This window comes from Cervus canadensis, chromosome 9 (assembly GCF_019320065.1).
Source record: "Cervus canadensis isolate Bull #8, Minnesota chromosome 9, ASM1932006v1, whole genome shotgun sequence".
Classification (NCBI taxonomy): Eukaryota; Metazoa; Chordata; class Mammalia; order Artiodactyla; family Cervidae; genus Cervus; species Cervus canadensis.
In genome coordinates, this window is record NC_057394.1 from 61,660,881 (window position 1) to 61,805,059 (window position 144,179).

The 144,179-nt window shown below is 42.4% G+C and overlaps 1 protein-coding gene across 1 annotated transcript; it reads left to right on the forward strand.

The window, feature by feature from the left end:
- Positions 1-21,164: 21,164 nt before the first annotated feature.
- Positions 21,165-93,380, forward strand: DNAJC15 (DnaJ heat shock protein family (Hsp40) member C15). Its single transcript, XM_043477810.1, has 6 exons — positions 21,165-21,405; positions 50,819-50,870; positions 56,038-56,111; positions 64,474-64,550; positions 68,857-68,927; positions 93,153-93,380. Exons 1-6 carry the CDS (start codon positions 21,301-21,303, stop codon positions 93,221-93,223), a joined length of 450 nt encoding a protein of 149 aa, XP_043333745.1. The 5' UTR covers positions 21,165-21,300; the 3' UTR covers positions 93,224-93,380.
- The last annotated feature ends 50,799 nt before the right edge of the window (positions 93,381-144,179 follow it).

Sequence of the window (144,179 nt, forward strand, 5' to 3'; positions counted from 1 at the left end):
CCAGGGGATCTTCCCAACCCAGGGGTCATCCCAGGTCTCCTGCACTGCAGGCACATTCTTTACCGTCTGAGCCACCAGACAAGCCCACCTTATGTGTGTGCACTCGTATGAGAAGATGAGCTGGTCTTTTGCATGGGTTGTCCTGAGGTGTGTGCCTCTGTGGCATCGCTGGTGGGGAGGGGCAGGGCAAGGGGCAAGATTCTGGACCTCCATCCCTGCTCCCACAGGAGTCTTCTAGCCCTCATCTCTTCTATACAGTGGGCTGCTGCCTGATTTCTGTTTGAAGCAAGAGTTCTATGGCTTTAAAAGTTTGTAGCACCACTGTACTAGACAGTTGTTTATATATTTTAAGACAGCAGTGCCCAACCTTTTTGACACCTGGGACCTGTTTCATAGAAGACGATTTTTCCACAGATCTGGGCACTGGGGAGTAGTTTGGGGATGTTTCAAACATATTACGGTGAAGTGAAAGTCGCTCAGTCATGTCCAACTCTTTGAGACCCCATGGGCTATACAGTCCATGGAATTCTCCAGGCTGGAATCCTGGAGTGGGTAGCCTTTCCCTTCTCCAGGGGATCTTCCCAACCCAGGGATTGAACCAGGGTCTCCTGCATCACAGGCAGATTCTTTATCAACTGAGCCACAAGGGAAGCCCGACTTGGATGGCATCACTGACTCAATGGACGTGAGTTTGAGCAAGGTCCAGGAGTTGGTGATGGACAGGGAAGCCTGGCGTGTTGCAGTCCATGGGGTCGCGAGGAGCTGGACACGACTGAGCAGCTGAACTGAACTGAAGCACATTACATTTACTGTGCATTTTATTATTATTACATCAACTCTACCTCAGATCATCAGGCATTAGATCCTAGAGGATGGGGACCCCTGTTTTAGAGACCAGGGGAATAGCTGAAGCCTAGTGAGATAGATAAATTGCCTGAAATGTGGCCAATTAGAGATTTGTTTAGGAAACGGTTTTCTTTTAAAATAGAACTGCCTCCGGGAAATAATCATTATTCATTCCTTTAGGTAAAGAAGTTTAATCTGAGCAAAAGATATTTTGATGGGGGAAGAGGGAAGCTGAGGGAAAAAGAGGAGGATTCCAAAAAGCTGTGCAAAGGAAAATGCTGTTTAAATGAGACCTTGTTGAGAAGTGGCAATTCAGGGCTCAATGAGCAGGTTTAGCCAGCACCATGAGCAAAGATTGCAGCGAAAAGAACCTTCACCAATTTGGTCAAATCCAGGTGTGTCTTTATTTTCTGAGGAAATAAATGGAAACATATAAAAACATATCTGATTTTTAAATCAGTTGCCTTAGATATTCCTTCATTAGTGTGAATAAATAAATATAAATAGATATACATTGTTGTTGTTTAGTCGCTACAGTGAAAGTGTTAGTCACTTGGTCGTGACTCTGACCTCATGGTCTGTCCATGGAATTCTTCAGGCAAGAGTACTGGAGTGGATGGGTTTCCGTTTCCTTCTTCAGGAGATCTTCCCAACTCAGGGATGGAACCTGGGTCTCCTACATTGCAGGCGGATTCTTTACCGATGAACCACCAGAGAAGCCCAAATACAGATACATAGATTTGGCTTTTTCTTGTCATTAAGTGTCCCATGAAGGGCTTCCCTAGTGGCTCAGCTGATAAAGAATCTGCCTGCAATGCGGGAGACCTGGGTTTGATCCCTGGGTTGGGAAGATCCCCTGGAGAAGGGACAGGATACCCACTCCAGTATTCTGGCCTGGAGAATTCCATGACTGTATTGTCCATGGGGTCACAAAGAGTTAGACATGACTGAGAACTTTCACTTTCAAGTGTCCCATGAAAATAGTTGAAAATTCTAAAAAGTCTCACTTCCTTAAATTTGATTCTACAGCGAAAAGTTAGATTAGACAACAGTTAAAGATTTTTTTTTTCTCTTGTAACAAAGGAACTACTTGAAACACCTAATATTTGGCATAGCCTCATTTTATGTATGTATGTGTGTGTGTGTGTGTGTGTGTGTGTGAGTGTGTGTGAGAAAGAATGAGCATATTTATATCATGACAATTTCATATTCTTTAGAAATTCTTCAGATTTGTAGCATAACATCATGGAATGCTGCAGTAATAAGTCACCTTAAATTCTTGGAAGAAATCTTTATTTAATGTTAAGCATATACCATCTACTCTGTCAACCCCGGATGCTATGGTGGGGAACAGACAGAACCTTGTTATTCCAGCTCCAAGTTTAAGATTATCTAACTACCACCTTATTTTAGGAAACAGAAAGTTAGAGAGGTAAAGTGATGTCAGCATTATGTAACAAATCCATGGCAGAACCAGAACTTGATTTAGGTCTTCTGAGTCCAAGTCTAGGTTTTAACATTTTGAAAGATGATTGTGACAAAATACATTTTTGACAAAGTTTGAAATTTGAAACATTTCTCAATTATTGTAATTTTTCCAGAGAGCAGCTGTATATTATTTTTCCAAAACAGTTGTGTCAAAGCTTCTAAACCTATCAGAATCAACGTTAATAGAAGCCTTAACACTTCAATATGCCTCCCTATAATTACATGATCAAATGATCTATATCATGACAGTACTTTTTGCAACAAGTCATATTTGCAGCAAAACATGCTCACTTTAGCTCAAATTCCTGTTCTTTAACAGTGTTAAAATAATTAACTTTATAGTGTAGCACAAAGACTTCTACTTAAGAATGGAAAGATGTACATTTTCTCCCTCTGTTTTTCTGTTGACAATGTGTCCTGTCACTTGGGAAAATAGGAAATGTAGAAACGTGCTTTTGATGATATTTCCTGTCTTCTGGAAGGTGGCTGAATTTGTTTGTACATTTGAATCTGAGGAGGACATAATTGCTCCCGTCTCTGGCTTCTAACACCGTGTGGCAGCTGTCACAGGACCTCTACTGGAGCTTCTGTGGTGGTCTGGTGGTTGGGAATCTGCCTGCCATTGCAAGGAATATAGGTTCAATCCCTGGTCTGGGAAGAGCCCACATGCCACGGGAAAGCCAAGCCTGTGCGCCTCAACTATTGAGCCCGGGTGATCTAGAGCCCGTGCCCTGCAACAAGAGACGCCACTGCAATGAGGAGCCCTCACACCACAGCTAGAGAGTAGCCTAGCAGCTAGAGAAGGACTGAGAGCGGCAACAAAGACTCAGCACAACCAAAAATAAATAAATCTTAAAAAAAAAAAAAAAAGACCTCTACTGGCTGCAGGGAGAAAGGAATCTCCCTTAACTTCGGAAAAACTTCTGAAGACTCGGTCAGCGGCTTGGGAGATTCCCCTGAACTGGTTCTTTAGCTGTGATAGATGAATCAGACAGAAACTCTACAGAGCACAGTCAGTTTTTCACTCACTGACTGTGCTTTTTCCACAAGTGCCCCCTCTTTGGGAACTCCTCATTGTTGTGATGTGTTAACTCTCAGCCAACTCTTTTGTGAGCATTCACAGTCCTTTGTAAATATGGCCAAGTCAGTAAGAGAAAGTGTGTTGCTAGATACGTGGGGGCAAGGGGAAGTTAGGCAGAAAGACTCGACCTTGAGATGTGGCAGTGCCATTTAAGAGTTTTTGACCTCAGGCAACCACTGAAACTCTCTGAACTCTGGCTGCTTCATTTGTAAGATGGAAATATGAATCATAATAATACCACCTGTCCGATCTACCTTTAGGGATTTGCGAGGACCAAATGAAATAACAAGTGAAAGTGGTTCATAAATTGCCCCTTGATGCCATATAAATGGAAGTTATTTTTTTGAGCTGTCAATGCAAGAGCTTTATATATGTTTTCTAATAATACTTAAATTTGTCCTCATAGAGTTCTTAACTTCAGTTCCCACAGTTCTTGACTTTCAATTGCTAAAACATTACAGAGCTATATCCTCAGTGTGTTTTATCTTGAAATCCCTTTCAGAATAGAAATAAAGCAGTATATACTTTTATTTACTAACACATAAATGCCTGGCACAGACATGGAGTCCCCAGTGAAGCTGAAACTCTGTTGGCATAACTGGAAGACACTGGGCACTTCATAGACATTTTGTGACACTCTTCTATCCCTATTGCCTTCTGGAAGCTTGCAAGAGTTTCATTTCTATGGATAACACCTAGGGTTCTCCTGTTTGACTTGACTTGAAGGAGTCGTATTAGAAATTCCCATGACCTTTCAGTAATTACACGAGTGTGACTTGCGGTTGGGTTCCCCATAGGCATACCACACAAGTTGAAGTTGAAGACTCCTCTGAGTGGTCCTCAGCAGTCCAACTAGGTGGCTCCTTTCCTTGAGGTACCAGTAAGACAATTCCTGAAAATGGTTCAGATAATCAAGTTACATGTAGCCCCAGGAAAGGGAGTGCTGCCTATATTGTCTACCAAGGTTTGCTGTTCAAACTTTAGACTGTGGATCTGTGTTTAGATCTTGGCTCCACCATTTACAACTGAGAGGTTTTGGATGAATTATTGAATATCCAGAGGCTTCGTTTCTTCAACGGTTAAATGGGAATAAGAGTCACGCTGCTGCTAAGTTGCTTCAGTCATGTCCAACTCTGTGCAACCCTGTAGACAGCAGTCCACCAGGTTCCTCTGTCCCTGGGATTCTCCAGGCAAGAACACTGGAGTGGGTTGCCATTTCCTTCTCCAATGCATGCATGCACGCTAATTCGCTTCATTCGTGACTGACTCTGTGCGACCCCATGGACAGCAGCCCACCAGGCTCCTCTGCACAGGGGATTCTCTAAGCAAGAATCCTGGAGTGGGTTGCCATTTCCTTCTCCAGAATAAGAGTCATAGACCAACTAAATAATGTTGTTGTATGAATTAGGTGGCTTCCCTGGTGGCTCAGTGGTAAAGAATCTGCCTGCCAATACAGGAGACACAGGTTAGATCCCTGGATCGGGAAGATCCCCTGGAGAAGGACATGGAAACCCGCTTCAGTTTTCTTGCCAGGGAAATCCCATGGACAAAGGAGCCTGGTGCGCTACAGTCCATGGGGTCACAAAAGAGTCAGACATGACTTAGTGACTAAACAATCACAGTGCTTACTACCATATATCCAACCTAGTATACTCAATAAATAAATGCAGTGATCATTTTTTTTAAACCCCAAAACTGAAACAAACTGGGCAATATACTTGAATAAACACTTTATACAAAAGAAGATATCCAAATAGCTAACAAAGAAATGAAAAGGAGCTCCACTTCATTTGTCTTGGGGAAAATGCAAATTGAAATTACAATGATATACCTCCATGCACACAAGAGAAGGGCTAAAATTAAAGAGAAGACTATTGTGAGCAAGGATGTGAAACAACTAGAAGTCTCTTGCTCAGCTAATGGGCTTGTAAACTAGCATTACAACTTGTTTGGAAAACTGTTTGGCAGAATCTTCTAAGGCTGAATAGTTTCATATCCAGCCATCCCACTGTACCTGTGATCTCTTAAGTCATGTGCAAGACTGTTTATATGAGGATGTTTCAGGGGAGTAGAAAACTAGAAACTGCTCCCAAGTCTATCAACGATAGATTAATAAATTGTAGTTAATTCCTCCAGGGTACTGCCATATAATAGTGGGTCTGTATTGATCATTGTCTAAATACTACTTGGCTTCCTGGTGGCTCAGCGGTAGAGAATCCGCCTGCAATGCAGGAGATGTGGGTTCTATCCCTGAGTCGGGAAGATCCTCTGGAGAAGGAAATGGCAACCCTCTCCAGTATTCTTGCCTGGAAAATACTAACGGACAGAGGAGGCTAGCGGGTTGCAGTTTATGGGGTTGCAAAGAGTCTTACAGGACTTTAGTGATTAAACAGCAAAATACTAGTTAGCCATTGTATTACTTCCTCAGGCCATTTGCAGTCATCATTGTATTTCTATCAAGCCCCTCCCCCTCCCACCATGTAACTTCAGTTCAGTTCAGTTCAGTTCAGTTCAGTCGCTCAGTCGCGTCTGACTCTTTGCGACCCCATGAATCGCAGCACGCCAGGCCTCCCTGTCCATCACAAACTCCCAGAGTTTACTCAAACTCATGCCCATCGAGTGGGTGATGCCATCCAGCCATCTCATCCTCTGTCATCCCCTTCTACTCCTGCCCCAATCCCTCCCAGCATCAGGGTCTTTTCCAGTGAGTCAACTCTTCGCCATGTAACTTAGACTGAATAAACTTTAGGTCCAGCTGCAATAGTAGAGGCTCAAATTAACTGTGGTTTAAACAGCTTAGAAATTTGCTCTTAGGTACCAGTTGTGGCACCCGCAGGCTGTGGCCAGTATGGTAATTCTATGACGCCAAAGGTCTAGGCGCCTACTGTGTTGCTCTGCCTTCTCTAGGGTGTTTCCCTTATGTGCATCTAATGCATAAATCATCCAGCCAGTGAAGAGGGAGAGAAGGAAATCAGAGGGCAAGTCCATTCCTTTTAAGTGTACAACCCAGAGATTGCACTCATCACTTTTGCTCACACATTTAGTTAATTTAGTTAATAGGTCAAGTTTAGTTAATAGTCAAGCTCACTTGTAAGAGTGGCTGAGAAATGTAGTCTTAATTCAGTCATTCAGAACTTATTTATTGAGTATGTAGTGTATACCAGGCATTGGGGTTAGAGCAGTGAATCAGTCCGTTGAAAAGCCCCGCCGTTCTAGAAAAGCCTTTCATTCTAGATGCGTGTGGCCATTCGTGCTCAGTTGCTTCGGTTGTGTCTGACTCTGTGAGACCCCATGGGCTGTAGCCCACCAGGCTCTTCTGTCCATGGGATTCTTCAGGCAAGAAGACTGCAGCGGGTTGCCATGCCCTCCTCCAGGGGATCTTCCTGACCCAGGGATGGAAACCAAGTCTCCAGTGTCTCCTGCATTGCAGGCAGATTCTTTACCACTGAGCCACAGGGGAAGCCTCATTCTAGATGGACAACTAACAAAAATAAGATATGTACTGTGTTAGATATTATTAAGAAATATGGTAGTCAGATTTCAAGGTGGCCTGCAGTAATTCTTGCTTCCTACTCCAAATTTGGGATAAAATGTAATGTAGCAGTAGGCAATTAATATAGATTTTAATACTTGGAAGTGTGGTGCAGTTTAACAAAAACTGAGAATATGGGCTTGGCTTTGGAACAGAGAGCAATAGCTGAAAAGACTTTTAGGAAAAAGTGAAGTTTAGGACCATTAAAAAGACTTATTGGTGCAGGCACCTCCAGCGCCTCAACAGACGAAGACATGGAGACAGAGGCTGTCAATGAGATCCTGGAAGACATCCCAGAACATGAAGAAGACTACCTTGACTCAACTCTGCAAGACGAAGATATTATTGCAGAGTACTTATCCTATGTAGAGAACATAAAGTCAGCAGCAAAGAAAAACTAAGCGATAAACAGAAATAACTTTTAAGTTTCTGCTTATAAATATTCTATCCTTTTGAAGGTGTTAAAAAAAAAAGACTTATTGGAAGTCTACCCTCTAAGAAGGCTGCCAATGAAAGATGAGGGAAAATGTTATCAGGAACTGAAGAATAGGGATATTTGGTGTGCAGTGGTAGATAGTTTAGCAACATTGTTAGCTATGGTAATGTGGGCAGCAGAAAATAAACTCAATAAGTTGAGTTATCTAGCTAAGGAAATTTCCAGGCAGAATGTTGAAGATCCTACCTAATTTATTCTTGCTGCTTATAATAAAATATGAGAAAGTGAAAGTGTTAGTCTCTCAATCATGTCTGAACCTTTGCAACCCCGTGGACTATAGCCCACCAGGCTCCTCTGTCCATGGGCTTCTCTGTGCAACAATACTGGAGTGGGTTGCCATTACCTTCTCCAGGGGATCTTCCCACCTCAGGGATAGAACCTGCGTCTCCTGCATTGCAGGCAGATTCTTTACCATCTGAGCCAAAAATAGGGGAAGAGAGAGAGAGAACCTCAATGAAGGATTATTAAACAAAAAGGAGCCAGGACTTACTGGTTTTGGAAGCACCCTCTCAAATAGTAAACTAGGCTAAATTTAAGAAATGAGTTGTTGAAGGGATCAGATCAGAGCACCATCCTGAAAACCTAATGGAAAGAGGAAGTTGAGACAGCAGCTGTTCATTCTTTTAAGACATAAGGTTATAAATACCTCAGGAAATCATTCAGTCCAAGAATAAAAACTTTCAGAAACTCAAGAGTGTTGACCTTTAAAGTTTGTCCTTCAAGACAAAAAGCCAAGGTGGTGTTTTTTGTCCAATGGAATAAATCCAAATAAGATTCATTAAAAAAAAAAAAAAAAAACCTTCAGACATTTTAAGAGAATTATATTTGTAGAAACACCACCAGTTTGGACTGAAAGAGACGTACATTAAAAAAACGAAAAAAAGTCTTAGATTGACAGGAATTGGGCTGAGAAAACCTCACAGCTATACACCTGGGCTACCTTTCCTGGGGGAAAGGTAACTTAAAGGACCGAACTTAAAGCCCCACATGTAATCAAATGCCATAAAGAGTTATTCCTGGACTTCCCTGGTGGCCCTGTGGCTAAGAATCTGCCTGTTCACACAGAGGGCACGAGTTCGATCCCAGGTCTAGGAAGATTCCACCTGCCACGGAGCAACGAAGCCCATGCGCCTCAGTTACTGAACCCATGTTCCACGACAGAAAAAGCCACTGCAGTGAGAAGCCCGTGCACCTCAAGGAGGAGTAGCCCCTGCTCGCCACAACTAGAGGAAGCCCACGTGTAGCAGCAAGGATCCAGCGCCGACAGAAATAAAAATAATTGAATAAGAAGGTGTGAGTCCTTATCAAGGGAGTATCAGTCTGTGCCTCACTGGAGTTCAGAGTTGCCATAGCCCAGGGGGACCAGAGTATCTATATTGGATATGCTGGGGAAAGATAACTTGTCCCTTTACTTCTTACACATGTAAGGAGCCTCAGCTGTATCAGACCTGATTTAGATGACAAATTCTAGATTGGAGCTGGTGCTCTAATGGGATGAGATTTACAAGGGGGTATTGAAGGTGGGTGTATTGTGCATGTTGGAGAGATATGAGTCTTTGGGGACCCATGAGCATACTGTGGCAGCTAACCTCCAAGAGGGCTTCCAATGATTATTTAGGATAGACTGAAGGAAATCAAGGATGGAAGCAAGAAGGTGAGTTGAGAAGCTATTGCAGTAATCCAGATGAGAAATGGTGGCTTGGGCCAGCACAGTAGCCATAATGAGGTAATGAGAAATGGCAAGATTCTGGGATATGTCTTAAAAGTATATTGAACATGATTTTGAAAGTAGGATTAATAAGAAAAGACTGGATGTGAGTTGTTCAGAAAGGATTCAAGATGATATATAAAGATTATTGGCAGGAAGGATGGAGTCTCACATCCTTTGGGGAAGGCTGTGAGAGAGACATGAGCTCACTTTCAGACTTGGTAAGTTTTAAAAGCCTACTTGATATCCAAGTGGAGAAAGTTACTGAAGTCCAAGTGTGAATTCAAGAGCTTGCTTGTGAAAGTTGCTCAGTCGTGTCTGACTCTTGGTGACCTCATGGACTATACAGTCCATGGAATTCTCCAGGCCAGAATACTGGAGTGGGTAGCCTTTCCCTTCTCCAGGGGATCTTCCCAACCCAGGGATTGAACCCAGGTCTCCCACATTGCAGGTGGATTCTTTACCAGCTGAGAGTTCAAGAGAGATATTCCCAAACTAAAGATAAAAATTTGGAACTCACCAGTAGGAAGATCCCCCGAGGAAGGCATGGAAATCCACTCCAGGATTCTTGCCTAGAGAATCCCATGGATAGAGGAGCCTGGCAGGCTGCAGTCCATGGGGTCGCAAAGAGTCAGACATGACTCAAGTGAGTTAGCGTGCACACAGCAGCAGATAGTATTTAAAGTCAAGTGATTGGATGAGATTACCCAGGGAGTGAGTTTACATAGAATAGGGAGTTTGGGTGTCTCCTCCCCTTGTTTTAAAATATAAAAGCAATTTTATAAAGTTCTAAAATTTTATGAAACTTTTAAATATAGAAGAGGAGGAGAAAAGATATCTAAGGAACTAGAATTCTCTCCCTGCTCGCTCCAGGCCCAGACTGGTTGGTCAGTACAAATGCACTGGGAATCCAGGAATGAACATTCATGAACCAGACTAATGTTCCAGAGGTGTGGGGTCAACACTGAAATGTAAGAACAAACAGGCATATCTGAACCTCCAAATCTCAAGTCCAACCAGGAAATAGGGTAACAGACAAACTAGAAAAGCTGTTGCCTAGCAGTTGGTAAACCAGTTCTTTAGCTTCTAGCTCAGTGGTTCTCAATGTTGGCTATGCTTTGGAATCACTGAGGTTTGGGGTCCACCGCAGAAGTACCCTGCTGATTTAACTGGTCAGGGGCACAGCCTGGACACTGGGAGTTCAATGTATAGGTTGGGAAACAGCTTGTAGATGAAGAACCCTCCAGCTAACATCATCATTCTCAGCACCTTTAGGAGCAGCTCTCAATTTGCTTTTTACCCAAAAAGGTTAGAGAGAAGTTGCTATACTGTAATAGAATGATGGCTTGAAAGGCTGAAAAATAGACAACATATAGGGAGACGTCCTGAACATTTATTTTAAATTGCTTCTAGGAAATCATTTCTCAGAACATTAGGCGAAGACCACAGGGCTGTGTGCAAGCAGAATGACAATTTGGGCTTTTTTGCAGCTTGTGATAGAGTAGGCGTTGTAGTGTATAGTAGAAGAATCATCAGCTGGTCCGTGAGGGAAGGATGATGAAGTATGTACACAGAATGCACTAAAACAGAGGCTCTGGGGGTGAATTTAATACCTGGCACTTTTCAGGGGAATGTGGGAAGGGTAAAGATATAAAAAAGTATTGATATAAGAAACATCTAACTGTTGAGACAGTGCTTTTGGAACGCCTTCCAAACACGTATCTGTTGTGTCTGTCTATGCGGGTATCATTTCTTTGGATCCTGTGTAGGTGACCCCAAAAGTTCACATTGTTCTTTCAGGTGGAGTATAGGGACATCACATCAATGGGATGGGTTTTGTGGCACCGTGTTGTAAAAAATAAAAATATTTTGAAGACCAAACCCACATTACCCTAAATCCCTTTTGCTTTCAATGAATTATCTTGGGGACTTCCCTGGTGGTCCAATGGTTAAGAATCAGCCTTCCAATGCAGGGAATGCAAGTTCGATCCCTGGTTGAAGAATTAAGATCCCACTTGGCTCTGGGCAACTGGAGAAACCCCTGCATCACAACTAGAGAAACCGCACCCCCCCCCGCCCCGCATCACCTCAACTAGAGAAAGACGGAGCACTGCAACAAAGGCCCAGTACAGCCAAAATAAGTAATTAAAAATAATAATAAATAAATTATCATGGCTATAATCTAGGAAGGACATGTAAAATGCAAGAAAAGTAGTACAGTTTGTACAATGTCAGTATTCAATATAGGTTTGAGGGCTCAATTTAGGTTAAAACAATCCAACAAACTTCTCAAAACCTCACATACTTATTCAGAATGTGGCCATAAGAATGAAGTCAAGACCCAAGCAAAACACGGTATTTTTCTATTTCCATGCTGTGTTTGTCAGCAATGCTTTTTCTAAGGCAAAAGACCTTGGGTTATCATGCTGTTATTCCCTTTCAGGGTGTATTTAATCCAAGAAATATGTGCTTCTGGCTTATGAAATTCTACAATTGAGTTTTAAATCCCTGAGAAAATAAATGAAGCAATCAATGTATCCTGTTATAAATAGTAATAGGCAGATTAGTTCTCAGTTACCATCCACAGTCTGTGCTTCAGACCAGATGTTTAATTCTGACCAGAATGCTAAGCTGTGTTCTAAGGAGATGACTGATACTGGTTATTTGGGGAATTTTAAACAAGAAAGTTCCCATATTGTCTCTTCTTCTTAAAGGGAACATGACCTTGAAATGAATTATGAGATTCCTGTGAACCTGTTTCATTTTCTGTAAAACCTCTCCTACTCATTTACTTTTACTTGATTTCAGAGCCAGACGTCATTATTCCACACAGGAAATCATAAGGTTTTTTGTTTTTTTTTTTAATAATTGTTATGTACCTAGTGAACAATGACATACTGGATAATCTGGATCTACATAATGAGATGGTAGCATTTTTATAGATAATATAAATTTGCTGTACAGGAGGGTTGAGAATTCTGAAAAGAAATTTTCCATTTATTATCTCATTATTTATCCCGACCACTTCTACTATGTGAAGAATGTTAGTTTCTTAGTTTTCAAGATGAAGTAAGCAACTCAGAATGAACACACACACACATACACAAATACACTGGGCTGCTAGGGCTTCCCTGGTGGCTCAGATGGCAAAGAATCTGCCTGAAGTATGGGAGACCCAGGTTCAGTCTTGGGGAAGATCCTCTGGAGAAGGGAGTGGCAGCCCACTTCTGTATGTCAAACATTGTTAGGCACTGCGTTCATTCCTGTACTACATTAGTTCCCAAATCAGGCTTCAAATCTAATTCCTCTAACTCCCTACTGCTCTCTACACTCTCTAGATAACACTGGATATTTTAAAGAAGATACTATCCAGGAAATAAAGGGAATAAGGATTAAAGATACTGTCTTAATCTAGTCAAGCTGCAATAACAAATTACCACAGACTGGGTGGCTTATGAACATCAGAAATTCATTGCTCACAGTTCTGGAAGTCAGAAAGCCCAAGATTGGGACACCAGCCGAGCTGGGTGAGGACCCTCTTCTGGTTCATAGACTTTTTGTTGTAGCCTCACATGGCAGACTAGGCTAAGGTATTCTGAAGAATCTGTTGTATAAAGGCACTAACCCCATTCATGAGGGCTGCACCCTCATGACCTAATCACCTCCAAAAGACCCCACCTACTGATACCACCACCTTTGGGGTTTACCAAGGTTGCAATCAAAGTGTCAGCCAGGACAGAAATCTAATCTAAGGTTCAGGGTCCTCTTCCAAATCCACTGGTTGTTAGCAGAATTCAGTTATTTGTGATAAAAGGACAGAGGCCTTCATCTCTTAGAGGCCACTTACTATTTCCTGCCATGTGAGGAAGATGGTAGTTTGCTACTGCAAGGTCAACAAGAGAGCTTCCAATCTCTCTCATTTCAACGTTTTCTCAATTTGAATTTTCAAGGGCTCACTGAATTTGATCAGGCCTGACCAAGTTAATATCCGTTTTGATTAACCAAAAGTCAACTTATTAGGGACCTAAATTATATTTGCAAAATTCTTTCACCTTCACCATCTAACATAGGTTAATCATAGGAGTGAAATCTTCCATCATGTTCACAAGTCCCACCTACACTAAGGGGTGAGGAATATATAACATGGTGTATACCTGGGGGCGGCAATTAAAAAAAAAATTTAAACATATAAATTTGGGGAGGGTCACAGATATTCAGAAAATGAAGAGGTTGGTGGGTGGGGCTAAAAATTTCAAATTTCTAATCCCTTTGACCGTCCTCACCCTAAGGTTACCCAGGGTGTATGGGGTGTGTGTGCTGTCGCTCAGTCGTGTCCGACTCTGCGACCCCATGGACTGTAACCCACCAGGTTCCTCTGTCCATGGGATTCTTCAGGCAGGAATACTAGAATGGGTTGCCATTTCCTTCTCCAGGGGATCTTCCTGACCCAGGGATCAAACCTACTTCTTTTATGTCTCCTGCATTTGCAGGCGGGTTCTCTACCACTAGGGCTACCTGGGAAGGCTACTGGGGGCCACACCCTAAATCACCTCATTAGCTTAAACTTAGAGGGGCTCAGAAGCAACTCCCTAGGGATAACAAAAGGTGCTTCTCACTGGAAATCTCAAGTGTTTTAGGCGCATTGTGCCAGAGACCATGGACAGAGACCAGATACATTTCTTACCAGACCACAATTAGGAAGCTGTCTCCACACACTTCTCCTCCTTTGGGGACAGAGAGAGACAAGGGAAGGGCAGGATTTGGAAAAATGTAGAACACAATAAATTTTCATTATAATAGTGAGGTAATAACATAAAACTTGTTCTGTTGTCTTGTAGAAAAAGGCCTCCTCTCTCAACTATAAATTTGGCTGAGAGACAAGGAAAAAAATAATTATATATTCACCTCAGTCTTTCAACAAAGGCACAAAGAGCCTTCCATTTCAAATTTGTTTTGTTTTGTACCACATGTGGGTTAATTAGATAAAACCATGTCATGTGCCAGATTCAATCAGCCTGAAAATAATCAGAAAACTGGGTTTGGCATTGTTTATGCTGTTTTGGCTCAGCTAAACAAAAGCACAAAATGTAAATTGGATCCAGAAAATAACATATGGGTGCTGGTGCCAGGTTTTCTTTCATGGGATTATCTCTAGCTGGCACCTGAGCTGCAGATGCTGCTCGGGGGGACCATTAGACAAAACCACACGATGCTGATACCCATTTTCCATGATTAGACAGTGAACACCCCCATGAAGGGCACTTAGTTTATTGCCTTTGACATAGGCCAACCCCAGCTTTCCAGCTGTTGGCAGTCAACTTGAAAATACATGTTGGAGTTAAAAAATGAGAGCATGCTTTTGTTTGACTTATCACTAGTGATTTCCTTTAGATTCTTTTTTGTTGTTGTTGTTTTGTTGTTGTTTTCTAAAATCTGTAAGATAAGAAATACAGTCCTGAAATCACTCTTCAGCTGTGTTACAGATACTTCAGTGAATATCATTAAGGAGAAAGCAGTTCATTTCATCCTACTGAAGTTCTAAAGAATGAACATTTTAGCAAATATGCAAGTGATCACAAGAGTAACAAATAGTCATTTTAAAAACCTAATCATCTATTTGATGATAAAATCCAAATTAGCTAGTTTTCTCTTCTCTTCCTGCTACATAAACTGTCTGTTATCAATACAGAGAGACATAGGATTACACACTGCTCTCCTTATACCTTTTGTAAAAAGGATGTTCTGTAGAATATTCTAGAATGTGGTGTGGGTGGTGATGACAATCTCTTTAGTATGGGTGAAATTCTACCAACAACCACATTCAACTTGCCACATTCAACGGGCACATTTCTTTCCTTATCTGTGGGTACGTGGTATTTCTCATTATTTCAGCCCTTTTGAAATTTTCTTGGATTTCATAACCCCACTCTCCCTGACTTCCAGCTCTTCTCCCACTGGGGAGTTCAGGTTTTTTTTAGCATTAGCTGCCCATGCTCCTCGTCTCATGCCTTACAATAAACACCAGCCCTTTCCCTCACCACAACCCAGTGTTAGAAGATTGGTGAGGGGATCCAAGTTTGGTTTGGTAACAAAGGAACACAGAAAAAATGGGCTTCCCTTGTGGTGCTAGTGGTAGAGAATCTGCTTGGCAATGCAGGAGATGCAAGAGACACAGATTCAATCCTTGGGTCAGGAAGATCCCCTTGAGTAGGAAATGGAAACCCACTCCAGTATTCTTGCCTGGAAAATCCCATGGACAGAGGAGGCTGGCCAGCTACAGTCCATGGGGTCCCAAAGAGGCAGAAACTATTGAGCGCCTGAGCACAAACACAGAAACAAGGGAAAAGTAGAAAAGCAACACTGCTTTTGTTAGGATAAGCCTGACACTGCTTTTAGGATAAGCCAGAGTCCTAGTTCTTCCTCAAGGGATACATACAACAGTATCTTTGAGTTCTTCTACAGGAACCAAGTCCCCTACCCAATGATTCCTAGAATACCACCCTTTTACGTCACTACTAACCAGTCAGAAGAAAGTATCACACTGCAGCCCACCGGCCATTTTGCCTATCAAACCTCTTCCCCCGAGACTATCGGGGAGTTCAGATTTTTCGAATACAAGCCATCTGTAGTCCTTTCTTGGCCCTTGTCATAAACCTTTCTCTGCTCCAAACTCTGACATTTTGGTTTGTTTGGCTTCAGTGCACTGGGCACACAAAGTTGACACTTGACAGCAAGTGGTATGAAAAAAATGTTGGGAAAGGGATGTTTGTGATTCAGTTCAGTTCAGTTCAGTCACTCAGTCGTGTCCAACTCTTTGCGACCCCATGAACCGAGCACGCCAGGCCTCCCTGTCCATCACCAACTCCTGGAGTTCACCCAAACCCATGTCTGCTGTGTCGGTAATGCCATCCAACCATCTCATCCTCTGTTGTCCCCTTCTCCTCCTGCCCCCAATCCCTCCCAGCATCAGGGTCTTTTCCAATGAGTCAGCTCTTCGCATCAAGTGGCCAAAGAACTGGAGTTTCAGCTTCAACATCAGTCCTTTCAATGAACACCCAGGACTGATCTCCTTTAGGATGGACTGGTTGGATCTACTTGCAGTCCAAGGGACTTTCAAGAGTCTTCTCCAACACCACAGTTCAAAAGCATCAATTCTTCAGTGCTCAGCTTTCTTTATAGTCCAACTCTCACATCCATACATGACCACTGGAAAAACCATAGCCTTGACTAGAAGGACTTTTGTTGGCAAAGTAATGTCTCTGCTTTTTAATATGCTGTCTAGGTTGGTCATAACTTTCCTTCCAAGGAGTAAGCGTCTTTTAATTTCATGGCTGCAATCACCATCTGCAGTGATTTTGGAGCCCAGAAAAATAAAGTCAGCCACTGTTTCCACTGTTTCCCCATCTATTTGCCATGAAGTGATGGGACCGGATGCCATGATCTTAGTTTTCTGAATGCTGAGCTTTAAGCCAACTTTTTCACTCTCCTCTTTCACTTTCATCAAGAGGCTCTCTAGTTCTTTGCTTTCTGCCATAAATGTGGTGTCATCTGCATATCTGAGGTTATTGATATTTCTCCCAGCAATCTTGATTCCAGCTTGTGCTTCCTCCAGCCCAGCGTTTCTCGTAATGTGCTCTGCATATAAGTTAAATAAGCAGGGTGACAATATACAGCCTTGACATACTCCTTTTCCTATTTGGAACCAGTCTGTTGTTCCATGTCCAGTTCTAACTGTGGCTTCCTGACCTGCATACAGGTTTCTCAAGAGGCAGGTCAGGTGGTCTGGTATTCCCATCTCTTTCAGAATTTTCCACAGTTTATTGTGATCCACACAGTCTGTGAAGCTAACACAACACAAAAATCAGCTGCTGTGTGTGGACTTTGTTTGGATCCAGACATCAAGAAATCAGCTATTTAAACATTTTTTTTGTAACACTGTGAAAAATTTAGATATGAACTAGATGACAAAAAAGTTACTAATTTTTATTGGAAGTCATAATGGTGTGATGTGTTAGAAAATATCTATATTTAGCAGGAACATATACTAAAATATTCAGAGTGAAATGAAATAGTATCTTAATTTGCTTTAAAATACTTCATCCAAAAAAGGAAAATAGAGAAGAGTATTGTGGCAGAATCTTGACAATTGTTTAATCTGGACTTAGGGGATGTGAGGTCTCATTATACTGTTCTTTCTACTCTTTAAATGCTTACATTTTAAAGTACAAAATTAAAGAGAAAGTAAAATAGGATTTTTACTTCAAAACTATAAATTTCAGAGATGGAATAAACTTCAAATGAAGTTTGATTAAGGACTCAGTTTCTTCTTAACCTCCTTGTAACTTTCAATGGTGTCTGCTGCATCCTCAGGCTAGCCTTCTAATGATCAGGGCACCATATGTCCTGGTAGGCCAGGACACTCCCAGTTACATCTATTGTCCTAACACAACTATTTATAGCACTGTCTTTCATTCAAATGTGACCTAGTTTGGGATGATAAATTACATGGTCACCCTAGCTCATGGTTGTCAACCAACTGTCAACCACAATTAGGGCTTCATGCTTCTCTGTTTATGTTCACCTGAATAGGAAGAAACTGCTTTCCCTGAAGCAACCAGTAAACCTCTCCAATAATCCCTGTGTCCCAGAAGGGCTATGTACCCATCCATGAGCAAACATCGTGGCCAGGGTGGTGGGTGCACTCTTGAGAGTAAGGAACAGAGTCAGTCCTTGGGTCCTTGTTTGGTCGGGCAATGAGGAATTGAAGGTGGGGAGGAGACCACTAAAGGTCACTGCACATCTTGCCATGTGTCTGCCAGCACCCAAATTTAGGTCTCATCTCTTCCTCTCACTCAGGCTACTGAAATAACTCTCTTGCTGATCTCCCTCTTTTAGTTTTAGTCCATTGACACCACATCACTACCAGAATCTGATCATATCACTGCCACATTTGACATTTTTTGATGTCTTGCTTTCATGTGTAAAATAAAATCTAAATGCCTTTGCTTAATAAACAAAGCTGCTCTGTATCTGGTCTTTGTCTGGTTATCTATCTACCTTTATCCAACTTTGTTGTCTTTTTCATACTTTAAGTTTAGCCAAATTGAATGACTTTCAGGACTGTTCATATACTGTGCTTTCATTGTCTCATCCCCGCAAGCCTGCCTCCTTCTTATCTATCCAGCAAACTTGTAGTCACCCTTCCATGGCCAACTTGAGCACTAACTTCTCCAACTCCTGCCTGGGTCTTTCTAGAACTTACTAGGTATATAGCATTGTTCTAAGAGTTTTACAAAAGTCAGTTTATTTAATCCTCACACAGGAGGGGCTATTATGTTACTACTACCACAGACATACACTAGATCCACTATGTCTATTCACGTACTCTATGTTTATCTTCAGGGTCAAAGTCTTTTTTTTTTCCTTCTTCTTCTTCTTCTTTTTTTTTTTAGAGTCAAAATCTTTTATTTGAATGAGAGTCTTCTGATTCAATTCTGCCTTTAATTTCTTCTGCATTGGTAATCTATTTGTAACAAAGAAGAGTCAATTTTGACTCTTCCATGTTAAATCTGTTTCTTTAACTCCCCCCTTTTTTTTTTTTGCCTGTTTTGTTATTATAATCATACGTAATGTCCTGACTCAGAGAAGCCTGCCCCTCTGCCTGTGCTGTGCTCAGTCTTACTTGACTGTTTGTGACCCCATGGACTCTAGCCCACCAGGGTCCTCTGTCTATGGGATTCTCCAGGCAAGAACATTGGAGTGGGTTGCCATTTCCTTCTTCAGTCCCTCTGTCTGACTGGTAAGCTCAAGTGCCTTTGTTCAGAATCCTTGAGGCTCAAGGTCTAGTGGAAGTCAGCTGGTTTGCTATCCTGGACCTATTTGGTTATAATCAGTTTATGTCCCATTTTCAGGCTGTATCATTCTTTTAAACATTGTGCTTTGCCCCCTTCCCTTCCCATAACAGTTGGGGCTGGGAAACAAGAAGAAAATATACAAAGAAGCATACAGATGAAAGAGGTAAAATAGTAGTTAAGACTTATAGAATTTTACTCGGTATCCAGCACTATTCTAAAAGCTTTACAAAAGTCAACTCATTTAATCCTCCTACAGGAGGTGCTATTATTATCCCTCACTTTAGTAGTTCAGCTGGTAAAGAATCAGTCTGCAATGCAGGAGACCCTGGTTCAATTCCTGGGTCAGGAATATCTGCTGGAGAAGGGATAGGCTACCCACTCCAGTATTCTGGCCTGGAGAATTCAGGACTATACAGTCCATGGGGTCATAAAGAGTCTGACACACTGAGTGACTTTCAATTTCACTTACTGATGAGAAACTGAGGCACACGAGGTCAATTTTTTTTGCCAAAATCTTTTTAAACAACAAATGTTGAAAACCTTTTTTTACTGAGATATATCTAAGATAAATCACTTATATCTGCTTTTCTTTAAGAAAGCATCAACTACAAATTCACTCTTGCCAAGACATTCAGCATCTGTCTCTCAAATGAACCCTCTTGAGATTGAACCCTGTGCTGCAGCTGTTGACCTTCAACACGCCCTAACGGGAATTAAGGGTGGAGAAAGAGGCACTTTGTGCTCCAGGAAAACTGGTGGGACAGGTCTTTAGATAGATATTTTCATGATCTCAATCTTGCATCTCTTCATATCTAGTAAAGCACTAAATCGTTTCATGGTGACATCGGTTCCTCCTGACTAGCAGAAAACCTTTTGAAAGTTAGGTGCTTGATTGCATTGAGCTCCCCCTTCACCAAAATCATATACTGACCTTCCCCCACTACCTCTTCAGAGCAGTCTCTCAGAGCTATCTGAGGTCCTGTCTCCCAGACTGCAGTCCTCATTTTGCCCCAGGTGAAACTTAACTTGAAACTTTCACACTGTGTATCTTTTATAGTAGCCCAAAGTCTACTGAATGTAGTGTTGTAACAGGAGTGAAAGGGTCAGGGCACAACTTTTGAAAGAATGACATAGCCCAAGGATGCAACAGAAAGCGATTAGAATCAAATGGGACCAAGATGGCAGACAAGACTAGACCTTGATCCTCAATTAGCAAGTGAAACGACACACCCAGAGGTACCATGACTGTTCCAAGGCACTGTTATAAGACCAAGGAGTGGGCGGTGACCCAAATCCTAGAACTCTCCACCCCTTCCCAAAAATAGTTGGAATAATCCTCCCACTCATCAACATATGAAATTAACCAGCCTATAAAAACTAACCACACATTTCACAGTCGCACTGGCCCTCTGCCATGGCCCACACTCTCAGTTCAGTTCAGTTACTCAGTCGTATCCGACCCCATGGACTGCAGCAAGCCAGGCTTCCCTGTCCATCACCAACTCCCAGAGTTTACCCAAACTCATGTCCATTGAGTCAATGATGCCATCCAACCATCTCATCCTCTGTCGTCCCCTTCTCCTCCTGCCTTCAATCTTTTCCAGCATCAGGGTCTTTTCAAATGAGTCAGCTCTTTTTATCAGGTGACCAAAGTATTGGAGTTTCAGCTTCAGCATCAGCCCTTCCTATGAACACTCAGGACTGATTTCCTTTAGGATGGACAATAACAAAGTGGGTCTCTCTATATCCAAGTCCGCGCAAAACCATTTGTGGGTGGAAAATAAAACAAGTTTCTTTGTAATTTCACCTTAAATATAGCCAGTCCTACGGGAGGAAGGGGTGGAATAAGCAGATGGTCACTTCGATTGCCCTCGTGGATGGGAGAATTGTGGTTTTAAACAGAAGTATGATCAGTAGTTGGGGTGTGTGTGTGTAGGGGGGCGGGTATGGTGTGGGTCTTAGGGACTTTCGGGGAACTTCAGTCACTGCACTATCTCCGAATCTCTCCTCTTGTGGCTCAACACCAGATCTAATATCAGATTGTAAGGATGCGGGGAGGAAGCTCCTCGGACTTTGCCTCCGGAGTCCCGATGCGGGCTTTAGGTCTGCAAATGGGAAACAAACGACTTGATGGCACAAGCTGGGTGCGAACGAGATGCCCTGGCGCCGCGGCTTCCAGCGACGAGGCGGGCGTGGCGTAGGTGAAACCCGCGAGCGCGTCCCGGCCTCACTAGTTTGTCCCTGCGGCCGCCCCGTAGGTAGCGCGGCGCTCCGAGGGCCCTGAACCGCGCCGCCATGGCTCCCCGGGTAGGCTTTGCGCCCGCCGGCGAGGGCCTGCGCTACGCCGGGTCCTTGCAGCACCCCGCCCAGCCGTCGGACGCCGACCTAGACCGCGGGCTGGTGAGTCTTTCCCGGCGCTGCCGCCGTTCTCCCGCTCCGAGCTGTCCGGGCCCGCCCGCTGGCGCCCCCCGGAGCCCCGCAGGCCCTGCCCGCGCCCCTCTGCGCCCCTTTACCCCCGAACCGCGGTCGTCCCGGGTGTTCATTCACCGTCTCTGGCCCACCCTCGTTCGTTCAGCATTCGTGCTGCTCTGTGCCCCGCGTCCACGAGTAGGCGTGTTGGGAGACTCTCTGGTCCCTCAAGGAGCTTCCCCTTTGGGGGAGACGGACCAGCACCAGGCAAGCAGTTGCTGTCTGATAACGAGCTGTGGGATGGATGCTCCCCTCACCTAGGAGGAGACCCCAGGCCAGTCTGTCGGGGCTAAAGGGTGAGCGGCCAGGGGAGGCTTCTTGGAGAGAGCGGTGTAACCGTCGGTGTGAAGCTAAGATCCGAAGATGGAGTAGCAGCAAACTCAGTGAGGAGGGAAGTGTGTCAGATGCCAGCAGTAGTACCTACAGAGTCGTAGCTCAGGGGACACAGGGCTCATGGCAAGGGGTCTCTTCAGGCTGCATTGTAGAGCTGGGAGAAGAAACTGGCCAGGATAAACGTACTGCGAGCCACACGTGTGTCTGTTCCTTTTTATTTTGGGTGGTCCGGGTCTTAGTTGTGGCACGTTGAGGCACGCGGGATTTTTAGTTGCAGCATGTGAACTCTTTAGTTGTGGAACGTGGGGTCTAGTCCCCTGACCAGGGATTGGGACCTGTGTCCCCTGCATTGGGAGCTCAGATTCTCAGCCACCGGACAACCTGGGAAGTTCACCACATACCTGTTCTTAGATTTTCCGTAGCCATATTAAAAGTGAGAAATTAAGTAGGTGGATTTAATTTTAACAATGTGTTTTTATTTAATCCTGTATGTCCACACTAATGTCTTGACGTGAAATCAAATAAACATTATTAATGAGATGTTTTACTTTTTGGGGAGGGGGGGTACTAAGTCTTTGAAATCCAGTGAAATTTACACTAACAGAATCTTTCAGTTTAGACACATTTCATGTACTCAGTTGCCACATGTATTTAGTGGCTACCTTATTGATCTGTGCTCTTCTGGTATGGTGGGGACCAGGACATGGAAGCTTCTGGTAAGCCACACATAAACAGGTAGACAATGCTGAGGACATTGGTACCATTTTGATGAGCTTTAGGGGAGAGACAGGTTTGGGCTACTATAAAGTTCTCTCAGGCTGTGTGTGAGAAGAATGGATTAATTGGAGAAAAATCTGGAAACTTGGCTCTTTTATCTCTTATTCATATCACATTCCATCCTAATCCCGCCCACAGTAATATGTCTTGCCCTTAGATAGGTAGCACTTATCCTTACTGTTGGTTGATTAATCACAGTCTTGTAACATCTTTTATGTTGCCCTGTCATTTTCCAGAGTTTCTTTGTTTCTTAAGAGCAGAGACTGGGTATTTTCTTCTCTGGTGGTGGTTTAGTTGATGAGTCATGTCCGACTCTTGCGATCCCATGGACTGTAGCCTGCCAGGCTCCTCTGTCCATGGGATTCTCCAGGCGAGAATAGTGGAGTGAGTTGCCATTTCCTTCTCCAGAGGATCTTCCCGACCCAGGAATTGAACCCTGGTCTCCTGCATTGCAGGTAGATTCTTTACTAACTGAGGGATTCTTTACCAACTGAGGGAAGCCCTTTTCTTCTAGTAAACACTCAATTTGTGCAGCTTCCCAGGTGGCACTAGTGGTAAAGAACCTGTTTGCCAATGCAGGGGATGCTAGAGACCAGTTAGATCCTTAGGTTGGGAAGACCCCCTGCAGGAGGGCATGGCAACCCACTCCAGTATTGTTGCCCGGAGAATCCCATGGACAGAGGAGCCTGGCAGGCTACAGTCCATAGGGTCGCAAAGAGTGAAGCAGCTTAGCACGTAGGAAGGAACACGCAACTAATTCTTATCTGGTTAACTGATACATTTCTGGAAGAGAGTCAGATGGGCTGGAAAGGTTTTAGAAAGCAATATGCTTTCATTCAACAGACATTTCTTGAGCACTGCTGGGTACCAACCAGGTATCATCCTTGGAATGAGTAAATGAACAAAACAGATAAAGGTTTGAAGTAGCAAACTCCTGAGTTCTTGCTGTGTCTGATTCATTCCACACCCAACCCTGTGAGCAAAGTCCTTTTCAGTTGTCACTTAAAGGAGGAGACAGAGACTCTGAAAGTGGTAACTCATCCGGAATACTTCACCTAATAAGTGGCAGGCCTAGGGTTCTGAGTCCTCATGCTCTCTGTTATTTATTTGGTTGTGCTGGGTTTTAGTTGTGATGAACAAACTCTTAGTTGTGGCATGAGGGACCTAGTTCCCTGACCGGGCATTGAACCAGGGCCCCCTACATTGGGAGCGTAAACTCTTAGTCACTGGACCATCAGGGAAGTCCCCTAACACTCTTTCTCCTGTGACTTGCTGACTCCTTAGAAATAAGGCTTGCTTTCTTTCTTTTTTTTTCATTATTCAACTTTAAAAAGAAAATTGTAGTTGATTTACAGTGTTGTGCTGGTTTCAGGTATATAGCAAAGTGATTCAGATATATATATATACACACACACACACACACATACAGATATATATATGTATTTAGATTCTTTCCCCTTATAGGTTATTACAAAATATTGATTATAGTTCCCAGAAATAAGCCTTTCAGAATGGAGTGTTCTGTCTGTGATGTAAAGCAGATAAGATATTAGGTTGGGTAGAGCTCATCTCTTTATGGAAAGTTGTAAAAATCTCAGTCCCGGACTGATTTGCAAGGCAATTGGAACCCTGTGGTATTTTGAAGATAGAAATAATATTGGTGATTTTTTTTTTTTTTTACATCTCCAGATACTTTTCTTTGGAAAAGGCAGTGTAGAGAATCTAGGCTGTCAGTGAGGAGACATCTTTAGTAGTCCAGGCACGTGAAGGCTAATGTGTAGGCCAGTGATTCTAAACCTTTCCAGCCCAGTGTCCCCTTTTTATAACAAATATGAAAGTCTCCTGTAATATCCTAAAGATTTATAGTCAATAAAAAATACCCATAAACATAATTTTTAAAAAGCAGTCTACTGCTGTAGTTGAAGCATAAAGGTGCAATAAGTATTTTATTAGAAAATGACATGTCTGCTATTTAAATATGTAAGTGCTCAAGTATGATTACATTAGAAGACACAGTGAAATACTGATCAGTTGCTGGCATATTGCACCAGTCCAAAGAAATCATTGTGATTGTGATGGCAAAAATCTGATTTCAGACACGTTACATTGGCAGTTCAAATACCATAAGTGCTATTGTCACTGACAAACTATAATTTCTCCCAAGTTGTGAACAATTTTTGGTTAAAAAGTGGAATCTTTCCTCAATTTAAATGATAGCTGCACTTCTGGAAAATTCAGTCTTCACTAACACAAACGTTATATGTAGTAAAGTCCTAGACTAAGATGGTCATACGCAGGCTTTTCACCTACTGGGTGTCCAGTGGAGTCTTTTTTAACTTTAAGGGATCCAGACAGTTTGTTGTCCAGTGATGTCTCATACATTTTAGGGCTGCTAGGATCAATAGTCCCCATCCATCAAATACCCTCCCTCCTCTCCCACTTTGGTGACAACCAAACATGTCCTCACAAATTTTCAGAAGGCCCCTAAGGGTCTTTTCTCTTCTGTAGGGAATCATTGGTGCAGGCAGTGACCAGAGATGAGATAGTAGATAAGAAAGTTGATAGTAGTAACCTTGGGGGAACTCAGAGGTGCTGAGAGTGATGGGCAGTTGACAATAGGTGGTGTGACAAAGAACAGATAACCTCTGTATAGGATGTATTCACTAATCTATTTTCTACTAATCTATTTTCTACTAAAATAGTAGAAAATAAAATGTTTGTCTAGGAATTGAAGACATTTTTCATATTTTTTAAAAGGATGCAACTTATTTTTTAAAGTTTTTGAAATGTGTATGTGTAGTCATATATAGTATATAGTTCTGTTTCAGATAAGCTTGCCTATAGGGATTAGGAATTCATGTTCACTAGCCTGTTTGAGAGATTGAAAAGATTAAAATATAGGCAGAAATACCTGTGTAGTACTTTGAATAAAATATTATCTTACAATTAAATATTTCATAATCAGAGGTCACAGTCAACTTTGTTTCAGCAAAGCTGCTTCTCATGGGCAAGTAGAAAAGAAACTAGAGTTTAGAGAAGAATATTAACAATTTTTGAAGCAGTTTGAACCATGCTCAGTTTGTATGACGTGGCAGGCTTTTAATTTTTAGTACTTTCCCAAAGAGCATACTTCTTAGTGTTATTGGGTTGGTGTAGCTAGCCTCCCACGTGGCTCAATGGTAAAGAATCTGCCTTCTAGTGCCAGAGCCACTAGGAGACGTGGGTTCGATCCCTCAGTCCCCTGGGTCCCCTGGATCAGGAAGATCCCCTGGAGGAGGAAATGACAGCCCACTCCAGTATTCTTGCCTGGAAAATCCCCTGGACAGAGGAGCCTGGTGGGCTACAGTCCATGGGGTTGCAAAGAATTGGACATGACATAGCGACTAAACAACAGCAGACTTTCCATGGTCACTGTTTAAATTGTATAAATATACCATTTTGATCTACAGGAGTCTTCATGAACTAACCCCTAAATAAACTGATTTACCCAGCCCCATTTTCCATTTTCTGTTCTGTACCCTGAGCTGTGACTTTACTTACTGTAGTTTTCTCCTCATCTGAAATTCTTTGCCTGACAAACTCCTTTTAATTTTTTAAGACTCAGGTTATTGATGTGGCACCTTGCCTGACTCGAGTCTCCTAGTAGAATAAAGTTGTTTCATCCTAAATACTTCCTTAGAAATTCATACAGTTTTTTATTAAATTATTCTTATATCAAAATTATTTATATATGTATAAGCACCTACATTGTGAAGTCTCAAGAGTAAGAACTTACATGCTTCTGTGATTGGCATTGCAGTTGACACATAGTAGTCACTTAATTGTTTATTTAAAGAACAGCTATTAACTTTTATTACTACTGAGTGGCTTTATAAATAAACAGGGATGTTTGGTTCCACATACTTTTTTAAAATTTTAGTTTATTTTTTGGCTGCACTAGATCTTGGTTGCTGCATGCAGGCTTTCTCTATTGTGGCGAGCGGGTTTCTCTGATTGCAGTGAGCTGGCTTCCCATTGCTGTGGCTTCTGTTGTCGCAGAGTGTGGGCTCTGGCGCATGGGCTCAGTTGCCCCATGGCACCGGTAATTGTACCAGGCCCAGGATCATGTCCCCTGCACTGGCAGGTGGCTTCCTAACCTCTGGGCCACCCAGGAAGTCCTTGGGTTCAGCATATTGATGCGTGTGTTCTTTTTTGTTGGATTTCTCCTTTATGTTAGTTTCTAAGGGAGAACAAGAGTCTGTATGTCTTGCTCACTACTCTTTTCCCCAGAATTTAGCACAAGTCCTGGCATAGATGCTAAATAAGTGTGTATTTATAAATAAGTGCTAAGTGAACTTTGAGAGAGTGACTGGTCTCCCATCTTTGCTTTCTCCATCACAACTACTTTTTTAAAAGCCGAATATTTTTTTTACTTTTTATTTCCCTCTGGTACAACTATTATCTATCTTGAACTTAAATGTTGCAGTCTCAGGATAGAAGTTTTAGCATTTTATAACACTTTCAGGCAGTTTATGTTTATCTAGAAGGTTATTTACTGCTTATGCTGTTTTGGAAGAATAAAATGCCTTAGGGACTTTGTAAACAATTTTTATGCTCCACCATCCCCCCTTGCCCACCAGAAGTAGCGGCTTTGCTGGAGTGTGCGGTTTTCCCTGTTCTCAGAAATCCTTTGATTCATGATAGTGGAACATTTAAAGTAATTTTTCTCGGGGTGTGTGTGTGTGTTTTTGGTGGATATCTGAAACTAGGTGATGATAACAGATACCTGACTTGTCTCACCTGTTGATTTGCTGGCATTATTTAAATAGTGCTTCTTCTCTTTGAAATGTGTCTTTTAAACTAAAATTAGATATTCTTTACAGGCAAAGACAGTTTTAAAGACCTTTATTCTCTCAGTTCTCATGTTACCAGGCACAGTTTCTGCTCTATAAATTTCTGCCTAATGATTAACAGGAATGAAACAACTAGATGAAAGAAAAGCAGAAGATTAGAGGACATAATTTTAGAGTATGATGAACTGACGGCTTTAAGGAATAAAAAAGACTATCATAAAAGAGATTCTCTATTATTTTTTTTTTTTTTCTCTATTATTTTTTTTAATGGTAAAGAGAGCATGTATTAAATGTTAAGTATAGTCAGAGTACACATATACTCTGACTTCTCTTGATGTTGCTTTTCAACCTTTTGGAATTGTATTGCTTGATGCTTCTGATAACATAGTCAGTCTCCAACTCTGTTTTTAAAGTCTGTCGATTTGCTTCCGTTTAATCATTCTTTTGTAACACCAAGTACGTGGTCGCTGTATGCTGGGTGTGTGGGGGAAGATGAGTGAGCCAGCATTGCCACCCTCAAGGATGGAGGGCAGCAAACCTCTTTTGTAAAAGGCTGACTAGTAGTTTCGGTTTGAGAACCTTATGGCCTCTGTCAGAGAATTTTAAGTAGAAGTTTTAGTAAGTGCCATGTTGTTAAGGACTTCCCTGGTGGCACAAACAGTAAAGAATCCACCTGCAGTGCTGGAGATCCGGATTCAGTCCCTGGGTGGGGAAGATCCCCTGGAGAAGGAAATGGCAACCCACTCGAGTATTCTTGCCCGGAGAATCCCATGGACAGAGGAGCCTGGTGGACTACAGTCCGTGGAATTGCAAGGAGTCGGACACAGCTGAGCGACTAACACTATGTTGTTGTTCAGTTGCTGAGTTGTGTCCGACTCTTTGCAGCCTCATGGACTGCAGCCCGCCGGGCTTCCCTGTCCTTCACTATCTCCCAGAGTTTGCTCAAACTCATGTCCATTGAGTCGATGATGCCATCCAATCATCTCACCCCTTCTCCTCTTGCCCTCAATTTCCCCCACTGTCAGGGTCTTTTCCGGTGAGCAGGCTCTTCGCATCAGGTGGCCAAGGTATTGGAGTTGATACCAAATTTGTTGATACCCAATTTTATATTCCCACTTGGCATAACTCTTTCATTCGTTTCTTCCATTTTAGAAAACTTGTGATATTCTACTGTTTGGAAACAGCTTAGAGTTGTTGACTACTTTACTCTCATTTTTAAGTGTCAGTGTAACTCTTTCTGGCACTGTTTATTGTCTATATGCTATCAATATGATAAAGTTTTTTTAACTGAGATTTTGTGAGGATTTGTCTCAGGTGCTTGTAGTATAAAATCAGTTTTGGCCAAAAAAAACAGTGTGACCATGTGGGATCTTCTAAAGTCTTTTCTTTATTAATAATCTTTATTAATATTATTAATAAACTTTTTTCTGAGTTTGTTTCTCCTTAAACAGTGCTTCCCAGTCTTTTCAACCTTTAATAAGGTGCAAATTTTCATACCTGTCTCCTGCCCCCATATATTAATAATATTTTTTTATTTTTGATCATTGAATATATACAATTGAGATAAAAATGCTAAGAATGTATTGAGTTCATGATATGCAAACAAATAGGGAGGAAATGAACTGACTCTTCAGTGAATTCTATTAATCAAACACTGTTATATTTTCCCACCTCTCATAATAACCAGTGAAGTTAGATAGTACTTTTTGTCATTTTACTCATAAGAATACTAAGGATCAAAGTGGTCAGTTAACTCTCTCAAGATCATAGAGCTACCAAGTGGCCAGACTAGGATATGAAACCAACCTTGACTTTAAAAGTCCTTGACTTTTTTACATTAGCATATTTTTTACTGTTTTTACTTTTTGTTGTACATATTTTTTACTATTTCATCATTTAGATAGCAGAAATTGATGAAATTCAATTCCAAAAAATGATATACATCCTTGGTTTAGCGGGTAATTTTTAGAGCCTTCAGAAGCTTCAAGATGTGTTTAAAAGTTCTTAAACTTCAAAACAGTTAATTTTATTTCACCTCAACTCACAACGCAAGATATAATAATAAATAATACTGTATAATGAAACTTAAGCTAAAAGCATTGCTACTTTAAGAAATTATGGCCTTAAACTAAAAGACCCTATTGTAAAGGAGTAAAAGTAGCTTTCAGAAAATGTTGATTTCACAAGCAAAAAGAATAAGCAAATTGCAAGGTGTTGCAGGTAAACCAAAAGAAGGAGTTTAAGGAATACTGGCCAGGGAATTCAAAGTGGGCATAATAAAAGGCTAAGAGTACACGACGGGAGGGGGCTAGCAGGAGATGCAGCGATCACTTTTACAGTCAGGGTAGGTATGAAATTAAGGGATTAATTTCTCAAGGATTAAAAGGGAGATACCAAAGATCAGGTGTATTTGTTTTTATTAAATAATTTGTTTTTAAAGTTTATTTTAAAGGAGACAGGTCACAGGGTTTTCTGACTAAAAAAGTTAGTTAGTATTAATAAACCCCTTGGCAACCACTCCAGTATTCTTGCCTAGAGAATCCCATGGATGGAGGAGCGTGGTGAGCTCTGGGCCATGGGGTCGCAAAGAGCTGGACACGACTGAAGCGACTTAGCACACACTGACTGGTGGGCTTTTCCCAAGATTTTTCTGTTGTAATAATCTTTATTTTTTTCCCCTATTTTAAAAGAAACAATTGTATAATATCATATAGGAGTTGAAATAGCTACCATTTATTGAAAGTTTACCTCATGTAAAAATATGAGGTGATGTACTATGTATGTCCTAATTCATAAAAACTCAGAACAACCTGAGGAGGTAGGTTATTATTAACCTCATTTTACAGATGAAGAAACGTTGTTATCTCTGGAGAAGGAAACGGCAGCCCACTCCAGTATTCTTACCAGGATAATCCCATGGACAGAGGAGCCTGGAGGGCTATAGTCCACGGAGTCTCAGAGAGTCCGACGTGACTGAGGATTGTGCACTCAACATGAAACGCTAGTGTAGAGGTTAAGTAATTGGGCCAGGGTTACATTGCTGACATGTAGTTCAGTTCAGTTCAGTCACTCAGTTGTGTCCAACTCTTTGTGACCCCATGAACCATAGCACACCAGGCCTCCCTGTCCATCACCAACTCCCGGAGTCCACCCAAACCCATGTCCATTGAGTCAGTGATGCCATCCAACCATCTCATCCTCTGTCATCCCCTTCTCCTCCTGCCCCCAATCTTTCCCAGCATCAAGGTCTTTTCAAATGAGTCAGCTCTTCGCATCAGGTGGCCAAAGTACTGGGGTTTCAGCTTCAGCATCAGTCATTCCAATGAACACCCAGGACTTATCTCCTTCAGGATGGACTGGTTGGATCTACTTGCAGTCCAAGGGACTCCCAAGAGTCTTCTCCAACACCACAGTTCAAAAGCATCAATTCTTCAACCCTCAGCTTTCTTTATAGTCCAACTCTCACATCCATACATGACCACTGGAAAAACCATAACCTTGACTAGATGGACCTTTGTTGGCAAAGTAATGTCTCTGCTTTTTAATATGCTGTCTAGGTTGGTCATAACTTTCCTTCCAAGGAGTAAGCTTCTTTTAATTTCACGGCTGCAGTCACCATCTGCAGTGATTTTGGAGCCCAGACAAATAAAGTCAGCCACTGTTTCCCCATCTATTTGCCATGAAGTGATGGGACCGGATGCCATGATCTTAGTTTTCTGAATGTTGAGGTTTACGCCAGCTTTTTCACTCTTCTCTTTCACTTTCATCAAGATGCTGTTTAGTTCTTCTTCACTTTCTGCCGTAAGGGTGGTGTCGTCTGCATATCTGAGGTTGTTGATAATTCTCCTGGCAATCTTGATTCCAGCTTGTGCTTCCTCCAGCCCAGCGTTTCTCATGATGTACTCTGCATATAAGTTAAATAAGCAGGGTGACGATATACAGCCTTGATGTACTCCTTTTTTCCTATTTGGAACCAGTCTGTTGTTCCACGTCTAGTTCTAACTGTTGCTTCCTGACCTGCATACAGATTTCTCAGGAGGCTGACATGTAGAGAGCAGTTCAAACCATATTTCTCTGAGTTGCAAAGTCTGTGATCCAAAGTCTTTGTTTCAGTGATAAAAGATAGGTAATAAGAATATATAACTACTGTTAAATGTTTTGGTTAATAGGATTCCATTTTATTTTTTCCTGGTATATATGCTGACCCTTCTGTCTTGTAACTTATTCTCTGCCATGGTCTGTAAACATTCCTCAATATATTATTTAATTGTGGGTGCAGATTTTGGACATGCCTTGGTTTATTTAACTATTCCTCTATTGTTGGGTATTCAAATTGTTTCCAGTTTTATGTATTATAAATAATGCAGTGATGCATATTCTTATGTAAAAGTTTTTATTCACCTTTTTGTTTTCTTAGCCTAATGACATGAATATGTTTAAGGCTATTGAGTCTTATGATGAAATTAACAGACTGTCGCAATTTGGATTTGCAGCATCAGTTTGAGAATGTTCATTGAACCACTCCCTTGACAACCCGTAAGGCTTTGAGTTATTAGCTAAATGGATGCCTCTCTTTATTAATGGCCTTTACACTGAAGTGTGACAGATTGCCACATGGCCCTTCCCGGAAGTTGAAGGAGGTACTGGTAATCCTACTTTCATACTTAACAAACTGGTTGGTTTTACTTTAAATGTAGGACTTTTGGACATACAACTTCTTGTTGAAGGATGAGGGAAGGTAACATTTTGTGGAGTGGGGGAGAGGAAATTATAAGGAATGGGGATATCAAGAACCAGTGCTAGGGTCTAGTTTGAGATTAGATAATTAAGTGACACTATTTTCTCTGGGTAGCTTATAAAACTACCCAGTAAGAGGTTGTGCAAGACTTCATAAGGCTTTTGTGAACGGGCACTAAGGTTAGATAGGGATGTTTCATTGAGTATGAGCTCACACTGTAAACATAATTGAATGATTTTTACAATCTATTAAAAGAGTGTGGAAGTAGTTTTAAATTGTTGCTTGAAGACCCAGGCTCTGTCTGGGATTAGGGCACCTGTTCCAGCCCCAAGGCAGACACTGATGATCGTTGCTACAGCTCAGACATGGCATGTGACTATCCAGGACCTCAGTTTCTTCCTGCATAAAAGGAAGGAAGCGGAGTGGGTTTTGACTAGGTATTTTCTGTTACTTCTTTGAACTCTAGAAATGCCAGCAAAACATTGGACATGTTAAGGAAACTGAAAATAAAACAAACTTTTCCAAAAAAAAAACAAACTTTTCTGTATAAAAGTATCGTGTCTGTTCCCAGGGAACCACATGCACTTCTGTTTGCGCCTCTCACAGGCCAGGTAGACACAGAGCGTTTCCAGAAAGAGACAATGAATCGATGGATTGGCAGATGTGTGTGATTGTGTGAGAGGAAGAGAGACAGGGGAGGCTCATTTGAAGGTGGGCTAAAATAGGTTAGAACTTCGTTTAGAATTTAGGAATAGTGTAGAACTCAACTCAGGAAGTTACTGGACAAAAGTAATCTAATGAAAGTACAGTAATAAAATGATACAGGATATCAATTGGCTAAAAAAAGTCCCCTTTCTCCAAATTTTAGAAAGTAGAATTAGGGAAACTCCTTAAACTTGAAAGAGTTAAATTTAGGGCCATTGAATAAAATAGCAGTAATGAACAAGTTAAACTAATTCCTGTATATGTGTGTGTGTATGTGTGTGAAAGTCACTCAGTCATGTCCAACTCTGTGTGACCCCACGGACTATAGTCCATGGAATTCTCCAGACCAGAATACTGGAGTAAGTAGCCTTTCCCTTCTCCAGTGGATCTTCCTGACCCAGGAATCGAACTGGGGTCTCCTGCATTGCAGGTGGATTCTTTGCAAGCTGAGCCACAAGGGAAGCCCAAGAATGCTGGAGTGGGTTGCCTACCCCTTCTCCAGCAGATCTTCCCGACCCAGGAATTGAACTGGGGTCTCCTGCATTGCAGGTAGATTCTTTACCAACTGAGCTATCAGGGAAGCCCTAAAACTAAATGAACCTTGAAGTGCCCAGAAGACCAAGCTCTTGAGAGTGGGTATATCTGAAGCTTCAGGCCAAAGAACTCCTCTCAGAAGTTTCCCTGATAGACTTGACACATCTAGTGTCAGGAGTCACAGAGCATGGATACAAAGCCTGCCTGAGTTCTTACTTCCTAGCGTGTCTTCCAAACACTGCAGTCATCTTTCGGTATCATTCTCATTTAATTTTTCTAATTTTTGAAAATCTTGTCCCTTTTTGGCCTGTCTGCTTAGGGTTATTATCTTGAGATGATTCCTGTTGTTAGATAGATGGATGTTGACCTTATATTTTACAAGTTGTCAGCTCTGATGTTTGAAATATTTCACAGGTTACTGGTATAATCTGTATTTAACATATTCTGTAGATACTTAACATATTCTGTAGATGACCCCTGCCCCCCAACACACATGTATATTCAGTTGCAAAGACCTAAGGTCATGGTGGGGCTTCTCAAGTGGCTCAGTGGTAAGGAATCCACTTGCCAAGCAAGAAACGTGGATTCGATTCCTGGGTCAAGAAGATTCCCCTGGAGAAGGAAATGGCATCCCACTCGAGTACTCTTGCTTGGGAAACCCCATGGACAGGGGAGCCTGATACGGTCAATGGGGTCGCATTAAGTCGGACATGACTTAATGACTAAACAGCAGCGGTAGCAGCAGCAAGGTCACAGTGAGTTGGGGCAGAATCTGAATCAAGATTCAGGTTTCCCAGCTTCTAACCTTTGTTCTCGCCTGTATCCTTCCCTTTCCTACGCTCGCCTGTATCCTGTCCCTCAGTTTTATCTTGACTCTTCTCAGAAGCCCTCTATGATACAGAAGCAGAGTACTTAGCAACTGGCCATCTGCCTAGGGGCCATCTACACCACATTCATCCATCCAGTCAGTTGACACTAACTTTTATTTAACCCATCATATATTCATTCTAGGAATACAAAGATGAGTAACGCTTGCTTCCTGCTCTCTGGAGGCTCACAGTTCAGTAAAGGAGACAAGTTATGAAGTTGTAGTCTGGGATCACAGTAAACAAATAAACTGGGATGTAGAGAGGTGGGAGTTTGAATAGAGGAGGGGCTTCAGCAGCCACTGGCATTGATTTCTTTCATATTTGGAAGTTTACTTGATCCTGCTGCCTATCTAGAGTAGTTCCTTTTTTTTTTTTGCTATTTAGTAACTGATATATATATCAGACATCCTGCTGTGTTAGTGGCTATGGTCACTAATACTATCTTTATGTGAGTAGTGGTGAAAAAATCTATTAAGTTCCAAAAGAGATTAGATACATTTATGAAGAGGTAAACAGTTTTTGATAACTCACATGTTTTGTTTTGAGCTTGTGAATCAGTTTGTAACCTTTGTGAGATGATCTTATTGATCTATATCTCTACCGCTAGTACAGTGCCTGCTTTGTAGTCGGCACCCAGATTAAATGTCTAAATAAATGTTGAATTAGTGAATAATGAATGAGTCAGGGGTTATGCCTAAAAGCATTATTTTCTGGTCCTGAAACACAGCAGAGATACGTATCATTCAGGGTTCTCCAAAGAAACAGGGCTAAGTAGTTTGTATTATTTCCAGGAATCACCTTACCTAGTTGTGGGGGCTGGCAAGTTTAAAATCTGTAGGGCAGGCCCACAGGGTGGAAACCTTCAGACGGCAGCTCATTCTTGAGGTAGAATTTCTACTTCCCCAGGGAAATCTCAGTTTTTCATCTTAAGGCCTTTCAACTGATTGGATGAGGCCCACTTACATGATCAAAGAAACCCCTTTCCTTAATAAAGTCAGCTGAATATAGATGTCAGCCCCATGTACAAAATCCAACATGCCATCACCTAGCTTGGGATTTAATGGCCTGACCTAGCCAAACTGACACATAAAATGAAGCATCACAGTATCCTTGGGTTTAAGAACTTGAAGCCAAATGTGCAGCCTGGTTTAGCAAACCTGGGATGAGCCCAGGGGCTCCTGATGCTCTGCAAGGCCACCAGGACTAGGTTGATACTAGTCACATTTAATGTGAGCAGAGAATACCTGCGTGTCTTATTAGGGACAAGGTCCGTATCCGTAGGTCACTGAATTAATGCACAACAGTACTTTCTCATCAGTTATAGCAGGGATTTAAGTTTGGAGAGCTTTTTGTCAGTTACATTAGAGAGTGGAGAAGTACTTTGCTTGGCTTGAGCCTAGAGTTTTGTGCTGTAGAAATTAATGCTTTCCTGTGGTTTAAAATAAATTAAGTGACTTTAACTTTGAGCAAGTAAGATGTCATTAGCATTGTTTTTTCTCTTTTTTACTTAGGTTAAGTTTTTCATTTCAATTAGTTAAAGAATTGGTGTTTTGAGTAAAGTGCAGGTGTATTTGTTTTTGGCAATGTAATGGTAAAGGCCAGGTAGATTAATGTAAATTGGTCCAATTTAGATATGAAAATCTGTGAAATTCATGTCAACTTGAAAATTTTAGGGAAGAATAATTGTAAAAAAAAAATTAAAATTCTCTTCCTAAATGTCTTTGTATCATGTCTGCACCTCTTTCTGGAATATAAATTCCTCTCCTCTCCTTTTGATCTGCATGTGCAATACCTCTCTTTCTCCAATTCTGCTGATTTGCCAGCAGTCTTTCTTATTTCTTCCCCTTTTTCTCCTTTCCACTTGCTGTTGTTTAAATTCAAAGAGCTTTCTTTGGAGAAATGGAACCAAGTAATGAGGCCATATAAAACACCGAGGTCAGCAGAAAGTGATTTGCTTGTGATTAACCCTTGAGAATTGAACCACTGCCAGACAACAAGGATGTAGTTTGAGACAACCTGCTCATTCTTCTTTTCCATTAGTAGATGAGACCCTTTCTTCCCCAGGTGTTAGGAATTCATGTACAGCTTTGCTCAGGTTTTATTTATCAAACTTGCTTTTTAGAAAAGCAAGACCAAAAGGGAGCTTGTGACAGCCCTTCCCTCTGCCTCAGTTCCTCCTACAGACTTTGCAGCAAAAGGCAACTCCATTCTTCCAGATGTTTAAGGCAATAACCTTGACATCTTTCCCCCAGCTTTATTAAGGTATAATTGGCAAGAAAAAACTGTGTATATGTATGGTTTACAACATGATGATTTCATAGACATAGACATTGTGAAGTGATTACCATAATTCAGGCTAATTAGCACATCTGTCATGTCCATCACATTGTTACTTTCTGTGTATATATGTGTGTGAGAACACTTAGGTTTACTCTCTCAGCAAGTTTCAAGTGTAAAACTTATTCGTCTAACAGGAGCTTTGACCCACATCACCCCATTTCACCCACTAATCACTGTTCTACTCTCTGCTTCTATGAATTTGACTTTTTTTAGATTCCACATATATATGTGAGGTCAGTCAGTAATTTGTCCTTCTGTGTCTGACTTTATTTCATTTTGTGTTATGGCTTCCCTCTCGGCTCAGACAGTAAAGAATCCACCTGCGATGCAGGAGACCCGGGTTTGATCCCTGAGTCAGGAAGATCCCCTGGAGAAGGGAATGGCTACCCACTCCAATATTCTTGCCTAGAGAATTCCATGGACAGAGAAGCCTGGTGAATTACAATCCATGGGATCACAAAGAGTTGAACACATCCTCCAGATTCATCCATGTTGTCACAAATGCTAGAATTTCCTTCTCTTGATGGGTGAATAATACTCCATTGTACATATATATCACATTTTCTTCATTCATCATCTTCTCTTTCCTTTATACCTCACATCCAGTCTCTCAACAAATCTTATTGGCTTTATCTTCAGAATATATCCAGAATCTGACTACTTCCCCCACCCCCAACTCCATCACTAATCACTTCAGTCCAAGATACCATTATCTCCTTCCTGAATTATTTTTAATGACTCCTAGCTCATTAGTGCCTCTGTCTTTGACATGTCTTTTCTCAACACGACAACTAATGACCATTTTAGAATTGTAAATATGAAGTCTCAGGCCTCTTAAAGCAGACATGGCTTATAGCACTCAGAAAAACTAAAGTCCTTATGTTGACGCTAAGGCCTGACATGATCTGCTCTCCATGTTGCTTCTCTGCCCTCATTTTCTGTTCCTTTTTCTCTCCTTTCTTCTCTGTGCGTGCTGGCCTCTTGAGTGTTCTTGAGCACAGCAGTTTATACACGCTTGCCTTAGGACCTTCAGATTTGTTGCCTCTGCCCACAATGGTTTCTCCTTAAATACTGACATGACTACACTTTCTTCCTGTTTTTCGCCACCCAAAAGTCACCTTTGTGAAGCTTCCTCTGTTCACTAATTTGTCGCTTTCATTGTATAAACACATGTAAATTTTCTGGTTGCTTAATTTTCTCCATTGCATGTACCACTTTCTGTGTATATTTTTCTGTTTTCTATTGTTTGTCTGTCTCTTTGAAATATTCAGAGATGGGAGGAAGCCTCCAAATGGCTATTTGAAAAAATGCCTGACTTTTTTTATTGGGAGTTTTGGTATTTCTCTTTGTTTAACAATTCAGTTACTCCTTATTTCTCTACATGGATATGTAAATTGTATTCGTTTAAATTTTTGTAATGAAATTTACCTGGCACAGACCCTTAATTTCATCTTCTTTGTCTTCTGTGAGACTTTTGGATATATTTACCTGGTCCAGGATATTTTGAAACATGATTATGTGTTAATTTCTTAATTAAATTTAACTATCATTTTGCATTATATTTTCCCATTTCAATCATAATTCCATTCACTAGCGGACACCAATACACAGAACAAATAATACAAGTTCCAAAAGGCATCTGGGTAGTGAGGATGTTGTGTAAGATCATTTTCATTCCTTTATATTAAAATTTTTGAGAAACTGTGTGTGTTGTGTGTGTATGCTCAGTTGTGTCCACCTCTGTGTGACCCCATGGACTGTAGCCTGCCAGGCTCCTCTGCCCTTGAAATTTCCCAGGCAAGAATAGTGGAGTGGGTTGCCATTTCCTACTCTAGGCTGTTCTCTCTGACCCAGGGATCAAACCCCTATCTCTTGTGTCTCCTGCATTGGCAAGTGGATTCTTCACCACTCGCCCTACCTGGGAAGCCCCTACTATGTACTAAGTACTTTGTTAGACTGGAAATCTAAAGAGATAAGCAGTCCCTACATCCAGAAGCTCACATTTTAGAAGGGGTTTAAAATAGGTAAATCACGGGAAAGGTTGGGGAAGGGATAGGTCGGGAGTTTGAGATAGGTATGTACAAACTGCTGTATTTAAAATAAAATGCTTTTCCATTAAATAAATAAAACGTATGTCTAATTCCAAAAATAGAGAAAGAAATAGGCAAACTATTATTATTAATGAAGAACGTGCTACGTACTGTAATAGAACTGCTAAGTATTTGGTTTACCAAAAGGTTCGTTTGGGTTTTTCTAGCAAACGGACCTTTTGGCCAACCCAGTACCATGGGGTCACTGAAATGTTTTACTTGAGTGAGGAGATGGGTGATGAAATCTTCACCTGGAGGTGACCTTAAAGCTGTTTGTTGAAAAATGAGCATGGATTTTCCAGGAGGACTGATCATAGAAGAACAGGAAGGATTAGGAGTAAAATGTGAGCGTGAAGAAAGGACTAACAGACATCTGCCATGTTTACACACTGCATTGGTTGTTCTTCATAATCTTTTCGAGCTTCCTGTGATGAATATATTAATATTCCCATTTTAGAGATGAGGAAATGGGCCTAGAGACTTCAGCTTAGGGTCCCAGATTTGGTAAAGATTGAGTTGAAATTAGAGCCCATACCTGATTAACTCTGAAGCCCATGGACTCTACATTCAAGGGTGAAGGGATGGAAGACTGAGGAAGGAAGTTCATGCTTGCTTCACAGATGAAACCTGAAAAAAAGTAACAGTAGTGGCAAAGAGCAATGGGGAATACGGTGAATCAAGGATGAGGGAGAGGGCGAAAGGCCAGTCAGCATCAGAAACCGTAGTTTTATAATGGTGCTCTTTAACATAGACTTAAGACTTTTCTCCAGCCAGATTTAGCAGTCTAGGCAAAGGATTCTTTGTGGTAACTCTCCAGCCATTTTGAAATCAATCAGCAATTTCATTGGGAATGTCCTGTTTGTTAATTTCTGCAGTGCTGTTATACATACACTTGGACATTTTAAAATCTAAAATATTCATGTGTTGTTTGCTTTTTGAGAAATATCTGAAGTTGTCATGAATTTTTAAAACTTTTAATTAAATACCGTTGGCCAATAACACATACGTTTGTTATGTGTATACATATCATCTTTGTTTTCCGTGGTGACCATGATGAGATTGTTAAAAACTGAGTTTCCAAATTTGGCATGAATAGAATTTTTCTGTTTTCCTTATATAGATCACTTTCCCAAAACAATGGCCTAGACCAGTTGTAAAAGAATTAGTTGGTAGAATTTTTAACTGACTGTAACTGATCTAAATTTATATATATATATATATATATATATACACCTTTTTTATAAAAAGATCAAGTTCTAAATACGTGCTAGCCTAATTTTATGTAGAAAAAAAAATGGATCTAAGAATTCATTTAGATCTTTTACCTGGAAAATGTTAGCTACTGTTCCAGCCGTCTGAATCTTCAAAGAAAATGTTTCAAAACTAAAACTTGCTGAAGGCAGTCTTGTGGATATTTAAAACAGCAATGAAAACACCTTGTGTGGAATCCACATTTACCATCTACTGTCTCCTACATATGTATGACACCTACGGCAGTTTTAGCTTAGGCCAGAGTACAGGTGTATACATATGTGTTCTTTTAAATCACACCACCTGATTTCTTTTCTTTTCAGCACATGTTCTAATTTTCCAAAGTCAAAGAAATAGGAACATTTCTCTAGTTCCTATAAAAACACAGGTGTAGCATGATGTCAGTCTGGTTGCATGAAAGCAGTTTTGGACATTTAACCTGGCTGTTGCCTAGTTGGTGGGAAATGACAGTACTGGTGTTACTAACACCATGCCTCATTCTCCATTTTGCTTTTAAATGGTCTTATCAACGTTGTTTTTGTTCTGTTACCAACAATTTAGTTTTAAAGCATCATTGTTTAAAAAACATTCAAAATAGAAATTGAAGCACTTCATTGTGCTTGACACTAAATCAAATATGGTGTTGTGTATATAAAAGAAATAAAATAGATCCTGTTAGCCTGATGGTACTATACTAAAGTTTAAATAAATGTGAAATAGCATAGTGATAAAGCAAATGTGAAATTTTTTCAACAGTAGTAGAGTAGAGAAGATGTTGATGGAATTCTCTATTATTTACAGTTATGCCAAATGAACCATAGGCTATTTCTTTTTTTAAGCCTCAGTATGCTTAGATGTAATTTTACTTTAAAAAATTTAAGGTCAGATACAGGTATGGTTGAGAGTTCTCTATGAACTACTTGCTTAGATGTCAGATAGACTCTCTTGTGCTTCCTACTTTCTGTATTTGCAGTCAGTTGGTTACTTTTTTCTGTTTGGGTCATTCATATATGTGAAGGGTTGGGAGAACTTATTGTTGTTTTGTTATTGTTGTTTAGTTGCTAAGTTGTGTCCGACTGTTTGCTTCCATGGACTGTAGCCTGCCAGGCTCCTCTGTCCATGGGATTTCCCAGGCAAGAATACTGGAGTGGCTTGCCATTTCCATCTCCAAAGGATTTTCTGGACCCAGGGGTCAAACTCCCATCTCCTGCTTGGCAGGCAGATTCTTTACTACTGAGCCACCTGGGAAGAGCTATCTAAATTCATGTCTGAAAAAAAAATTCCAGTGACTTTTTAGTGAATGAAAAACTGTTAGGCAGTAAATAAATATTCTTTTCTAGGAAACAAATGATATTCTTATTCTGGACCATTTGAGGTTCAGTTCAGTTCAGTCACTCAGTCGTGTCCAACTGTTTGCGACCCCATGAACCACAGCATGCCAGGCCTCTCTGTCCATCACTAACTCTCGGAGTCTACCCAAGCTCATGTCCATTGGTGATGCCATCCAACCATCTCATCCTCTGTTATCCCCTTCTCCTCCTGCCTTCAATCTTTTCCACCATCAGGGACTTTTCAAATGGGTCAGTTCTTCGTATCAGGTGGCCACAGTATTAAAGTTTCAGCTTCAGCATCAGTCCTTCCAGTGAATATTCAGGACTGATTTCCTTTAGGATGGACTGGTTGGATCGCCTTGCAGTCCAAGGGACTCCCAAGAGTCTTCTCCAACACCACAGTTCAAAGACATCAATTCTTCGGTGCTCAGCTTTCTTTATAGTCCAACTCTCACATCCATACTTGTCTACTGGAAAAACATAGCCTTGACTAGACGGAGCTTTGTTGGCAAAGTAATGTCTCTGCTTTTTAATATGCTGTCTAGGTTGGTCATAACTTTCCTTCCAAGGAGTAAGCATATTTTAATTTCATGGCTGCAGTCACTATCTGCAGTGATTTTGGAGTCCAGAAAAATAAAGTCAGCCACTGTTTCCACTGTTTTCCCATCTATTTGCCATAAAGTGATGGGACCGGATGTCATGATCTTTGTTTTCTGAATGCTGAGTTTTAAGCCAACTTTTTCACTCTCCTCTTTCACTTTCATCAAGAGGCTTTTTAGTTCCTCTTCACTTTCTGCCATAAGGGTGGTATCATCGGCATATCTGAGGTTATTGATATTTCTCCCAGCAATCTTGATTCCAGCTTGTGCTTCTTCCAGCCCAGCATTTCTCATAATGTATACTCTGCATATGAGTTAAATAAGCAGGGTGACAATATACAGCCTTGAGGTTAAAGCTTTCTTATTTGCTTATCTCTAACAGTCTTAGTATTTCCATAGGAAACTTTATGAGGAAGACCTTTATTCTTATTTTAGATTACAAAATCTGATAGTATAGGTTACATGATATTTTTTAAAATTTCAAGTTGAGTTCAACTTCCAGATAATTTTTGTTATCAATTGTTTGTGCTCAAAAGGTATAAACTATTTTACTATCAAATTAATTGAAAATACAGTTAAAAGAGATAAATCAGATACACTCCCCTTCCAATAAGGAATTTTAATTCCAATAAGAAATGAGTTTTTGATTAGCTATGCTAATACTTTGTCCATTTTCAATGTGGATAAGTAGGGCTTGATTGCCTAGTTTTGGGTCATTTATTGAACATCTTTATTTGCTCCAGTGATCTACCTAATTTGTGTTTGTTTTTGTTGTTTTTAAAGGTGTCAAGACCTCATGTTTATTTTTCTGTAAGATTAGTCTTTAGAAATAAAGATTAATTCTGACTCTTATGTTTATCTTTCTATAAAGTTAGTCTTAAATAGAGATTCTGACATCAGCATAATTTGTCTTATTGTACTATTGTTGAATGAATAAGAAATGAAATATAAATGACAAGACTTCATATATGCTATAGGAGTTGAAAGTAAATTTGATCTTGATTTCAGTGAGCATTTGTTTATTTTTTATAGAGGTTCTCGTGTTGGGATTTGTGAACTGAAGGACTTTAAGGGAAACTCATGGATTCCCTCGTATTATGTACCAAAAAATTGTGCTGTGTATGTATTTGTGCTTTTCTGGGAGTGATGATTCATAGATTTTATCAGGTTTTTTAAAGGCTCTTGGTATCTAGAAAAGCTTACAGAGACAGAACACATTAGAAAAGCTTACAGAGACAGAACACATTAGAAAAGCTTACAGAGACAGAACACATACCTAAGCTTACACTGGTGAAATAAATGTAATAAGGTTAAAGATCTTGCCCATGAGTGTCCGGGAGTCTCCAGCGGAGGCGTGGGTCGGCTGTGGCCTGCTGCAAGGTTGGGGGCACTGAGTGTAGCAGTGCATGCACGGGATCTTTTGAAGGAGGCCGCCATTATCTTCATTATCTCCACCAGAGTTTGGCCTCAGGTCAAATAACAGGGAGGGAACAAAGCCCCGCCCATCAATAGAAAGTTGGACTAAAGATTTGCTGAGCAGGGCCCCGCCCATCAGAACAAGACCCAGTTCCCCCTCAGTCAGTCTCTCCCATCAGGAAGCTTCCATAAGTCTCTTATCCTTCTCCATCAGAGGGCAGACGGACTGAAAACCACAATCACGGAAAACTAATCAGTCTGATCACATGGACCTCAGCCTTGTCTAACTCAGTGAAACCATGAGCCATGCCCTGTAGGGCCACCTAAGACAGATGGGTCATGGTGGAGAGTTCTGACAAAACGTGATCCACTGGAGAAGGCAATGGCAAACCACTTCAGTGTTCTTGCCTTGAGAAACCCAGGAACAGTATGAAAAGGCAAAAAGATAGGACACTGAAAGAGGAACTCCCCAGGTTGGTAGGTGCCCAGTATGCTACTGGAGATCAGTGGAGAAATAACTCAAGAAAAAATGAAGAGATGGAGCCAAAGGAAAAACAGTGCCCAACTGCTGATGTGACTGGTGATGGAAGTAAAGTCCAATGCTATGAAGAACAATACTACATAGGAACCTGGAATGTTAGGTCCATGAATCAAGGTAAATTGGAGGTGGTCAAACAGGAGATGGCAAGGGTGAACATTGACATTTTAGGAATCGGTGAACTAAAGTGGACTGGCATGGGTGAATTTAACTCAGATGACCATTATATCTACTACCGTGGTCAAGAATCCCTTAGAAGAAATGGGGGTAGCCCTCATAGTCAACAAAAGAGTCCAAAATGCAGTACTTGGATGCAATCTCAAAACTGGCAGAATTATCTCTGTTCATTTCCAAGGCAAACCATTCAATATCACCGTAATCCAAGCCTATGCCCTGACCAGTAATGTTGAAGAAGCTGAAGCTGAATGGTTCTATGAAGATCTACAAGACCTGCTAGAACTAACTCCCAGAAAAGATGTCCTTTTCATTATAGGGGACTGGAATGCAAAAGTAGGAAGTCAAGAAACACCTAGAGCAACAGGCAAATTTGACCTTGGAGTACAGAATGAAGCAGGGCAAAGGCTAATAGAGTTTTGCCAAGAGAACTCACTTGTCATAGAAAACCTATTCCAACAACACAGAAGACGATTCTACACATGGACATCATCAGATGGTCAATACTGAAATCAGGCTGATTATATGCTTTGCAGCCAGAGATGGAGAAGCTCTATACAGTCAGCAAAAACAAGACCAGGAGCTGACTATGGCTCAGATCATAAACTCCTTATTGCCAAATTCAGACTTAAGTAGAAGAAAGTAGGGAAAACTACTAAACCATTCAGGTATGACCTAAATCAAATCCGTTACACAGTGGAAATGAGAAATAGATTCAAGGGATTAAATCTCATAGACAGAGTGCCTGAAGAACTATGGATGGAGGTTCATGATATTGTACAGGAGCAGGGATCAAGACCATCCCCAAGAAAAGGAAATGCAAAAAGGCAAAATGGCTGTCTGAGGAGGCCTTACAAATAGCTGTGAAAAGAAGGGAAGTGAAAGGCAAAGGAGAAAAGGAAAGAAATACTCATTTGAATGCAGAGTTACAAAGAATAGCAAGGAGAGATAAGAAGGCCTTTCTCAGTGATCAGTGCAAAGAAATAGAGGAAAGCAACAGAAGGGGAAAGACTAGAGATCTCTTAGAGATACCAAGTGATCATTTCATGCAAAGATGGGTTTGATAAAGGACAGAAATGGTATGGACCTAATAGAAGCAGAACATATTAAGAAGAGGCGGCAAGAATACACAGAAGAACTCTACAAAAAAGGTCTTCACAACCCAGATCATCATCACAATGGTGTGATCACTCACCTAGAGCCAGACATCCTGGAATGCGAAGTCAAGTGGGACATAGGAAGCATCAGTACAAACATAGCTAGTGGAGGTGATGGAATTCCAGTTGAGCTATTTAAATCTTAAAAGCTGATGCTGTGAAAGTGCTGCACTCAATATGTCAGCAAATTTGGAAAACTCAGCAGTGGCCACAGGACTGGAAAAGTTCAGTTTTCGTTCCAGTCCCAAAGGCAATGCCAAAGAATGCTCACACTACTGCACAATTGCACTCATCTCACACTAGCTAGCAAAGTAATGCTCAAAATTCTCCAAGCCAGGTGTCAACAATACGTGAACCATGAACTTCCAGATGTTCAAGCTGGATTTTGAAAAGGCAGAGGAACCAGAGATCAAATTGCCAACATCCATTGGATCATCAAAGAAGCAAGAGAGTTCCAGAAAAACATCTATATCTGCTTTATCGACTACACCAAAGCCTATGACTGTGTGGATCACAGTAGACTGTGGAAAATTCTGAAAGAGATGGGAATACCAGACTACCTGACCTGCTTCTTGAGAAATCTGGTTTCAGGTCAGGAAGCAACAGTTAGAACTGGACTTGGAACAACAGACTGGTTCCAAACAGGGAAAGGAGTACGTCAAGGCTGTATATTGTCACCCTGCTTATTTAACTTACATGTAGAGTACATCATGAGAAACACTGGGCTGGGAGAAGCACAAGCTAGAATCAAGATTGCTGGGAGAAATATCAATAAGCTCAGATATGCAGATAACACCACCCTTATGGCAGAAAGTGAAGAAGAACTAAAGAGCGTCTTGATGAAAGTGACAGAGGAGAGTGAAAAAGTTGGCTTAAAGCTCAACATTCAGAAAACTAAAATCATGACATCCGGTCCCATCACTTCATAGCAAATAGATGGGGAAACAGTGGCTGACTTTATTTTTGGGGGCTCCAAAATCACTGCAGATGGTGATTGCAGCCATGAAATTAAAATATGCTTACTCCTTGGAAGACAAGTTATGACCAACCTAGACAGCATATTAAAAAGCAGAGACATTACTTTGCCATTAAGTCCATCTAGTCAAAGCTGTGGTTTTTCCTGTAGTCATGTATGGATGTGAGAGTTGGCCAATAAAGAAAGCTGAGTGCCAAAGAATTGATGCCTTTGAACTGTGGTGTTGGAGAAGACTCTTGAGCATCCCTTCTACTGCAAGGAGATCCAACCAGTCTGTCGTAATGGAAATTAGTCATGAATATTCACTGGAAGGACTGATGTTGAAGCTGAAGCTCTTAATACTTTGGCCACCTGATGTGAAGAACTTACTCAGCTGCAAAGACCCTGATGCTAGGAAAGATTGAAGGTGGGAAGAGAAGGGGACTACAGAGGCTGAGATGGTTGGATGGCATCACCGACTCAATGGACATGAGTCTGAATAAACTCCGCGAGTTGTTGATGGACAGGGAAGCCTGGCGTGCAGCAGTTCATGGGGTCGCAAAGAGTCAGACACAACTGAGCGACTGAATTGAACTGAACTAAACAGAAGTTTAAAGATAAAGACCGTTGGGAGGTTAGTTAGCATTAGCATTGGAGGCTCACCATGTTCAGCATATACCCATTTGATACAAGCCTTTTCCTTATATGCTGCATCTCTTAGGCATAATATAGTGACTCATGTATACTCATGCTTGTGCCAGTGAGGAAACTGGTAGTAATGGGTGGGTTTTGGGGACTTAGTTTAATGAAGGGACTATTTGCAGAGTTGTGGGCATAGTTTAAGGTAAACAAGAAAGGATGATGAATCACCCAGGGACTAGTGACAGTTGGAAACAGTTACCTACTCAGGCAAGGAGGCAAGGGGTTGGGAACTATGCTTGTGGACCCAGTGAGAGTTACAGGGCTGGAGGAAGAGCCGCTGAACAAGAGCTGTGGCCGAGGAGGAAACACAGCCGGGAATAAATGGTACTGTTTTCCTGTCTCCTTCCACTGCTGCTTTTCTGCTGATGCTTCCTTTTGAGAAAAGCAGTTTCACATGCGCAGGCTTTCAGCCCTGCTTGGCCTCACGAGAAGAGGTCTTGGACTCGAAACACTTTTTTAGCAAAAGGTGAGGAGCTCACACAGCCTGTGTTTTGTGGGATTATCTTTTGCTGTTTCAGTCTTGCCCCCAGCTTTCAGTATGTTCGATTCCAGGGGTGGTGTGGGCTAAAGAGGGGACCGGAGCACAGGGGCCAATTTCTTCTTGTCAGCTGTCTTCCCCCAGCCCTTGAGACTCATGCACATGGCTGGACTGGAGCTGATCTTACTCTGCCTCTTCTCTGGGTAAGAAATGTTATTCTATCCAGTGCTTGAGCATTGTATTTGGCTTTGAAACTTTGATACCAAGATATACTGGGCAGAGATATTTAGAGTCCTTTTCTGGGATTGGTAATTAGTGTTTGGTGTTCTGTGAAAATTCCTCTCATTGGCAAAACCCAGCCAGTAGCAGGAGGGCAAATGAGGACTGGATAATGTAGTCTTTTGAGGCAAGTGGAGACAGAGGTACAGAGCAAGGCAGAGGAGAGTGGAAAATGAACCTGGGGGGACAAATAGAGAATAATCATCAGAGTATTCAATACTTATTTATTGAAAATTAAATTGAATTTTTAATTGTTAAACACAGTTGAGCCTTACATATTGTTAGATTAAAGTGAAAAATGACCAAATGCCTAATGGTTTAATGTTTTTGATATAAATATCTTGACATAAAAATCTCTTTAGTGAGGCAGCTTTCTTTTCTCATATATATTTGAATAGTCAGAATAGTAAAAATGTTATAATAATTAATCTATAAAAAAAGCCTACCTCAAAAACCACTTCTGTGAATCTTCTTTTACTCAGACAAATTTAAAAGTACATGTGCCAAGCCACTGTGCTAAGTCCTTTACATACATTATTACTGTTATCCTAGAAGTGAATCCTAGAAGAATATCCTAGAAGAATCACCCTAGAAGTGTAGACACTACTGCTTGGTGCTTGATTCATTGGTGAACAGAACAAATTCCACAAAGGTCAGAGATCTTTATATTCTGGTATTAATATTAGTACACCATTTTGGTTTGGTGGTTGTTACCATTAGTATTCATGTTTATCAGCCATTTAGACTTTTGTTTTCTATGAAGTCCCTGACCTACTCTTTTGTCCATTTCTATTGGATTGTCTGTCTTATTAATGGGGAAGAATTCTCTGTATTTTTGGATATGTGCTTATTGTCTTTCATGTGTTGCAAATGAGTTCTTCCATTCTGTGGCTGGTTCAAGCTGAAATATTGAGAATATGTCAGATCTTGATAGGCACAGATAGGTATTTCTAGTCAGATAAAAGAGTAAGTAGAGTTTATAAGGAAGGAAAATAAATTCACACATGAAGCAGCTGAGTACTTTGGTTGAACTGAGAATTTTTAAAGTGAACCAATGGAAAATAAGACTGGAAAACTCAAAATCTGTAGTCCCTGGGAAGCTCTAGAAAATGGCAAAAATATACCTCAACAGAACTTCGTTTTCTTTCTTTTTTAAACTTTTTATTTTGTGTTTGCATATAGCTAGTTAACAATGTTGTAATAGTTTCAGGTGAAGAGCAAAGGGATTCAGCCAACCCAGAACATCATCTTTAAATTAATACACATCTTCCTTCAGTTTCAGGAGTAATTAAGTCTAGGCAACCTGAAGGGAGGACTTCCCTTGTGGCTCAGCTGGTAAAGAATCTACCCGCAATGCGGGAGACCTGGGTTCAATCCTGGGTTGGGAAGATCCCCTGGAGAAGGGAAAGGCTACCCACTCCAGTATTCTGGCCTGGAGAATTCCATACAGTCCATGGGGTCGCAAAGAGTCAGACATGAGTGAGCAACTTTCGCTTTAACTTAACCTAAAAGGAACCTTGAAGACTGGCCTCTCTGGCTAGCTAGCTCTAGGCTTGCCGTCTACCAGAGACTCTTCCTTCCCTGAGATTGTCCTAGGGCTCTGCCTGGTGAGAAGGTGTATCTTAAAACTGGAACTGAAGAAGCCTAGATGGACTTTGTTCAGCTTGTCTTTGAAGAGCTCTGTGTATCTAAGAGCGCACTGAGTGCCCGAGCGCTGAGTCGCTCAGCCGTGTCCGACGCTTTGTGAGCCTGTGGGCTGTAGCCCACCGGGCTCCTCTGTCCACGGGATTCTCCAGGCAAGAGTACTGGGGTGGGTTTGCTGTGCCCTTCCCCAAAGAGAGCATTACTGGGTGTTAAAGTTAGAGCACCTTCATACAGTTGGCCTTTGTGTCCTGATATTTATCCTTGTAGTCTCTTGTTGAATATTTGGGGTTTTGATTGCCTAAGACTTGCATTCCCTTACAGAACTTGAAAGCTAATGGCTGTAGGGCTTTTTGGTTTTACTGTCCTTCCAGTCTCAACCTCCACTTTTTGACTTCTGCACTGATGTGAAATGAATCCATTCCTGTTCCCTGGTGAGATTGTTGTAGCTATTCTTAGTCTTTGCTGGATGTTACGGAATTGCCTCTCTCACCACTAATCAGACAAAAAACATTTCTATAGCGTCTCTCCTCAGTCATGACCCCATCAAAATTTTGATTTGGCTGCAAATACCTGAAAACCGAAAATAGAAGTAGTATCTTAGGAAGCCAGAATTTTATTTTTATCTCATGTAAGTCGAGGCAATCCAGGGGCACTGTTGCAGCTCCATGGTCGTCCAGAGGCGGCTCCTGGTATAATGTCCACATTGCAGCCAGTAGGACGGAGGGATGGAAAAGGGGAGGGATATTCCCCCGTCCCCTGAAAGACTTTGCGGATGCTGCACACACTGCTCTGCTTATACGCTATAAGCAAGCCAACATTTACTAAACAATGCTGTACCTGAGTCTAAGGGAGGCTTGGAAATATGTGTCTGGCTAAAAATAGGAACTTTTGATCCTGTAGAAGAAAGGGAGAATGGATCTTGGGGGCGTCCATTGATCTTTGCTACCTAAAACCTTTTTCTGTTGCGACTTAAATATTTTCTCCAGGTAGTTAAGGAGAAAAGCAGAGAATAATATGGAGTATATAACTAGTTCACAGTTTATCTGGATGAGCTCATATTTTTAGACTCTGGATTTTTCGCTCTTATTTTAAAATTTTTACCTTGGTCTAGAAAGGTAGAAATAAACTAGTTCTTAAGTTCTTCATCACTTTTACTAATTTTCCACAGTTTGGCTTCTTGGCTACACTTGGATATCATATTTTATTATATTTTTAAGTAGAGTGGAGTCCGTTTGAGCATCACATATGTAAAGGAGGAGGAAATATTTGCCTTTTATATTTATGGAAGATAAATACACTAGACCCACTGTTAAGAATAGTCTATAGAAAACATTTTAGCAACAGGTAACATAAAAGCTCTTGGTCAGAATGAATTCAAATTACATGGAAATTGAATGAAATCTAAAATTAGTTCACTGAAAATCAGCCAATATAGTGTGTAGGAGATATAATCTCATAGACACTGAAGATATTTAAAACTTCTACAGAGCAGAGCTTGAAGAAAATGTGATATTTACCATAATTGTTCTCATTATTTTAAATGATTTACTTTAAAAACTCGTATGTAGCACTGTAAATGATAATCATTTTTTTCCTCTGTAGGCAAGAAGTTTGATAGCTGTGGGGCTGGGTATTGCAGCGCTTGGCTTTGCAGGTAAGATAAATAAAGGATACATATCAATAAATGTTGTAGGAGAAATATTTCCAAATAGCTTTTAGAGTGAATTTTGAGAAGACTTTCAGTATTCTGAGGTTTTTGGTTTTAAGGCATGCATTCCCGTTGTTTACAGCATTCATAGTCCGTGAACATTTGTCAGTATAGATAAATTTTGTCGTGAAGGAAATTAATGCTACCAAAGTTTGGAAAACTAGCCCCAGTAATAATTGATCTTCCTGACATTTTTTTAGTTTGAGCTGTAGTATACTGTTAAAAAATAAATTTTAATATGAAGCAGTATAAGTGATATGGGCTCTTCTGTACACCCATATTTATTTTTTTCTTGCAGATAAGTTTATACATTTTCTGTCAGTTCTTTCTGAGCTAGTTATTCTTGTTAGTGTGTTTATTACTCAATTTAATGTATTGGTGTAATTTCTTTGGAAACCCAGGAGGATTTCTTTTACTGCCAAAATCTTTTTAGAAAGAATAGTTATAAAGATTTAAAGTAAAATTGCTATCATTTCCAGTCATTAATTTATAATTTTAAATGACATAGCTATTGTCTAATTAAATGTTCATCTAAGAGCATTTCTTTGTTGATAAAGATTTACATTTTTCAGTTAACTTTTGTGCCTCCTAAGAGCCATGGGTTTGATCTTATTAATTGTATCTTCTTTGTAGGTGGAGCTATTAATACATTCTATTGTGGTTATATGCAGTGACATCCAATAGGAAAAGAGACTTAAAAGATTTTGTTTTGTTTTGCATAATATTTAATTCCACACATCTCTATTTAAAGCACCTTACCAGTGAGAACTTTAAAATCAGGGCGATCAGTGGTTCAGTTTTTCTTGGTTCTTATACCATCAAAGTCTTATGTCTCATTTTGTAACTATAGTTTACTACTTATGGAGGTTTCATGTGAAGAGTATCATGTCTGAAAAGGAATTCTGACAGACTTGCCCATAAACATAAAAAAATTTTAGTATAAAGTGCTATAGCAGAATAGGCATCAGTTCAGTTCAGTTGGTCAGTTGTGTCTGACTCTATGTGACCCCATAGACTGCAACACACCACCCTTCCCTGTCCATTACAAACTCCCGGAGCTTGCTCAAACTTAGGTCCATCAAGTCAGTGATGCCATCCAACCGTCTCATCCTCTGTCATCCCCTTCTCCTTGCACCTTTAATCTTTCTCAGCCTCAGGGTCTTTTCAAATGAGTCAGTTCTTCGCAACAGGTGGCCAAAGTATTGGAGTTTCAGCTTCAGCATCAGTCCTTCCAATGAATATTCAGGACTAATTTCCTTTAGGATTGACTGGTTGGATCTCTTTGCAGTCCAAGGGACTCTAAAGAGTCTTCTCTAACACCACAGTTCAAAAGCATCAATTCTTCTGCACTCATCTTTCTTTATAGTCCAACTCTCACATCCATACATGACTACTGGAAAAACCATAGCCTTGACTAGACAGACCTTTGTTGGCAAAGTAACGTCTCTGCTTTTTAATATGTCTAGGTTGGTCATAGCTTTTCTTCCAAGGAGCAAGCGTCTTTTAATTTCATGGCCGCAGTCACCATCTGCAGTGATTTTGGAGCCCAAAAGAATCAAGTCTCTCGCTGTTTCCATTATCTCCCCATCTATTTGCCATGAGGTGATGGGACTGGATGCCATCATCTTAGTTTTCTGAAAGCATGTCTTTCTCATTTCAAATAAAAATCTTACATTTGAATTTGAAATAAGAATAGGCATAATTACTTCAAATTCAAATGTGAGATTTTTATTTGAAATTAGAGAAAGATATGCTTTTGCCAAGGTCTTCTTTCTAAACTGAGAAGAATTGGTATATGTACTGCATACATATTACACTGTTGCCAAATTCATTTACTATCCAGAATATTAAATAGCAGGCATTTCTCTTTCATAGTCAGCTACAACTAAAGCTTAGAATTTAGAAGAAAAGTATTCCTAGACTGTTAGAGCTTCGTCTTCTCTTTTATGGTTAAAGTAAATGTCCAAATGTCAGTTCTTGAAGCCTTTGATTGCTTTTTTACATGCTTTTTTACATTGCTTTGATTGCATGATTGTGGTTTTCAACGAATTTTGAGACACTTTAAAAGCCATGGACATGAGTTTGAGTAAGCTCCGGGAGTTGGTGATGGACAGGGAAACCTGGTGTGCTGCAGTCCATGGGGTTTGTACACAACTGAGTGACTGAATTGAATTGAAAAGCCATATTTTATACTATTGAAGAATCAAATGAAAGTTGATCTCTATGTGATAAGAGATTTAGACGAGTTAGGGTTTCAGCTTTGTTTAATTTTACTTTAACATTCTCCTTGGTTTCAAGAGCTTTTCATCTCCTACCTAGGTTGACTACTTCACATCTTCCTAGGTCTAACTAGCATCCTTTGTTTTTCACTATAGCGTGTTGTCTGAACAGGAATAACAATATATTTAGACAGGTAGCAAATTTGGAAAATTCAGCAGTGTCCACAGGACTGGAAAAGGTCAGTTTTCATTCCAATCCCAAAGAAAGGCAATGCCAAAGAAGGCTCAAACTACCACACAATTGCACTCATCTCACATGCTAGTAAAGTAATGCTTAAAATTTTTCAAGCCAGGCTTCAGCAATACGTGAACCGTGAACTTCCAGATGGTCAAGCTGGTTTTAGAAAAGGCAGAGGAACCAGAGATCCAACTGCCAATATCCGCTGGTTCATCAGAAAAGCAAGAGAGTTCCAAAAAAACATCTATTTCTGCTTTATTGACTATGACAAAGCCTTTGACTGTGTGAATCACAGTAACTGGAAAATTCTGAAAGAGATGGGAATACCAGACCACCTGACCTGCCTCTTGAGAAACCTGTATGCCGGTCAGGAAGCAACAGTTAGAACTGGACATGGAACAACAGACTGGTCCCAAATAGGAAAAGGAATACGTCAAGGCTGTATATTATCACCTGCTTATTTAACTTACATGCAGAGTACATCATGAGAAACGCTGGGCTGGAGGAAGCACAAGCTGGAATCAAGATTGCCAGGAGAAATATCAATAACCTCAGATATGCAGACGACACCACCCTTATGGCAGAAAGTGAAGAAGAACTAAAGAGCCTCTTCATGAAAGTGAAAGAGGAGAGTGAAAAAGTTGGCTTAAAGCTCAACATTCAGAAAACTAAGATCATGGCATCCGGTCCCATCACTTCATGGCATATAGATGGGGAGACAGTGGAAACAGTGTCAGACTTTATTTTTCTGGACTCCAAAATCACTGCAGATGGTGACTGCAGCCATGAAATTATTATTATTTTTTCTTTTTTTTTTCCATTTATTTTTGTTCGTTGGAGGCTAATTACTTTACAATATTGTAGTGGTTTTTGCCATACATTGATATGAATCAGCCATGGATTTACATGTGTTCCCCATCCCGATCCCCTCTCCCGCCTCCCTCTCCATCCCATCCCTCTGGGTCTTCCCAGTGCACCAGCCCTGAGCACCCGTCTCATGCATCCAACCTGGGCTGGTGATCTGTTTCACCCTTGATAGTATACTTGTTTCAATGCTGTTCTCTCTGAACATCCCACCCTCTCCTTCTCCCGCAGAGTCTAAAAGTCTGTTCTGTACATCTGTGTCTCTTTTTCTGTCTTGCATATAGGGTTATCGTTACCATCTTTTTAAATTCCATATATATGCTTTAGTATTCTGTATTGGTGTTTATCTTTCTGGCTTACTTCACTCTGTATAATGGGCTCCAGTTTCATCCATCTCATTAGAACTGATTCAAATGAATGCTTTTTAGTGGCTAAGTAATATTCCATGGTGTATATGTACCACAGCTTCCTTATCCATTCGTCTGCTGATGGGCATCTAGGTTGCTTCCATGTCCTGGTTATTATAAACAGTGCTTGACTGCAGCCATGAAATTAAAAGACGCTTACTCCTTGGAAGGAAATTTATGACCAACCTAGATAGCATATTAAAAAGCAGAGACATTACTTTGCTAACAAAGGTCCATCTAGTCAAGGCTATGGTTTTTCCATTGGTCACGTATGGATGTGAGAGTTGGACTATGAAGATAGCTGAGCGCAGAAGAATTGATGCTTTTGATCTGTGGTGTTAGAGAAGACTCTTGAGAGTCCCTTGGACTGCAAGGAGATCCAACCAGTCCATCCTAAAGGAGATCAGTCCTGGGTGTTCATTGGAAGGACTGATGTTGAAGCTGAAACTCCAGTACTTTGGCCACCTGATGAGAAGAGCTGACTCATTTGAAAAGACCCTGATGCTGGGAGGGATTGGGGGCAGGAGGAGAAGGGGATGACAGAGGATGAGATGGTTGGATGGCATCACCGACTCGATGGACATGGGTTTGAGTAAACTCCGGGAGTTGGTGATGGACAGGGAGGTCTGGCGTGCTGCGGTTCATGGGGTTGCAAAGAGTCAGATACGACTGAGCAACTGAACTGAACTGAACTGAACTTGTTATAAAAGACCTATGTAGTTGAATTACTACCTATGTAGTAATCTTAAGTGAATAACATGGTTAGAAGCTTCAGAGGATCATAGCTTTTAGAAAGGAGACACCAGTATTAGTAGACACACAGTCTAATTATGACACACATTCTGATTAGTCTGATGATATTTTATTCTTGTTCTATGCCCTCAAAACAGGTTAGGACCTGTTTTGCTATTGATACTTAGTTGTCTAGTCTAAGAGGAGTTTTGATAATTAGGATGACTAAGAAAGGAAAGTACTAAAATAAAAGAAGCTTTTGGTCATCCTCAGTGAGAAATTGATAGTAAACACGTTCTTTGTAAATATTTCCCACGTAATTGGTTTATTACTTTAGCAGTAACTTCATTAAAAGCAGTCCTGTGTTGTATAGATCATAAACATTACTTGTTTTCTATATATTTCAAAGTGATTATAATTGTGAGAAACAATATAATTTTTTTTTAATTGGAGTAATTAAAATGAAATCTGTTGTCCATTTAACTAATTAGAAGTTTGAAAAAATGACTGTCTTTCTGGTAGGTTTTGAAATAGTTATTAAACTAACATATATAAAGTAAACTATAAATAACTGCTATGGTGAGCACCTTGTGGGTATTGGCTTTCATTACAGAAAATGTATTTGCCTTTATTCCCTTTACTATTATATTTAGGTCGCTACGCATTTCAGATCTGGAAACCTCTAGGACAAGTAATCACAGAAACTGCGAAGAAGATTTCAACTCCTGTAAGTTAAAAATGAGTTTCGTTAGAAATCTAAACTTACTTTGAAGTTTCTTGGGCATATTGTATCTATGCTTATTCCTGACTTTGATAATTACTGTATTCCTTTTAGTAGTATTACATCAACTTTGGGATAATTTGCTTTCCTTGTTCAATTTGTGTTCATTTATTCATTCAGTGATTGTCCTGTGCCAGGGGCTGGGCATAGCTGGTGAACAAAATAGACATGGTCCCTGTCCAGATGGAGCATGCCGCCAAATTTATTTCATCTTGAATTTCGAAACTAGCTTCCTTGTACCACTACACCTGGCTATCTCAAACATGAAATTATATGATTCCAACTTTGAAATCCTGTAGGGCTCATACATACATCTACCAGCATCACGGCTCCTCTGCTGAGCAGAATCTAAGTGAAGAATGAATGGTAGTAGGTATCTAAGAAGCTATAGCGTGGTGAGCTGGGGTTTGTGACCCCTGGAGACCATGCCCAGAAAGCTTACGGAAGCAGTGGAGTATTAACACTGACTTCTGGGAAACAGAAGATCTGGGATACATCAACTTGGCTTGCAGCAATTTGAGAATGAGTGACTTGATTCAGCAAAGGCATTATAGGCCCTTGAGGCTTAGTTATGAACAATAACCATACTTTAAAAGGATGACAAACGGACAGATAATTAAACTCAGGAACAAAAGAACTACAAGTGACTTTGCCAATTGAAAATTCATGTCTGTGATTAGAGGGAGTGTGTGTTTATTTTCTGCTTTTCTGTTTATATTTCGTCTTAAGTATTAATAGGTATTTACTAATGGCATTCATTCAGCAAATGTTCATTAAGCACCTACTACATGAAAGTGAAAGTAGCTCAGTCGTGTCCGTGTCCGACTCTTTGGGACCGCATGGATTGCAGCACCCCAGGCTCCTGTGTCCTCCACTGTTTCCCGAGGAGTCCATGGAATTCTCCAGGCCAGAATACTGGAGTGGGTAGCCTTTCCCTTCTCCTGGAGATCTTCCCAATCCAAGATCGAACCCAGGTTTCCCGCATTGCAGGCAGATTCTTTACCAGCTGAGCCACAAGGGAAGCACTTGCTCCATACTAGACGTAATTATGGGGAGTGCGAGGTAGTCATGAGCCAGACAAAGACACTGCCCTCTAGGAGTTTACTTTTTAGTGGAGACAAATCACAAATAAGTAAGATATATAATATGTAGAGGTATTGAAGTTAGAAGTTTAGTTTTCTTTAGAAAACTAAATCAGGGTGCATGAAGTCCTAGTCACTTCAATTGTGTCTGACTCTCTGCAACCCCATGGACTGTAGCCCACCAGGCTCCTTTTTGTCCATGGAATTTTCCAGGCAACAATACTGGAGTGACTTGCCATTTCCTCCTCCAGGGAGTCTTCAAACCTGTGTCTCCTGCATTGCAGGTGGAATCTTTACCGCTGGGCCACCCAAATCAGAGTAAGAGATTGATTTTTTGACAGCAGAGAAGAGTCTATTTTACATAGGTTAGGGAAGATCTCTCTGAGAAGGGAACAGACCATGTGAACATCTGAAGTGCTTCCTAGGCAGTGGGGATGCTGCAGAGACCCTGAGGTGGGAATGAGTTTAGCAGCAGGGCTAACTCCAGTATGAGTGTGTGGAAGGAATAGTGGTCTTTGGGCCCACATCACTTAGGGCCAAGTAGACTATGACAAGGACTGCAGATTTTAAGTCTGATGGAAAGCCTTTGGAAGGTTATGAGCATGAGGGCAGCAGACTAGAATAAGCCAGAGGAGAAGCTGTGAAATGTGTTGAGAGGGCATTGAGATAGTCCAGGGCCTAGGTGATGGTCAGTAGAAATAGAGCAATAGGCCTGGAAATAGTGACATAAATGTTTGTTTTTCCACGTTTATTATTGTTCAGTCGCTTAGTCATGTCCAACTCTTCGTGACCCCGTGGATTGCAGCACCCCAGGCTGCTGTGTCCTCCACTGTTTCCTGAGGAGTTCTCAGGTTCTTGTCCATTGAGTTGGTGATGCTATCCAACCATCTCATCCTTTACTTGCTATATGTTTATGTATAGTAAACTGGGAGACTTTCAGAAATCATTTTTCTCCTGTTTGATGATCTTCAGTAGACAGACTTATAACTAGAAGACTCATGTTTTGTAGAATTACATTATTCAACATTGTAAAGGAAGGGAGAGAAAGAAAACGAGAAACATTTCACTGCTCTGTGGAGGCTCACAGGTAAGGTGGCGTAGTTTAAGAGACCGTCATGGGTGTCCTGAAAGGCGGCCCCAGCATTTCTTAATAAGAGGAAAGGGATACACCCCACCCTTCCCTCTGTGGCCTTCAAGTTAAGACAAGTGGCTTTCATCTGGCCTCTTTTCCACAAAGTACCACTCATGCAGTTTGCAGTAAAGCCTCTTGGAGTATCTATCATCATCGTAATTAAACCTCAGTGAAGATGTTAGTTTTTGAAAATAATTCTTTAAACATTAATTGTTCCAGGGAAATTGAAGAATGAAAAATATGCATACTTCCCTTGGCATTGATCTCAAAAAGCCAAGTTCATAAGCTCGGCATTTACAGTGTTTTGCTTTTATAACTCTGTCCATTACTGAACCAGTTACTAACGGATGGGGACTGCAGTCATGTGTCAGTAAATTCCTGTCACTCAAAGGAGAAGGTTCAAGACTCGGGTTCCTGTGGGCTCCCGCTTCATTTTTCCTCAAAGTGTGTTTGCTCCTTCTATGCTTTAACATCAGTTTGTTCTTCTGTCTCATCTTTTTCTCACGCTTCCCTCTCTCCCATTTTTCTGGAGTGTTGCCTAGAATAGTTTCTTTCACATGGAATGTATGGAAAGTTTGTTTCTTCCCCTCTTTCCTTATACAGCTGTTTGTTCTGTAAGATCCTCTTATATTTTTTCCTTCCAGTGTGTCTCTGCTCCTGGAACTAATTCATGGCCTCTTTCAGCAGTTTGATAGATTTGCTTCAATAGTTTAACTGAAGGAGAGGATTGGCAGTGTGCTGTGAGCACAGAGGTGGGTTATGTCCACAGTCACATCTCGTCCGAAGCAAGGAGCCCAGAGGCTGTCTGGGAACCTGCAGAACCCAGGTGTGGTTGAGTACTGTGTGTGTTTACTCCTTGGTATAAATGTCCCCTATCTTCAGCCCTCTGGATTCTGAAATGTGATCTGTTGTTAAGCCTCTCTGCTTCCCTTGGGACCTGCTCTGTGCACTAAGGTGCATTCCAGGCATAGTCTCTTTCTTGGCCTGAGAGCTGAGGCGGCAGGCGGCAGCCCTTAGCCCTGTACTGTGGAGTTAGGAATGGTCTCTGTCTGCCAGTCCTGGTTTTATTAATTACCTTGATGCTATGTTTTGTGTTTGTTGACCCTGGATTGAGTGTTTTCGTCTTTCTTTCCTCTGGTGAGTGGGTTGCTGTGATTTTTCTTTATGTGCAGTCTCACCTGTTTTAAACCTTTCAGGATTTCTTTGAACTTTCTGCTTTGGTACTGGTTCCATTTCTTGTTCTCTAGGCCTATTATGGATTTTTCTTGTTTATAATATCTCATTTCTCATTTCAAAGAGCCTTTGGAAAGTAAAAGACTTACTATCCAGTCTGCTATTTTTAATCAGAGCCTTTTACTTAATTTTTTTAAGTATTCATGTATGTTTATTGACTCAGCTATTGTCTGATTACCCCTAATTTTTTTCTGGAGAAAAAACCCAAGTCGTTCATCTTCTTTTGAGGCTTTTATTTTTCTATTTGTGAATTTGCCTTTTTACTTGAATACAAGCTTTTAAAATTGGACTTAAATTGTTTTTATGGTTAGGTGAAGTTCATGGAAATAATACTAATTAGAACTATCCTTCTGTGGATCTATAAATCAAGTAGATGATTCTGTATAATTAAAGTTTATAGTTTATGTTAAATGTAAAACGTATTTCTTCTCTTAAGACTATGGAATGATGTATTTTTCTGGTTGTTTGGAGGGCTGTTATGTTTCAAGTGATTGAGTAAATTAGCTAATAAGACTTTCATTTAACTTGGTTAATTTCACATCATTTTTGATAATACATAGCACTACAGTATTCAATGTTAATTTTAGAAGGAAAATTATTTTGACTTTTGTTTATATATTTATATATTTTATGAGTAAAGTAATACAAATAATAATTTGTAAGGATCAGAGTATCTTTCAAATAGACAACAGAATAAATCCCACTCTTGGAAAGTGTTCTTGGAAATTCTATTAGAAAAATTTATCTACTCCATCTGTTTGATATAGTTGTTCCTTATTATAATCACATTTTTTGTGAATCTTACCATTTTGTTGACCCACCAGTGTTGTCAGAAAACAGTTCTGCATTGCCTGTTTCTATATAAGCTATATAATGCAGCATTGGTATGTTATATTTGTAAGCTTCAAAGGGCTTACAATTTCAATTGAAAGTTATGTAATATAAAACCTAAATTCCACATGAGTTTGGAAGGCATGATTTTGTCTTCTACTTTTCTATATATAGCCCCAAATATTAAATGTCTGTCCTCAAAAATGATCTAGTTCCTTCAGAAGGATTGTGATGATTGTATAGTTACAGATTGACTTACTTGAAAGCAGGTCAGTATTTATGGTCTGAGCCTCATCCAGATGCTAGACTTTAACCTTTTCTTAGTCACCTTTTCTACCTGGAAAAAAACAAAGTAAAAAATTTGCTTGGATGTAATAGCTGCTTTTAGGGTTAATGAACTTTGTGAATATAGTGGAAATGACAGTTTATGAAATATCATCAATTTATGTTTATTGTATGCTGAAAACTTTAAAATTTGGAACTCCCAAAGGTAGATACTCATAGAAATATTAGGGAGTGGTACATATACACAATGGAATATTACTCAGCCATTAAAAAGAATACATTTGAATCGTTCTAATGAGATGGATGAAACTGGAGCCCATTATACAGAGTGAAGTAAGCCAGAAAGATAAACACCAATACAGTATACTAACGCATATATATGGCATTTAGAAAGATGGTAATGATAACCCTATATGCAAGACAGAAAAAGAGACACAGATGTATAGAACAAACTTTTGGACTCTATGGGAGAAGGCGAGGGTGGGGTGATCTGAGAGAACAGCATCGAAACATGTATATTATCAAGTATGAAACAGATCACCAGTCCAGGTTGGATGCATGAGACAAGTGCTCAGGGCTGGTGCACTGGGAAGACCCAGAGGGATGGGATGGGGAGGGAGGCGGGAGCGGGGAGCAGGATGGGGAATACGTGTAAATCCATGGCTGATTCATATCAATGTATGGCAAAAACCACTACAATATTGTAAAGTAATTAGCCTCCAACTAATAAAAATAAAGGAAAAAAGAAATATTAGGGAGTAAGGTATGCATCTAGTAAAAATTTTAGTTGCTTGAGAGAAACCTTAAAACCAGCTGTTCTTCCTCTGTTAAAGCCCTATTCCTTTATGTATATTCCCTATACATCTCTTATTCTTTTACATATTCCTGTCTGTGTGTGTGCTTGTCTATATATATATATATATATACACACACATAATTTGTCCATGTTAATATGTGTACTTAAACAATTTGATTCCCTTCCGGTTTGGAGGAGGAGATTTTTTGTTTTCTTACTAGATTGTTAATCACTTGGAATTTGGGGTAGTACCTTATATTGCTCACCGCACTGGTACACTGACAGAGGAACAACTGTGTGGTGAAGGACAGAATTTCACTTGTCTCAATTGAAAAGTTCCTGGCACATATTAGATGCTAAAGTATTTGTTGAAGGATTAATTGTCAGGGGATTATTACCAATGGAAATTTATGACAAGCCGGTCAAAAAGAACACGTTATATAAATGGCCAGATCTGGCTCCCTTGGACTCTTTTTACACTCTAGTAATTTCCTTGGTTTCCTTTATTTAGTCCTTTAAAAAAAAAATGTATAAGTAACCATGTTCATTGTTGAAAATTTAGAAAGTATAAACGAACATGAAGAAAATAATATTCATAATTCCACCACCCCAAAATAACATTGAGGGGGTATATACTTTCAGATTTTGTTTTATGCACGCACACACTTATTTATCATTCCTTAGGAAAGGGTTCACATTTTAGAAACATGTGCACATTCAGTCATGTATGTATGTTTTTCCTTGGTAAAGTTGAGTTCATGCATGCAGTTTTCTCTAAGCGCTCCTGAAAAGTTGTGTCTCTCTGCTGTCTCCCATTCCTTTCTTCCTGTTCTCTCCTAAACTCACACTAATCAAACCTTCACGCCCAGTCCCTTCAGTTAGCCTTAGGTTTAGCAAAGGTTAAATCCAGAGGTTTAGCCTCAGCTCCGGTCCTGTTTGACCTCTCAAAAGCTTGGCACTGTTTTCCACTTCCTCACTTTGGGCGCCTGCTTCTCCTGCCCCCGCACGGCTGGGCCTTCACAATGCCCGTTGCTGAGCGCTCTCCGTTTCTCTGCCACTGAATGTTGCAGTCTCCAGGGCTCAGTCTTCCCCCTTCTTAGCTACACTCCGTCTCCAGGTGATCGCGTTCAGTCTCGTGGCTTTAAATACCATCTGTGTACTGGTAATTCCCCAATGTTATCTCCAGGTCAGACATCTCCTCCACTTACATACATAGTAGACATCTGAAACTTGATATAACCAAAACCAACCTCCTGATATCTATCACCCACAAAAAACAAATAACCACTCCTCCTCTAAGTCAATAATTGGCAATTTAGGCCAGAAACCTTGCAGTCATTTGCAGTTGAAGTTCTCTGGAAACCAGAATGAGACACAGATTAGCAAGCTGTTAGTTTATTAGAGAATGCTCTGAGGATCAACAGCTCCAGAAGGCAAGAGAGGGAAGAAGGATGGAGGGATAATTTAGGCTGCAGTGCAGTCTTATCACAGGCCTGAGGCAGCTGGTTGGAGGGGGCACGGGGGGCCTCTGACTCTGAGGTGACTCATCGTGGTTGTCCCAGCTTGTGGCCAGGGGCCATGAAACTAAATGACATCACCTGGGAAGCTCAAGGACTGAGCCCTGGAGAACTCCAGTGTTTGTACCATGACGTCAGCCGGCTGTCAGCTAGAGGCTGCCCTGGGAAGGGGGTGTGGGCTTGGCATTCTTCAGCAGAAGCCGTTGCTGGAATTTGCCATCAGGGTGCTGTCTGCCAGCAGCAGCCCCGGGGCCTGAGGAGTAAGTGCCTTGCTCCTGAAGGGGCCCTGTGCTGAGTACGGCAGCGTTCACTGTGTCATCTTTCCCTGCTTTTTCTCCTACCCCACATTCAGTCCAAGCTCTCCATATCCACCCCAAATCTGACGGCTCTGGCTTCTTCCTCTTCTACCAGTTTGGTCCAGACCACCACCGTCTCTCGCCTAGATTGTTGTTGTGTCCTTACTGGCCTCCTGCCTCCACTCTGTACCTGTCTCTGCAGAGTGATCCTTTTAGTTAATTTCATTTATGAATGTATTTTTGGCTGTGCCGGGGCTTCTTTGCTGCATGGGCTTTTCTACAGATGCAGCAGGTGGGGGCTGCTCTCTAGCTGCCGTGTGTGGGCTTCTCACTGGGGCGGCTTCTCTTGTGAGGGGGCATGGGCTGTGGCGCGCACAGGCTTCACCAGTGGCGGCCCGCGTGCTCAGCAGTTCTGGCTCCCGGGCCCTAGAGCACGGCCTCAGTAGTGTGGCCTGTGGGACCTTCCCAGATCAGAGATCAAACCCCGGTCTCCTGCACTGGCAGGCGGATTCTTACTCACTGAGCCACCGGGGCAGCCCTAGAGGAACCCAGGTCACATCTGTGTACCCAGTGCTCTGGCCCTCCTGCCACTGGGAGTGAGATCCCGTCATTTCCGTTGCTCCCAGGGCCCTCCCCGCCTGGCCTCCGTCCCTTCCCTGCCACTCCTCTCCTCCTCGCTCGGACCTCTCCAGCCCGCCGACCCTTGGGCCCAGTCTTCTGGTCCCTCCTGGCCTTCCCGTCTGCTCTCCTGATGGCCTCCCTGTCTTGTCAGTTTCTCCTCCCCTTTTCAGTCAGCCCGTCTTGTAGGTTAAAAAGATGTCTGTCATCTCAGCGTAACTTGGTCAAGGTTATCCAATGAGAAAACCCCTGTAGAGCATAGAAAAGTTGAAGCCTTTGTTTCTCCCGCTCTCTCGTTCCTCAGTGCAGGAACGTTAGCGTACTGGGAAGTGGAAACAGCAGTTGACGCGCTGAGTGATGCCGAGGTTTGCTGTCCTGTGCTCTCCCGCCCCGCCTCCCACCGTTCCGGGTTGCCTTCTGGAAAACCCGCTCCTCCCACTGCAGCTGTGTGGTAGGGTCGGGGTCATGCCCCTTCATACGTGGAGCTGACCATCTCTCGCTCTTTGTTCCCTGTACAGAGCATTTCATCCTACTACAGAGGAGGATTTGAACAGAAAATGAGTAGGCGAGAAGCGAGTCTCATTTTGGGTGTAAGGTAGGTGTGCTGCGTAAGTGTTATTTTGTTCTGTGGCTGAGTTTGTCTTGAAAAAGGAGAAAATGTGACAGTAAAATTATCTTTATATTTTAAATTATGAATAGGCAGAGGAGAAAATAGCAAAGTTTTACATTTCCAGACCTTGAGTCTAAGAGATTATCCTACTACTTCTTAAAAAAAAAAAAATCAGGCATAGTTGTGCTGTGCCTTTATCCCTCAACAAGGAGCTGTTGTGTTTGAACACTAAAATTTCAACACAGTTATCAAAACCCCTTATTGTGACCTTAAATTCTTTCTGAATTCAGTTTTCTAATTTGATCTGTATCATATTTTCAGTTATATCATGGAATCTATTTCACAATTCTCTAGTTCCACGATTTGACAGCTAGCATGTTTTATTATACTTATTTCACCTTATTGTCTGACTTTGAACAGTATAGGAGATAGTTTATTGTAGCCATTTATTGTCTGACTTTGAACAGTATAGGAAATAGTTAATGATCCTTTGTGATTACTGTATGATATCATTTATCACTGAGAATTAAGAATACATCCCCTAGCATAGATTTACCAGTATCTATATTTGTTTATGTTCCCTAGAGCTCACTCAAAATTTTACTTGGGTTGGTTATAGTATGTCACCTACAACAAATCTTACGGTGACTTAGTCAACATAATTAAGCAGAATAGATCATAAAGTCCTATATTGACAGAATTTTTAAGTCTCTTGTAGGTTAGCAGATATTTAAAGCCAAAACATTTTGTTATTTCTTATGACTAATCAAAAAAACCACACACACAAAAAGTGGATAAGAGAAACAGGTCAGTTTGGCTTGGTGCTTCAATTAAATATTGAAAGAGGTGAGCTTTCTCACCAAGAATACAAAAAAGAAATGATTTTAAGGAGGGGAAACCACAGTGTTAAATTAGCTGTGTTGCTAACTATTCTTTGCTTTAATATTATTCTGAATGCCATTGTTATTTTTCTGAGGTCCCTATATTATCCCATTCGCATTCTGGATATGTGAATACAAAACACATTACTAAACCAAACAAAAGTGTTTGAGGTATCATTTAATATCATCCAGGGTACTCCTGTTTCTAGTATAGATAATTCGGAGTTGACTTAAGATACATGGTTATTAAGTTTTATTCCATTGAGCGGGAAGCTGTCCAGAATTTCACAAGGCAAATTGAATGACTAACAGTGCAGACTGAATAACAGTGAATCCGGGTACCAGTATCAGTTTTACCACTTGTTAGCTGGGTGGCCTCAGCGTCACCATTAGTTTCTCCTGCATAGGACTGCTGCAAAAATTAACACATAGGAAGTTTTTTTTTAGCATAAACATGGCACTTAGTAACTACTCAGTAAATACCAGCTAAGCAAGCAGATTCTGGTTCTGTCACAGAGGCACTGATTTTTAGCTTTTATGCACTTCAGCTTCTTCAGTTCTGATTTGCAATTAATACTGCTTTGCCTTGTTGGAATAATGTAAAATGCCCCACGTAGTACCTTTTCTGTCAAAGTGCTTACCAGAGAACAAGTGCTGAGCCTCTCCTGTCTCTCTCATGAGTGCAAAGTCTAAATATTTGCCTTTAACGCATTACATAGAAAGGTAAAGTTTGTTTGCTTTCCTCTAGCCCTTTCTTTCAGTCAGGCAGTGGTGTTCTGAGGAGATTTTTTTAAGATGTGAATACACTGCTGTGGTTCCATTTTCCTTGGTCTTGGAATCCAAATGATTTAGACTATATGACAAGTAGGTAAAGACAAAATGGGGCTGACTCTGTTGATACCCTACTTACAAACAAAGAAATTCTCTATGTTACTAGATGATTCTATGTTTTCTTACCATATTGCATAAAGCCTAAATTGCTTGGGAAAACTTACTATACCTGCTATTTTCTGAAATTACACATACATTTGTGATACTCAGACTTTCTAAAAGCTTCTGTGGAACTCTCTCTAAATGTTATTTAATAGACTAGTAGTAGAAACCAAAGCTGCCCTATTTGCTACAGGATCAGGAAACACTGCTGTGTTCTGTGCACCCTAATCCCCTATCTCACTCAAATACATTCCAGGGAGCAGTTTGAAATCCCTGATCTGGGCAACATTGTATTTCAAGTTCCATTTTCAATTCATAGTGAAATTGCCTGTGCTGGAGATATATCAGGTCTACATTTAATTATTAATGCTTTGTTTAAGAACAAAGATTCTCTCATTTAGATAGGTGTTTTGTTTCTAGGAATGTATCTATTTCTTCTAGGGTTTCCAGTGTCTCATTGTATAGTACAGCCTCTTATCCTTTGTATTTCTGTTGTATCAGTTGTAATCTCTCCATTTTCATTTCTGATTTTACCTGAATTCTCTGTTTCCTTGGTGAGTATAGCTTCTGGTTTGTCTGTTTTCTTTACATTCTCCAAAAAACAAAAACAACTCTTGGTTTCATTGTTTGTTTGGTTTTTTTTTTTTTTTTTTGGTCTTTTAGTCTCTATTTCCTTTGTTTTCACTGTGATTTTTCTTTTTCTTCTACTAATTTTAGGCTTAGTTTGTTCTGCCTATACTTCCCTGCAGTGTAAAGTTAGGTTGTTTGAGTTCTTTTCTTTCCCCTTAGTGTAGGATTTTAATACTATAAACTTTCCTCTTAGAACTGCTTTGGCTGCATCCCAGAAGTTTTAGTAGGTTATTTCATTGTCTCAGGATATATTTTGGTTTTTCTTTTGGCTTCCCCTTTAACTTGAGACTTATTTATTTTCTTTACAGAAGAATACTTTATATGCTTATGTAGCAATTGATAGTGTATTTTTAGCCTCTTTGCTGGTCTGTTGTTTAACCCCAGGAGATTAGAAGCAGCAAGTAACAGCTTGAGACTAAAATCCTGCCAGAATTGAGGATTGGCAACTGACAGCAAGGAATGTGTATTCAAAACAGAATGGAAACATTTTATGACCAATTAGGAGAAGGGCAAGCAAACCTCTGCAGACCTTGAGAATTTCTTTCCACTTAACTGATACTCGTGGTAATGTTTTTTGAGTCATTCGAGAAATGCTAGATTAGATTATTTATACTTCATTTTTTTAGTGTACATTTTTACTTATGAGAAAATTATAACTCAGAGAGTTAAGTAAGCAAGACACAGTTTTATAGATAATGAGCAATGGATTTAAACCTGTGTCTGAATATCTCTAAAAGTACCTGCTGTTAGTCCCTGTAGTGTGGTTCATCCATACAGATCATTTTGAGTTTCATAGCAGACACCATGTGCTTTGAGTTAGCCACTGTTATTTTCCTTTGAGGCCCAGAAAAATAGCTTAGATAAGCTAGTGTAAATATTAAGTAGCAACTCCAGGCTTTTGTTACTATTAGTGTAAATTTTTTTTCTTGCCTAGAAAATGTACTAGAAAGAATGATTTCCAGTACTTAAATAAATTAGGTTTTACAAGGGATACTTTTAGGCTTATATAACTTTCTCCTTCAATTTTTGTTTAGAGTTTAGGCTCTCACAGCCAAGCTTTTCCCATAGATGTCTCACAAAACTAAATAAATTAATGAGCTATGAAGAGTTTTGAGATGTTCTGTTGAAAGATAATAATAGTAAAAACTAACTATTTTGGAACATTTGCTACACATACCAGACCTTGTTGTAGCACTTTGTTGGCATTAACTAATTTAATCCCTCGTAATTACTTTATGAGGACTGTGTTGTTCCTGGCTCGGTTTTACAGTGAAGAATCTGAAGCACAGGGAGGGTGAAACATGTGGCCAAGGCCACCCCATCCTCCTCGGAGGTGGAAAAGGCACCCGCTCCGGTGTTCTTGCGGGGAGAATCCCATGGACAGAGGAGCCTGACGGGCTGCGGTCCGTGGGGTCTCAGAGGGTCAGACCTGACTGACAGTGTGAGCACACACCCCACCCTCACGGCAGTGCTGGGGTTAAACTCCTGCTGTCTGGCCACTCTAGAGTTCAGATACCTGTTGGTTACGTCGTCTGTACTGCCTTCCCCCGAAAAAGCCTGAAGCATAGATTTTCACACTCAAAGTAATAGTCTACAGACTATGATTTCCCTGTCCTATTTCTTGTGGATATGTTTTTTTAATTGAGACAAAGGACTGAAGAAGGTACATGTAGTCTTGGATCTGATTTATTTTGATGGTTGGTAGAATAAAGTGACAAGCTGTAATTTTATATTTATCCACAAGATGGTGAAATTCTCATTAGTTTTTAATTTCTTGAAACTCATATAAACTGTTAATTTATAATCTGCATGTGATGCTATTTGTTACAAGCACTTTCTTTTTACAGCCCATCTGCCAGCAAGGCCAAGATTAGAGCAGCTCACAGGAGAATCATGATTTTGAATCACCCAGATAAAGGTAGGGAAAATTCTGTTTTTCATAATATGTGAACCAGCATACGCTCTGTATTTCTTTGTTTACTTTAACTCATTATAAATGATAATATTTGAAATGGAAATTTATATGTCACACGTGTTGTGAGTTTTCTTATAAATAAATGAGCATTTAGATTGGAGTTCAGTGACTTACAGAGGTGATAGATTTATAGTTATCAGCTGTTGAGAACTTAGTTCCTGATTTCTATTTGTAAGCTATCTAACCCCTGTTTGAGGCTCCTAGCATTTTGATGGAAAAGAGAAAAGGTGAATTATGGACTCTTTGATTGTATAAACTGATTTGGGTATAATGAATTTTATTTGTTTAACCTTACACATAAAAGCCCAAGATTTAGAGGATATTCTCTAAATCTCTGCATGTATGTCACACATGATGCTGAGTTTCTTAATTTTATTTTGGAAGGCTCTGAGGCTGAGCCATTTGTTTTTCACTGGCCAGGTTTTTAATGTAAATTTATCTTACAGAAAGACAATTATTATAACTTTAACTACACTACAGCTGCTTGAGAGAGAAAGCCCATATGTTCATTACTGTTTCTGCTCTACAATAACAGATGGTGGAAAGTTACACTGTATTTTAGGAGTCAAAAGTGGGGGTGGAGGGTGGGGGGTGGCAGAGAGTGCAGGGTTTCTTGTATCCTTACATACTTTTAATTTTTGAATTATTTTGAAAAAAGTTAAAAGCAAATTTTGGGTTCCTCTCCATCCTAACTGACTCCAAAATAAGGCATTCTTTTTCGGCTTTCTCACTTAATTACTTACTATAAAAATCCTTTTCACTGAATATCATCTCCTTTGGTTTTTGCACTTGATATTCTTTCATGTGAATAAACCAGAGACTAAACTTTGAAAAGAGGTTTTGCTTAAAATTTCTAAACAGCTTCAACAGTTAGTCAAAGATCCATTCAACTAATTTACTTTGCATTGTGGGTTTTCAGAGTAATTGACTCAGAAACAAATGTGTTTTAAGGGCCTACTTGAAGCTTTCTGTCTCCTAAACATCTTCCATCCCTTCCGGGTCAAGTGTGTGACCTTCTCTGATTGATTGCAGGGGGATTAAGCACTTTTATCTTTCAGATGATTGACAAGCTATTGATTGTGTCTACTGGCAAAGAATTAAGCTCTAAAAATGTTTCTAAAAGAATATGTATTTTTAGATACTTTCAGTAAAAAAAAAAAAAAAGAATGTTTATGTTTGTTATGAGCCAGTAATGGTTAAAGAATTATTTGATTTATTCTGAGATTGTATATTTATGAGAAGTGGAGCTGTTGGCTCCCCCTGATGTGCTTACTAATATTCTCCAGTCTGGTGGCATTGTGGGAGGGAATGGATGTAGAAGTATTCTTCCCCGACTTTTGCCTTCTAGCTTGCAACATGGGCTTGAACATCTCATAATCTCTCTAAATGTCAGTGTTATCATCTACAAAATGAATGGATTTTTCACAAGCCTTTTTTGGGTATGTGATATAATGTAATGTTTTTATATACCTGTTCGATTAATTAAGAATCCTCTCTCTCTATTTGGATCACATTTTTAACTAAAGAAAGATGCTTTTAATCACCAGTTGTCAATAACAGATGTGTTGACAACTGGAGACATCTTGTCCATATAGTTGCTCATTCATCCAACGTTTTACAACATTTGGAGTTTCAGAGAGTTCTTAGACTTCTTAAAACCCATCCATATACTCATAGTTAAGAATTCTTGCTCTAGTAAAAATATGATGATTTAAGGAATATTGCCAACTACTTGAGGGAAAAGAATTCATATATGTTGGAGCTGGGAGATGATCATAAATCTGGAAACTGTCTCTTCAGAGGGAAGGTTGTTTTGCTTCATTTTTAAAGGGAAGAAGATAATAGATTTTGTTGTTGTTTGTTTTTACAATGGTTTAAATATTCTGATTTCTAACTCTACAGTAGTGTTCCCCCCCGCCCAAAGAATATTTATTTATTTATTAGTCTGCACAGGATCTTAGTTGTGGCATATGGGGTCTAATTCCCTGACCAGGGAAGTGTGAAAATGGGCAGGCTTTCCTGGTGGCTCAGACCGTAAAGAATCTGCCTACAGTTCAGGAGACCTGGGTTTGATCCCTGCTTCTGGAAGATCCTCTGGAGGAGGGAATGGCTTCCCACTCCAGTATTCTTGCCTAGAGAATCCCATGGACAGGAACCTGTAGGCTACAGTCCATGGGGTCTCAGAGAGTTGGACAGGACTAAGCAACTAAGCATGTGAGAATCTGCAACTCTCAATTTGCCTCCTCTTTTTATAATTCTTCACCATATTTGCTTTGGCCAGGTCACCCTTGAGTGTTACATAGGTGGTTGCAAAAACTTGACTCCTCTACCCAGTGCTTCTGAAATACATGAGTATTCTGCCCCCACCACCCTACTCACAAATGACTTTTCTCTTGGTTTTGCCACCAGCTGGTAAAACAAAAGCTAGAACTTCAAATGTGTGATCAGTGATAATTTGTTACATATTTCATTATCACCTTGGGCAGAGAAAGTGACACCAGAAAAATTAGCTGTGGGAATGACTGGAAATAAAATTTTTGTAACCAGTTTTAAGTGAGCATTCAGATGTACTTTGGTAAAAAGTAAAATTTGCCTTTTCTTTGAGTGAAAAAATGTTAATGCAGTAAACATGTCTCAGATATTTGATTTAATGCCTTTAGAATACCTTTTAATTAGATTATAGTTTTAAAAATTATTGGAGAAAAAGGTTAGTTGTTATGAAGTCAGTAGTAGTAGTGTTAATCGCTAAGTTGTGTCCAACTCTTTGTGACCCCATGGACTGTAGCCCACCAGGCTCCTCTGTCCATGCAATTCTCCAGGCAAGAATACTGGGATGGGTAGCCATACCCTCCTCCAGGGGATCTTCCTGACCCAGGGATTGAACCCAGGTCTTCCACATGGCAGGCAGATTCTTTACCGTCAGAGCCATCAGGGAAGCCCAAGACAACTGGAGTGAGTAGCCTATCCCTTCTCTAGGGGGTCTTCCCAAACCAGGGTCTCCTGCATTGCAGGCAGATTCTTTACCAGCTGAGCCACCAGGAAAGCCCCATGTAACTTGAAATCAGTAGTTTGACATTAATGCCTAACAAAAGTACAAAGGAAAACAGACTAAGTTAACTCTGAAAAACCATGGAACCTCTCATAGACTACCTATCCATGCTTCTCAAAGTGTAGTTTGGCTGTTCGTTCCAGGCGGGTTTGTTGGCTGTGTGCAAGAAATCAAAAACTAAAATCAAAAGTAAGCCTTCAGACATCTTTATAGACATTTGACATTGTTGTGACATCAAGTGTGTGATACCTTTGTGTTTTGTAAAATATTGGTCCACCACAGAGTAGAAGACAAGTTTTTAAAGTGCTTCACCATGCAACATCACTTTCAGTCTACCTCAACCTTAAAGGAATCACTGTCTTGATGTATAATATCATAGGTTAGCTTTGTCTCTTGAATATCTAGTCATGTGCATCTGGCTGCTTTCGATCAACATTGTCACTATGGTATTCATCCCTATTGTAATGTGGAGCAAGTGTTTGTTCATTCTCATTAATATAGCAGCCTTAGCAAGGTGTGCACTATGGACCCCCAGGATTACTCTTTTAGGAATTTATTCTTCCCTTTTTGATTTTCAGGTCTTTTTTGGGTATACAAAGTAATTATTTTTTGAATTCCATGTGGTGGCTCAGATGGTAAAGAATCTGCCTGCAATGCAGGAGACCCAGGTTTGATCCCTGGGTTGGCAGGATCCCCTGAAGAAGGAAATGGCAACCCTCTCCAGTATTCTTACCTGGAGAATTCCATGGACAGAGGATCCTGGTGGGCTACAGTCCATGGCATCTCAGAGTCAGACACGATTGAGTAACTATCACACACACACATGTATTTTGTAGGAAAGTAACAATTTTCAAACTCTTTGGTCTCAGATCAAAAAGTGTATCAATAAAAATGATCAACTAGAGAGATCTATTGGAGAAGGCAATGGCAGCCCACTCCAGTACTCTTGCCTGGAAAATCCCATGGACGGAGGAGCCTGGTGGGCTGCAGTCCATGGGGTTGCTACGCGTCAGACACAACTTCACTTTCACTTTCACTTTCCCTTTCCCTTTCATGCATTGGAGAAGGAAATGGCAACCCACTCCAGTGTTCTTGCCTGGAGAATCCCCTGGACAGGGGAGCCTGGTGGGCTGCCGTCTATGGAGTCACACAGAGTCGGACACGACTGAAGCGTCCTAGCAGCAGCAGCAGCAGCAGAGAGATCTGTAAATTAGAAGAGATTAATTTTCTTTGGCTCCAAAATCACTGCAGAAGGTGACTGCAACCGTGAAATTAAAAGACGTTTGCTCCTTGGAAGAAAATCTATGACAAACCTAGACAGCGTATTAAAAAGCAGAGACATTACTTTGCCAACAAAGGTCTGTATAGTAGTCAAAGCTATGGTTTTTCCAATAGTCATGTTTGGATGTGAGAGTTGGAACATAAAGAAGGCCGAGCACTGAAGAATTGATGCTTTCAAACTGTGGTGTTGGAGAAGACTCTTGAGAGTCCCTTGGACTGCACCGAGAAAAAAAGTCTTTGCTAAAGGAAATCAACTCTTAATATTTATTGGAAGGACTGATGCTGAAGCTGAAACTCCGGTACTTTGGCCACCTGATGGGAAAAACCAACTCATTGGAAAAGACCCTGATGCTAAGAAAGATAGAATGCAGGAGGAGAAGGGGACGACAGAGGCTGAGATGGTTGGATGACATCACTAACTCAGTGGATACGAGTTTGAGCAAGCTCCGGGAGATGATGAAGGACAGGGAAGCCTGGTATGCTGCAGTCCTTGGGGTCACAAAGAGTTGGATAGGACTGAACAACAACAAAATTTAAATTCAAAAAGGATAAATATAATATTCTTTTAGGGCCCCAAAATCAACTGTATAAATATAGTAAAGAGATATGGCTGTGTTTCACATGAAAGAGAGTCATATGGGTATTTTTGATCTCAAAGGCTATAATATTCAGCAATGTAAAAGCCACTAAAAATAAGTCAGTGCATTCTTAAGCTGCATTAAAGGGCACGCAGTATCTATAAGACTGAATATTACCACAATCTTCTGTACTTGTTGCTCATTTATTCTAGTATTTATTTAGTTATAAATTTATAACTAGTATTTATTATCCAGCTGTGCTGAGCTGATGTTAGATCTTGTCTAAAATTTTGTGTTCCTTTCTAGATGCCAAATTTTGTAAGACATTGACAAACTAAGTATTATTTGGAGGAAACCAAACAGGATGTTGAAGAGCTGAAAAAAGCAGTGTCATATGACTGGTCTTTAATTCATTCAGTGAATACTGATTAAGTACTTAATGTAAGCCAGACAGTGTGGTAGACCCTGAACAAGACAGGCAAAGACCTTGCCTTCATAGATCTTACATGCCACTAGGAGAGACAAATAGGACATAGATAATCAGTAGATTAAAAATGGTCCCAGTTCTTCATAGCACCTCTCATCAAGGGGTGGTCTCATTTCTAACTGTGTATATACAGGCTGGCCTTGTTATTTGCTATAAACAGTGGAATATAGCAGAAGTGACATTGTGTGGATTCTGAGCCTTGGCCTCGAGTAGCATTGCAGCCTCAGCTGTTACCCTCTTTGAACCTGGAGACTACCGTGTGGAAAAGGCAGGTTGGTCTGTGCCTCCTGAAGGATAAAGACTAGGTTAAGAGTCAGGTCTAGCCGTCCCAGCTGAAGTCCCAGGGAGGCCATCCGGTACCATGTAGCCTTGGCCGACCCGGCCCAGCTCGGAACTGCCCAGCTTACCCATGGAATGGTGAGGGGAGGGGCGAAACAACAGTTGTTAGTAGCCAGTAAGTTTTGGGGAGTAGTTAGGCAGTAAAGGCTAGTATGAAAAATGTCACATGATGATAAGGGCTTTTAAGAAAAATAAAGCACAGTAGGGGAGGGATAGAGATTGGCAGTGGGGGAGGAGGCAGTTGCAGTATCATTTATAGTCATCCTGAAAGTTCTCTCTAAGGAGATCACTGACTCAGTGGACACGAGTTTGAGCAAACTTCAAGAGATGGTGACGGACAAGGAAGCCTGGCGTGCTGTAGTCCATGGGTCGCAAAAAGCCGGACACACCTGAGCAACTGAACAATAAATTGGGAGCTGGGCAGTGTTCGAGGCACTGGCACTCAGCAGTGGAAAAAGTGATGTTCAGGCAAAGCAGTAAAGGTAATCTGAGATCAAAAACTGTCGGAGGACAGTTTCTTCTCAGAGGTATAATAGGAGGTATTCTTGTATTGTGTAATAGGTAGAACCCTTTAAGACTTCCAACTCTAGGTTTCTGTGATTCTCTAATGATCTGATAAACTGAATCAGACTCAAAGTATTCTTCAGAGCCTTCTCTGTTTAATTTTTTAAAATTATATTGAGATATAATTCAAGTACCATATGATTCACCTACTTAAAGTGTACAGTTCACTCAGTCAGTCAGTCAGTTCAGTCACTCAGTCATGTCTGACTCTTTGCGACCCCATGGACCACAGCACGCCAGGTCTCCTTGTCCTTCACCAACTCCCAGAGTTCACCCAAACCCATGTCCATTGAGTCGGTGATGCCATCCAACCATCTCATCCTCTGTCATCCCCTTCTCCTGCCTTCAGTCTTTCCCAGTATCAAGGTCTTTTCAGATGAGTCAATTCTTTGCATCAAATGGCCAAAGTATTGGAGTTTCAGCTTCAACATCAGTCCTTCCAATGAATATTCAGGACTGATTTCCTTTAGGATGGACTGGTTGGATCTCCTTGCAGTCCAAGGGACTCTCAAGACTCTTTTCCAACACCACAGTTCAAAAGCATCAATTCTTTGGCACTCAGCTTTCTTTATTGTCCAACTCTCACATCCATATATGACTACTAGAAAAGCCGTAGCTTTGACTAGACGGACCTTTGTTGGCAAAGTAATGTCTCTGCTTTTTAATATGCTGTCTAGGTTGGTCATAGCTTTTCTTCCAAGGAGCAAGCGTCTTAATTTAATGGCTGCAGTCACTATCTGCAGTGATTTTGAAGCCTAAGAAAATAGAGTCTGTTACTGTTTCCACTGTTTCCCATCTATTTGCCATGAAGTGATGGGACCAGATGCCATGATCTTAGTTTTCTGAATGTTGAGCTTTAAGCCAACTTTTTCACTCTCCTCTTTCACTTTCCTCAGGAGGCTCTTTAGTTCTTCGCTTTCTGCCGTAAGGGTGGTGTCATCTGCATATCTGAGGTTATTGGTATTTCTCCTGGCAGTCTTGATTCCAGCTTGTGCTTCACAATTCACTAGTCTTGAGTATATTTATAGATGTATGCAACCATCACCACAGTCAGTTTTAGAGTATTTTCATCACCTCAGAAGGAAACCCTGTCATCCTTTAGCTTCACCCTCATCCAATCTCCCTATCCTCAGTTCTATGCCGTCGATGTGTATGTTTGTCCTTGTGCCGGTACCACACTGTCTTGACAACCTTTGCATTATAATACATTTTCATTTTTTGAAGTGTGAGTCGTCTTACTTTATTCTTCTTCTGTAGGATTGTTTTGGGTATTCTGGGTCCCCTGCAATTGTAGGTGAATTTCAGAATCAGCTTGTCAATTTTGACAAAGGAGTTGACTGGAATTCTGATAGAGATTTTGTCGAATCTGTCAGTCAGCTTAGGGAGTATTGCCATCTTAATGTTAAATCTACTTATCCATGGACATGGGATGTTTTTTCACTTACTTAGATCTTTAATTTCTTTCAATAATATTTTGTAGTTCCAAAGTGTTTTGTTCTTTTTCCCATTGTTGTGAATAAAATTATGTTCTTAATTTCATTTTTGGATTGTTCGATGTGAGTGTATAGGAATATCATTCATTTTTAAATATTTGTTTTATGTCCTTCAGTCTTGCTGAAGTTGTTTATTCCAGTTGGTTTTCATTTTTGGATCATTAGAATTTTCTAACTATAAGACTATGTCATCTGTGAATAGTTAGTTTTATTTCTTCCTTACCAATATGGATGCAATTCATTTCTTTTTCTTACCTAATTTTCCCTGACTAGAATCTCCAGTACAGTATTGAAGTTGTAAGAGGGGACATTCTTGTCTTATTTCTGATCTTATGGAAAAGCATCCAGTTGCCTAGTAATGGGTATTACGCGAAGTGTGGTATTATTAGCTGTGGGTTTTTCATAGATAATTTTTATCAGATTAGGAAGTTCCTTTCTAGTTTTTTGAGCCTTTTAATCATGAACTGATGTTGGACTTTGTCAAATGCTTTTTCTGCATCTATTTAGGCTATTATGAGATTTTTGTTTTTTATTCTGTTGATGTAGTGAGTTACATTAATTGATTTTTGGCTGTTAAACCAACCTTTCACCCCTGAGAAAAGTACCACTTAGTCATGGTACACAGGTATTTTTAATGTGCTGTTGGATTTAGTTTGTTAGTATTTTGTTGAGTCTTTTACATTCACATTCATAAGAAATATTGATCTGTAGTTTTCTTGTGATGTCTTTGTTTGGCTTGGTATCAACATAATATGGGTCTTATAAAGAGGAATTAGAAAATGTTCCTTCCCTTTCTATAAACCGTCTGTACCTGGGTTTTCTATGCATAGATTTTTGATTACTGATTCAGTTTCTTTACTTATAATAGGTCTGTCAGATTATCTATTTCTTCTTGAGACAGTTTTAGTAATTTATGTCTTTTGAGGAATTTGTCTAATTTTGTAGTTTAGGTTATTGAGATTTTTTTTTTCTTTTTTAATACAAGCACTTACAACTATAATTGCCTTCTAAGCACTACTTAAGTTGTAGTCCATAAGTATTTATTTCCCAAATTTGTCCTTGTTATTGATTTTTAGGAGCTTCCCAAGTGGTGCTAGTGGTAAACAACCCACCTGCCAATGCAGGAGACGTAGAGATATAGGTTTGATTCCTAGGTGAGGAAGAGCCCCTGGAGGAGGGCATGGCACCCCACTCCAGTATTCTTGCTTGGAGAATCCCATGGACAGGGGAGCCTGGTGAGCTACAGTCCATAGAGTCTCAAAGAGTCAAACACAACTGAAGTGACTTAGCACACATGTACAGATTGATTTCTAATTTCATTCCTTTGTAGTTGGAGAATATAATGTATTATTTCTATCCTTTTAATTTACTGAGGTTTGTTTTACGGCCTAGCATATGATTTCTCCTGGAAAATGTTCATGTGCTGTTGAGAAGAATGAATGTTCTGTTGTTAGGTGGAGTGTCCTGTAGATGTCTGTCAGGTCTAGTTGGTTTTAAATGTTGTTCAAGTCTTCTACTTCCTTGTTGATCTTCTGTCTAGTTGTTCTGTCCATTTTTGAGAGTGGGACATTAATTCTTGTTGTTGAATTGTCTGTTTCTCTGTCAGTTTTTGTTTCATGTGTTTTGATGCTCTGTTAGGAGTATGTGTGTGTGTGTGTTTATGTGCGGGCACGCACGCGTGTGCACTCCGTCGCTTGGTCTTGTCTGGCTCTTTGTGACCCCATGGACTGTAATGCACCAGGCTCCCCTGTCCACGGGATTCTCCAGGCAGGAATACTGGAGTGGATTGCCATTTCCTCCAGGGGCTCTTCCTGGCCCGGGGATTTAACCCTGTTCCCTTGAGTCTCCTACACTGGCAGGCGGATTCTTTACCCCCGCACCGCCCGAATGTAATTGTTGTATCCGTTTGTTGTGTTCAAGTCGCCCAGTCACGTCCAACTCTCTGCGACCCATGGACCGCAGCACAAAGTCCAGGTTGTATCTCTAGTAATACTTTTTGTTATAAAATCTCATGAGTATAGCCATTCTAGCTTTTCCATAGTTGGTGTTTCATGATATTTTTTTTTTCCAATACTTTGATTTGTGATTTTGAATCTGAGGTCTGTCTCAAGACTTCCCTGGTGGTCTAGTGGTTAAGACTTCGTGTTTCCATTGCAAGGGGCACAGATTTGATCCCTGTTCAGGGAACTAAGATCCTGCATGCTGTGCAGAACAGCCAAACTAATAATAATAATAATAATAAAATTATTTTTATTATCTTATTTAAAGTCTGTCTCCCATAAAAGGGCTATTGTTGGATCATGTTTTTTTAATCCAACCTGACAATGTAATGATTGATTGGATTGTTTAATCCATTCACATATGTTAAATTATTGATATAGTTTGATTTATGTCTGCATTTACTTTTCGTTTGCTATCTCGTATCTTTTTTGCCCCTCTGTTTTTCTTCCTTTATGTTTTCTTTTGTATTGAGTGAATACTTTCTAATGTATTTTGATTTTATTACTTCATTATTTTTGAGGGTTTTTTGAAGTGATTGCTTTAGGGTTTAACCATATACATCTTAAGTTTTCAGAATCAGCTTCAGACTTAGACAAGCTTAATTCTTGTACTATATATAGAAATAATACTTCTATAGCCCTCCCCTTTTATGGTATTATTGTTATGCATATAACATCTACTGTCACGAGCTTAACTACACTGTTAGAATCATTACTGTCTGCTGTCATTTTCTCAGTCTGTAACACCTTTGCTCTTACATATGTCCTTTGTGCTATTACTAGCACATGTAATATGCATGTATTGCATTTCTATATGTTATAGGCCCAATAATACATTTTGTGCATATTATTTTATACCATTACTTTTCCCACCAGCTAAGAGAAAATGAAAATTGGGCATTTATATTGTCTTTTACAATTACAGTTATATTTACTAGTGCTCTTTGTGTATGTAAGTTGTAATTACCACCTGAAGTCACTTTCTTTCAGCCTAGAGAATTTCCTTTATTTGTTCTAGTGGATCTGTTAACAGTAAGTTCTTTCAGTTTTTGTTTATCTAGGATGCTGTTTCACTTTGTTTCTGAATAACAGCTTTACTGAATAAAGGCCTGTTGGTCCACAGTTTTTTCTTTGAGGACTGTGATTATGTTATTCCACTGCCTTCCTGTCCTCCATTGTTTCTGCTAAGTTAGCCTTTTATCATATTGGGCTTCCTTTATAAGTGACACGTTGTCGTTCTTTTGCTACTGTTAAATGATAAACTGAGGCGTATTAAAAATTTTAAGAGTCTGTTTGAGCAAAACTTGATTAGAATTGGGCAGCACCAAACTGGAAGTGGTTAGGAGCTCTCTAGAGGAAAGACTTCCATGGAGGAGAGGCAGGGCAAGCAAGGAGTTACTTGCTTGGCTGTAGCATAAGAATTTGCTTTACTTGGAAAGAGGTGGCTCTGTGTGATTAGCTGTGCTTGGGTTTTAATCTCTTAATGTTGAGAGACTTATTGGCTTAGGGTTTCGTGTGATTATGTAGTCTCCTAAGGCACTAAAGCCACCTCAGACTAATGGCCTCTCTGTTTATTTAATTTAATGCTACCTTCCATATTTTCTCCTTGTCTTTGACTTTTAGCATTTTTTTATGGTGTGTGTTTTAGGTCTTATTAGATTAATCCTACTTGGAGTTTGTTGAGATTCTTGGGTGTGTAGGTTATTGTTTTTCAATAACCTTGGAAAGTTTTTAGCTACTATTTCTTTAAAGACGTTTTTCCCCCTCCTTCCCTTTCCTGGTACTCCCATTTCGTGTGATTTATGGATTTCACAATGTCCTACATTTCTCTGAGGCTTTGGTTTTTTCCTCCTTCATTCCCTTTTCTCTCTGATGTCAGCTTACATACTATCAATCACTGTATCTTCAAGTTCACTAGTTTTGTCTTATGCCAGTTCAGATCTACTCTTGAGCCCTTCTGGTAATTTTTTAAAAACTTTAAGTTCTATGAATGTATAGTTCTGTGACTGTATAATGTGAAATTTTAGTTCTGTGAATGTATAATGGCTACTTTGGAATCGGTTCCCATAAATCCAACGTTTGGTCACTCTCACAGGTAGTTTCTGTGGCTACTTTTTTCATGATGTATACATGGGTCATGCTGTCATACTTGCCTGTTCCTTCACATGCCTTGAAATACTTTGTTAGAAGCTGAATATATTAGATGAGATATTATAGCAGCTCTGGGTATTGGTCTGCCACCCTTTCACTGATGATGAAGGCTTGTTATTGTTGTCTGTTTATTTGTTTAGTAACTGGCTGGATTCTTATAGTGAAGTAGCCTAAGGCCTTGAGGACTAGGAAAAGAGTTTGAGGTCTGAGTATTTATTCTAAGGGAGCCAGGCCCAGGGTAGAGCTTCTGATCCATTTTCCTGTGCCTGAGGCTCAGCACCGGGCATCTGGAGGCCAGAAGAGAAATACACAGGTCCACCCAGCCCTTCGCAGAAACAGGCCTCTGTGCAGGAGCTAAATACACAGGTCCACCCAGCCCTTCGCAGAAACAGGCCTCTGTGCAGGAGCTAAATACACAGGTCCACCAGCCCTTCGCAGAAACAGGCCTCTGTGCAGGAGCTGGTGGGGGAGGGAGCCCTGTGTTCTGGCTGCGGCAGTCCAGTGTGGAGTCTCTGCCTTGCTGAGTGGAGAGGGGAAAAGGAACAAGCTGTTTCCCACAGACTCCTGCCTCTTTTTCTGAATTTTCATACTCTTAATAGATATCTCTTTTTTATTTTTGTTTTGAAGACTGTTTCTAGAGGCTTCCAGTGATTGGGAGTTATTATATAGTATTGACCAGTTGCACTGGGAAGTGGGTCAGTGGAACTCCTCCTTCTGGAAATCAGTCTCCTATATGCTGCTACGTGATTTTAACATCTTTCTTTTAAGAAGGGTGGGTGAACTTTTAAGAACCCTTCAGTTCAGGAGATTGCAATACTTCTTACTTCAGTCTTACAGACTTGGGATATAGAAATTCATGTTTTAATCAGAGTTAAGGAATATGTAGATCTGTATAAAGAAGACCCAAGGATAAAAGGGAACTTATATATTCTTAATCTTCACGTTGATGTATTTTCTATGAAACTCACATTAGTAATAAATTATACAGGCATACCTCAAAGATACTGGATTCAGTTCCAAACCACCCCAATAAAACAAACTTGCAGTAAAGCAAGTCACACAGATATTTTGGTTTATCAACATATAGAAAAATTATGTTTATGTTTATACTGTACTGTTGTCTGCTAAGTGTGAAATAGCATGATGCTTAAAAAACAGTGTATACAGTGGAATATTACTCAGCTATAAAAAAGGACACATTTGAGTCCATTCTAATGAGGTGGATGAAACTGGAGCCTATTATACAGAGTGAAGTAAGTCAGAAAGAAAAACGCCAATACAGTATACTAACGCATATATATTGGATTTAGGAAGATGGTAACAACAACCCTATATGCAAGACAGCAAAAGAGACACAGATATAAAGAACAGACTTTTGGACTCTGGGAGAAGGTGAGGGCAGGATGATTTGAGAGAATAGCTTTGAAACATGTATATTACCATATGTGAAACAGACCACCAGTCCAAGTTGGATGCATGAAACAGGGCACTCAAAGCTGGTGAACTGGGACCACCCAGAGGGATGGGGTGGGGGGGAGGTGGGAGGGAGTTCATGATGGGGGACACATGTACACCCATGGCTGATTCCATATATGGCAAAAACCACCACAATAAAGTCATTAGCTTCCAATTAAATAAATAAATTTAAAAAAAAACAGTGTGTATACATACTGTTGGAGAAGGAAATGGCAACCCACTCCTGTAGTCTTGCCTGGAGAATCCCATGGACAAAGGAGCCTGGCGGGCTACAGTCCATGGGGTCTCAAAGAGTTGGACACGACTGAGTGACTAACACACATACATACTTACTGTAATTAAAAAATAAACCTGTTATAAAAATGGCACCAATAGACTTACTTGACACAGGGTTGCCACAGACCTTCAATTTGTAAAAAACTCAATATCTACGAAGTGCAATAAAGCAAAGTCTGATCAAACAAGGCATGCCTGTACCTAACCTTGCAGCAGTTGTTAGTTGTAGACTATTTGCTTATTTTCTTTTGTGCTGGTTAGGATTTTTCTTTACCCAGATGTTTTGCAGATGTTTATCTCTAAAGCATCCACTCCTAACACATTTGTTTGCTCTATTTTCTGTCTCTCTGGAGTGATTTTACTTTAGTGAAACTGGTCCTTGATGTGAGAAGATGAGGGAATGGTGATTCACCACTTCCTTCTCTCCATCAGGGACACATGTCTCAAGTCCCTTCTGTGTACTCAGAGAGATCTAAGGCATGATTGCTCTTCAAGATATTTATTATCTAATGGTTAGATAAGTATATATTAATACTTTAAAAGTAAACCACAAGGTGTGGTTTTACAATCTTCCCAAGAAGGAAAGGGCTTCTCAGGCGGCACCAGTGGTAAAGAACCCACCTGCTGATGCAGGAGACGAAAGTGATGCAAGTTCGATCCCTGGGTCGGGAAGATCACCTGGAGGAAGGCATGGCAACCCACTCCAGTGTTCTTGCCTGGGAAATCCCATGGACTGAGGAGCATGGTGGGCTGTTGTCCATAGGGTCGGTCGCAAAGTGACTTAGCACACTGAAGAAGGAAGAGGACTCGGGATGGGGTTAGAAACCTGCAGAAAGTAGAAAAGGTTTACAACAACCAAATGTTTAACATGGTAGATATTTAATAAACAAAGAATTATGTAAACAGAGTGAGAGACAGCATGGTATGGTAATCGTCCTGGGAGTCCTGACCCCGCCTCATTTTAACTCCCTGGCTAGGCTTGGGCAAGTAACTAAACTTGTTTGTGATTCAGTCTCTTTAGGTAATGAAAATAAGAACTGAGCAACTACAAAGGATAGTTGGATGAACCAAATGAAATAATACATTAGAATAATGCCTAGTTACTATCCTCATCACCGTGGTCTTGATCACAGGTTTTTTGAGCCCCAGTGATTTTTGGATAGTATTAATTGGTCGTGTCATCAGACTTCATGGAGGTCAACATATCTCCAGTGTTTAATAAAGTTTTAAAAACTTAAGTATACCTTCATAAAAGTACACAGCTCATTAAGTATACAGCCCAATGAATTATCATGAAGTGAATCCATTTATGTAGCTAATACCCAGATTGGCAGAAAACAACAAAATTCTGTAAAGCAGTTATCCTTCAATTAAAAAATATATTAATGAAATAAAAGAAATAAAATCACACAAAACTTTCTCCTCATGTACATTTCTGGCCATTCCCCACTCACCAAAGATGACCACTGTTTTAGTTTTTATTGCCATAGATAAGCTCTGCCTGTTTTGAACTTTATATATATATATATATATATATATATATATATATATAATCTAAGTGTATAGTCTTCTATGCTTTGTCTTTTCTCATTATCTTTGTGAAACTCATTCATGTAGCAGTGAATCCTGTAGTAATTCTTTCATTCTTTTTGCTGCATAGTATTTCATTACATGAATATCCTGCTGCTTATCCATTTTTTTCTTTGCAGTTTTTTTTCTCTCTTTTGTTACCTGACTTTTGGGAACATCATAGACTCTTTGTGTTCTAGATATGAGTCCATTGTATTACATGTATCTTTTCTCTTTGGCTTCTTTTTGCCTACCTTTATTGATGCTCATTCATTAATAGAAATTCTTAATACTGTTACAGATCAGTTATGGTTGAAACTTTACCTTTATAATTATTGCTTTGTTTAGCTTAGGAAACTTTTGCTTGTCTCAAAGTCATGAAGTCAATTTCTGGAAACTTTATTATCCTATCTAGTTACATCTTAGAATGGAATTTTGTACATGGTTTGAGATAATGGTAAAGTTTCAGTTAGTTTTATATAGATATCCAAGTGGTCCTGCACTATTTCTTGGAATTATTTCTCTATTTTCTTTCATCTTCCCTTGATTAATTTCTTGTGCCAGTACCACAATGTTTTAATTATATAGCTTTATAACAAATCCTCATTTCTGGTATATAAACTCTTTACATTTTTTGTTACTTAAGATTTGTGAGGGGTGGGCTATGTTTGGCCCTTTACATTTTACTGTTTTAGGAACTATCTCATCAATTTGTATATGCACATTCACAATTCACACACAACCTCCTAGGATATGATTGGGATTGCTATGAATCTGTAAGTCAGTTTGGAGCAAACTGGCATCTTTACAACAGTGATTTTTCCAATCCATGAACAAGACATCCTTTCATTTATTTCAGTTCAGTTCAATTCAGTCGCTCAGTCGTGTCCGACTCTTTGTCACCCCATTGACTGCAGCACACCAGGCCTCCCTGTCCATTACCAACTCCCAGAGTTTACTCAAACTCATATCCATCGAATCAGTGATGCCATCCAACCATCTCATCCTCTGTTGTCCCCTTTTCCTTCCGCCTTCAATCTTTCCCAGCATCAGGGTCTTTTCAAATGAGTCAGTTCTTCCCATCAGGTAGCCAAAGTATTGCAGTTTCAGCTTCAGCATCAGTCCTTCCAATGAACACCCAGGACTGATCTCCTTTAGGAAGGACTGGTTGGATCTCCTCGCAGTCCAAGGGACTCTAAAGAGTCTTCTTCAATACCACAGTTCAAAAGCATCAGTTCTTCAGCACTCAGCTTTCTTTATAGTCCAACTCTCACATCCATACATGACTACTGGAAAAACCACAGCTTTGACTAGACAGACCTTTGTTAGCAAAGTAATGTCTCTGCTTTTTAATATGCTACCTAGGCTGGTCATAACTTTCCTTCCTGGGAGCAAGCGTCTTTTAATTTCATGGCTGCAGTCACCATCTGCAGTGATTTTGGAGCCCGAGAAAATTAAGTCTCTCACTGTTTCTACTGTTTCCCCATCTATTTGCCTTGAAGTAATGGGACCAGATACCATGATCTTAGTTTTCTGAATGTTGAATTTTAAGCCAACATTTTCACTCTCCTCTTTCACTTTCATCAAGAGGCTCTTTAGTTCTTCGCTTTCTGCCATAAGGGTGGTGTCATCTGCATATCTGAGGTTATTGATATTTCTGCCAGAAATCTTGATTCCAGCTTGTGCTTCATCCAGCCCAGCATTTCTCATGATGTACTCTGCATATAAGTTAAATAAGCAGGGTGACAATATACAACCTTGACGAACTCCTTTCCTGATTGGGAACCATTCTGTAGTTTTATGTCCAGTTCTAACTGTTGCTTCCTGACCTGCATACAGATTTCTCAAGAGGCAGGTCAGGTGGTCTGATATTCCCATTTCTTTAAGAATTTTTCACAGTTTGTTATGGTCCACACAGTCAGAGGCTTTGGCATAGTCAATAAAGCAGAAGTAGATGTTTTTCTGGAACTCTCTTGCTTTTTGAATGATCCAGTGGATGTTGGCAATTTGATCTCTGGTTCCTCTGCCTTTTCTAAATCCAGCTTTAACATCTGGAAGTTCACGGTTCATGTACTGCTGAAGCCTCACTTGGAGAATTTTGAGCATTACACTGCTAGCTTGGGAGATGAGTGCAATTGTAAGGTAGTTTGAACATTCTTTGGCATTGCCTTTCTTTGGGATTGGAATGAAAACTGACCTTTTCCAGTCCTGTGGCCACTGCTGAGTTTCCCAAATTTGCTGGCATATTGAGTGCAGCACTTTCACAGCATCATCTTTCAGGATTTGAAATAGCTCAACTGGAATTCCATCACCTCCACTAGCTTTGTTTGTAGTGATGCTTCCTAAGGCCCACTTGACTTCGCATTCCAGGATGTCCGGCTCTAGGTGAGTGATCACACCATCATGGTTATCTGGGTCGTGAAGATCTTTTTTGTATAGTTCTTCTGTGTATTGTTGCCACCTCTTTGAATATCTTCTGCTTCTGTTAGGTCCCTACCATCTCTGTCCTTTATTGAGCAAATCTTTGCATGAAATGTTCCCTTGGTATCTCTAATTTTCTTGAAGGGATCTCTAGTTTTTCCCATTCTATTGTTTTCCTCTATTTCTTTGCATTAATCACTGAGGAAGACTTTCTTATCTCTCCTTGCTATTCTTTGGAACTCTGCATTCAAATGGTTATATCTTTCCTTTTCTCCTTTGCCTTTCACTCTCTTCTTTTCTCAGCTATTTGTAAGGCCTCCTCAGACAGCCATTTTGCTTTTTTGCCTTTCTGTTTCTTGGGGATGGTCTTGATCCCCGTCTCCTGTACAGTGTCATGAGCCTCCGTCCATAGTTCATCAGGCACTCTGTCTATGAGATCTAGTCCCTTGAGTCTATTTCTCACTTCCAGTGTGTAATTGTAAGGGATTTGATTCAGGCCATACCTGAACAGTGCGTTCTCTTGGCAAAACTCTGTTAGCCTTCGCCCTGCTTCATTCTGTACTCCAAGGCCAAATTTGCCTGTTATTCCAGGTGTTTCTTAACTTCCTACTTTTGCATTCCAGTCCCCTATAATGAAAAGGACATCTTTCTTGGGTGTTAAGTTTATTTAGGTTAACTTTATTTCAATGAGATTTTTCAGTTTATAGTTATGCATAATTTGTTAGATTTGTTCCTAGGTGTTGATTCTTATTGTGTTGTTTTAAAAGTGTATATTATATAGTTATTTATTTCTAGGACATAAAATGTTAATGTTTGTGTATATTGCTGTCATATCCACCATTTTGTTAAACTCCGTTATTAATTCTGTGATTTTGTCTTTAGAGCCTTTGATTTTTTTGCTTACTCAGTCATTCGATTTATGAAGAATGACAGTTTCTTTCTTTTTAGTCCTTTGGGGCAGGGAGTGGAGGGGGGCATTGATTATAATGGCCAGAAATTCCAATAAAGTGTTAAATAGAAGTGATTGTAGATATCTTTTCCTTGTTGCTTATCTCAGAGCCAAAGGTTTCAGCATTTTACAACTAAGTATGATATTTGCTATATTTCTTTTGATAACTTCCTCTCACATAAAAGAAGTTTCCCTCTATTCTTAGCTTACTTAAAGTTTTTATTGTAAGTGTACGTTTTCTGCATTTGTTTAAGTAATTATACATGTATTCTTCCTTATGTTAATGTAATGAATTAAACTGATTAATTTTCTAATGTTAAAGCCAGTCTTGGATTTCTGATATAAACCTAACTTGGTTATGAATTTAGTCTGATTTGATAAGCTGATATTTGCTTTTGCATCTGTGTTTATCTTGTGATATATTTTTTATCAGAGTTTGTCTCAATGCTACTCATAAAAAGAATTAAAATGTGTTTTCTTTTTCTTCTATTTTATCAGAAAAATTTACTGATACAGCTATCCTGGCCAGAATTTTTATCTGTGGGAAGGTTTTTAGTTACAGATTCAGTTTCTCAAATAGTTAGGATTCTCTTGATTTTTCCATTTCTTCTTGTATCATTTTATCTTGATACATTATTTTTCTTAGAATTTATTTCATTTAAATTTTAAATGCATTGTTAGGAACTTGATTAGTTTTTTTCAGAAATCTAACCTTTGGCTTGGTTAATTATCTTGAATGCTAATTTCTATTATGATATTTTCCTTGATGGTTGGATTATTTACAAATATATTGATTAATTTCCAAACATTGTAATTCCCTATCTGTATTACTGATTTTCAGCTTAATTCTACCATCGTTAATTCACGTATCAGTACTTCTCAAACTGTCTTGATAGAGGACTTTTTTTTCGCCCAATCTCTGTTGGGCTGGTAACTTTTGTAAAATATAACAAAAATGATTTTATTAGAAAATTAAAAAATTGAAACACGATATGTAAGCTCTAAGCCCTGACTTTTCGTCATTCTTTGAGTCTGCAGACACCTGGTGTTACGCTCGGCTGTAGGATTTCCGGAGAGCTTGCTCTCAGTTTCCACACCTAGTTTAGCTCAGTGACTCTCACTGTGGTTCGGTAACACCCGCACCCCAGCACTGATCCGCGGAACACAACTCAGGTAGCACTGCTTATTGTGATTTGAGTCTTTGAAGTTTGTTGAAACTTGGGTTAGATCTCCGCACATGGGCGACTTCAATAAATGTTCTGTGTGCTGTTTAAAAGGAGGTCACTCTGCAGTTGTAGGATGGAGTGTTTTTTGTATGTCATTTAGATCAAATGTGTTCAGTATTTCTTTTTATCTAATTCTTCCATGGATTACTGAGAGAGGTGTATTAAATCTTCCATTGATTATGGATTCATGTGTTCCCCCTTTAGTTCTGTCCTTGTTTTTCTTAATATATCTTGAACCTATGTTATCAGTTCAGTTCAGTTGCTCAGTCGTGTCCGACTCTTTGTGACCCCATGAACTACAGCATGCCAGGCCTCCCTGTCCATCACTAGCTCCCAGAATTTACCCAAACTCATGTCCGTCGAGTCAGTGATGCCATCCAGCCATCTCATCCTCTGTCGGCCCCTTCTCCTCCTGCCCCCAATCCCTCCCAGTATCAGGATCTTTTCCAATGAGTCAACTCTTTGCATGAGGTGGCCAAAGTACTGGAGTTTCAGCTTCAGCATCAGTCCTTCCAATGAACACCCAGGACTGATCTCCTTTAGGATGGACTGGTTGGATCTCTTTGCAGTCCAAGGGACTCTCAAGAGTCTTCTCCAAAACCACAGTTCAAAAGCATCAATTTTTCAGTGCTCACCTTTCTTCACAGTCCAACTCTCACATCCATACATGACCACTGGAAAAACCACAGCCTTGACCAGACGGACCTTTGTTGGCAAAGTAATGTCTCTGCTTTTTCATATGCTATCTCGGTTGATCATAACTTTCCTTCCAAGGAGTAAGCGTCTTTTAATTTCACGGCTGCAGTCACCATCTGCAGTGATTTTGGAGCCCAAAAAAATAGTCTGACACTGTTTCCACTGTTTCCCCATCTATTTGCCATGAAGTGATAGGACTGGATGCCATGATCTTAGTTTTCTGAATGTTGAGCTTGAAGCCAACTTTTCCCCTCTCCTCTTTCACTTTTATCAAGAGGCTCTTTAGTTCTTCACTTTCTGCCATTAGGGTGGTGTCATCTGCATATCATATGTTATCAGATATATTCAAATTTAAGATTGGCCCTTTTAACGCTTTGAAATTTCTCCCTTTTATTGCTAGTGTTGGATTTTGCCTTAAAGTGTACTTCATCTGATAATTAGCATACCAGTGCCAACTTTACTTTCATTGGTGTGTGCCTTTTTATATTGTTTAAGAAAGATGGTCTCAAAAAAAAAAAGATGGTATCTTGTAACCAACATATAGTTTCCTGGTTAATTTATTCATCAACCATATTGAGATATAATTTGCATACAATAAAATATGTATTTAAATGCACGGTTTGCTGAGATTTGACAAATGCATACACCCATCTAACACTAGCATAATGAAGACATAGAACATTTTAAAGCTCAAAAGGTTCCTTGGTGTCCTTTCTCATTGCTAGTCTCTGCTCCATCTTGAGCAATCACTATTCTACTTTCTTCCAATGTAGATGTGTTTCATGTAAGTGGAATTGTATAGTATGTACTATTTTGTGTCTGATTGCTTTGAAGACAGGAAGCAGTGCAGAATGTTGGACTAATCACAGCACATTTCCTTATCTCCAGGGTCTTGACACTCAGGTCCTGGCTGACTTGGTAGACCTCCAGTGCCTTCATACTGATGTGTTTGAATTTTATTGAAGTCTTCTAATTGGTATCAATGGGAGGGGTGGTCTAAAACCTAATATTCCATGAGAGCCCAAAGCTGAAGAGCTCCAGTAGCCATATAGTGAAAGTACAAAGGTTCAGAGATAAAGTATGAGGGTGAGTATTCTAATTCAGTGGAATCCAGATGATTCCCCCAAGAAATCTGAACAGGACTGAAAGATTCAAAAGTGTATTTTTTCCATTAAATAAAGGATATGTATCCTATATATTTTATATCGGTCAAGATTTAGTGCCAGAAACAAGGTGTTTTAAGCAGAAGAGCATTTAGTGCAGGAAATGAATGGTTCTAAATTGTTGGGAGGTCTAATTTTTAGGCTTGGCTTGCAAGAATGGCTCCGCTGGTAATTACAGAGATGCTCTGTCAGAGGAGCTACTCACTGACTGCCTCAGGGACCCCCACCAGAACTGTACAAAAAGCTTAGTTGCTGCCATCACAACACCACGGTCTCACTTGCTAGCAGCAGTAAAAAGAGGCCCAGCAAGAAAGCCTTTCTCTTTTCTGCTTTCCAGATTTCACAAGAGTGCCTCCCACAGATAGATCCTAATTTGAATCAAACCCCGTTCAATGTGTGTGTGTGTGTGTGTGTGTGTGCGTGCATGTGTGTGTGGTTGCTCAGTCATGTCTGACTCTTTGTGACCCCACGGACTGTGGCCTGCCAGGCTCCTCTGTCCATGGAGTTTTCCAGGCAAGAACACTGGAGTGGGTTGCCATTCCCCTCTCCAGGGGATCTTCCCGACCCAGGGATCAAACCCAGGTCTCCTGCATTGCAGGCGGACTCTACCACTGAGCCACCAGGGAAGCCCCCAAAGGGAATATAGGAATTGTAATGTTTGGCTTAGGAACTTTCCCAAGTTTTAGGAAGATAGAATAAGGGTAGTATGAGAACTGAACCGAAAGTTTCAGCCATGCACATAAGTGAAAAGTCCAGTGTCCCTCTCACTAAACGAGGGTGAAGGGTAATTCAGTGTTATTCAAAATAAACTGTCAGTTGTTTCCTCTAGCATTCCCATCAATAAATATAATGTTTAATGAGACTTTCGATCTTCTGTGCTTTTTTTTCCCCTTTCTGTTAACTGAGCATATTATGGCCAATGATTGAAATATCCAGAATGCATTTCAGTCAATTAAAGGTTATGTTTGAGTTCAATTGATACTTTAATATTTGTGGAGGATATACAAGATGCCTGGCATTACCTTGGTAACTCTAAAAATGGAAACAGCTTATCACCAAGAGTGACATTACCTAATTCTGAGATCATTTTCAAAGATAATCCTGATACCAATTTATGTCATAACCAAGCGCATATGGAAACTCGCATCAATTTCATTTCTGATTCTTATTGTGTATTCAAGGTCGCTCTGATACATTCGTTCCGTAAGTGTTTATAGCAGTTCAGATCTTGATATGAAAATGTCAGTGATCTCCTCAAGGGTAGAAAGCTAAATATAGCTCCTTGAGCATTGCCCTTACGTTGCTGATTTGTTTCCTGCTTCCTTTTTCCTTCTAAAATGGATGGTGTGATATCAGTAAAAGGCTCGGATAAAGTCAGGACAGGACACACACCAGTGCTGTCTAGATGCTTTTTGTGTGGTTTGTTGTGAGCTACTGAGGTCTTAAGATGTTTTCAACAGCTGTGGATCGTTTGTACTCAAGGCGTAGAATAAAAAATAAAAACAAGCACAAAGAGACTGGTGAGCTGGACTGTTAGCTCGAGCACTAAGCATGAACGTGTGAAGGACTAGAAGTTAGAAGGCGTATGATGCGTAAATGTTTTTAGTGTGACAGTTTGGGGCCAGTATTTTTATATGTAAGAGAGCTCCTGCTTGTCATTTATAACAATTCTGAATTTGAAATTCACTTAAATTTTCCTCTTGCTCTTTACATTAGAAATAATTCATTGTGAAGAACTCTGATAACTGACTTTGTTTTATTTTTAAGGCGCAGTGACTCCGTCTGTGCTCCATAAGTATTCTAATGGGACTGTGTCAGAGAGCAGGGAGCATACCCTTTAACATTATTTTTATTATCACTGATTTATTATTTATCATAGTATTTACTAATATTTACCAATATTAGTAAAATACTTTTAGAGCTTGGCAGTATATAGTTGCCTTTTTAACATATTTTTGTGAAAATGTAAGGTTTGATAAAACTCTGAAGGCACCCTTGGATTGCTTTACCTCCTTCAGAAAGATAACTTCCTTCATAGAAGAATATTCTTTCCTTAAAAACAAACAAAAAAATGCAGTCTTGGAGAAGGACCGTTATTTTATTTACCTAACCATCCACTTCAGAAAATTCTCTGGTCAGATATTCGGCATTTGAAAGGTAATGTCTGACCAGTGAAGTGTTTGAGTGTATTTTAAATTACTCCTGATCATAAGTTTCTTTATTTTTCTCAGAGATTATCGTTAATGATTGTTAGGTATCTGTAGTGCTTCATTGAACGAGTTTAATTTATCCTGTTGTGATTTCTAGAGAGCTTATAAAATAATTTGTCAGGGCATGAATGTGTGGGGAAATATCAGAGAAGTCTAATTGAGTGTTTTTCTTTATTTGAGACTTTAAAAAATGTCAATAGTGAAGTGTCTTTTAATCCATTTTCTTCTCTGTCCTCTCAGGTGGATCTCCTTACTTAGCAATCAAAATTAATGAAGCAAAAGACTTGCTAGAAGCAACCACCAAACACTGATGGATACTCAGGGACCACTCTGACGGAGAAAAGGGGGACCTTATGAATACAGTCCTGCAGATTAATGTAGACCATGGCCTGCGTGATGTTCATACGTGTGCTGACCACAGTCGTTTCTTCCGTGACCAAGCTATGTAATAATAAAAGATGAGCAGTCTGCCTTTGTATTATCTTTCAAAGGAGCACATGAAAATTCTAGCACTGATCTTTCCCCCTTATTTTCTTCCTCCCTCTGATAGTCATACATTTGAAGTCCCCCTCCCCAGCACCTGCAACAGTATAGTTATCAGTAATATGATTGGAATTTGTGAGCAAGAGTGCAGAATTTCTTGCTGCTTATATTTATGCTCGCATTGTCCCTTGTTTCTTCAAAGGAATTTAGCACTCTGCCTACGTGAGGTGCTTTAAATGTTTTGAGACGAAACCCTGACTGCCACCCCAGGAAAGTGATCTGAAGCTTGATGGAATTTACAAAAGGGTGTTTTGTAAAGCAGTGGTTAGGAAAGAACACTGCTCTCCCAGAGATCCCACGGCTGACGCATGAGAACTTGGAGAGCTGCTAAAATGATTAAAGGTTTACAGAATGAGCCCTGTGAGGAAAGCCTGGAAGTTGCTGGGAGAAGTCTGAGGGATTCGTACTTAATTATATAGTCTTCTGGTACTGTGTATTTATTCAATTATTCATTCTACAAATATTTATTTACCACCTGTAGCCTGTGAAGCACTGTAGGGGTCCTCAAGAGTTCCAGGTGTGAACCAGGCACGGATCCTGACCCAAAGGAACTTACATTTAGAGGAAAGATAAACCACAGGAGTACTATTAGCGAGTCACAGATGATATGCCAAAGAAGTTCAAAAAAAAGAATATTTTACACCGGGCATCAGGGGGTGCTTCATAGAATCAGTAGCGTAGAGCTGGGCTTTAAAAACAGTGAGATATACCATATGATGGGTGAGTCAGCTCTTCTGAGATGAGTCAGAATTAGCAGAAAAAGGGTATATTAGTTCGATTGGAGTGCAGGGTTTCTCCAAAGCAACGGATGAACACACAGTCTGGAAGGGCTGGCCTGTAATGTGCAGTGCATTCAGTTTCTTTTTTTTTTTTTGCTCAACACAGCCCCTGGTCATCATCACTTTACTATTCTAAAAGGGACAAAAGAGACAGAGTCAGAATACCAGCATTATTTTCTTGTACTCCTTTACAATGATGAGTTCATCCCAGGTTACTGCATTTCATCTATCTTAAAATGCTTTTGTAATAATCTAGATGCATCTTTCATTTTATGACATCCTGTAGTTAGGGAGTTCTCAGCACTGGTGATATTGACTCATTGAGCTGCTAATTCCTCCTGTGGGGTGCTCTCCTGTGTATGGTAGGATGATTAGCAACATCCTTGCCTGCACCTAAGAAAGGCCAGGAGCTCCCCCTCCGTTGTGACAACCAAAAATGTGTCTAGATGTTGCCAAATGTTTCTTGGAGGGCAAAATTGCCCCAGGTAGAGAGCCACTGCTCTAAATGTTAACAGTGTTTTCCTTTGGTACATAAAATAATGGATGACCTGACCTGATTGATTCTCAGAGTCACTAAAATATGGTTCTTGCTTTAAAATCCCCATGTGTGTCACAGTTTTTTTGTGCTTTAGTATATTTTCCTGTCCACTGCTAGCCCTGTACCTTGAATGCCCTCCTGATACCCAGATCTCCACGTGTTCAAAGCCTGGGGATAGTTCAAGGCCAAGCTGAAATGTCTGTCCCTCCTTTTCTGGTGCTTCCAGCAAAAGTAATCCCGTGAATTGTCAGCTCTCAGCAAACAAGGACCGTATCTGTCTTGGTCACTGCTACATTGACACTCAATAAATAATTGTTAGATGAACGAATATATTCCCGTAGCACTTTATTCCTCACGTTTGGACCTTGTGAAACAACTCTTTGTGTAACATGACTTATTTCTTCTACAAAAGTACAAGAACCTTTAGAGCAAGAATCTTATCATTTGTCTTTGTAACCTTCTTAAGTCTGGAGCACTTGGGACTTTGTAGACATCATAAAGTTGTAAGTACTAAAAATGTTTTTTGAATACTGTGCTTCAAAAAATGTTACCACTACTTTTGAAATATGCAATATTGGGGTACCTGTTAAGAACATACCTGTTAATTCATATCATTTTCTAGTCCACACTGTGTTCATGAAAATTTAAGTCCCCAGCATTAGCTTGAAATTTCCTTCATTCTGTTCTCATTTATCTGCTGAGTGTGTGCCCCCAAATCAGACAGATCTGGTTTTAAGTACTATCTTCCTCTTGCATGATCTGGGGCAGTTAATCTGCAAGGCTTTAATTGCCTCATCTGTAAAATAGAGAAAATAATAACCCTATCTAAAAAGGTTGTTATATGGAATAAGTTTGTATAAAGCATTTAGTCGTATAGCAAATGCTCAAGAAATGCAATTATTGCTTCTTTTATCCCCTCTGTGAGAATACCTTGAACTAAGATTTGGTGTATGTTCTAGTAATCACTGATTTTACTCTTGAATTTGCCGTTTTAAGTAATGCATGGTAGAGACAGTTCATCTCCATTCATGAAGCATCAACTGGAACTGTTGGCTTGGAGGTTAACTGGGGGTGTCGGCCTGGAGCCTCTGCACCCCTGTACAGAGGTGTCATCGCATCACAGCAGCTGGGGTCAAAGAGACAGGAAGTGGAAGCTTCAAACTCAGCCTGAGTCTGAAAACTAGCAGTTTTGATGGAAAACTCATGGAGCCCCCTAAGATTCAAAAGGAGAAGACATATAGACAATTGTGAAAGAATTAGTGACCATTGAGTGATTATCACTTTAATATGTAGCAGGTCTGGATTTCCACCCCCCACCCCTTAATCAAATCAGCTAAGGCTTTGCCTTTATTGCCTTTAAAAAATTCTCCAGGAATATAGAATTTAAGTTCAACCAACTGGTGTAGTTTCAGGTGATACAACTCTTATTTTAGGTAGATATTAATTCAGTAGTAAGTCTCAGAATACTTATAAATGCCAGAATACTTATGAAATTGGCTAAGCAGCTACCCATCCTCAACTCCTTATTATCTGTAGAAAGCTTATTTGGATGGTTGCCTATGTTCGGTAAGTATTGCCTTTATATATTTGCTGTTATTGCAGATTCTTCTTAGTTAAGTTCTTTGTTGATGTTGCAGTTTTAGTTTATTCTTACATCTTAGATGCAGTCTGAGGGAGCAGGAAAGACCTTTTGAAAACAAGGCAGTTACTTCCCAGATTCCAGAGAAAGTGTAAGTCAGGCTGACAGTTAACTAAAGGGGGCACAGAATGCCATTTATGGTATGGTTGATGGTGCCAGTCTCCAGCTTGAAGTCAAAAGTAGAAGTTTAATAAGGACAAAAGTGTGTTCATTGTGGGAGACATTGTTTTATTTCATTTTCCAATCATTTCCTTCTTTTGGTTTGAAGTGCATTTTGGTTATTCAGCAAATAGAATATTTACTATATCAGGCAATGAAAATACAAAATTGGCTCCTTTTTAAAATGCGTTGGATTCTCAAACAGAAGGAAGAACAGATTCTTAGAGAAGTTTTCACCCTCCCCCGATGCTTTTGAATTAAGAAATACTACGACTTGTATGATTGGGTATGTTTGTGATTACCCAGCAGGGTCATAAGAAATAACATACTTTATCCCAAGTATAGAAATCCTCTGGTTGTCATGGGGGACCTTGAAAGAGCTTGCAATGATGAATCTGCAACACATTTGGTGATTAGCTTAAGGTAGCTTCATGACATTGTGGGGGAAGATGAATCAGCCAGGCTGTTAATGTCAAAAATACAGTTTCTATGACTCCACCCACTTAGGATGAACTCCAGAGGCTGCAGTGAGAAGTGAAGTACCCAAGGAGGCCAGCTCATTTCTCACAGGGGGAACTGTGCCATCCACAAACGCTCTGCACCTCGCCCAGCACCCCCTGAACAAAGGCCTCTGGCAGCCGGGAGGGTTTGCTAGCAGCGGAGTAGACGAGACGCGTCAGCACCAAGCCTCCCTCGTGATGGTAAGGCAGCCCAAAGGGCATGTGCTGTTAGCACCAGGTCAGTATCATCCGCTTGTCAAAAACAGGCCGTGAAGTATGAGACAGAATCGTACTTACAGTGGAGTTAGACACATTAGGAGATTAGTTAATATACTAGCTGGAAAACTTGATTCTCTGGGCTCATTTTTTAGGTGGAATCTTAGTGATCTGGATCACTGCCCACCAGTGAAATTGCTGGACTTGGTAGACAAAGAAAATGTTCCTTCTAATGATTTTTATGAGCTGAGTAGCTATTGTTCCCAGCTGAGTGCTCTTTTCCTTTTTTTATTGTTGCTGAGCAAAGAATTTATAAAAAGCTTTCCCTTTTTTTTTCTTTTTTATTAAAAACCCTGCTCAATTGAAATGGAAGTTCATTAAGTACTGTTCATTTCTCTTCCTGTCATAATAGCCCTACCCCCCTCTGCTGTATTCAGCAGTGCCTGGCAGCACTGGTCAACATTTTAAGTCTGAACAGACTATTATATAGATATAGATATGCAATATCCAACATCAAGAGGAAGTTTAATTTCACGTGGGCAGAATAGGATCACTCAGGCTAAATGTTGACCATAAATTTCAAAGCTTCACCTCAATTTAGAGGGTGGGGGATGCCCGTGGAAAATTAAATCAACAGCCGGAAACTGTTAGGCCAAGCAGCCTGCCTACATTGTCTCTCTCAGTTTTCACAGCACCTTTTAAGAGATAGGTACTTTTTATTGTCCCCATTTTAGAGATGAAGAAACAAAGGCTCAGAGGCGTTTAAGAGCTTTGCCAAGAATCCACAGCTGGTAAGTGGTAAGACTGGGATCCAAATCCCGTTTGGCTTGACTCTGAAGCACATGTGTTGTTTAGCTGCTCAGTCGTGTCCTACTCTGCAGCCTCATGAACTGCAGCTCACCAGGCTTCCCTGTCCTTTACTATCGCCCTGAGTTTCTTCAAACTCATATGTATTGAGCAGTGATGCCCTCCAACCATCTCATCCTCTGTCGCCCCCTTCTCCTGCCCTCAGTCTTTCCCAACATCAGGGTCTCTTCTTTTTCCTTTGCATCAGAGGGCCAAAGTATTGGAGCTTCAGCTTCAGCATCAGTCCTTCCAGTGAATATTCAGAGTTGATTTCCTTTAGGGTGGACTGGTTTGACCTTGCTGTCCAAGGGTTCACTGCACTAATTGTAGGTATGTGGGAATCATGGTAGAAGGAAGGGCCTTAAGAAGCTCTTGGCTCGATTTTTGATGAGCCAAGTTTGGGCAATAGGTTTATGGATGGATCCAGCATCACTTGGCATGAGCAGGGAGTAGTTAATGGCCTTCATTCTGGCTGGGAAGCTTGTGGTGTCCATCCAGCTGCTCACAGCAAAAGTTCAGTTGTAGAGTTTAGCAGTGTATGCTTCTCTAACTTAAAGTGGGGCTGGAGGGAACTTTGTTGAGATTTTATTTGAAACATTCACGGGCAAAAGCTTTCAAGGAGAATGTCTAGAGCAAGGTTCAGCAAACAGCTTATGAAAGTGAAACAGCAGACCTTGGGGAGAGAAGAGAAATGAAGAAATTGCTCAATATAGGACAGGTGAGAATAAGAAGCCTGCATTTATTGAAAGACATAGCGAGGCAATGAAAAAAGGTTAAAAAGAGGCAGGTGAACTAAAAAGAAATAACTTACAGCTTGAAAGGGAATTTGAGTGCTTGGTAGAACTTTTCAAAATTACTTTCCTGTATTCCCAAGTATGGACTGGGTTATTGGTTCATGCCATGCTTTTATGCCAAATTCCAAAATTACACTTTGCACAAAGAGTTGAGTTGACCCATAGAACTTGAGTCGTCAATCTGACTGAGTTTTTAAGGTTGTCACTTAACTTTCTATCCTTTCACCTGCTCTAATCAAATGGTGAAAAAGTTTAATTTCTAGAGATTTCTATCACTTCATGACTATAATACTCACAGCAGATTTGTGAGTTCCATGAACATAGGTATTCCTACATTAAAAAAATAAGAGCATTCCAAAGCCAACTCCTCATCCTTTCTATTTATCTACTCTTGGATTATCAGTGCCTTTGTTCTTTCTTTCTATGAATGTGGATTACCAACAGTTGACTTTAAAACTGTTTACATTTTGGCTTCCATGCCTCTGGAGTAGGACGAAAATATCTAATATTTTTTTTCCTGTGGTGAGCTGTCAGACTCTATTTGCACAGTCTGCATCTCCCATCTGGCCTGGAATGTTGGATGGCAGTGTTCAGAAAGAGCAGTGTGTACATACAGAAATGCAACCTTCTCTCGTTGACCCCCTCGGAGCTGATTTATGCTTTGTCCTCAGCTTCTTGGTACTTAGCTAGTCAGTTTGCATTCCATTTCACTGCATTTTGTACTCATATACTGCATTTTTGTTGGCTTTTTTTCCTCTTTGTAAGCAGATTTTTTTAATCCGATATATGAAAGTAAATTAATAATAAATACTCCCATGTTTGCTTTGCTTTAAAATTGTAAAGAATAAACTGTAAGATACTTTCATCTATTTTGTTTTCTGAATACAATCAATTAAATCTGACTTGCTAAAATTGAATTTATACTCAATTTTTCTGTTACACAACTCTTGAAGAAAAGACACTGACCTATGTGTTATGTAACTTCATCTGCCCCGTGAGCCCTCATACAGACCCTGCTCTAGTTTTTTTTCAGCCCTCCCTGCTGCAGGAGATGTTGGGCCCCATCGTCTCTCAGGACACAGTATTGATGGGTTCACTTCTAAAGGCAGCTATCGGAAACCAAAGTCATAGATGTGTGGATTCTCTCAGAAGCCATGAATGAAACTTGGGTTTTCACCTCTCATACCAAAACAGGCAAGGGAAAACACAGAAATCAGCCCAAGCGTACTTTAAAACTAATTTTAGTATTTATCTCATAAGGCAAATGGGCTTCCCTCGTGGTTTCTGCTTGCTTGTTGTTTTTTTGTCTGAGGTATCCTCATGTCGGGCACGTCCCAGGTGGTGCAGCGGTAAAGAATCCACCTGCCAAGGCAGGAGACACAAGAGACGTGGGTTCCATCCCTGAGTCAGGAAGATCCCCTGGAGATGGGCGTGGCAGCCCACTCCAGTATTCTTGCCTGGAGAATCCCCATGGATAGAGGAGCCTGGTGGGCTACAGTCCGCGGGGCCACAGTCGGACGCAACAGAGCACACAGCAGACACAGCACATCCTCATGTCAGTCTTTGGCCTGCAGCACTTTGGACTGCATAAAGAACTGTAAACATAGGCATTGGTAATAGAAATGCTGACACGACCCGACTGTCACCCCTGGAATATGTTACTGAATATGTCTGCACACATGCTGGGATCCTGTACTTGATGCAAGTGGAGGATAAGGTCGTTTCCAACGTCTAACAGGGAGAGTCCAGACGGATGTGCCCTCTATTTCTCCCCGCCCCAACACACACACACACACACACACACACACACCCGCGCCCCAGGGAATGGCCACACACACACACACACACACACACACACACACACCCGCGCCCCAGGGAATGGCCACAGCTTAATTATTAGATCTTAATGTGTCACCATCTTCCTTTTGGATTGATTTTTTTAAACAGAGCGATAATGCCTCAAGGATGGTTCCCAGGGTCTGGCATGTGGTTGGAGAACGTGCTGTTGGTTACAGCTTCTCCTCTCAGGGCTCCGAGTGGTGTACAGTGTCAGTAGGTCTGATGGCCTCTTGTATTTCTTTTTTTTTTTTTAATTTAAAGTCTTTATTAAGTTTGTTACAATATTGCTTATGTTTTTGCTTTTTTGGCCGTGAGGCATGTGGGATCTCAGCTTCCCAAGCAGGGATCAAACCTGCACCCAGTGCATTGGAAGGCAAAGTCTTAACCACTGGACCACCAGGGAAGTCCTCCCTTTTGTATTTCTTAACATCAAGGGGGTAGGGTGTTTTCCTCCCATAGCCTGGCTGACAGGCTTCTTTCCTGGGGAAAGAACAGTTGGGCTAAACTGGCTGGAAATATCTGGAGCCGTGAATACCTCGTTAGCGGAGGTCAGCAGGTCAGGTGGTAATTGCTCAGAGCCCCATTCAGGGCCAGCGATGGAATTACCATAGTATAAATTGGCTTCAGGGGACAAATCGATCAACCGAAAGAGGTTTAACGATTTTTAGTGTTCAGTTACAATAAGGGTTCGACTTTCTGGATTCAGTGAAGGGATGTGTGGCAGTTGACTCTGCTTAATTTTAGGCTGTGTGTCCCCCATCTGACCCCCAGCAGCACTATTTCTCGTTCCCAAGGCTGCCTCAGCCTAAGACAGCTCTTGGTCTTTGCCTTCTGGGAGTTCCACATCCACAATGGCAGCGAGCATCCCTCCCTCCCCTAATGAGCCCATCGGCTTTGTCCTCTCCTACTCTTGGCCTTTTTTCTTTCACTCTTGCACCAGTTACGCCTCAGGACCCTCGTCGCCTCAGGGTGCCCGGGTGACATTCCTCCTGGTCCGTCCATGAGCCCAGCCTGCCTCGCCTGCTTTCTCCTGGAAGACCTCCTGCCCGCCTGCCCATGGAGGGAGGTGGTGAGGTTAATGAGAAAGGGATGAGAACCGAGGAGGAGAAATGCACTGACTCTTCAGGACTCCTTGGAGAGACGTGTTTGTTCAAGGCATTAGTAGTATTTTTGCAGGGAATAGCAACATTGATTTTTTACCCATGAACCATTCTGCCTTTGCACAGAGTCACCAGAGCGTTGAACCTTTCTCTTTTGTAAATGGGCAAGGTGCCTCACCCATGGCCTAATAGCATGGACTTTGAGCCTGGTATTTTTTTATTTCCATCTCCAGGCATGAATCTTTGCTCCATTTTGCAGGTGGCTGGGAGCTCTTCTATTCACCAAAATCTGTCTTGGGTAATACCGCATTATTCTAAGCTTTCTCTCTGGAGCTCGGTGTATGAGTTCGCTGATGTTAAGCTCAGGCTCTGCTGTGCACAGAATGCTCTGCATGCGTTCCAGGCTGCAGAGCGACCACGCTGATGAGTTTAAAATTTCCCTTTGCAGCCCAGCCAATCAGGTGTCCAGCCAAACCCTGATGCCAATTAGTGTGTGTCGCAGAGCCAGCTGTGGAGCTGCCGGGTAACAGCTGCAAGCCAGTGGCACTGCTCTAATGGGATCTGCAACACGTTGGGCTCTGTGCAAAGATGTCTTGTTCTCACTTGACGGGGAGTCATCGGTGGTCTGGTTCTCCACCCACTCCGTTAGGCAGACACACCCACGCGTGTCACCAATTTGATCCAAGTTCAGAGGACGTACCTGGTGTTGCTCTTCCTGCTGCTAATATTTATGGTGCTGCCTCCTGGGAAATCGCATTCACCCATCCAGAGTGCTTTCAGAGGGGCAAGGGCAACAAATCTTTGTTATTATCAGGGCATTTTCTGATAATACTGCATGCCTAACCTAAATTATCCCATCAAGATTTATTTGAGAATTTTGTGCTCTCTTCTTTAAAAATATATTTAAAGGTGCCAATTTTTTCTCAAAGAACACCTGAATTCCTGTTATCTGGGGGCTGGAGACATGGGTTCTGGTCCTATAGCTCTGCAGCTAATGAGCTGTGTGTCTGGGCAAGACACAGCCTTTTCTGAAGCCCTTTGAATTCGCTGTTGTCTAAGGAGCACGGAATATGTAGAAGCAGCACAGAGACCTACGTGTAAATCCCTGATCCACATTTTGTTAGCAGAGTGACCTGGTGGAAGTTTTGTAGCCTCTCTTTTGGTTTTCTGACCCATAAAATGGGTATAATATGTACTTCTAAGAGTTATTTGGGGAGTTTAACGATTTCATAGATAGTGATACACCAGCCTAGTGTCTACACAGTAGCTTTTCCCAAAATGTCCATTTTTCTTTGTCCTTTCTCTTTGGCTTTGCTGTTTTTTTATTTCAAGATGTTACAACAACAATAAATGGATTTCTTTTTTAATTCGGCTGTGTCGGATCTTAGTTATGGCACTCAGGATCTTTGTTGCATATGTGGGATCTTTTGTTGCGGCACAGAGACTCTATAGCTGGTGTTACATGGGCTGCAGTAGTTTCAGCAGGTGAGCTCTCAAGTTGAGGCTCCAGAGCGGGGCTCAATAGTGCGGCAGTTGTGTGGGCTATTCCTCTGCTACGTGCAGGATCTTAGTTCCCAGACTAGGGGTCCAACCTGCGTCCCCTGCATTGCAAGACCGATTCATAACCACTGGACCACCAAGGAAGTCCCTAAATGGAATTTTTTTTTTTTTTAAAGAATGATTTACAAATTACCAATGCAGTTGGCCACTGAAAAAATGAGGGTCTTGGGCACCAATTCCCATCCAGCACCCCACCCCTAGTGGAAAATCCTTGTACAACTTTATAGTCAGCACTCTGTCAGCAGTTCTGCATTTCTGAATTCAGTCAACTGCAGATCACATAGCACTGTACTTACTATTGAAAAAAACTCCATGTACAGTCGATCCATGCAGTTCAAACCCATGTTGTTCAAAGGTCAGCTGTAATTCCAACATCCTAATATCAACTGTTTTCCCTTTTTCCTGAGGCTCCTTCCAGTACATCTTAATATAGAGCCTTAGGAATTTGCCTAAGGAGAAATATGCAGAAATAGTACAGGAGATGCCTATGGAGAAGTATATAGGTCTCTCAATTGGAAATCAGAAAAATTACACTATTTTATAATGAGATTATAATGAAAATTGCTTTACTAAAATAAATGATTATCAGTACTGAGAAATAGCTGAAAAATCAATCCCAAGATGATTCAGAGAAGAAAAGAAACAGTCCTTTGACCACGTTTATGGCAAAGCAAAGCACAATGCTGATGTGGGAGATAGATGGGCACCTGGACTGTGCAGCTGCTGTTTGTCAAGAGGAGCAAAGCTGAAGATCTGGCTTACAGCCAGACAAGAACAATGCCTATTTCCTTTCCTCCATTGGTATGGAGGGAGTAACTAACATGGGGGAATTTGTTGCAGCAAAAACAGAAATGAGTGAACAGCCTTTGGCACATAACAGCCAAAAAGGCCTACAAGAGTTATGCAATCTTGGTTGTTCTTTAGCTGTTACTAACAAACACTTGTAGCTGGACTTGTCCTTCACAAAGCTAATTACTCTCTGACCCATATAGCTGACACTCTGCACCAGGCATTCTTTTCCCCACACTGTCTTGTGGCATTCTGCATTTCCAAAAGAAGGTCATGGGCTCCTAACTTCAGGGACACAAGATCCAGTTGCTGATTCATCTGATGCCAGCTGTGGCCGTTTTGAAGCTTTGCAGGAGAAAAGTGCTAGACCTTCAATAGGACATAAAACCTCTCCCTGTTCCCAAGAAAGAGGGGGCACAGTTCTTGAGGCACTGGCCCACTGTGTTTGCCTTTGCCTGGCAAAAATAATAAAGCCACTCTCTCTCTTTCCTTCAAACTCTGTCTCCGTATTTCTGTTTGGCACTTGTGGACAGGGAGCCAAGATTTTGGCAACAATACTAATAGCTGTCAGTTACTGGCCTGATAGTTGTGCCAAACATTTTCTATATTCAGTATCTCTTCAGTCCTTAGAGCAACCCGGAGCTAGGTATTTTTATCCCCATTTCATCCAGGAAGAGGGCACTCAAGAGCTTAAGCACCTTTCTCAGCGTTTTAACCTTGAAATTGGATCTCTTTCCCCTTACTCTGCTGCCTCCCAGGGCACATGCCCAGCTGAGCCCCAAACTTGCCCTTAAAATTCTTAGCCTGAGTTCCCAAAACCTTCCGTCCTGGCCAGAACTTGGATGCTGGAAATTTTATTAAGTCTCCACAGGGTGGTCATTCATTCCAACCTGATCACAGTCCAAGGACCTGCCTCACCTCTCAGGACATTAGTCACTTGTCATGTTGCATTTAGCACACCAGAGGACGCATCCAATGAAATGAACAGGAGGCATGGTGACAAATTGACTTCAAGAGCTGGCGCTGGGACCAGAAAAGACCTTATAGATCTTCAGGCGTTCTTTAGGCATGTTTGATGGATTTCCAGATCCACAGTATTTTTTAAGCGCGTATCACAGCAAAGAGGATAAACACTGTGTGTTAAAAGAAGACAGCATCAGGTCTGGGGGCAAGAGAGAATGTTACTGTTTGATGGCCCCTCAGTGGGAAACAGCAAGATTCTAAGAAGTCGGACTTCCCTCTGTATTTCACTCCATCCCGACCCTGCCACTTTGCTCTGCTGACGGGAACATCACGTGGGCAGAGTCAAGAGCTCTCCCAAAGCCTCTCGAAGGCCGCATCTATTGTCGTTTCCTTATCTGTGTGCCCTTTCATCCTATCAAACAAGGATATTAAATTGGCTTCTGGCACCACTGGCTCTCCAGAAAGCTCCTTTGGCTGCTCAATCTACCAAAGAGGGCGGATTTATTTGGGTGTTTCCTTTGGGAGTTAGTGGGAAAAAAAGAAAAAAAGCCACCCGCAGGTGGTGGAAGGCATGAGCTGCTATGCCAGACCTCTGTCAAGAGGATGGCGGCCAAATGGGCAGATGGGAACCACGCAGGGCCAGCGGAGAGCCTCTTCGTTTAGCCTTGGAGTTGTGTCCCACTCCGCTCTGGGAAATAGGAAAGCTGTGGAAGACAAGAACATGAGTCAGAGAAACCATCCAGGAGCCTGTGTGTGAAAAGCTCACCTCCAGATTGCACCAGCGATTGTTGAGAAGAGCTGAAAACCAGAATTCAACACTGGTTTTTCTCATGCGGCCTGAGAGGCTCTCCCTTGCTTTGTCCTTTTTGCGAGTAAATGTCTACCTCTCCAGGGCTTTCCCTGTGGCTCAGCAGTAAAGAATCCACCAGGCGATGCAGGAGACGGAAGGGACATGGGTTCCATCCCTGGGTCAGGAAGATCCCCTGGAGAAGGAAATGGCAATCCACTCCAGTATTCTTGCCTGAGAAATCCCATGGACAGAGGAGCCTGAAAGGCTACAGTTCGTGGGGTCAAAGAAGAGCTGAGCGGCTGAACAACGGTAAATGTACCTCTCCATCTTTCTAAGGGCACCCCCTTTTGGGGGCTTTCCCAGCACTGCCTCCCCGCTGACTTTGCAGGCAGAGCCTGCTGACCCTTCTTCATTCATCCTTAGCACAGTGAGATGACCTCTTGGCGCAACTGTGTGGGTGCATGTTATTATATGTATTTGTATTTTGACATATTCCAAAAAGGAGATACTGTAGATTACAAATGTATAATTAAAATGTAAAATAAACCATTTACTTTAGATGACAAAATCAAAGGAAAATACAATTAGACAGGTAAGAAAAAACAAAGAATGAAGTTTGTGCATAAATTCCATGCTGTGCGTTCTTCTACTCAGGGTTCAGGTGGGCTATTGCATCTACCCTAAGCTTTCTGGCAGCCAGCTCAGCTCTGTTGAGGGGTTGCGAACAATGTCCTCAACAGTATCTTTAGAAGAGACATCATACACTGCACGGGGCTGTGTCATATAGCATCCTTTCCTGTTCAGTCATGGCATCACACTTGAGTGCCCTTTGGAGAAAGTACTTCTGCAGGGCAGCCAGTACAGTGTTGGCTTGGTTGGATTCACAGATGGGCTTCATTGAATCAGGGTAATTGCAGATCTTGCTGACTTCAGTGGAGATCTGGATACGTGTTGTAGTGGCGCATGGTGTTTGTGAAGGAATATTCATTTATTTTCATCACCGAGCATCTGGGCCTCTTCTTAACTTGGTGGACTTCCCTGACCTAAGGTGGATCCTGCCTCCCATTGTGGAAACTGAAAGTGGCAACCACTTGCTTTGCCAGACCCCTTTGTAGCCAGCAGATGAGCAAATGACCCGGCCTCCATCGGCCTGCCCCAAGTGAGGGCGCTGGCAGCAGTGAAATTTCTGAGCGCAGCACTGGCACCCTGGTCTGTGCTATCTCGTCGTTAATGTCAGAAGTATCAGTACCAGAGGCTCTGACCACCCCCCAACCCCACTCCCTACCCCCCACCCCTCCAAGCCCACCCAAGCCACGGTGCTTGCTGCAGGGTGCTGAACCTGGCTCTTCTGCCTTCTCCATGATTCTGTGCGCCCGTCAGTATCCCTGTAATGAGTTCCCTTTCTGCTTAGATCAGCCTGCGTTGGTTCCAGTTGTTAAAGAAAGAACCTGCCTGACATACAAAGCTCTTCTGCTCTGCCTCCCACCACCTACACACAGAGGGAAGGGAAGTCAAACTGCCGTGAAAACCAGGGCTGCATAAGTGCATAAGGACACAGTCCAGGTCTGTCCACGGAGAGTGACGGAGAGGCACAGCTAGGAAAATGGGGCAAAGGGAGACCATTCTAGTGCCGGCCTCCAGGAGTCTCAAAGCCTGGAAATATGCTGTCCAATACGGCAGGCAGCAGCTACATGTGGCCGTTTTAATAGAAACTTAAGTTATATGCAATTAAATTAAAATTTGTTATTGTTGTTCAGTCGCTAAGTAGTCTCTGACTCTTTGAGGCCTCTCTGGACTGCAGCACACCAGGCTTCCCTGTCCTCCAGTATCTCCCAGAGTTTGTTGAAACTCATGTCCACTGAGTCAGTGATGCTCTCTAACCATCTCATCCTCTGTTGTCCCCTTCTCCTCCTGCCCTCAATCTTTCCCAGCATCAGCATCTTTTCTAATGAGTCAGCTCTTTGCATCAGATGGCCAAGGTATTACAGCTTCAGCTTCAGCAACAGTGCTTCCAGTGAATATTCAGGGCTGATCTCCTTTAGGATGGACTGGTTAGATCTCCTTGCAGTCCAAGGGACTCTCAAGAGTCTTCTCCAGCACCACGAGTCAAAGTCATCAATTCTTTGGTGCTCAGCTTCCCTTATGGTCCAACTCTCACATCATATATGACTACTGGAAAACCCCCTAGCTTTGACTATGCAGACCTTTGTCAGCAAAGCAGTGTCTCTGCTTTTTAATACACTGTGTAGGTTTCTCATAGCATTTCTTCCCAAGGAGCAAGCATCTTTTAATTTCATGGCTGCAGTCACCATCTGCAGTGATTTTGGAGCCCAAGAAAATGCAATCTGTCACTGTTTCCAGTTTTTCCTCATCTATTTGCCATGAAGTGATGGGACCAGATGCCATGGTCTTATTTTTCAATGTTAAATTTCAAGCTCGCTTTTTCACTCTCCTCTTTCACACTCATCAAGAGACTCTTTAATTGCTCTTCACTTTCTGCCATTAGAGTTGTGTTATCTGCATATCTGAGGTTGGTGATATTTCTCCCAGCAATCTTGATTCCATCTTGTGCTTCACCCATCCCGGCATTTTTAATGATGTACTCTGCATATAAGTTAAATAAGCAGGGTCACAATATACAGCCCTGACGTACTCCTTTCCCAATTGTGAACCAGTCTGTTGTTCCATGTCCAGTTCCAACTGTTGCTTCACATACAGGTTTCTCAGAAGACAGGTAAGGTGATCTGGTATTCCCATCTCTTTCAGAGCTTTCCACAGTTTACTGTGACCCACACAGGTGCACTACCCACAGGTCAAATGTTCAATAGCCACATTCACCTCGTGGCTACCATTTCGTACAGCAAACACATAGAACATTTTCATCATTAGAGAAAGTTCCATTGAGCCACACTGGCTGAGAACCTTGAAATTCCAGGCTGAGTGGCAGAACTACTGCCTTCTTTGGTCACACCTGTCCTTTCTGGTGGCTGATGGTCAGAGTATGAAGGCCGTGGAGCAGCAGTCATACGCTTCTCCATCCTGATGGACCTCAAATCCACAGCAGCTGGCAGGACCAGGAAGCCCTGGGCATGCCCTGTGAGAAACCTCAGCCACACGGGGAGCCCCCTTTACTCTCCTGGTCTTCATTCTGTGTCCCTGTATCCTGCTTTTTTTTTGTAGGCTTCCCTGGTGGCTCAGACGGTAAAGCGTCTGCCCGCAATGCAGGAGACCCGGGTTCGATCCCTGGGTTGGGAAGATCCCCTGGAGAAGGAAATGGCAGCCCACTCCAGTACTCTTGCCTGGAAAATCCCATGGATGAAGAAGTCTGGTAGGCTACTGTCCATGGGGTTGTAAAGAGTTGGACATGACTGAGCAACTTCATTCATTCATAGTGCTTTTTTAGGTTGACTCAGGGGAAACAAAAGTAAAGGCTTTTGTGTCTAGTGTTTGCATCTAGTCCTCACCTTGTGTCTAGTCCTCGCCATCATCCTCATCTTTCTGGGACCTGGACCATGCTCTGCAGCCCAGGCCAGTACAGAGTCTGCCTAAGGGATGCAGGGCTTGTGTTAGTGGCAGGGGCGATGTGCTCACCCAGGACCTAGCATGGTGCGCGGCGTACTGGAATCACCCAGCAAAATTCACTAGGTTGACATGGATCTAATGCAAACTCCAGGGGACCTGATGTAGGACAGTCAGATTATTTTCATGCCAGATATCTTTCACCCAAGGGGTGAAGGAGACACTGATGATGATCATATGATGGTGCAGGTGTGGAAAAAGATGGGACTAAAGTATATAAGCTCATTATAACTGGAATTATGCAAAATAGGGTACATATGTTCAGATAGAGGTGATTCCTTCTGGGAAAAGGCAGTACTAGTACCTACTCATGGATATAGTAGGGGCTTCCCTTGTGGCTCAGCTGGTAAAGAATCCACCTGCAATGCGGGAGACCTGGGTTCCATCCCTGGGTTGGGAAGATCCCCTGGAGAAGGGAAAGGCTACCCATTCCAGTATTCTGGCCTGGAGAATTCCATGGACTGTATAGGCCATGGGGTCGCAAAGAGGTGGACACGACTGAGCGACTTTCACTATCCACTATCCACCCTGGTGGCTCAGATGGTAAAGAATCTGCCTGCAGTGCGGGAGACCCAGGTGCAATCCCTGGGTAGGGAAGATCCCCTGGAGGAGGCAATGGCAATCCACTCCTGTATTCTTGCCTGGAAGATGCCATGGACCGAGGAGCCTGGCCAGCTATGGTCCATAGGGTTGCAGAGTCAGACACGGCTGAGCAACTAACACTTTCACTTTTCACAGATTGTATAAGGACTAAGTGAGATAATGCAAGAAAAACATTTAGGATGGTCTTTGGCGCCTAAATACGGGCTTCCCTGGTAGCTCAGCTGGTAAAAAATCCTCCTGCAATGCAGGAGACCTGGGTTTGTTCCCTGGGTTGGGAAGATCCTCTGGAGAAGGGATAGGCTACCCACTCCAGTATGCTGGCCTGGAGAATTCCATGGAATGTGTATAGTCCATGGGGTTGCAAAGAGTTGGGCACGACTGAGCAACTTTCACTTTCACTTCACTTTGGCACCTAAATACTAAGTACGAAGTGGCAATTACTGTTATTTTTTGCCCTGGAAATCTGCAGGATAATAAAAGATCGGGGACCCTGGGCATCCCTTCATGTTGTGGCTTCGGTCTCCCTTCCTGTGGGGCAGGGAAGGGAAGGCTCTGGACCTGGGGACCCGTCTGGCACCTGAGAGCCCCCAGGCCTCTACCCACAGGGAGCTGTAATAAGCCTCCAATGCATGTTCCCTGCCTGAGGATGCTGCCAACCTTCTCAGGCTTTTTTAGGCTTCTTGGCTTTAAGCAATAGGGGTTTGAGGGATTTAAAAAGAAAAAAGAATTCCAGGCTTGTCATCTTTGCCCTTTGCAGCAATTTTACCCGAAACAGAGACACCCTCCAGCTGTCTCTCTGTGGCTCCCCTCCTTCCTTCTGGTGAGTCCTGCAGCTAAGAACCAGGGCCTCTCTCAGTTTCCTGGGAAAACCCGAAGGGCTGCTTTTTCTCCATCCCCCGCTCTCTCTGTAGGTCTCTGTCTTTCTGTGCGTGTGTTTCTGTCCTTCCCTTCTCCCTCGTCTTGGGCTCTCTGTGTCCCTAGAATCCTCTCCACCCCTCCAGGGGCTGTGGTCTGGAGTGCAGCCACTACTAAGGACCATGCCCCCCAGCCTCCACCGCAGCTTCACCAGACATTGGCTGGTGACGTGGGGCGGGGCCCCCCAGCAGTAAATGGATTCTTCGTTCCTGGGCCAAGATAAAACTGCATCTCCCTTCTACCAGCCCCTTTCCCTACAGAGCAAATACAGTATACGGGGTCCTGCCTGGAAAAACTGGTGGTGAGGAAGTCACCTGGCAAGTCTTGCAAGACAAACTTTGGAACAGCCAGGGTAATGAAATACAATCTCAGCAGCTGTCTAAAAGATGCAGTCTGCTTTTAAGCATGCAAAATAACTAAGAATAAAATGATTATAATGAAAGCACTGCACTTTATCTGAACCGACTCATTATCCTTTTTTTGCTATATATTCTTCCCCTCTGTGTTTCTCAGGATAACCTTTGGGGAGGTTGTACTATGATTGTCTCCATTTTTTTTTAATGTATTTATTTTGGCTGTGCTGGGTCTTCATGGCTTTTCTCTAGTTGCAGCAAGCAGCGACTGCTCTCTCGTTGCGATGCACGGGATTCTGGTTGCAGTGGCTTCTCGTTGCAGAGCGTGGCCTCTCCAGCGCGAGGGCTTCAGTAGTTGCTGCTCCTGGGGTCTAGAGCACAGGCTCAGCAGTTGTGGCTCACAGGCTTACTTGCTCCAAGGTATGTGGGATTTTCCCGGATTAGGGATGGAGCCTGTGTCTCCTGCATTGGCAGGTGGCCACCAGGGCAGCCCTATTAGCTCCATCTTTAAAAGTGGGAACTGGGGCTCAGAGAGCCATTGTGATTGGCACTCTGTCGCAGACTTGGTTTTACTGCCCCAGGACCCAGATTCTCATCTACTAGGGATGGGCTTTCAGCCCCTGTCATTCCCTCCACGCCCCTGTCAACTCTAGGACTCTACAGTTACCACCAGAAATTCCAAGCCATGCAGACCACGCTTGCCCAAGAGAATCTGTGTGGCTTTGATGCATGTGGTGCCCTCTATAAATCACAGTCACCATGAGATGCTCCTGGGGACTCTGGGCTGAAGGACCATTCAGAGCTCTAATCATATTCTGGGTCTTAGTCCACCGCCGGTGAGTCTTAGAGCAGAGCACCGAGGGCTGAAACCGTAAACCCTGGTGACAGAAGGAGCTCTCTGAGGTTTCGGTGGAATAAATGACTCCACCGGTTGGATTTCTCTAAAAGCAGTGAAACGCAATTCCTGCTGTGATACTGGGATAAACAAAATGTAATCTACAGCATTGTCCTAGCTCATCCAAATTGTGTCTTCCTTTTTCATGTAAGTAATTGAAAAAAAATTGCAGAGAGCTTCAGGAGCGTTATCTTATTTGGATCCGATTTTAAGCAGAACGCCGAACATTTCATACTGAAGGCAACTGCAGTGTTGCTGTAAACGCTGGCGAACTTCAAGGTGAAGGAGCTCCCATGTACAATCACAAATGCAAATGTTTAAAGCTACTTGACAATTTTCTACTTGCAGCTGCCCATTTTATCTCTTGCGAAACTAGTAATGATACAAGCAGTTGATTATGGTTTACAATAGCAATAAACCTCTCACAATTGGCTGTTTCCAAAATAAATAGCCATTCTGTTAAATGTTAAATAACAAGTCATAAACGGTTGAAAACAACCAATTTCTTGTGGATTATTGCCTGAATAAATTTCAACAGGAATGGCAGATCATTAAGCTGTAAATGCCACAGATCAAAATCCTTGAAAGTTTTTCAAAAAATCAGTCAATCAAGGAATCCATCAAGAACTCCCATTTTACAGACCAAATCACACCACACATTCCAGCGTTCTCTTCAGAGCTTTTCCTTTGCTGGTCATGGTTAGCTCTGCGGCTGCTGCTACTGCTAAGTCACTTCAGTCATGTCTGACTCTGTGCGACCCCATAGACGGCAGCCCACCAGGCTCCCCCATCCCTGGGATTCTCCAGGCAAAAATACTGGAGTGGGTTGCCATTTCCTTCTCCAGTGCATGAAAGTGAAAAGCGAGAGTGAAGTTGCTCAGTCGTGTCTGACCCTTCACGACCCCATGGACTGCAGCCCACCAGGCTCCTCCATCCATGGGATTTTCCAGGCAAGAGTACTGGAGTGGGTTGCCATTTCCTTCTCTGCATGGTTAGCTCTATACTTGTCCAAATTCTTCCATACATTTTCAGAATTAAATAATGCTTTTTTTTTTTTTCCAGTCATGTTGGTGCCTTGTGGGATCTTAGTTCCCCTACTAGTGATCGAACCTGTTCTCCTCCCCCAACATGATACCTAGCCTGGTAGTTAAATTTGCCCATTCTGAGAGCATGCAGTTTCACTCAGCTGCATTCTACAAGCCCTGCATTTAAAGTCTACGATATTGCAATTGAGAAAACACAGACCTGTCCACTAAGTTAAACATTTGAGTCAAAGCTCAGTGGCAAATATATTCAAACCGCAACTCTAATACAGGCTGTTCTTGTGAGAAGAGCCAACTTCATCCGGGTGATTGACAGAAGATTCCTCACCATAGCAACCAGGGTTCTCTCTCTGGAATAACAACATTAACCTCTTTCATAACCAGTTTTTCATCCGTAAGTTTAAGAGCCAGTTGCATGCATCTTCTGTGATCCTTTGTTTCTATTTTTGAATGAACAGTTTGAACTTAGATAAAAATAAAACAAGATGCAGGGAAGCCAAATTAATTTCTCATTCCTCCTGAAAAAAGCATTATAATGGGTCTTGTAGGCAGAAGAGTTAAAGGGCAGGAAGAGTCCCCGTGTCTTCTGAGCGCAGGGTGATGGCAGAGAGATTTCTATTCATCTGCTGCCTCTGAGACAACCCTACAGCATTGATTTGGTTTGTCCTGTCATGGGACCAGTGTAAAGAATTTTTTTTTTTCAGATTTTATTCCTGCTTCGTTATTTGAGGGTTTCCCTGGTGGCTCAGCTGGTAGAGACCCTACCTACAATGTGGGAGACCCAGGTTTAGTCCCTGGGTTGGGAAGATCCCCTGGAGAAGGCAACGTCAACCCACTCCAGTATTCTTGCCTGGAGAATTCCATGGACAGAGGAGCCTGGCAGGCTACAATCCATGGGGTTGCAAAGAGTTGAACACAACACTTTCACTTTAACACTTCATTATTTGAGCTCATAATCCCTAATGACACAGACACACACCATACAGACACACCCCTACTTAGGTGTGATCCAGTGCAAAGCAATAAATGGTCTGTAGAAAATGGTAGGAAAATATATATTCTCTCTGGAAAAACATGCATATTCCATCATCCTTTTGAAATTGCTAAATAGATCTGGAATCACCTCCTCTGTCTTATATCTAATGTTCTGGAGAACCATGGACATCAGAAGTCACATAGTGACTTGCTATGTCACTGGAGTATCTCACCAGCCCCTCATGGGGATGCTGTGATAGCATTCCGAACTGGATTCTTTTTTTTTTTTTCTTTTAATATTTATCTATTTGGCTGCTCCAGGTCTTAGCTGTGGATTGTGGGCTCTTTAGTTGCAGCATGTGGGATCTAGTTCCCCTACCAGGGACTGAACCTGGGTCCCCTGCACTGGGAGCCCAGTCTTAGCCACTGGACTCCCAGGGAAATCCCTGGACTGGACTTCTAGTCAGAGACTTTGGTGAAAATCATGGCACTCAAGCCTCAGGGAACATGGAGGCTGTGATGAGGAGAGACAGACCACAGCCCTAGATGGGCCACTGCCAAATTCTCCCCATCTCTTGTCCCAGCTGGGATCCATTTCCCACTGGAGCCATCGCGATTGCAATTGCTCCCTTGAGAGGCTGAGTGGTCTTTCTACACACTTGTGTATCACTCAGAGCCACAGTGTTGAAACCAGGACCTCACTGGAACCTTGGAGACCTTTGGTCCTCTGCTGAGGAGCGAGCAGGAGGGAAGGAAAAAAGGTGCTGCTTGGGTCAAAGGAAGAGGGATCTGGAGAAATGGATTCTTAAAAGAGCTAAATCATGTGGGCGTAAGGAGGTAAGGGTAGCCATCCTGCAGAATCACTCCAGGTGAATCTCTGCCCTGATTTGGAGTTAAGGGAAGAAACTCACAGCCAGAAGGCATGACAAACGGATCCCAACAAGTATTCTGTATAGCAGTTTTATCCTAAGTTCGGAAGTAGGAAGAACTCTGAGATCCCTACTGTCCTGGACACAAACACTGCAGGCCTCCTAAGACCCTCTTGGTGACCACCTTATTTCCAAAGATGCAGCCAGGGTCAGCCCCTCACTGAGCAACGCTGTGCAGGGCAGCACCCTGCTGTCACCTCGCTTCTTGTCCTCCCTGCCTTGTCCCCCTTTAGCCCTCTCACACTCACCTCTCCAGGATTTCACTTTCCAAACAAAGGAGCTGCAATGTCATCCTCGCCTCGGGATCTGTATGGAGGCGGGTACCAAGAAAACCACCTGGATGAGATTCAGGGTCGGGCAAGGTTCTCTGAACACTTTATAGGCAAAGGAGTGGGTGGTGAAGGGCATGGCCCTTCTCTCTGAGGGCATCTGAAGACTCCCCTTCACTTGCTAAATGACCCCTGACTTTACAGCCACCTGGGGAGGCTGCCAAGGCTGAGGTTTGAAGAAGGTTGCCTGAACCACTTTTTAGAAATAGGGTAATGGGGAGACTTCCCTGGTGGTCCAGTGGTTAAGATGCCCACTTCCACTGCAGGGGGTCGGGGGAGGGACACGGCTGCCATCCCTGGTCCGGGAACTAAGATCCCAAATGCTGTGAGGCTTGGCTGAAAAGACCAAAAATAAATAAGAGTAAAAAGCCTTTGATACATCAGCTAAGGGTCAAACAGGGAGAAAATTAAGTCTCCTTGCATCCAAAGTGTTTGCAAGGTGTTTCTCCTGAAACAGAACTTTCTTTTAATAGTCAACAGAACAGCAACAGCAGAAATTGCACAGACGGCTTGATCCTCAGGCGGGGAGCCCGCAGGCCCGCCCGGAGCACAAGCAGAGGTGGGGCCCCAGGGCCCCGAGGAAGGAAGGCGGGAGCCCCACGCACTCAGAGCCCTCCCCTGGCAGTCCTGCTAGACCCTGCGGCTCCTGTGCTATTTCAGTATTTACGGGTGTGCTGGTCGCTTCCTGGCCCCGGATCCTGGGATTTCCTCTCTGCTGCAGAATCGGTGAGGGGCTGGCTGCTTGCAGCTGGTGCTAATAAGGCCACTGTCTGGGTTCAGTCCCCATCGGGCCAGTTCACTCTGCTCCAGCCGGAGGCCGAGGCTCCTGCTCACTTCTGGTCAAGGGCACGTGGCAAGGGGGGCGGGCGCACCTCTCGGGGAGGAAGTTACTCCCCGTGCTGTCTTCACCGCAGCAGACGTCAGCACGGTTTTCTCCCATATTCTCTCCTCTCTAAGGAGGTATGTGTTTTAGAATTTGCCTTTTCCACTCCATCAGCGAGTACTCACCAAGCACCTGTTATGTATTCAGGACAGCGAGGCACTCCCTTTGTCTGTTTGATCAGCCATCCTTCATTCACTAGAATACAGTCCCCTGGAGGGAGGGGCATTCTGTGCATGTCAGGAAATAAGCTAGGTGGGGTTACAGATTTTTTATAAGTTTTTGTATAGTGTAATACACAGGAATAGACTTACTCAAATATTTATTGACTATTATCTCTTGGACACTAGGAATACAACAGTGAAACAAAACTAATTAAAACATCTCTGTTCTCATGGGGTTTATGTTCCAGTGTGGGGAGTGATAGGCAGTAAAGGAAAGCTAGTAAAAAATAATAATAATAATAATACGTATGTTCCCTGATGATAAGTGCCAAGGAGAAAGAGCAGGAGCCGAGATGGAGGTTTCTGGGGAGGATCCTGCGGTCATAAACAAGGCGATCAGCGCAGACCTCGCTGAAGTGACGCTATGTGAGGACCCCCAAGTGTGGAGGCAGCTGTGTGGGCAGCAGAGGGGAGAATGGTCGGGCAGAGGAAGAGCGAAGGTGGAGCCCACGGCGACGGCGCGTGCATGCCGTGTTCTTGGAAGCGCCCGGGTGCCTGGGGCGCAGTGAGTGAAGGCTGGCAGTGGAGATGCCCCACGAAGGAGGGCAAGGAGGGGGACCAGGGAGGGTCCACGGGCACGGGGAAGGGCTCTGCTTTCTTTCTGAAGAAAGAGGCTCCTCCAAGGTGGCGCTTTGCAGCGCGGTAAAGCTGGACGTGAATGTGTTCATCCGCCTTCCGACGGAGGGACTCGGTGATGGTGGGCGTTTTCAGACTTGAGGGCTGAGCGTGGCTCCCTGCCCCACCCTGACCCCCACATGCTGCAAGCCTGGGAGTCACGTGTGGTCGCATCTTGGGAGCCCCTCCGGAACCTGGGATTACTTGATCCACCAGCCAGGCAGGTGGGAGCGCAGAACAGACACGGAAGAAGAAAGGCTTGAGTCGTGTCTTACCTTGTAGATTACAGCCGGGAAACGGGAAAGTGACTCACCTTGTGACCCAAGGCCACGTGAGTGAAGGAGAAAGCACCAGGTTCCAAGAAGGAGGTTGTTGCCTTGGGGTTCTGGGGGGCGGGGTGTGTGGTTAGAACCCTTAGAGAAGGGGACAGATCGGAGCGGGTCCTGAAACCTGGGGGCGATGTGGGTCTGGGACCAGGAGCTGGGAGGGCATCGCAAGTCTGTGTCCCTGAGCGAGGGATGGTAAGACATTTTGGACCCATTCGGAGGTCAGAAATAGGACGATCTCAGCTGGAATGGAGGGGCCTTGTTGGGAAAGAGGGAGGAGAGGGTGGCAAAGAGTGAGCCGGACCGTGGGACCCCTGGCGTGCCAGCCGGAGAAGTGTGGACTTTTTCCTGTGGGTGCTTCAGACAGAACCCTGTCAGTTTCCTTCATGCCCGTGTATGTGCACGTGGTAGCCTTGCCAGATGTAACAGAACAGGAGGCCCACTTAAATTTGGATTTCAGATAAACAGTGAATATTTTCAATATAAATATGCCCCACAAAATATTTGAGACTTAAATACAGGTACATTTAAATTTCAGATAGACAATGGACAGTTTTTAGTATAATGCAGTATTATGCAATATTGGGGGTGTACTTACACTTTAGAAAATTCATTTTTTATATGAAATTAAAATTTAACTTGACATCAGGTATCTTTTTATTTAAGTCTGTCAAGCCTAGGATGTGAAGCTGAATCAATGCTGCTCTGCGATGCTATGAACACCAAGCCAGAGTCCCCTCCTGTTACACTAATTGGCCTGGGCAGCTCTGCCCCCTGGGAGCTGATTCCTTGGCCTCCCTCCGTTAGGGCTCAGCTAATAGCTCCAGCCTCTGAGCTGCCCCAGAGAACTACCAGCAGGCCCCCGTCTGCCTCCCCAAACCTGCCTCTCTAGACATAGAATAGGAATCCTGATTTTGCCAGCAAAACAGTGGCAGCCCTGAGAATCAATATGGGCCCTGATGTGCGGAGTGGGTTGCTATCCTAAGTCAGTATTGATTGTGCAAGCCGGCTGTCATCACCCAATCAGGCATACTGAAATGAGATGTTGGTGGCAGCCTGCCTCTTCCTGGGGAACTCTTCAAACACCCCTCAGACTCTTAACAGGCTCAAAGGAAAGAGCAGTGAGTTCCAGTTCTTTCCTTTCACTAATACAGTGCCTTGGGGAGCTGCATCATGTTCTTTGTTTTCTTTTTTTTTTTTTTAATGCAAAGTTGAGAGGGGGAAAAAATCTCTAGCGGCCTTCTCTCTTTGGGAGAAGTCTCTTTGGGACTCTCTTTTAAATGTGATCCGTTCAGTTCAAGAACCGAAGCACAAAGACAGAAAAAAACAATAGAATTTGCATTGAAAGCCTCAGATGTGTTGGACTCTGTAGTGAGCATTTAGTATGTGTCGTGAGGTCATATCCTTAGAAGAATTCTGTGAGAGAGGTATTATTCTCCTCATTGTGCAGATTTAGAACTAGGGACTCACTGAGGCTCAGTGATTTGCTCAGGACCACACAGCCTGCCAGCGCGTCAGTGTTACTCAATCATGTCCTGACTCTGTGACCCGGTGGACTGTAGCCCACAAGGCTCCTCTGTCCATGGAATTCTCCAGGTAAGAATACTGGAGTGAGTAGTCATTTCTTTCTCCAGGGGAATCTTCCCAACCTAGGGATCGAACCCATGTCTCCTGCATTGCAGGTGGATTTTTTACCATCTGAGTCACCAGGGAAACCTGCCAGTGGGTCAGAGCCTTGGTTTAAACCCAGGTCAGTTTGACTTGTAACAGTCCTGCTGGCTTAAGGAGCTGGTCAAGCTGCATATGCACACAGCTGGTTTTTCGGGCCAGCTTGTCCTTGAAAATTCTGAATTACCTGGTGGTCCAGTGGTTAGGACTTGGTGCTCTCCCTGTGATGGGCCTGGGTTTGATCCTTGGTTGGGGAGCAAAGATCCTGCAAGCTGCTCGGGTGTGGCCAAAAAGAAAATTTGTAACTGATCAACATCCTCTGAGAACCTGTCTCTGGTTGCTCGGAAAACCTCAGCTGCTTCTCTCTGCTCTCACATGATTTCCGTTCCACCTGTGTTGCACAGCCTCTACCATTGTGCTGAAAAAAAAACACCCACCTTTCTACTGATCCTCAAAGTCCTCAAGGTCAAAGTCTTCTTTCTACCAAGTGTGTGTCTGTCTACATTCAGGGACCAGTGTATTGTTTGGCACACGGTAGACTCTCAGTAAATATCTGCTGTTGGATACTATTATTTCCAATTCTCTTTTCCCATTTGTTCAGGGAGTCCAAGAATGCTGTTGTGTTGGTGTGTGGCATTTGTCACTGCTGGCCTTCTGCACTCCTGTCTATTTTCTCTCACTGAGTTTTCTATTTGCCTGTCTTCGCTGGTCACTCAGCTAACTGGCCAACACCAGTACTGATAAGGGCTTCCCTGGTGGCTCAAATAGTAAAGAATCTGCCTGTAATGCGGGAGACCTGGGTTCAATCCCTGGGTTGGGAAGATCTCCTGGAAGAGGGCATGGCAACCCACTCCAGTATTCTTGCCTGGAGAATCCCATGGACAGAGGAGCCTGGTGGGCTACAGTCCATGGGGTCGCAAAGACTCAGACATGACTGAGTGACTAAGCACAGCACAGTACTAATAAAGGATTTTTCTGCGGTCAAAAGGTTGGAGCAGCAGGGATGCCAGGATGTGTATATTTGCAGAAGCCTGAGATGGTCTTCTCAATCGTTCTTCCTTGTGATCTGATGGAAAGATAGTGGGCAGAGTGAGCCCAACGGAAGGCCTCACTTCCCAGATTTAGGGTCTTAAGGCTGATGTATTGGGTTGGCCAGAAGTTTGGGTTTTTCCATAATATCTTAAGGAACTTTTTGGCCAACCCAATGTTTTCAGTCATAGCAATACAGGGACGGAGTGTCTAGAGAAGGATGAAAAATATGCCAGTGAAAGAGGGTGACAGATTGGCTCTGATCCTGTCTTCTCACAAAAACTTCTTAGAAAGTCACCCTGTTTTTGAAAAGAGTACATGTTCCCAGAAAACCTCTTTCAGGAAGTAGATGGTACATCATCCCATGATTCTGCTTCCAGAAGGAAATGTGGTTAGAAAGGGAATTGTGGGGGTCTCTGTGTCCTCTGGCCCTTTGGGTAACTGGTGTTCATGGACAGGTATTGGCTAAGAGGGTTGAATGCGTTCCCAGCCTAGCCACCGGGAGCTCAAACACGAAGGAAGCATGTAAATGGAGATCCAGCCTTTAAACACTCCTGGCTTTTGTGTTCTTCTGCAGATCCGAGGTCCTTCAAAGGGTTTTATGACTAAGTGATTGCCCTGTCACATTAATTCATCTCGCATAGGCTATTTTTCTTCCAGGTCCTATCTGGGGCAGAGATGACTGTGTTAAAAATCGGGGCTTGTTCTTGCTGACAGAGTTAAATTTGGTCTGTGTTTCTTCTGCACAAGAAGCAGAGTCTGAACTGCGCCCAACAACTGTCTTGAGGGCACGTCCAGGCTGAGTTTGTATCTCTCATCTTCATCCCTTTATCGTTTTCGTTACAGTATATATTTCAGTGGTGTCAAGATTTTTTAAGGCTCCACCTTGGGAGAAGCTCAAGAAATGGCCTGTGTTAGCATTGGTGAGGCTCAGACAGGTTTATGCATATGAGCTGGGCTGTTTATTGATCCCTTGAAATAAGAACCATTTGAAATATCCTGGTTGTGTGAAATATAACCCTTGACCAGCCAAGGCCATTTGTCTGCCTTGCCTGTTGAGAGAAGCACATTTAAAATTCCACACCTGGGAGGAACTTCTTGGAAAGAATATTTCACGCAAACGAATACATTCTTTGGACTTGCACTGCAATTTGGATTAGAAAATATGAGCTTGTTATGCCTGGACATAAATTTTGTTAGAGGCCACCTTGAGAACGAGAGCATGGATTATTCCGGGGGTCTTGTGTAGGATCCATCACAGAGTAGGTTTTGGATGTATTTGTCTCCACATCCTGCGTGAGGGGTTTGAAGCTTGAATTGCTGCTGCTGTTGGTTTAATGCTGTGTGTTGCTAGGGAGGAGGCCCTGCAAAGTTCAGAATTTTAAAATAAAGTGCTGGAATCTGCTGGGAAGAAATGGAGAATGGTTCTTAATTCCCATCTTGAGAGCTTTATGTATAGTTACTGGGGGGGGAAAGAACTTCCAACAGTTAAAGTCAGAGATTAATATTTTGTACACGTTTTGTATTTGGGAGAATGTTATGTTTTCCTCCAGAGGTTTGACTTTATTTTTTAAGCTAGCCTGTGAAGTATGGCTCAGGAATACTGGAGAAACTTCAAAAAGTTTCTAAATAATGTTGAAGAAACTTCCAGTCAAGACCAGGGACACTATCCTGCCCCAGCATTTCTTTTTCACAACCTGCCATTTCTGAAGGCCTGAGCTTGGCAGGCAGCTGAGTGTGGTTTGAGCACCTTACCAGAGAAAGCACCGGGACAGCCTTGCTGTGAGGTCATGGGGGCTTCCGGCTCTGGGCAGAACTTGGTTATGAGTCTGATACTGCCGTGCGCTTGGCTACGCGCACTGCAAAAACTTTATAAATTGAAGAAGAGGGAATTCCCTGGTGGTCCGGTGGTTAGGACTCCATGCTTCCACTACTGGGGCCCAGGTTTGATCCCTGGTCAGGGAACTAGGATCCTGCAAGCCACTCAACATGGCCAAAGGAAAAAAAAGTAACTGAAAAAAAAAATATATATATATATAAAATTATAGTGAGTGAAAATCGCTTAGTCATGTCCGACTGTTTGTGACCCCCATGGACTATACAGTCCATGGAATTCTCCAGGCCAGAACACTGGAGTGGGCACCTTGTGGGGAATTTCAACAGGAGCTTTTAGCTGGTAATGACCACACTGTTCTAGGTGCTACAGGACATGAAGATCATCAAAATAACCCATTGTCAGTTATCAGAGTTTGTCAAGGGCTTTTCTCATTCTTGATCTCATGAACTCTTCTCCCTCAAGGAGAACTCTAGTTCTGAGCCTGAAGGTGGCCCTCCCCTAGAAGGTCCAGATAGCCCTCTTCACTGAAGTCTCCTTGTAACTTCTTGCTCAGTGCATCCATTCGAATTTTTCCTGAGTTCTCAGATCATCTTTGCTCTAAACTCTTTCTCGGGTAGATTGACGATGTTCACTTCATTTAGTTGTTCTTCTGGGGTTTTATCTTGTTTTTTCATTTGGAACATATTCCTTTGCCATCTCATTTTGCTTCAATGTCTATGTGTATTTTTATGAATGTAATAGGTTAGTTGTTCTTGACCTTGGAGAGGTGGCTCTCTGTAGAGGATGCCCTATGGGTCCCAGCAGTGCCCTCCTCTCTTGTCCCCCAAAAGACAGGGACCAGCTGGTCCCAGGGTGGGTTCTGATCTGCGTTTGCTGACTTGGTCCCGCATGCTGCTGGACTGTAGTTCTCTCGTAGTTCTGGTGTCTGCCCCTTTGTGGGTGAAGCTGGCTTTTGGCCTCTGGTGGGCAGGGCTGTACCTAGACTCAGCTGTGGGTTTAGGAAATCTTTAAGCAGCCTGTCTGCTCAAGGGTGGGGCTGTGTTCCCACTGCATTGGTTGTTTGACCTGAGTTTTCCCAGAACTGGAGCCTGCAGGCTGTTGGGGGGGCCAGGTCTCCAAAAAGTGTCAAGGACCCCAGCAAGATGTCTGCCCTTGGCCAGAGTTCACATAGATAGATACTCCCTGGGATCTCCACCAGCTGTGTCCGTGTCCCCGGGAAGAGGCACAGAGGCCCCCCACTCCCTGCCACCAGGAGGCCCTCCAAGGCCAGCACGTGTCTGTCCAGGCTCCCGTGGTCACTGCTTTTTTCCTGGGGCCCAGTGCACCTCGTGTGCCCCTTCAGGAGTGGCGTCTCTGTTTCCCCTGGTCCTATGGCGCTCCTGCGCTCAAACCCCACTGACCTTCCAAGCCGAGTGCTCTGGGAGATCGTCCTCCCAATGCCAGAGCCCTCAGCTGGGAGCCTTTTGAGGGGCTCGATGCTCCCACTTGTGTGGGAGAACTTTTGTGATATATTGTTTTCTAGTTTGTGGGTCACCCACCCAGGGGGCATAGAATCTGATTATAGACACATGCGCCCCTCCCACCAGTTTGTTGTGATTTCTTCGTTATGTCTTTGGATATAGAATATCTTTTTGGGGGGCAGCTTCCAATCTTTTCTATCAGTGGTATTTGGCAGGTATTTGTGATTTGGGTGTGCTCATGAGCGGAGGTGAACTCTGGGTCCTTCCAGGTGGCCTTTTAGTTCACATAAGAAACCTTCTAGATCTGTAGTCACCTGTCCAAGGAGCCTGCCCACAACAGGCTTCCTCACACAGTTTTGTTCAAATTAGTAGTTCCTGGAATTGGAACGTCTTAAGGCCCCTGGGAAATGATTGGTTAATGTTGAAAGAGGACATTCAAGGGTTTGAAATAAGATGTTATTGTGGAAAAGAAAGAAGAGAGAGAGAGGAGAAGGGCCCATGGTCCCCAGTGGCTGGACCTAAGTGCTTTTTGGCAGGACTTCCCTGCTACTCAGAGGACAACGGTCTGACCAGAATCAGCAGGAAATCCTGACCTGTTGACAAGATGGGCCAGATTGCCTTCATGCCTTGATTCACATACAGAGAGTAAGGTTTTAATGCTTTTCCCTCATTCACAAGAGTGCATCAAGCTTTAAAGATCCATGTGTTACAGGTTGAACTGTGTCCCCCACAAAAGGGGTGTTGAAGTCCTAACCCCCCGGTGCAGATGTGACCTTGTTTGGAAACCAGAGTCATTGCAGATGAAATCAGTTAAGATAGAGTCACATTGGAGTACGGTGGGCCCCTAATGTAATACAACTTGTGTCCTTACAGAAAGGCCATGTATACAGAGAGACACGCAGGGAGAACACCATGTGATGATAAAGGCAGACTGGAGCGATGCACCCACACGCTAAGGAGTGCTGAGGATGCTGACAGCAAATAGAAATTTAGGAAGAGAAAGTAATAGACCCTCCCCAAGGGGCTTCAGAGAGAGCATGGCCCTGCTGGAACCTTGGTTTTAGACTTCTAGCCTGCAGAAGTCTAAGAGAACAAACCTCTGTTGTTTTAAGCCTCCCAGTTTGTGGTACTTGTTACAGCAGCCCTAGCAAACTAATGGTTTGATCTTATGACCCGGACAGCAGACTCACAACTGCATGTACTTGTGAGCAAATTTGATCTCATTCAAGAGTCTAGGAGCTCGTAAGCATCCCTAGAGCCCCCTGCCTAACACAGACCACAGTGCACGCTAGTAAATATGGGTTGAATGAATACATTTTAGGAGTTTAGATCTCAGTGGTATATTAAATACAAATAAAATGTTAGAATTAACAAGGGAGAAATGAATGCCTAGATTGATGTATGTATTTTATTTATAACACTATATAATCTCATTTACAATTTGCAGAAATGAATATTATGCTATACTTTGAAACCCTAAATAGTGGCTTTCCTCCACAACTCGAGTGAAACAAAAGCCTGTATCTTGTCTCTGAGGTTGAAGATGACTGCTATGTTAGTCAAACAAGAGACCGTGGTCTTTACCACCTCTTTAACTTCTTAGTGTCTTTTCTGGTTTCTCACTGGAGCTAGAATGGCTGCTGAGGGACCCTCCCTGCCTGTGAGATTTACATTAGTGGAGATTTAAACCAAACACTACTTCAAAACTAGCAGTAACTTCAATAATTGACTGAAGTTAATGCCCCGAGGCAGAATCTCAGATCATCAATTTAACTTACCTGGTTCTTAATGGCTGGGAAAGAGCTGGCATCTGGGTAACCGCTGGGTACCTAGGAGGCCACAACTGGAGGGACCCAGGGCCTTGGAAGAGATGTGTGATGTTAATCTCATTGGATCTTTGTTTCTGAGTAGCAATTTAGCAGATACTCGGTTGAGAGGGACCATTGCACATATATGTTTGCATGTGTGTCCCTAAATGAACCAAAACCAGCAGAGGTAAAGGGTTACTAAGGATCCATACATACTGTAATCACTTATTGAAGATGTACAAGAAAACATATGGGAGATAAGAGAAAAATGAATTAGAAAGGGTCTCAGATCCTTTAATGACTTTGTCCTTCTTTTCACAGTTTATCTATTCTTTGTACTTAAAGATTCTGGTTCCATTGGGTGCTGTCATTTACTTCTTATTCAAAGGAGATCAGCAGTGACATTTTGGGAGATTTCCTCTTTTTTAGACCCTGAGAGAGCGCACACCATCAGTCTCATCCTTAAGTTTATCGTCCACAGATACATCTTACTCAATCTAGGTTTTAACTTCCTACCTTATGCCAGGCTCAATGCTTGACAGTTGAATGCAAAGATAAGTCAAACAGCTCCAGATTATGAAGAGTTTATGATCTAGAGAAGGGATTAGATGTATTGTGTAGATATGGAAACGTCCCTTTGTTTTCTGTTCTTAAGGATCATCTCGGCCAGTCCTTGGAGGGCAGTCAAGAAGTTGAGTCACATTGTCTCCCAGATCTGGAATTTTCCCTGCCATCTCCTGGTCGTGAGTCTCTTCTCTGTAGCTGTGTCAACAGGTAATCTCAGAAGTCACCCACTCAAAGGGCTGGACGAGATCCATCTCTCCCAGGACCACTCAATGTTTCGGTCCCCATGAAGTCCAGTAACTCAGGTGACAGTGTAGACATGTGGAGTTCTGTCCTGGTTAACTGAGTGGAGGTCTCATTTGGGTTCTAACCTTTCCGGAGACGGTACAGGTTGCTACCCGGGGATACAGAAGGTGAGATCTACTTGACTGTGGGCCCAGCAAGGGCTCAGTGACAAATCCAGGGCTTCTGGGTCACTTTGCATAACAGTATTGTGAGCGTTCAGGGCCAAAATGTGCCCTTTTGCACCCTCCCCTAGCTGGAGAAGGAAATGGCAACCCACTGCACTATTCTTGCCTGGAGAATCCCATGGACAGAGGAGATTAGCGGGCTACAGTCCATGGGGTTGCAAAGAGTTGGACACGACTGAGCGACTTCACTTTTTCACTTTCACTAGAACTAGGGCCAGCCCAGCCTCCCTAGTGACTCACATAAGGAGGAGAAGGAACTAAGAGGGCAGATAGCTGGCTGGCCCTCCCCAAAGGCAAGCCTGTCCATGACCCCCATCTCCAGCCCCTGGGAACATAACGGACCATTGGCCTGAGAGAAGGAGAGGGACTGAACATGCCCCCTACTTTTAAGGGAAGCACCCCCACCCATTGCCATGTAGGGTGTGCACCCAGGAATTTCCCTCTCTGCTCATCCATCAGGTCAATTCTCCCTCCTTTGGTCAAAGGGCAGAGATGATGAGAAAGGGAACTAAACTGCATTCCAATCCTTCCCTCTGATCTTGGGGTGGAAATTTCCTTCCCTCCATGAAAATGAACACGTGCTTTGGGTACAGAAGGCAACTAAGAACGTCCTGGAAGCGAGGCAAGACAAACAATGGCCAGACAGACCCTCCAGAATATTCTGAGTTGGATGGCATCACCAACTCAATAGACGTGAGTCTGAGCAAACTCCGGGAGACAGTGAAGGTCAGAGAAGCCTGGTGTGATGCAGTCCATGGGGTTGCAAAGAGTCAGACATGACTTAAGGACTGAACAGCAACAGAAAGGAGATTAGAGGTGAAACTCCAGGTAGACATTTCTTTCTCCTACACCTTTCAGACCCGCATGAGGGAATTCTCCTGTCACACCTCCCCACCCCCTCTCACCTAGCTCTGGCCTTGAATTCCACCCCCTAGCCATCCCTACAGTGACCCTCCCAGGTCTCAGCACAGGGACCCCACGCCCGCACTGTGCCTTTCTGAGGGTTTCTTTGAGGATCTTGTAATGTACATCTTAGCCTAGGTGTTCCACGATGTTTCCTTCTTCATCATCACAGCTGCTGCAAGGCGTGGGCCGGGGACTCTGCCCTGTGGCCCAGGAGAGCTGCGGGCGGGCTCACCACCTCAGCGGATCATACATGGAGTTTGCTTGATGAGACAAGCCCAGACTTTCCTCAGAGAGCGCACAGCCTCATTCTAGACTCCTGCATGGAGAGAGGGGCGTGCTTCCCATTGCTGGCTGTGGGCCTTGACTCTTAGGAAGAGTGGACACTCACTGTCCTGTCCCTCCCAGACCCTGAAACCTTCAAGAGGCCACAGGGAGAGGTTCACTGTAACGGAGTAAGATGTGGCAGCAGGCCCGGGGCAGTGCCTCAGATTAAATTGTTCTGATTCAGGTTTTCTCCTAATGAGAGCTCGTAAGAAGGAGGGTCTCCAGGTGCACCCTAACATACAGACAGGGAAGCCAGGCGTGGTGCCGTCCATGGGGTCACAAAGAGTCGGACACGATTGATCAACAACAGAGATGTAAATCAATGAGCTTATTCAGGGGAGAGAAGGTTGAGAAACGCACAGAAATTATTGAGTTTTGAAGCTTTCAATGGTTTAAAAGCTTAAGTGTAGGCAGGCATCAGAGGATGCGCTCTGGGGAGGGAAGTAGGGGTGGAAGATACCCCAGGAGCAGAGGCTTGGAAGTGAAAAAGCAAATCTAGCCTGTGTGGTTTAGTGAAAGTGAGGGGGAACATGAGGTTTGCCGTTTGGCTGGGTGTAGGGAGTAAGTAAGGAGGTGGGAAGACTGACAAGAGTACCAGGGTTGAAAGCCAGGCTGTGCAGCTCCAGCTTCATACGGAAGGCATCCCGCAGTGATGGAAGATGATGGAAGAGAGCACGCTGATCAAAGCAGAGCTTTCGAGATTAATCCCGCAGCCGTGTGGAGGAGGGCCTGGAGGTCAGATTAGGATGCTGCTGGTGGTAATGAGGAAGACAGTAAAATTTATGAAGGCAGTCATGGTTTTCAGCACTTGACATCCTTTACCTTCTGTAATCCCCTCAACACGCCTGTGAACAGAGATGACTGTTTTCTCTGTTTTACAGATAGTGAAAGTAAGGAACAGATAAGTTTGGTAATTTATCAGGTCACCCAGTTAATAAGGGAGAGACCTGCTAATGAGAACTGACTGTACAACACAGGGAGCGCTGACCTAAATGGGACGGAAACCCACAAAAGAGGGGACAGATGTGTACATACAGCCGAGTCACTTTGCTGCAGAGCAGAAGCTAACACACTGTAAGGCAGCTATACTCCAATAAAAGTTACTGTAAAAAGTATGGATTCATGAAACCACGAAATTACAGAAATACGGAACAACAACAACAAAAGGGAGACCTAGACACAGCCAGGGGCTCTCATCTATTCATTCAGACCGACCGCAAGGAGAGCCGGAGCAGAAGTGGGGTGGTGGCCCCAGAAAGGCAGAGATGGTTGGGCTGTCGGGGACTCAGAGGCCCCCTGACAGCAGGAGACGGGAGAAGGAACAGTGGAAACGTCTCCCCAGTCACTGCCACAGGTCTCTGCACCCAGTGGTTATGTCACTGAAATAGCGGCACCCGGTGGAGGCGCTGGTTTCCAGAGCCAGATGGGGCACTGAGGTCGCCACTAGCACTTCTGCCCCCAGCCCCGGAAGTCCTGCAATCGGCGTCCCACTGCTGTCTCTCCTTCCTCTCTGTTCTCACCATCCACTCTTTACACGGTGATGTCTACCCGATGGAAAGCAGATCACATCGCTCTGCTGAAATCTTCCAGTCTTCACAGCACATCGGTCTAAACCCCAGGTTCCTTACCCTATCTGGCAGACCCTACACGAAGTGGCCACAGTCTCTCGGACAGCGTCTCACAGCCCTGTGCCCGGGTCGTCTGGCTTCCATCTCCCTGGCTCCCCAGGGCTCCCCATGCCCCTGGAGCCACGTGGCCCCCACACCCCACCCATGCCCCTGGAGCCACATCCTCCCACGCCCCCCCCCCACGGCCCTGGAGCCATGTGCCCCCACGTCCCCCCACGGCCCCCCATGCCCCTGGAGCCACGCCTCCCCACGCCCCTGGAGCCACGTACCCCCCACGGCCCTGGAGCCCCGCCCACCTGTGAGCCTCCACGTGGCCGCCGGCCGGCCTCTCTCCGCCTTGCTCCAGGCTCGCAGGCCGGTGCTGAAATGCTCACCACGGAGCTGTGTGCGCTGAAGAGATTCCTCCATTTATCACATTTCTCAGTCTCATTGATCGCCACGACTGTCATCACGTTCACATACGTGTGTATGTATTGGCTTCCCAATGCTATGGAAATGAGTGACCACACTTGGTGACACAGAAATGTGTTCTCTCATGACATGCAGAGCAGAGATCCAAGATAAGCGTCCTGGGGCCATAGTCAAGGTGTCAGTCGGCAGGGCCACATTCCTCTGGGGCTTCTAGAGGAGAATCTTTTTTTTTTTTTTCCAACAGATGCATTGTTGTTGCTTATTTGGAAAACTTTCTCACTCTTTTTTTTTTTTTTTTTTGGTGCCCCCCCACCTCTTTCATTGTTTTGTTTTGTTTTGTTTTTGCTGCCCCAGGTCTTAGTTGTGGCATGCGGGATCCATTAGTTGCAGCCTGTGGGATCTAGTTCCCTGACCAGAGATTGAACCTGGGCCCCCTGCATTGAGAGCACAGAGTCTCAGCCACTGGACCACCAGGGAAGTCCCTGGAAAGTTTTTTTAAAGCAGGTATTATTTATCACTTTTCCATTTGTGTTCTTTTCTTATTTTTTAATATTTATTTTTTTGAAATATAGTTGATGAGCCACCAACGAAGCCCAAAGGCAAGGGAAGTATAGTTGATTTACGTGTTAAACTCTGCTTTCAGCAAAGTGATTCAGTTATATATACTTTCTTTTCTACCTTCTTTGCTGCTAGATGTATCACAGGATATTGAATATAGTTCCCTGTGTGTATAGTAGGACCCTGTTGTTTATGCATTCTGTGTATATATAGTGCTTTGCGTCTGCTGATCCCAAACTCCAGTCCATCCCTCCTCCACCCTCCCTTTCCCCTTGGCAGCCACAAGTCTGTTCTCTTAAGTCCATGAGTGTGTTTCTGTGTCATTGAAAAGTTCATTTGTGTCATATTTTAGATTCTATGTATAAGTGATATCACATGGTATTTGTCTTTTTCTTTCCTACTTACTTCATACTGTTCACGGGGTTTTCAAGGCAAGAATGCCGAAGTGGTTTGCCATTCCCTTCTCCAGTGGACCACGTTTTGTCAGAACTCTCCACCATGACCCTTCCATCTTCACTTAGTAGAATAATCTCTAGATCCACTCATGTTACTGCAAATGGCAGTGTTTCATTCTAGGAGAATCTCTTCTTGCCTCTCCCACTTCCTGATGGCCGCTGACATTCCTTGGCTTGTGGCCTTATCACTCCAGTCTTCAAGGCCAACATCACTCTGTGCCGTCATATTACTTCCTTTTTTGTGTGACAGTGTCAAAATCTCCCTCTGCTTCTGTCTTAGAAGAAAACATGTGAATGCACTTGGGATCCACTCTAATAATCCAACATAATCTCCCCATGTCAACACCATTAACTTAATCACATCCACAAAGATATTCTTTCCATGTTAGGTGACATTCACATGGAGAATTCTGCGTGGGGAAGGAAGTTGAGCATAATTATCTCTAAGGATTCCTTGGAAAATTCTATGAAAGAATGAGCCCATTAAAAAAGGAACGTACAGAGAGGGAAATGAGGAAAGACACTCCACTCTGCTTTGCTGTATATTTTGGTCTAGGGATTAGAAACTGATCTTTGGGGGGCCATTATTCAACCTCCTACAATTTCTGTTTCCCTCCACTTGCTCAATGGAATAAACCTACTGTATCCTACATACCTAGAACATGGCAGGTGCTCAATTATCATTTATTACATCAATAAATAATATAGCCAAGTGTATTTTATTCTAAAAAGTATTTTTCATTATATGTTCGTCATTTAAAAATAACCCACCATACAATTCCAACTTCTATAACAATAAAATAGCTTTGATATAACAGTCACATAAATGAAAACATGATTTAATGAAATGGCATTTTATGAGCTTTAGGCAAGCAAACGTTTGAATTATCTTGTTTAAATTAAATGGCTCTTTTGTGTTCAGTAGTAAGCATCACTAAGTGTGTCTATCTTGCTAATACAGTGGCATCATTATATTCTGAATTATACAATTTAATTACATGTAACTTGAAATTTAAACTGAAGCATTGTTGGGGTATAAGCCTGACCTTCACATCCACTCATTACAGTTTTTTTCCAAATGATGTGACACAGAGAAACACTTAGCAAAATCTTAGTTTTTCAGTTGCTTAGAAAAACCTCAAGGAAAGGACGACTCTGGTTCTCACCCTTGCTTTGCCACTTATAGGCTGCATAACCCTGGGCAAGATATTCAAGCAGCTAAGATACTCAGACCCCACTCTATAAAATGCAGCCCTTGAGAAGCCTGAGATGAGGTATAAGATAAGCACTTCAAATATGCCTGTTCACTGTCAGCCAGTACCAGCTCCCTCTCCCTCCATCCTTTCGCTCAAACAAGCCAGAAAAAAATATCTTAGATCTGATAAATAACTCCTCAAACCCGTACTACCGTACGCAAACGTATTGGCTTAAAATATCTAGGCGGCACACACTGCATGAAGTCCTGACCATCCCAGCGAGAGCTGTGCTGTATGACTCGCCCGCTGTGTTGTGCCCTGAGACGGTGCCCCTAGCTGCTCCATGGAAGCTGACGCCTCCCCTGGGGACCAGAGCTTGTTGGTCCCCTGACGGGCTTGTTGGTTGGGGCTGCCCTTGTAGCTCAGCTGGTAAAGAATCCACCTGCAATGAGGGAGACCTGGGTTTGATCCTCTGGGTTGGGAAGATCCCCTGGAGAACAGAAAGGCTACCCACTCCAGTTTTCTGGCCTGGAGAATTCCATGGACTATGGAATCACAAAGAGTCAGACACGACTGAGCAACTTTCACTTTTACCACTTTCACTTTCCAAGGGACCAGGGTCCAGGAGTGAGGAGTGAAGCTGAGCCCTTTTCAAAGAGAATATGCTCCTTTAGTTATCTGGTGGTTAATAGATGTTTCATACCACAAACCCCCTCCATGAACCACAAACTTGGTCGTGGTGAAGGGGTCTTGTGTAACTCAATGGGAGGACTGATGCTGAAGCTCCAATACTTTGGCCACCTGATGTGAAGAGCCAACTCATTGGGAAAGACCCTGATGCTGGGGAAGATTGAGGGCAAGAGGAGAAGGAGGAGACAGAGGATGAGATGGTTGGATGACATCATTGACTCAGTGGACATGAGTTTGAGCAAACGCCGGGAGATGGTGAAGGACAGGGAAGCCTGGTGTGCTGCAGTCCATGGGGTCGCAAAGAGTCGGACACGATTTAGTGATTGAACAACAACAACACAGCAAATCAGGCTGGGTTGGCTGGCAGAGGGAAGGGTGGGGGGGTTGCCATCAGAAATCTCCAAGGGACTGAGAGAGAGAGAGAAGGGGACTGAAGCTGGGTGATGACCAAGTTTTCTTCAAGTAGAAACAGTCTATATAACTGCATATGCTTTTTGGAACTTAAAAAGGCGGGGGGGCAGTTTACCAACCTGAGAGACAGGGGTGTCAGAAGTCATAGAATATATGTCAAAGAAGAGTGGAGTGTTTTTCCTCCTTTTCCCCACTGTACTTCCTTTTTTTATGGGCTCACTATTTCAGAGAATTTGAGTTTCAGAAGAGTCTTTAGAGATAATTAGGCTCAGCCTCCGTCCCGTACAGAACTCTCCTTTATGACGTTCACAACAGATGGCCATCCTTTGTCGTGCTGCTTTTGTTATGATTTATTTTCTTCAGTAATCAGTTTTTATAGAACACCATTAAGTTAAGGAGTTTGTTTTTCAGGTCCGCATGAAATGCCTCTCTCTTTACAATGTGTGTGAGTGAGTGTGTGTGTGTGTGTGTCCGTCCCATATCAGATTCCACCCTGGGACTTTCTGTCCCTGGTGGCCCTAACTATTAGTAGGGGCAGGAAAGGGAAAAAAGACTTGGCTTTTCAGGCATAACTCTTGGACTGGATTTAGTGCCAGGGGATGGGAAGGGCAGGAATAATTTTTAAAAATCTCTCTTAGCTTGAGAGACATCTTTCTGACCTTTAGTGTTATTTTTTCCCCAAATAGTGGCAATCAAGATATCTTCCTTTTTCAAGTAACCAGGTTCAAAGAAAAAAAATTTTTTTTTTTGCTGTTTTATTTTTTGGCTGTGCCATGCAGGTTACAGGATCTTAGTTCCGGGACCAGGGATTGAACCTGATCCCTCGGCACTAAAAGAGTGGAGTCCTAACCACGTGTGTGTGTGTGTGTGTGTGTGTGTGTGTGTGTTCAGTCACTTAGTTGTGTCTGACTCTTTACAACCCCATGGATTGTAGCCTGCCGGGCTCTGTGTCCATGAAGTTTTCCAGGCAAGGATACTGGGGTGGGTTGCCCTTTCCTCCTCCAGGGGATCTTCCTGAGTCAGGGAACGAACCCACATCTCCTGTGTCTCCTGTATTGGCAGGCGGGTTCTTTACCACTGCGCCACCTGGAAAGCCCCCCTAACGACTGGACAGCCAGGGAAATCCCCAAAGAAAAATTCTATAAATACAAAGAAAGCATGCAAAAAGATAATAAACATTTGAGAGTCCTAAGATCATGCTGCTTCTTCAGTTTTCATATCCTACTCTTTTCACGTTATATTGTTGACATGTTCTGTATCATTATATGTTCTCCTGCAGTGTAACTCCTAATTACGTGTTGTGTTTTATTGTCTGGCTGTGGATTTATTTACTTGACCAGCCCCTTCAAGTTCCTCTCACGTCTTGCCTCCTTATGCTGGTCAGGGAAGCTGCCTCTGGCATAAGCCCTTCTTAATCTGCCTTGACTTCTGTCCAGACACATAAATGCTTGTCCCAGCGTATCTGGACGGCATGATACAATTACAGTGTGTTTCTGGGGAGTCATCACAGTGGTGCTGTGGACTCCATCTTCGGGCTTTGTGTGGATGATGTGTTAATTACATTCCGTCCAGCCACAAACTTCTACCTCCCAAGCCGCTCTCGGTGACCGCAATCACTTGTGTTTCATGCTGCAAGTGAGAGTGATTCTAAACGGTCCTTTGAAGTCAGCCGTGGCTGCTAACTTTGGCTCTGTTGACTGGCTGCAGTCAAGGCACAGGCAGTGGGAGAGCCATTGGATCAGGCCTGTATTAGACCAGGATGGGCAGCGGCAGAACCACCAGCCTCCCCTTCTAGGCAGTTGGTGCAGGCCAGTGGGTGGTACAAGGGCTCCCACTCCGGGACCGGGCAGTACTGCGTGCAAGCTCCAGTCACCCCCGCCGGCTCCCCGCTCCCCATAATCCAGATGGGGCTGTGTGCTGCACAGTGGCTGCTGGTGACAGGTGGCCCCAGGGCCTGGGGGCAGAAGGAGAACACTTGCACTGGGACTCCAGGGCAATGTCCGTGACCGGACAACTGTGAGGAGGACAGCCAGAGCCAGAGGTTCTCACGTTGCAGAATCTTGAATCCACCTGGAGCTGATGGGCTTACTCACTTGGATCATCCACTCCTGTAAGTAGACACACACACACACACACCCAGTCCAGCTCCTTAGAAGAACTTGTGGGCCAGTAGGATTCAACCTGCTGGTTTGATTTCTGAGTTTCCAATTCTCTGTCTCATACGGTGTTGCCTGAACAGCTGTCTTTCAGGACAGCCTGGCCCGTGGTCCTTGACCTTGTCCTAATAACTTCCACCTCCTCCTCCCGAGGATCAACACCCTGGACATCGGCAACGTCTTACTTCCCCCCACGTCCTGTGCTGTATGTAACTGCCGTCTTCATGGTGGGATCCTTGGAGAGCAGGCAGCGTCGTCACATAGAAGAACGCCCTCTTCTCGGCGTTGCACTCAGTCACCCGGACCTTAAGCGGCGCTGCCTATGCCCTGGGCCTTACAGTGGCATTGGCAGCGATGAGGCTTTCCCTCCCTGTGGCTTTGGAGGCAGTGGACAAAAACACACGAGGGGACAACAGAGGCAGACGCGTGTGGTGCCTCGTGGTAGCTGTTGGGCTGGGCTGTCACTCGCTTTCTCCCAGTACAGACTTTGCCTCCAAGCTGCAGAAATGGCCATGTGCCCTGCCCCTCCATCCCTGGACACAGCACTCAGCCTAGGCTTGGATCTGAGACCCATACAGAGTTAATCGGAGGCTATCCCTGGGTTGGGAAGATCCCCTGGAGGAGGGAATGGAAACCCTCTCCAGTATTCTTGCCTGGAGAGAGCCCATGGATAGAGGAGCGTGGTGGGCTCCAGTCCACGGGGTCACAGTGTCAGACACGCCTGAGCAGCTAAGCACACATACACCCATCTGTGGGGATGACTCACATGGCTATGCCTGGGCCATGGAGATGAAGAGAAGCATGAGGCCATACAGAAAGGAGAGCAAACACAGCAGAAAGGGGAAAGTGAGGGCGGGCAGCAAAGAGAAGAAGAGCTGTGGAGGCGCTGAGCGTTGGTTTTGGGCCTTTAGGTCCGGGCGCCTCCACTACTACTTTCAGTTCAGTTCAGTTCAGTTGATCAGTCGTGTCTGACTCTTTGCGACCCCATGAATTGCAGCATGCCAGGCCTCCCTATCCATCACCAACTCCCGGAGTTTACTCAAACTCATGTCCATAGAGTCAGTGATGCCATCCAGCCATCTCATCCTGTCGGCCCCTTCTCCTCCTGCCTCCAATCCCTCCCAGCATCAGGGTCTTTTCTAATGAGTCAACTCTTCACATGAGGTGGCCAAAGTACTGGAGTTTCAGCTTCAGCATCAGTCTTTCCAATGAACACCCAGGACTGATCTCCTTTAGGATGGACTGGCTGGATCTCCTTGCAGTCCAAGGGACTCTCAAGAGTCTTCTCCAAAACCACAGTTCAAAAACATCAATTTTTGTGGCACTCAGCTTTCTTTACAGTCCAACTCTCACATTAATACATGACCACTGGAAAAACCATAGCCTTGACTAGACAGATCTTTGTTGGCAAAGTAATGTCTCTGCTTTTTAATATGCTATCTAGGTTGGTCATAACTTTCCTTCCAAGGAGTAAGCGTCTTTTAATTTCATAGCTGCAATCACCATCTGTAGTGATTTTGGAGCCCAAAAAATAAAGTCTGACACTGTTTACACTGTTTCCCCATCTATCTCCCATGAAGTGATGGGACCAGATGCCACGATCTTAGTTTTCTGAATGTTGAGCTTTAAGCCAACTTTTTCACTCTCCTCTTTCACTTTCATCAAGAGACTTTTTAGTTCCTCTTCACTTTCTGTCCTAAGGGTGGTGTCATCTGCATATCTGAGGTTATTGATATTTCTCCCGGCAATCTTGATTCCAGCTTGTGCTTCTTCCAGCCCAGCATTTCTCATGATGTACTCTGCATGTAAGTTAAATAAGCAGGGTGATGATATACAGCCTTGATGTACTCCTTTTCCTATTTGGAACCAGTCTGTTGTTCCATGTCCAGTTCTAACTGTTGCTTCCTGACCTGCATATAGGTTTCTCAAGAGGCAGGTCAGGTGCTCTGGTATTCCCATCTCTTTCAGAATTTTCCAGTTTATTGTAATCCACACAGTCAAAGGCTTTGGCATAATCAATAAAGCAGAAATAGATGTTTTTCTGGAACTCTCTTGCTTTTTCGATGATCAAGCAGATGTTGACAATTTGATCTCTGGTTCCTCTGCCTTTTCTAAAACCAGCTTGAACATCTGGAAGTTCACAGTTCATGTATTGTTGAAGCCTGGCTTGGAGAATTTTGAGCATCACTTTACTGGCGTGTGAGATGAGTGCAATTGTGTGGTAGTTTGAGCATTCTTTGGCATTGCCTTTCTTTGGGATTGGAATGAAAACTGACCTTTTCCAGTTCTGTGGCCACTGCTGAGTTTTCCAAATTTGCTGGCATATTGAGTGAAGCACTTTCACAGCATCATCTTTCCAGATTTGAAATAGCTCACTGGAATTCCATCGCCTCCACTAGCTTTGTTCATAGTGATGCTTTCTAAGGCCCACTTGACTTCACATTCCAGGATGTCTGGCTCTAGGTGAGTGACCACACCATCGTGATTATCTGGGTCATGAAGATCTTTTTTGTACAGTTCTTCTGTGTATTCTTGCCACCTCTTCTTAATATCTTCTGCTACTGATAGGTCCATACCATTTCTGTCCTTTATCGAACCCATCTTTGCATGAAATGTTCCCTTGGTATCTCTAATTTTCTTGAAGAGATCTCTAGTCTTTCCCATTCTGTTGTTTTCCTCTATTGCTTTGCATTGATCGCTGAGGAAGGCTTTCTTATCTCTCCTTGCTATTCTTTGGAACTCTGCATTCAAATGGGAATATCTTTCCTTTTCTCCTTTGCTTTTCACTTCTCTTCTTTTCACAGCTATTTGTAAGGCCTCCTCAGACAACCATTTTGCCTTTTTGCATCTCTTTTCCATGGGGATGGTCTTGATCCCTGTCTCCTGTACAATGTCACGAACCTCCATCCATAGTTCATCAGGCACTCTGTCTATCAGATCTAGTCCCTTAAATCTATTTCTCACTTCTACTGTGTAGTCATAAGGGATTTGATTTAGGTCATACCTGAATGGTCTAGTGGTGTTTTCCCTACTTTCTTCAATTTAAGTCTGAATTTGGCAATAAGGAGTTCATGATCTGAACCACAGTCAGCTCCCGGTCTTGTTTTTGCTGACTGTATAGAGCTTCTCCATCTTTGGCTGCAAAGAATATAATCAATCTGATTTTGGTGTTGACCATCTGGTGATGTCCATGTGTAAAGTCTTCTCTTGTGTTGTTGGAAGAGGGCCTTGTCTAACTCAATGAAACTAAGCCATGCCATGTGGGGCCACCCAAGATGGACAGGTCATGGTGGAGAGGTCTGACAGAATGTGGTCCACTGGAGAAGGGAATGGCAAACTACTTCAGTATTCTTGCCTTGAGAACCCCATGAACAGTATGAAAAGGCAAAATGATAGGATACTGAAAGAGGAACTCCCCAGGTCAGTTGTTGCCCAATATGCTACTGGAAATCAGTGGAGAAATAACTCCAGAAAGAATGAAGGGATGGAGCCAAAGCAAAGACAATACCCAGTTGTGGATGTGACTGGTAATAGAAGCAAGGTCTGATGCTATAAAGATCAATATTGCATAGGAACATGTAGTGTTAGGTCCATGAATCAAGGCAAATCGGAAGTGGTCAAACAGGAGATGGCAAGAGTGAATGTCGACATTCTAGGAATCAGCTAATTAAAATGGACTGGAATGGGTGAATTTAACTCAGATGACCATTATATCTACTACTGTGGGCAGGAATCCCTTAGAAATGGAGTAGCCATCATGGTCAACAAAAGAATCCGAAATGCAGTACTTAGATGCAATCTCAAAAACGACAGAATGACCTCTGTTCGTTTCCAAGGCAAACCATTCAATATCACAGTAATGCAAGCCTATGCTCCAACCAGTAACACTGAAGAAGCTGAAGTTGAACGGTTCTATGAAGACCTACAAGACCTTTTAGAACTAACACTCAAAAAAGATGTCCTTTTCATTATAGGGGACAGGAATGCAAAAGTATTGGAAGTCAAGAAACACCTGGAGTAACAGGCAAATTTGGCCTTGGACTAAGGAATGAAGCAAGGCAAAGGCTAACAGAGTTTTGTCAAGAGAACACACTACTACTTTAGTTACATGAAAATCCTCAGCATCCTCCTTGTTTATTTCTGACTGCAGGAGAGATGGTTCATTGTACATGTGTTGCATGCAGCCACAACTGAGAACAGAACTGGTCCAGAATGTCATAGTTCCAGGGTAAAGGACCAAAAGGGACTGCTTTGATATGAGCAAGGTGGGTCTCTCAAAGCCAGCTGAGGCCATCAAAAGAGCTCTAGATGTTCCAAATCCATTGAGACAAATTCTGGACATGCATGTGTGCATGCCAAGGCACTTCAGTTGTTTCTGACTCTTTGTGACCTCATGGACTCTAGCCCTTCAGGCTCCTCTGTCCATGGGACTCTCCAGGCAAGAATAGTGGCATGGGTTGCCATTTCCTTCTCCAGGGGATCTTCCCGACCCAGGGATTGAACCCAGGTCTCCTGGATTGCAGGCAGATTCTTCACTGTCTGAGACATCAGGGAAGCCCCATAGTCCAACAGTTTGTACCAGCATCCCTGGCCTCTGGCTTCCCTTGTTTCTGCTCGTGTGGCTTCCGTGGGTATAAAGTGTCCTTGGACCTCTGCTCATCTTTCTTCTTTTGCACTTCAGTCTGTGCATTTGCTTCTTCCTCCACTTCGCTCTCATGGTGCGGAGGTTTCTCAGAAGATCATGCTAAGGCTTAGAGCCTACACCTCCTTATTAACAATGGGAGTCAATTATTCTCTTGTATAGGCTAGTTTTTGACGGGCTCTGACACACACAGCCAAGCTGGCCCTGGCTAATGCACATTCTGGTGCCAGCAGGTGCCAGTTTGATTTCTGATTACAGATGAGACACCCTCTAGGGACTTCTGGAAATAGCAGGAGGACACTTTGAGAAAGAACCGTTTCCTGCAGGCAAGCAGGATGAGTTCTCCTGCCGTAAGAATTTGGTTTCTGAAAGGGAAGTATGGCCTTGCTTTGTAATCACAGGCTATTGCGTGTGCATGCATGCTCAGTCGTGTCTGACTCTGTGACTCCACAGACTGTAGCCCACCAGGCTCCTCCGTCCATGGGATTTTCCAGGCAAGAATACTGGAGTGGGTTGCCATGCTCTCCTCCAGAGGATCTTCCTGACCCAGGGATCAAACCCATGTCTCTTGCCTTGACAGGTGGATTCTTTACCAGGGTGCCTCCTAGGAAGCCCCACAGGCTAAGGAAGCCAGGAATATATTATACCCTCGCAAAGTCATACAAACCTCTTAGCCAAACTGGTGTCTGCTGGATCTTTGCCACCTGCCTGGTGCTCCAGGGTCTCAGACAAGATCAGACACAAGTCTGAAATGTAGCAGCAGTGGTCACTTGGGTTCTAAGTGAACCCCCTCTGCTTCACCCAACAATCTACAGAGAGAGACTTTCAAGGTAGAATTGTGAGGTTTTAACGGTATTGTTGGTGTAAAGAGGTGCTTCCCAGGTGCTCAGTGGTAAAGAATTCGCCTGCTGATGCAGGAGACATGGTTTTGATCCCTGGGTTGAGAAGATCCCCTGGAGAAGGAAATGGCAACCCACTCTAGTATTATTGTCTGGGAAACACCATGGACAGAGGAGCCTGGCGGGCTTCAGTTCATGGAGTCGTGAAAGAGTCAGATACAACTGAGCAACTAGACTACAAAAATATAGAGAGAGGAGGTAGTAGTGATTTAGTCACTCAGTCGTGTCCGACTTTTGAGATCCCACGGACTATAGCCCTCCAGACTGCTCTCTCCATGGGATTTTCTAGGCAAGAATACTGGAGTGGGTTCCCATTTCCTTCTCCAGTAGAGAGAGTGGGGAGGAGGAATAATCAAGGGTAATATCAAGGTTTAAGGTAGGGAAGTGGGTTTTGGTGATACCACTAACCTAGATTTAAAAAAGTATTGAGGAGTGGGGACTTCCCTGGTGGTGCAGTGGTTAAGACTTCTCACTCGCCTTGCAGGGGGCCTGGGTTAGATGCCTGATCGGGGGACTAGATCCCACATGCAACAACTAAGAGTTTGCCTGCCACAACTAAGACCCAGCATGGCCAATGTTAAAAAAAAATTGTTGAGGGAGACCACGTACATGGCAGAGATCAAGTCAAAGTTGGACACATTATAAGGACAGTGCATGCAGAACACTGGGATCCAGGGTGTCTGCTGTCTAAGCTGGCGCTTGGAAACCAAATCTAGAACTCAAGGGAGAGAGCTCTCAGCCGGCACTTAAGAGCTAGAGATGTCACAGAGGTATACATGGACTTGAAACCTTAGCGACTAAATTACATTACTTAAGACAATGGTTGTGATAGTTTCCTAGGTTAACTGTAACAAATTATCACAAACTGGGTGGCATAAAGAGGTGGAAACTTCCCCCCACACTTCAGGAGTCTAGAAGAAATCAAGCTGTTACCAGGGCCATGTTCCCTCTGAGAACTCCTGAATTCTTCCATGCTGCTTCCTACCTTCTGATAGCTGCTGGTACTAAAACAAAACAAAACAAAACAAAACTCAACAAACTAAATTTTAAAGACCTTTATTGACTGTATTCAGTGATTCATGAATTGAGCAGCACCCCAGAAAGGAGCTCTGAGGAGCTGTACAAAATGAAAGACTTACAGGCAGAAGGATGTGGGAACAAGGAGGTTATACTAGACAAAGAAGCAGCAGGTTATTGCAAGGTTACTGTCCTTTAGGGGAAGGCACATGTCTGAGTAACAGAAGACCTCACTAGAGTGAACAGCTGATTCCTGATTGACTGGTTTAAAATTCCATCTCTGGAAGAGGCTGAAACTGTAATTAAGTATTAGATCTAGTTTAGTGACATGGAGGTGAGCATAAGTGACTCCATTTTGGACCTGTTGTTTTAACACTGGCAATGTTGGTGTTCCTTGGCTTGCAATGGCATTACTGCAATCTCTGTCTCTATTTTCACGTGGCCTTCTTCCTTTTGTGTCTTTGTGGGTTGTCTCCTTGTCTATAAGGACATTAATCATACTGAATTTAAGATCCTTCCTCGTCCTTGTCAACTGAAAAAAAATGTACAACCTAAAAGCTGCAAAGTATGTTATTTGGGGACCTTACTGAGGACTGTAGCTTGGGAGACAGCCTCGCAGACAGCTCTGAGGAACTGCTCCCAAGAGGTAAGGAAGGAACCAGGATATATAGGAATATTTGCTGGAAAAAAAAATGTAGTTGGACATTAAAAGATTAATGCTAGTCACAAGAAACAGACATCTCAAGTTAATGGTTTGAGTGCTTTTCTGTGTATGGGAAGATGCAAGAGTCTGTGTTCATTGAAATTATCCCTTTGATATGCATCTTAACTCTCTTGGGCCAGTATCCTGTTTTTCTCCATCCTGAATTCCCCTCAGGGTGCACCATCTGGACTTCAGCAGTGGCTGATGGCTTGATGGCAGGCAACATTCTTTGTCTTATCTTAACTTCTCTTGCAGAAGCCAGCGGAACCCACTTGCCTGGTGAATTCCATGGACAGAGGAGCCTGGCAGGCTGCAGTCCATGGGGTCACAAAGAATCGGACACACTGAGCAACAAAAATTTTAACTTAACCAGTTATATCTGCCAAAACTCTAGTTCCAAACAAGGTCACATTCTGAGGTTCTGGGAGGATATAAATTTGGGGGGACACTATTCAACCCAGCATGTTGGGAAGAGAAAAGGCAAGCTAAGAACATAACTGTGACAAGCACTGACACTGTAGAGGCTGGAAGGAAGGTGTCAGCAGAGAAATGAGAGGTAAAGAAAGGAGATATGAGAGAGGGAGGAGGAAAGAAAGCCAAGGTGGGGTTTCTCTGGTGGTCCAGTGGTTGAGAATCCCACCTGACAATGCAGGGATGCTGGTTCAATCCCTGGCCTTGGAAGATCCCACATGCCTTGGGCAGCTAAGCCCCTGCGCTGTAGAGCCTGTGCTCCAAACCAGAGAAGCCAGCACAGTGAGAGGCCCACGCACCACAACTAGAGCGTAGCCCCTGCTTGGTGCAACTCGAGAAAGCCTGCATGCAGCAGTGAAGACCCAGTGCAGCCCAAAATAAAATACAATAAATAGAAGCCAAGGGGGCAGAGTGTCTTCTCGAAGCAGGGGGCTAACCCACATCCAGAGCTGACGAGAGGGCAAGCATCCATCAGAGGGTGCGGGGAACCAGCCATCCCAGTTGACCCCTGACTGATGGAGCTGCCTTGGATGTAGGACTTCCCGTGCTAAGCATGGATGGAACCAGGCCCGCCTGGACAGGGGTCTCCCCGCTTCCCCACCCACTCACCAGCTGCCATTATTTAGAGCTGAGGGTGGAGAGAAGGCAGGGATGCAGCCTAATGAATTGGGGAGTGAGTGGGAACTCAGATGCGTACTTCCTAGGGCGTGCTTGTGGCTCTGCTGGTGGCTGAGTTGTGTGTTCCTGAGAATTTTCGCCACAGCGGGAATTTTCTTGGTTAGAATGTGGACTGGGATGTGCAGTCCCCAGTGAAGTCTTCAGGTGAGGCCAGCTCAGTCTCTATAACCACCTGACATCATGGAACAACCAGAATGTTCCTCAAAGGCAGGGAAAACCTGCATTTGGCTGGTGGGACACTCTGGGGCTCGCTTTTTAAATGAACCCAGTTTTGAAAGTTCACCTAACTCCACTGAATGTGATCGCTACCTCGCTCTGCCTTCAGAGCACTTATCTTCAAAGTATTCAGCACCAGGGAGAAACCTTGATTTTTGCTGAACAAGAAATCATCAGAATGTCTGATTCCGTCCAGACGTCTGGATGTGTGACTTCATTATTCATGGTTGGCACTCCTCTTCTGGCTCTTGGTCTGTAGTTTTCAGAATATGTGCCTAAGCAGGCTCTCTTTTTCATGAACTGATCCCTTTACCCTCTCAGCCCAGAATCACTTTCCATTTATTCCTCT

Excerpts from the sequence above, each read along its gene's own strand:
- DNAJC15 (XM_043477810.1), top strand. The coding sequence starts at position 21,301 with ATGGCTCCCCGGGTAGGCTTTGCGCCCGCCGGCGAGGGCCTGCGCTAC. Across the intron at positions 21,406-50,818 it reads CCGACCTAGACCGCGGGCTG|GCAAGAAGTTTGATAGCTGT; the intron begins GTGAGTCTTTCC and ends TTTCCTCTGTAG. Across the intron at positions 68,928-93,152 it reads TTTGAATCACCCAGATAAAG|GTGGATCTCCTTACTTAGCA; the intron begins GTAGGGAAAATT and ends CTGTCCTCTCAG.